Genomic DNA, 124,653 nt, shown 5'->3' with positions numbered 1-124,653 from the left:
CATGAAGGGCCACATCACATCCGCCTCAGGGCAAAAGAAGGAAAATACCGATTTCTCCTGATTCTACCAAGCCTTTAGGATCAGAAGCAGATTAAACATTGGCATAAGATCAAAGGATCTCATTATTCCCCTTTTAAATTGAGCTCAAGGAAAAAGGATCCCTTGTGGGTTAAGAAAACATGAACTCAATTCAATTAATTTAAAGCTTTTCTTTCACCCAAACTCTCCCCTCCCCATTGTGTTAAGAGCACATTACAAACCTGAACAAACGTTTTAAAGCTCCGTTTACTCCATTTTCCCAACTGCACGTGCGGGATGTGGATGCTCAGAGGCTTCGATCTCTTACCGACCAGAGAGATGTGTAATGTATCTTTAAATGTTTTGGCGGGAAAAAAGCACGTTGCTGATTGGTTGAAGCCTCCGGCTAAACTGTATATAAACAGAGGTTTTTTCCAGCCCGAGTTGCTGGGTCATCCTATAGTAAAGAGCTGTTGTCACTACCCTGGTCTCTTGCCTCGTTATTGCCCGAATCTAACACTGGCGACGAGGATGGGATCTCGAGGCTAAGAGCGCCAGGAAAAGAGCTGAACTCACCAGGAAGACGCGAACCCAGCAAAACAAAGGCGGAAAGCAGCGATGTCCGGCTACACACCGCCAGCGCCATTCGACCCAGCTAAGGAGAAATGGGGGTCATACATGGCTCGCTTCGAGTGTTTCCTCGAAGCAAATGAACTTCAAGGAGTTTCCGACAACAGGAAACGAGCCTATTTCCTGAGCCACTGCGGTCCAGAAGTTTTCGACACCGCAGAATCCCTGGCTGAACCAACGCGGTACAGTCGGTACCGTGGCAAACTCTGCAGACTCTGCTGAAAGCACATTTTACACCGATGCCATCCAAGTATGTGCAACGGTTTGAATTCGGGGAGCGCAGACAGCAAGAAGGCGAGTCCATCAGCGCATACATGGCCGCCCTAAGAAAAGCCTCAAAACATTGCGAGTATCGAGACTTGGACGAGGCATTGCTGGAGCAACTCATCCGCGGGGTCAGGGACATCCGTTTGCGGAGGCGGCTACTGTCTAAGAGCAACCTAACGCTAGCAAACGCCTTGGACGAAGCCAGGGCGCACGAGATGTCTACCCAAGCGGCGGAAACCCTACAAAAGCAGGTCACACCAACGACTGGTGCGAAATCAACCCCGGTCCACAATGAAGAGGTCCAGGCCGAATCGGACGGTGAGGAGGAGGAAGGAGTTTTCCACACAGGGAGGCGGAGAAAGGCGACGGGCGACTGCGCGAGTTGCGGAGGGCAACACCAACGACAACAATGCAGATTTAAAGATGCAACTTGTCGGCGATGCGAAGGAAGGGCACCTAGCACAGGTCTGTCGAGCTCCCCAACCTTCCGCCAAAAATTCAAACCGGCCAATCAGGCGCGGGAGCGAGCGGCCCGCGAGTGGTCAGTTTAAAAAAGGCGCGAAATTGAATCAAACTGTCGTGAGAGTGGGTCACGCATCAACACGCCTAGAAAAGAAAATCTTCACAAAAGCAAAGATTGAGGGGGTGCCGTGCCGATTGGAGGTGGACACCGGCTCATCGATCACGATCATGTCCTGGGACAACCTCGTGAGAGCCTTACCCGCCATCGCAAAGCGCAAGCTGCAACCACAAAGACTAAAAGTACAGGACTACCAGGGGAATCGCATCCCCGTCCGAGGGGCAACGTCCGTCCACGTCGAATATGGAAAGTACAAGAAAACTCTGCCCATCACCATCGTCGATGGGACCCTGCCAAGCTTGTTGGGACTCGACTGGTTCCGAGCATTGGGCATGGGAGTGACTGGAATCTTCAGAACCGAGGTCGACCTCAAAGACGAACTCGTGAAAGAATTTGGGGACGTTTTCAGAGACTGCCTGGGCAAGTACACGGGGACCCCTATCTCCTTTAACTTAGACCCCCAAGTTGCCCCTATCCGTCTAAAGGCTAGGAGGGTCCCGTTCGCCCTAAAGCCCAGGATTGACCGGGAACTGGACAAGCTAGTAAACCAGGGAATTCTAGTGCCAGTTGACCATGCTAAGTGGGAGACCCCTATAGTCACCCCAGTCAAACCGGACGGATCGGTCCGTATTTGCGCTGACTACAAGGCAACGCTTAACAAAGCGTTGCAAAAGTCTTACCCGTTCGGTGGTACAGCACTTACTGCACTCAATGGGGCAAGGGCAAGTTTTTGCCAAGCTAGACTTGGCCCAAGCCTACCAACAGCTGCCCGTAGATAGCAGCACAGCCGAAGCGCAGACAATCGTGACTCACAGAGGGGCTTTTAAGTGTACCCGATTACAGTTTGGGGTTAGTGTGGCTCCAGGGTTATTTCAGAACCTGATGGAGCGGCTATTGCATACTACTCCCGAACCATGTCATCAACTGAAAGGAATTATAGCCAGCTTGATAAGGAAGCCTTGGCTATAGTCTCAGGGGTAAAGAAATTCCATGAGTATGTATTTGGTCGTGATTTTGAAATCATCACGGACCATAGACCTTTGCTAGGTCTGCTGGCAGGCGACCGCCCAACGCCTGTGGCACTTTCGCCAAGACTGACCCGATGGACTATCTTCCTGGCATATTCTTACAAATTACTACACCGGCCAGGAAAGGAATTAGGGCATGCAGACGCACTGAGCAGATGCCCGCTACCAGAGACTATTGAAGACCCCACTCCGGGATACCAGTTCTGCTAATTGACTCTTGGACTCTGGCCCAGTCACATCCAAAGAGGTGGCTCGGGCTCAGAAAGGACATTACAATAAGAACTGTAATGGTTGGCAAAGAGGTTGGCCGCTACCGGGCGAGCGCTTAAAGAGTTTGTAAAAACGGGGGAACTCGGCTCAAGGGGTGCCTGCTATGGGGGATCGAGTGGTGATCCCGGAGAAATTGAGGAAAAGGTATTGGATCTCCTTCACGAAGGTCACCCAGGGATCGTGAGGATGAAGGGTCTAGCGAGAAGCTATGTGTGGTGGCCCTTAATGGACTCGGAAATTGCTGAAAGGGTAGGGAAATGCCAGGCCTGCCAGGAGTCAGACCGCTACCCCAACGGCCCCGATTCGGGAATGGGAGAGACCCCAGGGCCCTGGTCTAGGATCCATCATCGATTTTGCCGGCCTTCCACGGCCAAACCTTTCTGGTAGTAGTCGATGCCTACTCCAAATGGCTGGAAATCATTCTCATGAGATCCATGACAGCCGAGGCGTGATCTCAGTCCCTCGGCACCTATTTGTAACCCATGGGTTGCCCGACACGTTAGTCTCCGATAACGGCCCGCAATTCACGGCAACCCAGTTTGAGGGTACTTGGCAGAGGAGGGCATCCGGCATGTCCTCTCGGCGCCTTTCCACCCTCACGAATGGCCTTGCAGAGCGTTCGTTCGGGCGCAAAGAAGCATTGTCCAGAATCAGGCCAGGCGACTGGCAAACAAAATCGATACATTCCTGGCAGTCAACACAGAACCCCTGTGTCACAACTGGCAGAAGCCCAGCAGAGTTATTAATGGGTCGGAGCTCAGGTGCCCACTAGACCGTTTAAACCCAAACTACACACCAGCGGTTACAAAGGGGCACTGTAAAACAAGAGGGATGGCAATAGGCGACCTAGTGTGGGCACACAACTATAGCGAGGCCCGACCTGGTTAGCAGGAAAAATCCTAGAAATAACAGGACCAAATCATACTTAGTGGAGATAGGATGGCCGGGTATGGGCGCCACATAGACCAAATAAGAAAGCATAACCGAACAATGAATTAGGCGAAACAGGCCCTGACTATACAATGTTTGAATCCACAGCTGACTCAAACCGGGGCAAGCAGGACTTATCTGAGTTCCAGGAGGTCCAGCGGCGCCAACAGGTTCCTCCTGAAAACAGCAGGGGCGACTCTGCAAATAATCCAGGGCGGATGGCCTAGAGGAGGAGCTGAGAGGAACAGACAGTCCCTCCGGTCAGCTCGACTCACTCCCAGAGAATGAATTGCGCAGGTCCGAAAGAGTCAGGAGACGCCCAGTCTACTTGCGTGATTACATTGAAAAATAATATGTAAATTTCATGTAAATAGTGGTAAAGTGTTTTCTGGGAGGGAAGGAGTGTAATGTATCTTTAAATGTTTTGGCGGGAAAAAAGCACGTTGCTGATTGGTTGAAGCCTCCGGCTAAACTGTATATAAAGAGAGGTTTTTTCCAGCCCGAGTTGCTGGGTCATCCTATAGTAAAGAGCTGTTGTCACTACCCTGGTCTCTTGCCTCGTTATTGCCCGAATCTAACAAGATCTATTGAAGCAATTTCCCCAAAGCTCCACCCCGGATACACCCGGAGCCCCCCCGGGGAGCTTAGGCCGGGCGAGGGGGCAGATCCGGGGACGGAGCCCCTTTGCCCCCCTGGAGGGGAGAGAGGGATCCGTTCCCTGCAGGCAACGCCAGACTGGATCTCTGCAAGGAAATCCTGCGAGCCGGAAGAGCGGGATCCGCTGCTCCCTTCCTCCTGGTGAGAGAGGATCTCCTGGGAGGAGGCGCGGCTTGGAGGCTGGAGGGAGAACGGCCCCTCCTGCTCCGAGCGGAAGCCAGAAGAGTCTCCCGAGGGATCGCCGGGCGAAGCGGGAACCTCGGATGGAAGCGGAGATCCAGAAAGTGGGAGGGGAAAGGGGCGGGGCCTTCTACTCTCCTCTCAAGCTCCGTCCCCGACTTGAAGCCCCGCCCCCTCTCCTTTCCCCTCCCCCTCCCCTCTATTCTCCCCTCCCAGCCAGGACCACGTGCTCCGAAACCTCCTCCGTTCCTCCGATGGGCGTCGGTGTGGAGGGTTCCTCCGCCCATGGGAAGAGTGTCCCTCTCTGCAGGCTGGAAGCGGGATTTCCTAATCCCCAGAGACGCCAAGACAGGAAGGAGGAATGTTTGGGGGAGGAACCCAGATCTCCTCCTTCTTCCCATGGAGGCAACACAACCCAAGAGCCACTGCGAAATGGAAATGATTTTTTTATTTTTATTTATTGATATCCGCCTTTATTATTTTTACAAATAACATAACACACAGTGAATGTATCCCACACATCTTCCTTTATCTAATTGCCTCACAACAGCCCTGTGAGGTGTTTTAGGCTGAGAAAGTGACTAGCCCAAGGTCACCCAAGCTGGCTTTCACGGCCAAGGCAGGACAGGAACCCATGGCCTCAGGCTTTCTAATGCAGGGCCTCAACCACTAGGCAGAATAGAATAAAATAGAATAGAATAGAATAGAATAGAATAGAATAGAATAGAATAGAATAGAATAGAATAGAATAGAATAGAAATTTTTTATTGGCCAAGTGTGATTTGACACACAAGGAATGTGTCTTGGTGCATACGCCTCAGTGTACATAAAAGAAAAGTTCATCAAGAATTCTATCCAATAAATATTGGATGTCGTGGGTGTTGATGGGGAATGGTCATCTTTTATGATGGGGGGACTTCAGTTCCTAGAATTCAAATCAGAAGCCTCTCTTGAGGGATCCAGCGCAAACCGCCAGGCTGGAAAGGTGGAGATCCAGCCAGTGGGAGGGGAGAGGTGGAGCATCTGGCTTCATCTCAGGCTCCACCTACTTGAATCCCCGCCTTCTCCTTCCCCTCCTGCTTTCAGCTAGGTCTAGGACCTTGTGTTCCGGAAACCCTTTGTGCTTGTGTGATTGTGTGTGTGTCTGTAAGGGCACGCTTGGAAGCTGAAGTGCTGCAGATGCCCTGAAAGCAGGAGTGAAATGCTCAGCACAGCTGTAATCGTTTGAACCTTTTTTGCTTTTTAAAGCATTTTTTTACTATGGTTCGGGAGAATAGGTAGGAAAATGCTTTAAAAAGTAAAAAAAAAAAAAGGCCATGCCCACCCAGTAACATGACCCACCACCAAGCCAAGCTCACAGAACCGGTAGCAAAAAATTTTGCATTTCACCACTGCCTGAAAGAGTTGAGCAAAAAGGCCCCATAAGAGTTGAAGAGTTCTTGGGGCTCCAGAGGTTGGTTGTTGCCCTGATGATGTTACCTAGTTGGGTAATGAGACGTCTCTGGAGAAACACCAAGGACCCCCCCATTTCCACTCTGAGCTCTTCTCCCTGATTGATTCTAAGGCTCCTGGCGTTTCTGGAGCTGGAGAAGAGGGGAGGGGATCCTGACCCAGAGGAAGAGCAGCTCCTAGGGGAACTCAGTTTCCCCTCCAGTTAGGTGCGCCTCTTCCCTGGTGCTACAGTGGGATCCACTTCTGGGCATCCAGGTGTCCTCATCAAGGGGCTCACAAGGGATGGGAAGATGACAGCAGCTGTGGCTTTTCTCGCGGCCAGTGGGCTCGCCACGAGAGGGTCCAGGCAGTCCCCGCGCCGGACGGAGTGAGAACGAAGACACAGAGTCCAATTCTCCTCGGGGTGAGCGAGCCTCGAGCTAGCCCAAGACACTCTTTTATTGAGGTTAGGGGTGGGTTACAGAGATTCAGAAGGCAAGCATGTGATCCTGATTAGCCATACATAAATTGACACATTGGGTTGGAATATACATATATGGCAATTTGTTTGCAAGCACATCTGAGTAAGATGAATATTCTATGTGTGCAAAGCAGTTTTCATATCATGTCCGGTGTTCTGACAAGAATCTACATCTTACAAGTTTTTATTGCTTATCTTAAAGATTATTTGGCTAATGCAAAGCAGAATTACTTGACCATTGCCATAATGATTCCCAACAAGCAGCCCTCCTGAATTAGCCGGCTGATCCCAGCTTCTGAGCACCTCAGGAACGATGTCACAAAGGACATTTCTATGGGATCAAGAGGGAAGAGACCACTTCCCAAGTAAAACAGCTAAGAAAACATTGTGCAGCTTAGGGCTGGGGAGGAGATGCCATTTAAAGGATTAACAGAGTGGGAAGGGACCTTGTAGGTCATCTAGTCCAACCCCCTGCCCAAGCAGGAGACCTTACATCTGCCTCTACCTAGGATCGAACTCACAACCTCCTGATTGTGAGGCAAGAGCTCCATGGAGAGAATTATCCAGGGTTAAAGGCAAGTGATGAGTTAAAGTGGGTCTCATTTAGTGAAGCCAATGAATCCCACAGAAACCTTGCATTAAATTTAAACTCTGAACTGATATCTCTAGGAAAATTCGGTAATTGGTTCCAGATTGACAGAAATAAGTAAGAACATTTAATGTAACATGGTATATGAATACTGATAAAATATCACAGTAAGAGAATAACAAGAATATCCATAAAGGAATTTAAATACATTCTAAATTAACAGGTTAACAGAGTTGGAAGGATCTTATAGGTCATCTAGTCCAACCCCCCCCCCCAAGCAGGAGACGCTACACCATTTATGACAGGTCAAATTAAAAAGATGACAAGCTTTCTTTAATATCAATAGGCCAGGGAGCTTTTTTCTCACTGTACCACAATTATGACCTGCTTTTGTGGTTTTGTTTTAAAAGATTTCAGGATAAAACCTTTTCTATGCCAGAAAGATTTCTAGGGGCCTTCTCTGAGGGGATTCACAAATGCAGGACAACAATTGTCTCATTTCAAGGAACAGATTTTCCACACGCCAAGCGTGGATGTGGTTTCTCACCCAGGAAGAATCTCCAGCCCTCTGAGCACCTGGAGGGTTTCTGGAGGGCATTTTTACCTCCAGAGCCAGGTAGACATTCCAGAAAAATATTCCCAACACACCAAATGCACACTTTATATCTCCACTGAGACCTCCACTGAGGTCTCAGTGAGTCAGTATTTTGCAGAGGATTATGGGTGTAGGAATCCTTATTGTGATCCTCCCCAGATCCCCTCCAAAGGAAGAGGGCTAGAGAAGCATGGATATTACGCTCCTTACAGCCCAGAGAGTTCCTGGGGTCTCTTCCTTTCTCTAGATTTCCTGCTTTGGGGGCAAAGAGAGCCTCACCAGGATCCAATGTTTCCTCCAGAGCTTTAGGGGGACGGATGGACCAGTTGAGTGTCTGCCTGCCTTCTTCCACCCTGGGAAGATGGAGGAGGCCCATCAGGAAGCGCCTCCCCTTCCCCTCATATTCCTCCCCCCTCCCGGCCCCCCACCAAGGGTGAATCCTGCTGGGACTGACAGTTCCCCATCTCTCCTCTAGGGGGCATCTTCCGGTATCCTCTTGCAACAGGTTTCCCGCCCCTCCTCTGAAAACCGTGGCTCCATCCTCTAGCAGCTGCTGGGAACCATGGACCCTGGACTCCCAAACAGCCTTCCTCCTCCTCCTCCTCCCCACAGTCCATCCCCTGACCCGGTGGAGGTCCGAGAGCCACTTCCTCAACCCACTTTGGCTGCACAGATGGCACAATCTGACTGCCATCCAGTGGTGAAATCCAAATTTTTTTATTACCGGTTCTGTGGGCATAGGGTGGGCTTGGTGGGCATGGCTTGTGGGCGTGGCAAGGGAAGGATACTGCAAAATCTCCATTTCCACCTCATTCCTGGGGGAAGGATACTGCAAAATCTCCATTTCCACCTCATTCCTGGGGGAAGGATATTGCAAAATGGACCAGCCAGAGGTGGTATTTGCTGGTTCTCGGAACTGCTCAAAATTTCTGCTACCGGTTCTCCAGAACCTGTCAGAACCTGCTGGATTTCATCCCTACTGCCATCTTGTCTGTACTGAGCCACCCAGTCCATCTCCTGAAAAAGGGCCTCTTGATTATTTTAACAAATACTTTTATCAGCATTATATACACAGAAAGTTAGTAGAAGTATTTGTGTATGAATATATGAAAAAGACAATGAAAAAAATTCTTCCAAAAATATAAAAGGAAAAAGAAACTTTCCCTCTTCATCCTCAGCCAGCAGATTCATAACATAACATAACATAACATAACATAACATAACAACATAACATAACATAACATAACATAACATAACATAACATAACATAACATAACATAACATCAGAGTTGAAGGGACCTTGAGGCCTCTAGTCCAACCCCTGCCTAGGCAGGAACCCTACACCATCTCAGTCAGATGGTTATCCAACATTTTCTTAAAAATTTCCAGTGTTGGAGCATTCACAACTTCTGCAGGCAAGTCGCTCCACTTATTAATTGTTCTAACTGTCAGGAAATTTCTCCTTAGTTCTAAGTTGCTTCTTTCTTTGATCAGTTTCCACCCATTGCTTCTTGTTCTACCCTCAGGTGCTTTGGAGAACAGCCCGACTCCCTCTTCTTTGTGGCAACCCCTGAGATATTGGAACACAGCTATCATGTCTCCCCTAGTTCTTCTTTTTATTAAACTAGACATACCCAGTTCCTGCAATCGTTCTTCATATGTTTTAGCCTTCAGTCCTCTAATCATCTTTGTTGCTCTTCTCTGCACTCTTTCTAGAGTCTCAACATCTTTTTTACATCGTGGAGACCAAAACTGGATGCAATATTCCAAGTGTGGCCTTACCAAGGCATTATAAAGTGGCACTAACACTTCACGTGATCTTGATTTTATCCCTCTGTTTATGCTGCCCAGAACTGTGTTGGCTTTTTTAGCAGCTGCTGCACACTGCTGGCTCAAATCTAAATGGTTATCCACTAGGACTCCAAGATCCCTCTCACAGGTACTACTATTGAGCAAGGTACCACATATACGGTACCGGTGCATTTTGTTCTTTTTGCCTAAATGTAGAATCTTACTTTTTTCACTGTTGAATTTCATTTTGTTAGATAGCGCCCAATGTTCAAGTCTGTCAAGATCCTTCTGTAACTTGAGCCTATCTTCTGGAGTGTTGGTTATTCCTGTCAGCTTGGTGTCATCTGCAAATTTGATGAGTTCCCCATCTATCCCCTCGTCCAAGTCATGGATGAAGATGTTGAAGAGTACTGGGCCTAAAACAGAGCCTTGGGGTACTCCACTGCATACTTCAACAACAAAACTTTATCACTGAATAAACAACCAGATTCATTCCACTCTTCACCCTTTTCTCCTCTTTAAATTTTCACTTCACATTGATCAACAAAGGCTAGTAAAAATTAAGAGAAATACCTGGTTCCTTGACTTATGACTGAAGGGACTTATGACAGGCGGAAATCCATTCCAAGTTGTGGTCATAGGTCAAGGACGTCCTGTAGTCTGCAAAACATTTTATCAACTCCCCACATTCTTATAACTCTTTTGTGTAATCACTCCGGTAAGCTGATAATGCGGCTTTGCGAGTAACATATTCTCACACTCCAAACATTTACGCCCTTTTGCCTCATTGTCTATTCTGTGATGTTATTTATCTCTGCTAAGGACTTTTTGATGCCTTTTTAGTTTTGATTTTCTATGAAAAGGTTTCTCACACTCTGTGCACTTGTGAGGCTACTCTCCTGTGTGACTTCGGGTGTGAACGCGAAGTGTTGAAGGATGGGAAAAACATTTCCCACACTCCAAACATTTATAGGGTTTCTCTCCAGTGTGGATATGCTGATGGTTCACAAGAGAATCTTTCCGAAAAAAACATTTATCGCACTCTGAGCATTTGTGGGGTTTCTCTCCTGTATGGATTCGGCTGTGATTTCTAAGGTTACCTGAATGAGCAAATGTTTTCCCACACTCTAAGCATTTGTAATTTTTTTCCCCTGTGTGACTTTTCACATGAGCTCTAAGGGCTGATGAGGTACTATAAAATCTTCCACATTCGTAGCATTGATGTGGCTTCTCCTGTGTTTCTATAATCTCCAAAGTACTTCCTTATAAGCAAACGATTTCCCACATTCTACGCAGCTGAATGGCTTCTCCCCTGTGTGAGTTTTATGATGTCTCCGAAGTCCTCCACGAGAAGCAAAAGATTTTCCACATTCTAGGCAGCTGAATGGCTTCTCTCCCGTGTGGTGACGCTGATGCCTTTTGAGAGTTGCTTTTCGGGAGAAGCATTTCCCACATTCCCCACATTTGTAGGGTTTCTCCCCTGTGTGGATTCTCTGATGAACCTGAACATGGGATGGTGAAAGAAAACTTTTCCCACACTCCCCACATTTATGGGGTAGATCCCCTTTGTGCCACTTCTGGTGTCTCTGAAGGTCCCCAGAATACATAAATCGGATCTCACATTCTGGGCATTCATAGGGTCTCTCTCCGGTGTGGAGCCTCTGATGTTGCAGCAAGTTTGATTTCAAGGTAAAACATTTCCCACATTCTGGGCACTTTTCGTTTTTCTCCCCTGTGTGTGTTTTCTGATGTTTCCGAAGAGTTGAGCTCTCAGTGAAACATTTTCCACACTCAAAGCATTTGTAAGGTTTGATTCCTGCATGATACTTCTCATGGAGCCCAAGACTTGAGTTCCGAGAAAAGCTCTTCCCACATTCCCAACATTTATACGGTTTCTCCCCTGTGTGAATTCTCTCGTGGTTTATGAGATGGGCTTTTCTACGGAAAAATTTCCCACATTCCAGACATTGATACAGTTTCTCTCCAGTGTGGATTTTCTGATGTGTAAGAAGGTATGACTTTCGACCAAAGCATAAATCACATTCCTCACATTTATAGGTCTTCAGTCTGGAGGAGCTTCTGAGATCTTTGTTTTTCCAGAGGTTTTTCACCCTCCAAACCTTCACTGGATCCACTTCCCACATGGACCTTCCTGTGGGTCAGAATGAGGGACTGGAGAGTAAAGGATTTCCCACACTCTGAGCATTCATGGGGTTTTTGGTCATTTTGTGGAGTGCTGCTTGTGTCTGACGGGGGATCCAAGAGCTTCCCAGGCTCCATGCTTCCTCTTGGCTGCTGCCTTGCTTTGATTTTCTACTATCTGTTGACAGGTTGACTTGCAGGTAAATCTGGTCGTAATCTTTTATCCGCTGTTGGAAGGAAACACAAGCAGAGAAGAGAATTTCCTTTCCAGAAATGTAGAGAGTCACAAAATCTCTAGGAGGAAAACATTTATGTTGTTGTGGTCATTAAGGAATTTTTTGGGGGTCATTAAGTGAATGGAGACCCAGAGAAGAAGTGGAGGGGTGCCTGAAGGGGGTGGGGGATATCCTAGAAGTCCAGCACAGGCCACGCAGTGGGGTACAAAGCTGCAGCCGCCCCAGAAGCCTCAGTCGCCCCATCTGGGCCCTGCAATGGGGCAGAAATGCCATGATGGTGCCTTAAGTGGAGGCCTGGGGCCTTCAGCTATTTCAGCCATCAGCCACTGACCTCAGGCCTGGACTTCAGCCCCTGTCACTGCTTCCACCCAGAAATGTGTCCTTAACCCCCAGGCAGGATTAAGGCCTTTGCAGCCTTGTGCTATTCTCCAAGCCGCGTGTCCCAAAGCTCCTCTAAGCTTCTCCAGGACTCCCTCAAGTCAAATAGGGCTGTGCTGGGACTCCGATGGCCTCCTCTGCCCTCTGCCCCTCCTTCCACGAGACAAAGTCATGCTTCTTTCCTACGACTTCATCCACTCAATGACCAGTGAAATCATTACACTAATTGAGTAAAGACATCATGTGATACCTCACATAATGGCCACTTTGCTAAACAAGTGAGATTCCAATTCCATTTGTAGTCATAAGTCGAAGACTACCTACAGGCAACCCATAAGATTAAGGCACCACAGAAGCCAAAGAGGAGGAAAGAGAGTTGAGGTTAGTGTAAACAACCCGTTTCTTCTCCCCTTTTCTTGCTTTTTCTGATTATTCCACTTATGAGCTCCATCCCATCATGACTGGTTGATCCTGGCTTCCTCATGACACGTTTCCTCTCCCTGCATGGATCCGTTTCACAGCTCAGTCTCTTCCTCTTGGGAAGACCATGCAACTCTCCTTTGTGCTATATATTTATTTGCGGTTTAAATTTATTTGCCACCCATCTCTGCGAGGGGCTCCTCCAGGGGTCTTATGAGAGTAAAAACGGAGAAAGGAATATAAGTGTAAAAACAACAGTACCAAGTAATGAAATGAGAAGCCATGGGACACACAATGAAGGTACAGTAATGTCAAATGAAAATGGAGGGTGAGTGAAGCAGTGAATGCTGGAGGAAATAGGCTTGGCTATCAGTCTAGTAGCCCCCTCCTCTCTACCTGCCCCACAGGGGTCCTTCAGTAGGAAGGGCCACACCTGCCTTGGGCAGGAAGGGAGGGGGACGGAGCAGCTGCTGCCTTCTCCATCAAGGGTTTCCCTCCGGGGCCACATCTGGCTTCTTCCACAAACCACAAATTTAGCATAAGACACAGGACTGGCTGAATTGAGGTCATCCCTCTGCATTTCCTACCCGGATGGGAGAGAGGCCGGCCGATTCCCTGGGCCACCCCAGGCTGCTTGTCTGATGCCCTGAGCACAACCAGGTCCAACCAAAAAGCTTTCTATATTAGAAGGGGAAGTTCAGTCAGGCCACCCTAAAAGAGACTGGATCCTAGAAGATCAGGCAGGAAAAGAGGAGGGGGAATGGCTCTGATTTGGCATTTCTTCCTTCTCCAGGAGAGCCTGCACAGGCATCATTGCTGATCAGAGAAAATAAAGCTACATAGAGCTTCTCAAAATTGAAACAAACGATCCTGTTTGTTATCCCAACTGGCCCCAAAAGCAATAGAAGAAAAAATAGATAAACCAACAATCTGTGACATGGCTTAATCCTGGGATAAACTTGATCCTACATTTTCTGAAAGGGTCGGGTGGGGTGGCTCAGTGAATAGCTTCAGAAGGAAAAGACCCAAATAAAGATCCCCAATAAAAGATCTAGAGAATTTCAATTAAAATTTAAGCTATAGGAGAAGGCCTACTAAACTGTAATCCCCAAGTGCATTGTGGGACAAGGCCTAAACAGGAACAATCTGCGCACATCATAGCTAAAATGGAATCACTGAACCAAGACCCAGTTTGGGCCGAGAGAACATTTCCCCATGAAAGAATAGAATAGAATAGAATAGAATAGAATAGAATAGAATAGAATAGAATAGAATTTTTATTGGCCAAGTGTGATTGGACACAGAAGGAATTTGTCTTGGTGCATATGCTCTCAGCGTACATAAAAGATACATTCATCAAGAATCATAAGGTACAACACTTAATGATAGTCATAGGGTGCAAATAAGCAATCAGGAAACAATCAATATCAATATTAATGGTAAGGATACAAGCAACAAAGTTATAAATGGAAGGAGATGGGTGATGGGAACGATGAGAAGATTAATAGGAGTCCAGATTTAGTAGATAGTTTGACAGTGTTGACAGAACCAGATGAAGGCTGGGCGGGGGTGGGGGGGCGGCAGCCGAACCTCCACTTGAGTCCCCAGGCAGCCTCTTTTGGATTCAGGGCTCCATCCACTCAGCAGATGCGATTCCCCCACTCCTGGCCTTCTGCCCAGGGTCCACCTCCAACTCAACCAAGAGTGGCTTCTTACAACTAATATTGATTAAACAAATTATGCCTTCACTCTGCACCTTGAAAGAAAAACCCAATTTTATCTCATTGCTACTTAAAGATTTTAAAAAGGCTTATTTTCCAAACCAAGTTTCATTGACTCACCTTTATAGTTACAGCTAAGAGGTCTCTGTTAGCTTTCTGAGTCAAGGCCAGGGATGACCCTAACTGCTGACCAGTTTGATTTCTCCTTAATTGATTGGCTCTTTGTGCAGGAAGCTGCTTCTCCAACCAGGCCAAGATTTCCAAATTTTTAAGAATGGATCCTGATCAAAATGTTGTGGCTTCTGATCCAAAAACGCCCCTTTCTCCTCTCTGGAGTTCACGGCCACATCCACTCTGGTCTCCTGCAAAGAGAAATGAAAAATGCTCAGATGCCGACAGCAACGCTGAGCTTAATCTATAAATGACCTGGAAGAAGGAGGAAAAAAGTAGGATTCTTTGTTGAGGACACAAAATAACAAGAGATAGAATCGAGATTCAAGAAGATTCTTTATGGGCCAAAATGGAAGAAACCAGCAGGATGAAGTCCAACAGTTGTGAATAGGAAAACTCAAAGGAAGACAAGGGAGATCAGAAAAGGGCTCATTTTTCCTGTTTTTTTTGGAGGCTGCAGGAGCACCTAGATTCCAGGCTTCCTGAGACCCAAAGCTACTCCGTTTTAAAATCACGCAAGACAACCCTCTGGCCATCAGCTTGTTCTAGGACCTGCTCAGATCATCAGCCTCCAAACTTACGTTTGTGGATTCTAAAACATCCACCATGGAGGCGATGCCACATCCCAGCCTCCCCATTGCAAGGAGGTCAGTCTGTGTTAACTCCACCTTGCATATCTTAAAAAGAAACCTCTTGAAGCTCCGTTTACTCCATTTTTGCAACTGCACTTGAGGGAAACGGATGTTCAGAAGCTTCCTGTTCAAACGGACCACAGAGAGACTTTCTGAAAGTAACCTCCCCAAAGTTCCTGCCCGGATCCACCCGAAATCCCCCGGGGAGCCTTGGCCGGGCGAGGAGGGGGCAGATCCGGGGACGGAGCCCCTTTGCCCCCCTGGAGGGGAGAGAGGGATCCGTTCCCTGCAGGCAACGCCAGACTGGATCTCTGCAAGGAAATCCTGCGAGCCGGAAGAGCGGGATCCGCTGCTCCCTTCCTCCTGGTGAGAGAGGATCTCCTGGGAGGAGGCGCGGCTTGGAGGCTGGAGGGAGAACGGCCCCTCCTGCTCCGAGCGGAAGCCAGAAGAGTCTCCCGAGGGATCGCCGGGCGAAGCGGGAACCTCGGATGGAAGCGGAGATCCAGAAAGTGGAGGAAAGCCTTCTACTCTCCTCTCAAGCTCCGTCCCCGACTTGAAGCCCCGCCTCCCTCTATTCTCCTCCCAGCCAGGACCACGTGAAACCTCCTCCGTTCCTCCGATGGGCGGTTCCTCCGCCCATGGGAAGAGTGTCCCTCTCTGCAGGCTGGAAGCGGGATTTCCTAATCCCCAGCGACGCCAAGACAGGCAGGAGGAATGTTTGGGGGAGGAACCCAGATCTCCTCCTTCTTCCCACGGAGGCAACACAACCCAAGAGCCACTGCGAAATGGAAATGATTTTTTTATTTTTATTTATTGATATCCGCCTTTATTATTTTTACAAATAACATAACACACAGTGAATGTATCCCACACATCTTCCTTTATCTAATTGCCTCACAACAGCCCTGTGAGGTGTTTTAGGCTGAGAAAGTGACTAGCCCAAGGTCACCCAAGCTGGCTTTCACGGCCAAGGCAGGACAGGAACCCATGGCCTCAGGCTTTCTAATGCAGGGCCTCAACCACTAGGCAGAATAGAATAGAATAGAATAGAATAGAATAGAATAGAATAGAATAGAATAGAATAGAATAGAATAGAATAGAATAGAATGGAATTTTTTATTGGCCAAGTGTGATTTGACACACAAGGAATGTGTCTTGGTGCATACGCTCTCAGTGTACATAAAAGAAAAGTTCATCAAGAATTCTATCCAATAAATATTGGATGTCGTGGGTGTTGATGGGGAATGGTCATCTTTTATGATGGGGGGACTTCAGTTCCTAGAATTCAAATCAGAAGCCTCTCTTGAGGGATCCAGCGCAAATCCTCGCCAGGCGAAGGAAAGGTGGAGATCCAGCCAGTGGGAGGGGAGAGGTGGGGCGGAGCATCTGGCTTTATCTCAGGCTCCACCTACTTGAATCCCCGCCCCTTCTCCTTCCCCCTCCTGCTTTCAGCTAGGTCTAGGACCTTGTGTTCCGGAAACCCTTTGTGCGTTTGTGTGATTGTGTGTTTGTGTCTGTGGGCACGCTGGAAGCTGAAGTGCTGCAGATGCCCTGAAAGCAGGAGTGAAATGCTCAGCACAGCTGTAATCGTCTGGAACCTTTTTTTTTTTTTTTGCTTTTTTAAAGCATTTTTTTTACTATGGTTCGGGAGAATAGGTAGGAAAAAATGCTTTAAAAAGTAAAAAAAAAAAAAGGCCATGCCCACCCAGTAACATGACCCACCACCAAGCCAAGCTCACAGAACCGGTAGCAAAAAATTTTGCATTTCACCACTGCCTGAAAGAGTTGAGCAAAAAGGCCCCATAAGAGTTGAAGAGTTCTTGGGGCTCCCAGAGGTTGGTTGTTGCCCTGATGATGTTACCTAGTTGGGTAATGAGACGTCTCCGGAGAAACACCAAGGACCCCCTCCCCCATTTCCACCCTGAGCTCTTCTCCCTGATTGATTCTAAGGCTCCTGGTGTTTCTGGAGCTGGAGAAGAGGGGAGGGGATCCTGACCCAGAGGAAGAGCTGCTCTGAGGGGAACTCAGTTTCCTCTCCAGTTAGGTGCACCTCTTCCCTGGTGCTACAGTGGGATCCACTTCTGGGGATCCAGGTGTCCTCATCAAGGGGCTCACAAGGGGCAGGAAGATGACAGCAGCTGTGGCTTTTCTCGCGGCCAGTGGGCTCGCCACGAGAGGGTCCAGGCAGTCCCCGCGCCGGACGGAGTGAGAACGAAGACACAGAGTCCAATTCTCCTCGGGGTGAGCGAGCCTCGAGCTAGCCCAAGACACTCTTTTATTGAGGTTAGGGGTGGGTTACAGAGATTCAGAAGGCAAGCATGTGATCCTGATTAGCCATACATAAATTGACACATTGGGTTGGAATATACATATATGGCAATTTGTTTGCAAGCACATCTGAGTAAGATGAATATTCTATGTGTGCAAAGCAGTTTTCATATCATGTCCGGTGTTCTGACAAGAATCTACATCTTACAAGTTTTTATTGCTTATCTTAAAGATTATTTGGCTAATGCAAAGCAGAATTACTTGACCATTGCCATAATGATTCCCAACAAGCAGCCCTCCTGAATTAGCCGGCTGATCCCAGCGACATTTCTATGGGATCAAGAGGAAGAGACCACTTCCCAAGTAAAACAGCTAAGAAAACATTGTGCAGCTTAGGCTGGGAGGAGATGCCATTTAAAGGATTAACAGAGGTCATCTAGTCCAACCCCTGCCCAAGCAGGAGACCTTACATCTGCCTCTACCTAGGATCGAACTCACAACCTCCTGATTGTGAGGCAAGAGCTCCATGGAGAGAATTATCCAGGGTTAAAGGCAAGTGATGAGTTAAAGTGGGTCTCATTTAGTGAAGCCAATGAATCCCACAGAAACCTTGCATTAAATTTAAACTCTGAACTGATATCTCTAGGAAAATTCGGTAATTGGTTCCAGATTGACAGAAATAAGTAAGAACATTTAATGTAACATGGTATATGAATACTGATAAAATATCACAGTAAGAGAATAACAAGAATATCCATAAAGGAATTTAAATACATTCTAAATTAACAGGTTAACAGAGTTGGAAGGGATCTTATAGGTCATCTAGTCCAACCCCCCCCGCCCCCCCCCAAGCAGGAGACGCTACACCATTTATGACAGGTCAAATTAAAAAGATGACAAGCTTTCTTTAATATCAATAGGCCAGGGAGCTTTTTTCTCACTGTACCACAATTATGACCTGCTTTTGTGGTTTTGTTTTAAAAGATTTCAGGATAAAACCTTTTCTATGCCAGAAAGATTTCTAGGGGCCTTCTCTGAGGGGATTCACAAATGCAGGACAACAATTGTCTCATTTCAAGGAACAGATTTTCCACACGCCAAGCGTGGATGTGGTTTCTCACCCAGGAAGAATCTCCAGCCCTCTGAGCACCTGGAGGGTTTCTGGAGGGCATTTTTACCTCCAGAGCCAGGTAGACATTCCAGAAAAATATTCCCAACACACCAAATGCACACTTTATATCTCCACTGAGACCTCCACTGAGGTCTCAGTGGAGTCAGTATTTTGCAGAGGATTATGGGTGTAGGAATCCTTATTGTGATCCCCTCCCCAGATCCCCCCTCCAAAGGAAGAGGGCTAGAGAAGCATGGATATTACGTTCCTTACAGCCCAGAGAGTTCCTGGGGGTCTCTTCCTTTCTCTCGTATTTCCTGCCGCTTTGGGGGGCAAAGAGGCCCCACCAGGATCCAATGTTTCCTCCAGAGCTTTAGGGGGACGGATGGACCAGTTGAGTGTCTGCCTGCCTTCTTCCACCCTGGGAAGATGGAGGAGGCCCATCAGGAAGCGCCTCCCCTTCCCCTCATATTCCTCCCCCCTCCAGGCCCCCCACCAAGGGTGAATCCTGCTGGGACTGACAGTTCCCCATCTCTCCTCTAGGGGGCATCTTCCGGTATCCTCTTGCAACAGGTTTCCCGCCCCTCCTCTGAAAACCGTGGCTCCATCCTCTAGCAGCTGCTGGGAACCATGGACCCTGGACTCCCAAACAGCCTTCCTCCTCCTCCTCCTCCCCACAGTCCATCCCCTGACCCGGTGGAGGTCCGAGAGCCACTTCCTCAACCCACTTTGGCTGCACAGATGGCACAATCTGACTGCCATCCAGTGGTGAAATCCAAATTTTTTTATTACCGGTTCTGTGGGCATAGGGTGGGCTTGGTGGGCATGGCTTGTGGGCGTGGCAAGGGAAGGATACTGCAAAATCTCATTTCCACCTCATTCCTGGGGGAAGGATACTGCAAAATCTCCATTTCCACCTCATTCCTGGGGGAAGGATATTGCAAAATGGACCAGCCAGAGGTGGTATTTGCTGGTTCTCGGAACTGCTCAAAATTTCTGCTACCGGTTCTCCAGAACCTGTCAGAACCTGCTGGATTTCATCCCTACTGCCATCTTGTCTGTACTGAGCCACCCAGTCCATCTCCTGAAAAAGGGCCTCTTGATTATTTTAACAAATACTTTTATCAGCATTATATACACAGAAAGTTAGTAGAAGTATTTGTGTATGAATATATGAAAAAGACAATGAAAAAAATTCTTCCAAAAATATAAAAGGAAAAAGAAACTTTCCCTCTTCATCCTCAGCCAGCAGATTCATAACATAACATAACATAACATAACATAACATAACAACATAACATAACATAACATAACATAAGTTGGAAGGGACCTTGGAGGCCTTCTAGTCCAACCCCTGCCTAGGCAGGAACCCTACACCATCTCAGTCAGATGGTTATCCAACATTTTCTTAAAAATTTCCAGTGTTGGAGCATTCACAACTTCTGCAGGCAAGTCGTTCCACTTATTAATTGTTCTAACTGTCAGGAAATTTCTCCTTAGTTCTAAGTTGCTTCTTTCTTTGATCAGTTTCCACCCATTGCTTCTTGTTCTACCCTCAGGTGCTTTGGAGAACAGCCCGACTCCCTCTTCTTTGTGGCAACCCCTGAGATATTGGAACACAGCTATCATGTCTCCCCTAGTCCTTCTTTTCGTTAAACTAGACATACCCAGTTCCTGCAACCGTTCTTCATATGTTTTATCCTCCAGTCCCCTAATCATCTTTGTTGCTCTTCTCTGCACTCTTTCTAGAGTCTCAACATCTTTTTTACATCGTGGCGACCAAAACTGGATGCAATATTCCAAGTGTGGCCTTACCAAGGCATTATAAAGTGGCACTAACACTTCACGTGATCTTGATTCTATCCTCTGTTTATGCAGCCCAGAACTGTGTTGGCTTTTTAACAGCTGCTGCACACTGCTGGCTCATATCTAAATGGTTATCCACTAGGACTCCAAGATCCCTCTCACAGGTACTACTATTGAGCAAGGTACCACATATACGGTACTGGTGCATTTTGTTTTGGCCTAAATGTAGAACCTTACTTTTTCACTGTTGAATTTCATTTTGTTAGATAGCGCCCAATGTTCAAGTCTGTCAAGATCTTTCTGTAACTTGAGCCTATCTTCTGGAGTGTTGGCTATTCCTGCCAGCTTGGTGTCATCTGCAAATTTGATGAGTTCCCCATCTATCCCCTCGTCCAAGTCATTGATGAAGATGTTGAAGAGTACTGGGCCTAAAACAGAGCCTTGGGGTACTCCACTGCATACTTCAACAACAAAACTTTATCACTGAATAAACAACCAGATTCATTCCACTCTTCACCCTTTTCTCCTCTTTAAATTTTCACTTCACATTGATCAACAAAGGCTAGTAAAAATTAAGAGAAATACCTGGTTCCTTGCCAAGTTGTGGTCATAGGTCAAGGACGTCCTGTAGTCTGCAAAACATTTTATCAACTCCCCACATTCTTATAACTCTTTTGTGTAATCACTCCGGTAAGCTGATAATGCGGCTTTGCGAGTAACATATTCTCACACTCCAAACATTTACGCCCTTTTGCCTCATTGTCTATTCTGTGATGTTATTTATCTCTGCTAAGGACTTTTTGATGCCTTTTTAGTTTTGATTTTCTATGAAAAGGTTTCTCACACTCTGTGCACTTGTGAGGCTACTCTCCTGTGTGACTTCGGGTGTGAACGCGAAGTGTTGAAGGATGGGAAAAACATTTCCCACACTCCAAACATTTATAGGGTTTTCTCCAGTGTGGATATGCTGATGTTCACAAGAGATCTTTCCGAAAAACATTTTATCACACTCTGAGCATTTGTAGGGTTCTCTCCTGTATGGATTCGCTGTGATTTCTATAAGGTGAAATGAATGAGCAAATGTTCTCCCACAGTCTAAACATTTGTAGTTTTTTCCTGTGTGAATTTTCACATGAGCTCTAAGGGCTGATGAGGTACTATAAAATCTTCCACATCGTAGCATTGATGTGGCTTCTCTCCTGTGTGGGTTTTATGATGTCTCAAAGGTCTCCCTTTTAGTGAAACATTTTCCACATTCTCATGCAGCTGTATGGCTTCTCTCCTGTGTGGAGCCTCTGATGCCTTCCAAGGTGTTGTTTTGGGAAAAAGCATTTCCACATTCCCACATTTGTAGGGTTTCTCCCTGTGGATTCTCTGATGAATCTGAAGCTTGGCAGTGAAAAAAACTTTTCCACACTCCCACATTATGGGGTTTCCCCTTTGTGCCACTTCTGGTGTCTCTGAAGTTCAGAATACATAAATCGTCTCACATTCTGGGCATTCATAGGGTTTCTCTCCGTGTGAAGCCTCTGATGTTGCACCAGGTTTGATTTCGGTAAAACATTTCCCACATTCTGGGCACTTTTCGCTTTTCTCCCTGTGTGTGTTTTCTGACTCGAAGATTGAACTCTGGTGAAACATTTTCCACACTCAAAGCATTTGTAAGGTTTGATTCCTGCATGATACTTCTCATGGAGCCCAAGACTTGAGTTCCGAGAAAAGCTCTTCCCACATTCCCAACATTTATACGGTTTCTCCCCTGTGTGAATTCTCTCGTGGTTTATGAGATGGGCTTTTCTACGGAAAAATTTCCCACATTCCAGACATTGATACAGTTTCTCTCCAGTGTGGATTTTCTGATGTGTAAGAAGGTATGACTTTCGACCAAAGCATAAATCACATTCCTCACATTTATAGGTCTTCAGTCTGGAGGAGCTTCTGAGATCTTTGGCATCTTTTCCAGAGGATTTCTCGCCCTCCAAACCTTCACTGGATCCACTTCCCACATGGACCTTCCTGTGGGTCAGAAGGAGGGACTGGAGAGTAAAGGATTTCCCACACTCTGAGCATTCATGGGGTTTTTGGTCATTTTGTGGAGTGCTGCTTGTGTCTGACGGGGGATCCAAGAGCTTCCCAGGCTCCATGCTTCCTCTTGGCTGCTGCCTTGCTTTGATTTTCTACTATCTGTTGACAGGTTGACTTGCAGGTAAATCTGGTCGTAATCTTTTATCCGCTGTTGGAAGGAAACACAAGCAGAGAAGAGAATTTCCTTTCCAGAAATTTAGAGTCACAAAATCTCTAGGAGGAAAACATTTATGTTGTTGGGGTCATTAAGGAATTTTTTGGGGGTTATTAAGTGAATGGAGACCCAGAGAAGTGGAGGTGCCTGAAGGGGTGGGGGACACCCTGGAAGTTCAGCACAGGCCACGAGTGGGGTACAAAGCTGCAGCCCCCAGAAGCCTCAGTCGCCCATCTGGGCCCTGCAATGGGGCAGAAATGCCATGATGGTGCCTTAAGTGAGGCCTGGGGCCTTCAGCCATTTCAGCCATCAGCCACTGACCCCAGGCCTGGACTTCAGCCTCTGTCACTGCTGCCACCCAGAAATGTGTCCTTAACCCCTAGGCAGTATTAAGGCCTTTGCAGCCTTCTGCCATTCTCCAAGCCGCGTGTTCCACGTTTCCAAGCAACATGTCCCAAAGCTTCTGAGCTTCTCCAGGACCTCCTCAAGTCAAATAGGGCTGTGCTGGGACTCCAATGGCCTCCCCTGCCCTCTGCCCCCCCTCCCCCCTCCCCCGAAACAAAGCCGTGCTTCTTATCTGAGATTTCATCCACTCAACGACCAGTGAAATCATTACACTAATTGAGTAAAGACATCATGTGATACCTCACATAATGGCCATTTTGCTAAACAAGTGAGATTCCAATTCCATTTGTAGTCATAAGTCAAGGACTACCTAAAGGCAACCCAAAAGATTAAGGCATCACAGAAGCCAAAGAGGAGGAAAGAGAGTTGAGGTTAGTGTAAACAACCCATTTCTTCTCCCCTTTTCTTGCTTTTTCTGATTATTCCACTTATGAGCTCCATCCCATCATGACTAGTTGATCCTGGCTTCCTCATGACACGTTTCCTCTCCCTGCATGGATCCGTTTTACAGCTCAGTCTCTTCCTCTTGGGAAGACCATGCAAGTCTCCTTTGTGCAGTTTATTTATTTGCGGTTTAAATTTATTTGCCACCCATCTCACCGAGGGGCTCCTCCAGGGGTCTTATGAGAGTAAAAAGGGAGAAAGGAATATAAGTGTAAAAACAACAGTACCAAGTAATGAAATGAGAAGCCATGGGACACACAATGAAGGTACAGTAATGTCAAAGGAAAAATGGAGGGTGGGTGAAGCAGTGAGTGCTGGAGAAAATAGGCTTGGCTATTAGTCTAGTAGCCCCCTCCTCTCTACCTGCCCCACAGGGGTCCTTCAGTAGGAAGGGCCACACCTGCCTTGGGCAAGAAGGGAGGGGGACAGAGCAGCTGCTGCCTTCTCCATCAAGAGTTTCCCTCTGGGGCCACATCTGGCTTCTTCCACAAACCACAAATTTAGCATAAGACACAGGACTGGCTGAATTGAGGTCATCCCTCTGCATTTCCTACCCGGATGGGAGAGAGGCCGGCCGATTCCCTGGGCCACCCCAGGCTGCTTGTCTGATGTCCTGAGCACAACCAGGTCCAACCAAAAAGCTTCCTATATTAGAAGGGGAAGTTCAGTCAGGCCACCCTAAAAGAGACTGGATCCCAGAAGATCAGGCAGGAAAAGAGGAGGGGGGAATGGCTTTGATTTGGCGTTTCATCCTTCTCCAGGAGAGCCAGCACAGGATCATTATTAATCAGATAAAATAAAGCTACATAGAGCTTCTCAAAATTGAAATGAATGATCCTGTTTGTTATCCCAACTGGCCCCGAAAGCAATAGAAGAAAAAAATAGATAAACCAACAACCTATGACATGGCTTAATTCTGGGATAAACTTAATCCTACATTTTCTGAAGGGATCGGGTGGGGGGGCTCACTGAACAGCTTCAGAAGGAAAAGACCGAAATAAAGGATCCCCAATAAAAGATCCATAGAATTTCAATTAAAATTTAAACTTTAGGAGAAGGCCTAAGAATCTCCTGCATTGTGGGACAAGGCCTAAACAGGAACAATCTGCACACATCATAGCTAAAATTGAATCACTGAACCAAGACCCAGATTGGGCCCAGAGAACATTTCCCCATGAAAGAATAGAATAGAATAGCACGGAATAGAACAGAATAGAACTTTTGTTGGCCAAGTGTGATTGGACACACAAGGAATTTGGTGCATCCACTCTCAGTGTACATAAAAGAAAAGATACACTCATCAAGAATCATAAGGTACAACACTTGATGATAGTCATAGGGAACAAATAAGCAATCAGGAAACAATCAATAACATTATAAATGGTAAGGATAGAAGCAACAAAGTTTCAGTCATAAGTGGAAGGAGATGGGAACGATGAGAAGATTAATAGGAGTCCAGATTTAGTAGATAGTTTGACAGTGTTGACAGAACCAGATGAAGGCTGGGCGGGGCAGGTCCAACTCCACTTGAGTCCCCAGCCAGACTCTTTTGGCTTCAGGGCTGCATCCACTCAGCAGATGCGACTCTCCCACTCCCTGGCTTTCTGCCCAGGGTCCACCTCCAACTCAACCAAGAGTGGCTTCTACAACTATTATTGATTAAACAAATTATGCCTTAACTCTGCACCTTGAAAGAAAAACCCAATTTTATCGCATTGCCACATAAAGATTTTAAAAAGGCTTATTTTCCAAACCAAGTTTCATTGACTCACCTTTAAAGTTACAGCTAAGAGGTCTCTGTTAGCTTTCTGAGTCAAGGCCAGGGACGACCCTCACTGCTGACCAGTTTGATTTCTCCTTAATCGTCGATTGGCCCTTTGGGCAGGAAGCTGCTTGTCCAAGCGGGCCAAGATTTCCAAATTTTCAAGAATGGATCCTGATCAAAATGTTGTGGCTTCTGATCCAAAAACGCCCCTTTCTCCTCTCTGGAGTTCACGGCCACATCCACTCTGGTCTCCTGCAAAGAGAAATGAAAAAGGCTCAGATGCCGACAGCAACGCTGAGCTTAATCTATAAATGACCTGGAAGAAGGAGGACACAAAATAACAAGAGATAGAATCGAGATTCAAGAAGATTCTTTATGGGCCAAAATGGAAGAAACCAGCAGGATGAAGTCCAACAGCTGTGAATAGGAAAACTCAAAGGAAGACAAGGGAGATCAGAAAAGGGCTCATTTTTCCTGTTTTTTTTGGAGGCTGCAGGAGCACCTAGATTCCAAGCTTCCTGAGACCCAAAGCTACTCCGTTTTAAAATCACGCAAGGCAACCTTCTGGCCATCAGCTTGTTCTAGGACCTGCTCAGGAGATCAGGCTCCAAACTTACGTTTGTGGATTCTAAAACATCCACCACGGAGGCGATGCCACATCCCAGCCTCCCCATTGCAAGGAGGTCAGTCTGTGTTAAATCCACCTTGCATATCTTAAAAAAAAACCTCTTGAAGCTCCGTTTACTCCATTTTTGCAACTGCACTTGAGGGAAACGGATGTTCAGAGGCTTCCTGTTCAAACGGACCACAGAGAGACTTTCTGAAAGTAACCTCCCCAAAGTTCCTGCCCGGATCCACCCGAAATCCCCCGGGGAGCCTTGGCCGGGCGAGGAGGGGGCAGATCCACCCCTCTATTTGCCACACCCCCGCGCCGAAGGGAAAGGAGGGAGTCGCTCCCTGCAGGCAAGGTCAGAGCCGGATCTCCCCGAAGAAACCCCGGCAAGCCGAAGAGCGGGATCCGCAGCTCCCTTCCTCCTGGCGGGGGGAAGATCTCCTGGGAGGAGGGGCGGCCTGGAGGCCGGAGGGAGAGCAGCCCCACCTGATGCGAGAGTAATCCAGAAAACTCTCCCGAGGATCCAGCACCGATTCTCGCCGGGCGAAGCGGGACACGCGGAGGGAAGCGGAGATCCAGGTAATGAGAGCAGAGAGAAGTGGGGGCGGGGCTCCTGCGCTCATCTAGGGCTCCGCCCCCTCGTTGAAGTCCCGCCCCTTAGCAGCCTCTTCTCCTCCCCCTCCCTCCCTCCCTCCCTCCCTTCTCAGTCTCCCCTCCCAGCCAGGAAAGCTGCCCTGTTCCTCCGATGGGCGTCGGTGTCGAGGGTTCCTCTGCCCATGGAAAGAAGGTTCCCTGCACGGTGGAAGCGGGACTGCCCCTCCTGCTCCAGTGTGTTTGTGTGAGCTTGCATGAAGCCCGGCACCGAGAAGCCCCTTTGAGGTTTTTCTCTTGAAGATCTCCGTTCAAAGTGCCAGTAATCTTCAGTTACAATTTTTTTGGTATTTTTTCCTTTTTTGTTGTTCCTTCCTACCTGGATAATAAATACTTATTTTCATTCTCAGGAACTTTTAATTCAGCCGTCTACAGTCAGATCTTACACTGATCTCTAACAGCCATTGGTACAGAGGTTACACGATGACCCTCGATCGTGAGAATGAAAATTGGGTAGGGGTCTCTGAACATGGGTGGGTCTTCTCCCATTCTTTGGTTTCCAAATCCCCAGAGACATCCCCCCCCCCGACAGAGTTTGGGGGAGCAGCCCAGATCTCATGCTTGTTCCCTTAGAGGCAGCACAATACAACAGGGAAACAAGGCTGACAATATTGCCAAGCCATTGCAAAATAGAAATGATTTCCTTTTTCCTTTTTTATTTATATCTGCCTTTTATTATTTTTACAAATAACTGTTTATCAATATCTGGGACAGGGTAAAGCTGGGACTGGAGGACTGGAGTATCTGTGTCTACGAGGGGAGCCTGATCCTTTTGGTTCTCTTGGTTTGGGTTTATGGGTCTGGGTCATAGATCCCATTTGCAGATCTGTCCGTCATAACTGCAAATGGTCTCAGGTTAATAATAATAATAATAATAATAATAATAATAATAATAATAATAATAATAATAATAATAATAATAATAATAATAATGTTTTAATTTGTATACCGCCCTTCTCCCGAAGGACTCAGGGCGGTGAACAGGCAAATAAAATACAAACAGAAACATACACAATATTAAAACAACCCTTAAAAAACTGATTCAATTTGCCAGAAAATTTAAAATAACATTTTACCCCATAAAATTACAGAGGAGGCTCTTGGCAGACGCTGGCTATTCTGCTGCCAGAGCTGATAGTGGCGGCTAATTAAGTCATCGCTCGGACTGAGGCGAGGGGGACAGAACACATCCCTCTCTGCCCAATTTCTCAAAGCAGGACCTCAGCCAGGTCACAGCAGGCTCCCATGCTCAATGGTGAGAGTGGCAGCATCAGGATTTGAACCCAGGACCAGCTGGCTCCCCAAGGGGAGAACCTTCGCCTCCCATTCCTCAACTGCGGTCCCAGGGCTGCTGCACCAGGAAGCCACTTCTGGAGGGAGGGTCTGTCCCACAGAGTCCTTGGTGCTGAAGGAGGGGTGTCTCTCCTGGGGGGGTCTACTGGGGGCTCCTTCGCTCTGGGCTCTTGGGGGGAAGAATGTTTCACCTCTCCAGGAGCTGCTGCTCGGATGGTTTCCAGGGACCCCAGCCCTCCAGGCACTCTCCGTCTCCCCCAACTTGCCTAACTTCTAAAAAAGGCTCCGGACTGGCCACTGCTGGGGGCTTCCTCCCCTGAGCCTGAATCTGAAGGAGCCCCAAAATTCTGGCTTCACTTCACAAAGGTGCTTTTCCCCACAAAAAAAAGGCAAACTGGACTTTCTTGGGTATTCTTTCCCCTTGAAAACATTTCCCTTCTCACCTAAGAAGCTTCTTCAGTTCTGACTGACTGGGAGGGGGAGAAAGGAAGGATTTGTATTGTGTCACAAAGAACAAACCCAGGAGGAGGAGATGCCCATCTGCATCTAAAAAGACATGGGGGGGGGGCTCCTTTGAGGACAGCCACCTCCACCTTCTGGACAGAGAGGAGCCCTGGATGGAAAGAGGGGCCAAATCTTTGCCAAAATGAGCAGCCCTCCCACAACAGAGGGGGGTGGAAAGGACCCCCCCCACCTCCTGTCTACAACAGGGTCCCTTCAGCAGCCCCAGGAAGGCTCCACACCCCTTTGCACCCTGATTCAGCACCAAGTGACTGCAAGGAGTATCAATCCTTCCATCCTCCACCATTCAGTCAGAACGGAAGAAATGTTCCAAGGAAGACCCCCAACAAAATAAAGTTCCAATTCATTAGAGCTGTCACGTTGGCACAGCTGGGAAAACCCAAAACTGAAAAAGCTTCCAGGTTTTCCACACCCAGTTGACAGTTCACAGCCCTGCCCCACACCCACAAGTTCATCACATTTCCTGACAAGAAGCTTCTGAATGAGAAGGAAATATTTTCAAGGGAAAACCAAAAAGTCCAGATCCCTTTTGGAAAAACATCTTAGGACAACCATGACCTGGAGGATGGAGGCTCTTCATAGAGACCCCTGGCTCTACTTTCCCCTTTCTAAACCACAGCAGACTCAGCCTGGACTCAAAAGACCTTGAAGGGGCATGTAGTCCACCCCTCCAGGCACAAAGAGAAAGGGAGATTCCAGTTGAGTGTCTTTGAGGACACAAAATGAAGTTCACACTGCCGTCCGGTCCTGGTATGAAACACCCCAAGCTGCAAGACGCCCCCACAAAAAACCTGAAAATCTTCCCCTTTCACCTTCCAGGGCAGGTGGGGGTCGAAGGGCTGGGAGAACAGAGGATTATGGGTGTAGGAATCCGTATTGTGATCCCCTCCCCAGATTCTCCCCCAAAGGAAGAGGGATAGAGAAGCATGGATATTACGTTCCTTGCAGCCCAGAAAGCTTCTGGGGGTCTCTTCCCATCTCTTGTATTTTGGGGGGCAGAGGCCCCACTGGGATCCATGGTTCCCTCCAGAGCTTTAAGGGGACTGCTGGACCAGTTGAGTGTCTGCCTGCCTTCTTCCACCCTGGGAAGATGGAGGAGGCTCAGGAAGAAGCTCCCCTTCACCTCATTTTCCTCCCCCCTCCAGCCCCCCCCCAAGGGTGGATCCTGCTGGGACCAACAATTTCCCATCTCTCCTCTAGGGGGCATCTTCCGGTAGCCTCTTGCAACAGGTTTCGTGGCTCCAGTGATGAAATGAAAATTTGTTACTACGGTTCTGTGGGTGTGGCTTGGTGGGGGTAATGTGACTTTAACTTTTTTCTTTTAAAAGCATTTTTTCGGCTGAAGAAAAAATGCTTTTTAAAAGAAAAAAAAAACCCTCTAATGATCGTGCAGCTTAGCTGGGCATGGGGGGGGGGGCAGGGATTTTTGCTATTGGTTTTCTGCCATCGCGACCGGGTCGGGCGATCTGGTCTGAAATGGGAGCATTTCACCCCTGCAAGGCTCCCTCCGCTAGTAGCCGCTGGGAACCATGGGCCCTGCACTCTCAAACACCCTTCCATCTCCTCCTCCTCTTCCTCCTCCTCACAGCCCATCTCCTGATCCAGGGGAGGTCCGAGAGCCACTTTCTCAACCCACTTTGGCTGCACCGTATGGCACAATCTGACTGCTATCTTGTCTTTTTTGAGCCACCCAGTCCATCTTCTGAAAAAGGCCCTCTTGGTTATTTTAAAAAATACTTTTATTCAGAATTATATGCACAGAAAGTAAATTAATACCAATATCTCTGTGTGAATATATGAAAAAAACAATGAAAAAAAGGAAAAAAAATCCCTCCAAAGAGGGTAACAGGAAAAAGAAACTTTCCTTCTTCATCCTCAACCAGCAGATTTAACAACAACATTTTATCACTATATAAACCACCAGATTCATTCCACCCTTCACCCTTTTCTTCTCTCTAAATTTTCACTTCTCATTGGTCAAAAAGTCTAGTAAAAATTAAAAGAAATTCCTGGTTCCTTAACTCACGACTGTAGCAACCTATGACCAGAAATCCATTCCACATTGTGGTCGTAAGTCAAGGACCTCCTGTTCTCTGCAAACCATTTTATCTACTCCCACATACTTATAACACTTTTGTGTAATCACTAAGTGACTAATACGGCTTTGTGAGCAAAATATTCTCACATTCCCAACATTTGCACCTTTGCCTCATTGTGTACTCTCTGATGGGATTTGAGGTCCTTCAGAGGAAAAGCTTTTACTTGCACCAAATAATTGTAGGATTTCCATTTTGTCATTGTGTGAAGCTCCTGGTAAAGGTTGTGTTGAAAAAAAGTGCTCCCAAATGTTGTTCACAGCTGAGGAGATTTATCTCTGCTATGGACTTTTTGGTGCCTTTTTAGCTTTGATTTACTAGGAAAAGGTTTTTCGCACTCTGTGCACTTGTAAGGCCACACTCCTGTGTGATTTCGGGTGTGCAGGTGAAGTGCTGAAGATTGGGCAAAACATTTCCCACACTCCACACATTTATAGGGTTTCTCTCCTGTATGGATTCGGCTGTGACTTATAAGGGAACCTGAATGAGCAAATGTTCTCCCACACTCCAAACATTTGTAGTTTTTTTCCCCTGTGTGAATTTTCACATGACTCCTAAGGGCTGATGAGCTACGATAAAATCTTCCACAGTCGTTGCATTGATGGGTTTTATGATGGCTCAAAGGCTCCATGAGAAGCAAAAGATTTTCCACATTCTCGCATCTGAATGGCTTCTCCTGTGTGGAAGATTTGATGGCGTTCAAGGTGTTGTTTTTGGGAAAAGCATTTCCCACACTCCCCACATTTGTAGGGCTTCTCCCCCGTGTGGATTCTCTGATGAATCTGAACTCGGGTTGGTGAAATAAAACTTTTCCCACACTCCCCACATTTATGGGGTAGGTCCCCTTTGTGCCACTTCTGATGTGTTTGAAGTTCATGAGAAAACACAAATCGTCTCTCACATTCTGGGCATTCATAGGGTCTCTCTCCAGTGTGACGTCTCTGATGTTGCAGCAAGTTTGATTTCAAGGTAAAACATTTCCCACATTCAAGGCACTTTACATTTTTCTCCCCTGTGTGTGTTTTCTGATGTTTCCGAAGAGTTGAGCTGTCAGTGAAACATTTTCCACACTCAAAGCATTTGTAAGGTTTGATTCCTGCATGGATCTTCTCATGGAGCCCAAGACCTGACTTCTGAGAAAAGCTCTTCCCACATTCCCAACATTTATACGGTTTCTCCCCTGTGTGAATTATCTCGTGGTTTATAAGATGGGCTTTTCTACGGAAAAATTTCCCACATTCCAGACATTGATACGGTTTCTCTCCTGTGTGGATTTTCTGATGTCTAAGAAGGTGTGACTTTCGACCAAAGCATAAGTCACATTCCTCACATTTATAGGGTTTTGGTATCGTGAGGCTTTTGAGATCTTTGGAGTTTTTCCCAGAGAAAAATTTCTCACACTCCAAACCTTGACTGGATCCCCTTCCCACATGGACCTTCCTGTGGGTCAAAAGGAGGGATCTGTGAGCAAAGGATTTCTCACACTCTGAGCATTCATGGGTTCTTTTGGGCGTTCTTGGAGGGCTGCTTTTGTCTGATGGGAGATCCAAGCGTTTCCCACGCTTCATGCTTTCCTTTGGATACTGCCTTGGGCAGAATTTCTACTATCTCTCGTTAGTTGTCTTGAAAGTAAATCTTTGGTCACAGTTGTTTTCCTGGTGATGGAACAAAAAAGAAGAATGAGAACATTATTTCCTTTCAAGAAACACAGAAAACCACAAAATTGTTGAAGGGAAGATGCTGACATTTGTAAACTGCTCAGAGAGTGCTGTAAACCACTATGTATCTATAATAACAAGCGCAACAGTGAGGGCAGAATTGCAGTTCTTGAGCAAAGCGGTCACATGATCTCTCACATAATGACCGCTTTGCTGAACAAGTGAGATGGGAGTCCAGTTTTAGTCATAAGTCGAGGACTGCCCATAGGAAACACAAATAATGAAGGCAAAAACTTTCACTGCATTGCCGTTTTGACAAATAAAGATAAAAAACAAAGGCGAATATACGTGTCCCAGGATGAAGTTGCAGGATCCAATCTGGGTAGGTCAGCGGGATCAGAGCTTTTGCCTTCTGAGCTTTCGGACTCGTGCTGGAGCCCATCCTCAGAGAACTTCCCACCAGCAGAGTGTGTGCTATTCTGTGTGTGGTCCACAGACACAACCACACCACACAGACAATAGCATACGCTCTGCTGGAGGGAAGTTCCCTGAGGATGGGCTCCAGCACAAGACCTAAAGCTCGGAAGACAAAAATCTCTGATCCTGTTAACCGACCCAAATTGGAACCATAAAAAACAAATGCTTATGTTCTAAACCAAGATTTAATAATAATAATAATAACAACAACAACAACAACAGAGTTGGAAGGGACCTTGGAGGCCTTCTAGTCCAACCCCCTGCCCAGGCAGGAAAGCCTACATCATTTAACAAAGATTTTGATGAACCAAAATGGAAGAAACCAGCAGGATGAAGTCCAAAGGGAGCCAAGGCATAGTTGTGAGTAGGAAAACTCAAAGGAAGGTGAGAGAGATCAGATGGGGAAGAGCATGTGTGAAAAGGGCTGATCTCCTCCCATTCCCCAACCCCACAGCCAAAGAGGTTCAGGCAAGGTGTCCAAGCAGAGTTTGCTAGGAAGTGGGATGCTGGCTGGCCTTGAAGCAGCATCTGGAGGAGACACGGCCCTTCCCTTCCTTCCCCCCCCACCCCAAGCCTTCTGCCTCCCCCTGGTTCTTGGCAGCCCATCAGGGAATAGTAGGGAAGCAGAGGGAAGCGTCAGGTGGCAACCAGCCTCAAAACCTCCTTAAAACCATAAGAGAGGCTTTGTTATTAAACTGGGAAAGGATTAAAAAAAAATCGCTATTTAAAAATTCCAGTCCGGGTACCAACTATTGAGGCATTTTCATATTCAATAATACTTAGGAAAGAACAAATTGTTAGATATAGTGAATTGTTGAATGAAAAGGGTGATCTAAAAACTATGCAAGAACTAGAAACACAAGGTATAAAAATGAATTGGTTTTCTTATTTGCAAATACTCTCCAGATATGATAAAGATTCCAAAACAGAAGGTTTTTATAGTAATTTGATTAATTTAGATAAAATTTTAACAGGTACCGATGACAATTTAATTAGGAAATTATATGGGTATTTATTAGAGTTTAAATTAGAAGACGAACAAGTTAAAGAGATGAAGATTGCTTGGGGGGAAAATTTTGGACACGGGATTGATTTAGAGGTATGGCAAAAATTGTGGACGCAAAATTATAAAATGACGATGTCTACTTCAAATAAAGAGAATTTGTACAGGATGTTTTACAGGTGGCATCTTCCCCCGACAAGAATAGCCAGAATGTTTAAGAACAAATCCGAAAAATGTTGGAAGGTTCACCAGATATTCCCATATGTGGTGGACATGTGCAGAAACTAAAAGATATTGGACTAAAATCCACACATGGTTGGAAAAGATGATAAAGAAACATATACACTTTAAGCCAGAAGTTTTCCTATTGGGAATTATACCCAAAACATATAATAGAGAATTTAGATATTTGATTGTGAATGTTGTAACAGCAGCTAGGATTATGTTTGCTAAGAATTGGAAAAATGAAAAATTACCATTGCAAGACTCAATCATTAGGAAAATAATGGAATGTGCAGAAATGAGTAAATTGACATTTGAAATCAGAGAGCAGGAACACAAACAATATTATAAGATATTGGACCTTTTTATCAATGGCTAGAAGGGAAAATATGTTAAAGAGATTTGAGAAAGGTTTTTATAAGGAAAGATGTTGAGTTATATAATTGATTTAAGAGGATGGAATGGATGATGTATAATATTAATTTAGAAAAACCTATATGAAATGAGAGAATGAAATGTCACAGTTAACTAAAGTATTAACTGATCAAAATGTTTGGATATATATTAGACTGATAAAATATAAGTAGATAAATTAATGATATGTACATGGTGAAATTGCACAAAAGATTTGTAATCAGCCCACCGACACACTGTATTTGGATTGAAGATGGTTTTTTGTTTTGTTTGTTTAAAAAAATAATAAATAAATAAATAAAAAACCTCCTTAAAACCTTTGCTTTGTAAAACATCCACCATAAAGGGCCACATCACAGCCCCTTCAGGGCAAAAGAAGGAAAATACCGATTTCTCCTGATTCTACCAAGCCTTTAGGATCGGAAGCAGATTAAACATTGGCATAAGATCAAAGGATCTCATTGTTCTCCTTTTAAATTGAGCTCAAGGAAAAAGGATCCCTTGTGGGTTAAGAAAACATGAACTCAATTCAATTAATTTAAAGCTTTTCTTTCACCCAAACTCTCCCCTCCCCATTGTGTTAAGAGCACATTACAAACCTGAACAAACGTTTTAAAGCTCCGTTTACTCAATTTTCCCAACTGCACGTGCAGGATGTGGATGCTCAGAGGCTTCGATCTCTTACCGACCAGAGAGATCTTTTGAAGCAATTTCCCCAAAGCTCCACCCCGGATACACCCGGAGCCCCCCCGGGGAGCTTAGGCCGGACGAGGGGGCAGATCCGGGGACGGAGCCCCTTTGCCCCCCTGGAGGGGAGAGAGGGATCCGTTCCCTGCAGGCAACGCCAGACTGGATCTCTGCGAGGAAATCCTGCGAGCCGGAAGAGCGGGATCCGCTGCTCCCTTCCTCCTGGTGAGAGAGGATCTCCTGGGAGGAGGGGCGGCTTAGAGGCTGGAGGGAGAACGGCCCCATCTGCTCCGAGGAGGATCCAGAAGACTCTCCCGAGGGATCGCCGGGCGAAGCAGGAATCTCGGATGGAAGCAGAGATCCGGAAAGTGGGAGGGGAAAGGGGCGGGGCCTCCTACTCTCCTCTCGGGCTCCATCCCCGACTTGAAGCCCCTCCCCCTCTTCTTTGCCCTCCCCCTCCCCTCTATTCTCCCCTCCCAGGCAGGACCACGTGCTCCGAAACCTCCTCCGTTCCTCCGATGGGCGTCGGTGTGGAGGGTTCCTCTGCCCATGGGAAGAGTGTCTCTGTCTGCAGGCTGGAAGCGGGATTTCCTAATCCCCAGAGACGCCAAGACAGGAAAGAGGAAAGTTTGGGGGACGAACCCAGATCTCCCCATTCTTCCTATGGAGGCAACCCAACCCAAGAGGGTAACAAGCCACCCAAGCCACTTTTTTTTTTATTTACATTTATATCCCGCCCTTCTCCGAAGACTCAGGGCGGCTTACAGTGTATAAGGCAATAGTCTCATTCTATTTATATATTTACAAAGTCAACTTATTGCCCCCCAACAATCTGGGTCCTCATTTTACCTCCATTATAAAGGATGGAAGGCTGAGTCAACCTTGGGCCTGGTGGGATTCGAGCCTGCAGTAATTGCAGGCTGCTGTGTTTTAATAACAGGCTATCTTACAGCCTGAGCCACCACGGCCCACTGTGAAATGGAGATGATTTTTTTATTTTTATTTATTGATATCCGCCTTTATTATTTTTACAAATAACACACAGTGAATGTATCCCACACATCTTTCTTTACCTAATTGCCTCACAACAACCCTGTGAGGTGTTTTAGGCTGAGAAAGTGACTAGCCCAAGGTCACCCAAGTTGGCTTTCATGGCCAAGGCAGGACTGGAACCCTTGGCCTCAGGCTTTCTAATGCAGGGCCTCAACCACTAGGCAGAATAGAATAAAATAGAATAGAATAGAATAGAATAGAATAGAATAGAATAGAATAGAAATTTTTTATTGGCCAAGTGTGATTTGACACACAAGGAATGTGTCTTGGTGCATAAGCTCTCAGTGTACATAAAAGTTCATGAAGAATTCTATCCAATAAATATTGGATGTCGTGGGTGTTGATGGGGAATGGTCATCTTTTATGATGGGGGGACTTCAGTTCCTAGAATTCAAATCAGAAGCCTCTCTCAAGGGATCCAGCCCAGATCCTCGCCAGGTGAAGGGAAGGTAGAGATCCAGCCAGAGGGAGATGAGAGGTGGGGCGGAGCATCTGGTTTTATCTCAGGCTCCACCCACTTGAATCCCCGCCCCTTCTTCCCGCTCCTGCTTTCAGCTAGGTCGAGGACCTTGGGTTCTGGAAACCCTTTGTGCGTTTCTGTGATTGTGTGTTTGTGTCTGTGGGCATGCTGGAAGCTGAAGTGCTGCAGATGCCCTGAAAGCAGAGGTGAAATGCTCAGCACAGCTGTAATCGTCGGAACCTTTTTTTTACTTTTTTAAAGCATTTTTTTTACTATGGTTCGGGAGAATAGGTAGGAAAAAATGCTTTAAAAAGTTTAAAAAAAAAAAGGCCACGCCCACCCAGTAACATGACCCACCACCAAGCCAAGCTCACAGAACCGGTAGCAAAAAATTTTGCATTTCACCACTGCCTGAAAGAGTTGAGCAAAAAGGCCCCATAAGAGTTGAAGAGTTCTTGGGGCTCCCAGAGGTTGGTTGTTGCCCTGATGATGTTAACTAGTTGGGTAATGAGACGTCTCCGGAGAAACACCAAGGACCCCCCCATTTCCACCCTGAGCTCTTCTCCCTGATTGATTCTAAGGCTCCTGGTGTTTCTGTAGCTGGAGAAGAGTGGGGGGGATCCTGACAGAGAGAAAGAGCAGCTCTGAGGGGAACTTCCCTGGTGCTACAGTGGGATCCACTTCTGGGGATCCAGATATCCTCATCAAGGGGCTCACAAGGGGCAGGAAGATGACAGTAGCCCTCCTGAAGTAGCCAATAGGAGTCCGGCTGATCTCAGCTTCTGAGCACATCAGCAATGATGTCACAAAGGACATTTCTATGGGATCAAGAGGGAAGAGACCACTTCCCAAGTAAAACAGCTAGGAAAACATTGTGCTGCTTAGAGCTGGGGAGGAGATACTATTTAAAGGATTAACAGAGTGGGAAGGGACCTTGTAGGTCATCTAGTCCAACCCCCTGCCCAAGCAGGAGACCTTACATCTGCCTCTACCTAGGATCGAACTCACAACCTCCTGATTGTGAGGCAAGAGCTCCATGGAGAGAATTAACCACGGTTAAAGGCAAGTGATGAGTTAAGCTGGGTCTCATTTACTGAATCCCACAAAAGCCTTGCATTAAATTTAAACTCTGAACTGATATCTCTAGGAAAATTTGGTAATTGGTTCCAGATTGACAGAAATAAGTAAGAACATTTAATGTAACATGGTATATGAATACTGATGAAATATCACAGTAAGAAAATAACAAGAATATCCATAAAGGAATTTAAATACATTCTAAATTAACAGATTGACAGAGTTGGAAGGGACTTTGTAGGTCATCTAGTCCAACCCCCTCCCCCCCCCCGCCCAAGCAGGAGACGCTACACCATTTCTGACAGGTCAAATTAAAAAGATGACAAGCTTTTTTTTTTAATTGAAAAGGTTTTACAACAACAATTAAATTTTTGCCCTCCCCTCCCCCTCTTCCCTCCCACCCCCGATTTCCCGGAGCAAACACAAGGTATAGTTCAATAAACAAACAGTCATACATTAAATTTTTAAAATCTAATCCTTCTCTCTCACATAACCTGACTTCTTCCATTAAAATCAAAAACAACGTCCTTCATTCAAAGGCAATCTGAAATTTCTTAATCTGATATCTATTTTGAATATAATCAATCCAATTCTTCCAGTCTTTTGATGACAAGCTTTCTTTAATATCAATAGGCCAGGGAGCTTTTTTCTCATTGTACCACAATTATGACCTGCTTTTGTGGGGTTTTTTTGAAAAGATTTCAGGATAAAACCTTTTCTATGCCAGAAAGATTTCTAGGGGCCTTCTCTGAGGGGATTCACAAATGCAGGACAACAATTGTCTCATTTCAAGGAACAGATTTTCCACACGCCAAGCGTGGATGTGGTTTCTCACCCAGGAAGAATCTCCAGCCCTCTGAGCACCTGGAGGGTTTCTGGAGGGCATTTTTACCTCCAGACCCAGGTAGACATTCCAGAAAAATATTCCCAACACACCAAACGCACACTTTATTTTTCTTGTCTGTTGGGGTCTCCAGAGGTCTCAGTGGAGTCAGTATTTTGCAGAGGATTATGGGTGTAGGAATCCTTATTGTGATCCCCTCCCCAGATCCCCCCTCCAAAGGAAGAGGGCTAGAGAAGCATGGATATTACGTTCCTTGCAGCCCAGAGAGTTCCTGGGGGTCTCTTCCTTTCTCTCGTATTTCCTGCCACTTTGGGGGGCAAAGAGGCCCCACCAGGATCCAAGGTACCCTCCAGAGCTTTAGGGGGACGGATGGACCAGTTGAGTGTCTGCCTGCCTTCTTCCACCCTGGGAAGATGGAGGAGGCCCATCAGGAAGAAGCTCCCCTTTGCCTCATTTTCCTCCCCCCTCCAGGCCCCCCACCGAGGGTGAGTCCTGCTGGGACTGACAGTTCCCCATCTCTCCTCTAGGGGGCATCTCCGGTAGCCTCTTGCAACAGGTTTCCCGCCCCTCCTCTGAAAACCGTGGCTCCATCCTCTAGCAGCTGCTGGGAACCATGGATCCTGGACTCCCTGATGGCCTTCCTCCGCCTCTTCCTCCTTCCCGTAGCCCATCCCCTGATCCAGTGGAGGTCCGAGAGCCACTTCCTCAACCCACTTTGGCTGCACAGATGGCAAAATCTGACTGCCATCCAGTGGTGAAATCCAAATTTTTTTACTACCGGTTCTGTGGGCATGGAGTGGCTTGGTGGGCATGGCTTGTGGGCGTGGCACACCTCATTCCTGGGGGAAGGATATTGCAAAATGTGCATTCCCACCCCACTCTGGGACCAGCCAGAGGTGGTATTTGCTGGTTCTCGGAACTGCTCAAAATTTCTGCTACCGGTTCTCCAGAACCTGTCAGAACCTGCTGGATTTCACCCCTACTGCCGTCTTGTCTGTTTTGAGCCACCCAGTCCATCTCCTGAAAAAGGCCCTCTGGATTATTTTAAAAAATACCTTTATTCAGCATTATATACACAGAAAGTTAGTAGAAGTATTTGTGTATGAATATATGAAAAAGACAATGAAAAAAATTTCTTCCAAAAATATAAAAGGAAAAAGAAACTTTCCCTCTTCATCCTCAGCCAGCAGATTCAACAATAAAACTTTATCACTGAATAAACAACCAGATTCATTCCACTCTTCACCCTTTTCTCCTCTTTAAATTTTCACTTCTCATTGATCAACAAAGGCTAGTAAAAATTAAGAGAAATACCTGGTTCCTTGACTTACGACTGAAGGGACTTACGACAGGCGGAAATCCATTCCAAGTTGTGGTCATAGGTCAAGGACGTCCTGTACTCTGCGAAACATTTTATCAACTCCCCACATACTTATAACTCTTTTGTATAATCACTCTGGTAAGTTTATAATGCGGCTTTGCGAGTAACATATTCTCACACTCCCAACATTTACACCCTTTTGCCTCATTGTCTATTCTGTGATGTTTTTTATCTCTGCTAAGGACTTTTTGATGCCTTTTTAGTTTTGATTTTCTATGAAAAGGTTTCTCACACTCTGTGCACTTGTGAGGCTACTTTCCTGTGTGACTTCGGGTGTGAACGCGAAGTGTTGAAGGATTGAAAAAACATTTCCCACACTCCAAACATTTATAGGGTTTCTCTCCAGTGTGGATTCGCTGATGGTTCACAAGAGAATCTTTCCGAAAAAAACATTTATCGCACTCTGAGCATTTGTGGGGTTTCTCTCCTGTATGGATTCGGCTGTGATTTCTAAGGTTACCTGAATGAGCAAATGTTTTCCCACAGTCTAAGCATTTGTAATTTTTTTCCCCTGTGTGAATTTTCACATGAGCTCTAAGGGCTGATGAGGTACCATAAAATCTTCCACATTCGTAGCATTGATGTGGCTTCTCCCCTGTGTGGGTTTTATAATGTGTCCAAAGTACTTCCTTATAAGCAAACGATTTCCCACATTCTACGCAGCTGAATGGCTTCTCTCCTGTGTGAGTTTTATGATGTCTCCGAAGTCCTCCACGAGAAGCAAAAGATTTTCCACATTCTACGCAACTGAATGGCTTTTCTCCCGTGTGGCGACGCTGATGCCTTTTGAGGGTTGCTTTTCGGGAGAAGCAGTTCCCACATTCCCCGCATTTGTAGGGTTTCTCCCCTGTGTGGATTCTCTGATGAATCTGAACATGGGATGGTGAAAGAAAACTTTTCCCACATTCCCCACATTTATGGGGTAGGTCCCCTTTGTGCCACTTCTGGTGTCTCTGAAGGTCCCCAGAATACATAAATCGGATCTCACATTCTGGGCATTCATAGGGTCTCTCTCCGGTGTGGAGCCTCTGATGTTGCAGCAAGTTTGATTTCAAGGTAAAACATTTCCCACATTCTGGGCACTTTTCGTTTTTCTCCCCTGTGTGTGTTTTCTGATGTTTCCGAAGAGTTGAGCTGTCAGTGAAACATTTTCCACACTCAAAGCACTTGTAAGGTTTGATTCCTGCATGGATCTTCTCATGGAGCCCAAGACTTGAGTTCCGAGAAAAGCTCTTCCCACATTCCCAACATTTATACGGTTTCTCCCCTGTGTGAATTCTCTCGTGGTTTATGAGATGGGCTTTTCTACGGAAAAATTTCCCACATTCTACGCAGCTGAATGGCTTCTCTCCTGTGTGAGTTTTATGATGTCTCCGAAGTCCTCCACGAGAAGCAAAAGATTTTCCACATTCTACGCAACTGAATGGCTTTTCTCCCGTGTGGTGACGCTGATGCCTTTTGAGGGTTGCTTTTCGGGAGAAGCAGTTCCCACATTCCCCGCATTTGTAGGGTTTCTCCCCTGTGTGGATTCTCTGATGAACCTGAACATGGGATGGTGAAAGAAAACTTTTCCCACACTCCCCACATTTATGGGGTAGGTCCCCTTTGTGCCACTTCTGGTGTCTCTGAAGGTCCCCAGAATACATAAATCGGATCTCACATTCTGGGCATTCATAGGGTCTCTCTCCGGTGTGGAGCCTCTGATGTTGCAGCAAGTTTGATTTCAAGGTAAAACATTTCCCACATTCTGGGCACTTTTCGTTTTTCTCCCCTGTGTGTGTTTTCTGATGTTTCCGAAGAGTTGAGCTGTCAGTGAAACATTTTCCACACTCAAAGCATTTGTAAGGTTTGATTCCTGCATGGATCTTCTCATGGAGCCCAAGACCTGACTTCTGAGAAAAGCTCTTCCCACATTCCCAACATTTATACGGTTTCTCCCCTGTGTGAATTATCTCGTGGTTTATGAGATGGGCTTTTCTACGGAAAAATTTCCCACATTCCAGACATTGATACAGTTTCTCTCCAGTGTGGATTTTCTGATGTGTAAGAAGGTATGACTTTCGACCAAAGCATAAATCACATTCCTCACATTTATAGGTCTTCAGTCTGGAGGAGCTTCTGAGACCTTTGAAGTCTTTTCCAGAGGATTTCTCGCCCTCCGTACATTCACTGGATCCACTTCCCACATGGACCTTCCTGTGGGTCAAAAGGAGGGACTGGAGAGTAAAGGATTTCCCACACTCTGAGCATTCATGGGGTTTTTGGTCATTTTGTGGAGTGCTGCTTGTGTCTGAAGGGGGATCCAAGAGCTTCCCAGGCTCCATGCTTCCTCTTGGCTGCTGCCTTGCTTTGATTTTCTACTATCTGTTGACAGGTTGACTTGCAGGTCAATCTGGTCGCAATCTTTTATCCGCTGTTGGAAGGAAACACAAGCAGAGAAGAGAATTTCCTTTCCAGAAATTTAGAGTCACAAAATCTCTAGGAGGAAAACATTTATGTTGTTGGGGTCATTAAGGAATTTTTTGGGGGTTATTAAGTGAATGGAGACCCAGAGAAGAAGTGGAGGGGTGCCTGAAGGGGTTGGGGGACACCCTGGAAGTTCAGCACAGGCCACGCAGTGGGGTACAAAGTTGCAGCCGCCCCAGAAGCCTCAGTCGCCCCATCTGGGCCCTGCAATGGGGCAGAAATGCCATGATGGTGCCTTAAGTGGAGGCCTGGGGCCTTCAGCTATTTCAGCCATCAGCCACTGACCTCAGGCCTGGACTTCAGCCCCTGTCACTGCTTCCACCCAGAAATGTGTCCTTAACCCCCAGGCAGGATTAAGGCCTTTGCAGCACTCTGAGCATTCAAGTGATGTGCGAGTGTCCCAAGGCTCCTCTAAGCTTCTCCAGGACCCCCTCAAGTCAAATAGGGCTGTGCTGGGACTCCAATGGCCTCCCCTGCCCTCGGCCCCCCTTCCCTGAGACAAAGACATGCTTCTTATCAGGGATTTCATCCACTCAACGATCAGTGAAATCGTTACACTAATTGAGTAAAGACATCATGTGATACCTCACATAATGGCCACTTTGCTAAACAAGTGAGATTCCAATTCCATTTGTAGTCATAAGTCGAGGACTACCTACAGGCAACCCAAAAGATTAAGGCATCACAGAAGCCAAAGAGGAGGAAAGAGAGTTGAGGTTAGTGTAAACAACCCATTTCTTCTCCCCTTTTCTTGCTTTTTCTGATTATTCCACCTATGAGCTCCATCCCATCATGACTGGTTGATCCTGGCTTCCACCCAGACACGTTTCCTCTCCCTGCATGGATCCGTTTCACAGCTCAGTCTCTTCCTCTTGGGAAGACCATGCAACTCTCCTTTGTGCTATTTATTTATTTGCGGTTTAAATTTATTTGCCACCCATCTCTGCGAGGGGCTCCTCCAGGCGTCTTATGGGAGTAAAAACGGAGAAAGGAATATAAGTGTAAAAACAACAGTATCAAGTAATGAAATGAGAAGCCATGGGACACACAATGAAGGTACAGTAATGTCAAATGAAAAATGGAGGGTGGGTGAAGCAGTGAGTGCTGGAGGAAATAGGCTTGGCTATCAGTCTAGTAGCCCCCTCCTCTCTACCTGCCCCACAGGGGTCCTTCAGTAGGAAGGGCCACACCTGCCTTGGGCAAGAAGGGAGGGGAACAGAGCAGCTGCTGTCTTTTCCATCAAGAGTTTCCCTCTGGGGCCACATCTGGCTTCTTCCACAAACCCCAATTTAGCACAAGACACAGGACTGGCTGGATTGAGGTCCTCCCTCTGCATTTCCTACCCGGATGGGAGAGAGGCCGGCCGATTCCCTGGGCCACCCCAGGCTGCTTGTCTGATGCCCTGAGCACAACCAGGTCCGACCAAAAGGCTGTCTATATTAGAAGGGGAAGTTCAGTCAGGCCATCCTAAAAGAGACTCAACCCCAGAAGATCAGGCAGGAAAAGAGGAGGGGGAAAGGGCTCCGATTTGGCATTTCATCCTTCTCCAGGAGAGCCAGCACAGGCACCCCGAAAAGGATCATTGCTGATCAGAGAAAATAAAGCTACATAGACCTTCTCAAAGTTGAAACAAACGATCCTGTTTGTTATCGCAACTGGCCCGAAAGCAATAGAAGAAAAATAGATAAACCAACAATCTGTGACATGGCTTAATCCTGGGATAAACTTGATCCTACATTTTCTGAAAGGGTCGGGTGGAGGGGCTCACTGAATAGCTTCAGAAGGAAAAGACCCAAATAAAGGATCCCCAATAAAAGATCCAGAGAATTGCAATTAAAATTTAAACTTTAGGAGAAGGCCTAAGAATTTCAGCTTACTAAACTGTAACCCCCAAGTGCATTGTGGGACAAGGCCTAAATAGGAACAATCTCACACATCATAGCTAAAATGGAATCACTGAACCAAGACCCAGTTTGGGCCGAGAGAACATTTCCCCATGAAAGAATAGAATAGAATAGAATAGAATAGAATAGAATAGAATAGAATAGAATAATAGAATAGAATTTTTTATTGGCCAAGTGTGATTGGACACACAAGGAATTTGTCTTGGTGCATTTGCTCTCAGTGTACATAAAAGACCATCAAGAATCATAAGGTACAACATTTGACGAATGTCATAGGGTACAAATAAGCAATCAGGAAACAATCGATATCAATATAAATGGTAAGGATACAAGCAACAAAGTTACAGTCATAAGTGGAAGGAGATGGGTGATGGGAATGATGAAAAGATTAATAGGAGTCCAGATTTAGTAGATAGTTTGACAATGTTGACAGACCAGATGAAGGCTGGGCGGGGCAGCCGCACCTCCACTTGAGTCCCCAGGCAGCCTCTTTCGGCTTCAGGGCTGCATCCACTCAGCAGATGCGGCTCCCCCACTCCCTGGCCTTCTGCCCAGGGTCCACCTCCAACTCAACCAAGAGTGGCTTCTTACAACTAATATTGATTAAACAAATCATGCCTTCACTCTGCACCTTGGCAGAAAAACCCAATTTTATCACATTGCCACATAAAGATTTTAAAAAGGCTTATTTTCCAAACCAAGTTTCATTGACTCACCTTTAAAGTTACAGCTAAGAGGTCTCTGTTAGCTTTCTGAGTCAAGGTCAGGGATGACCCTCACCGCTGACCAGTTTGATTTCTCCTTAATTGATTGGCCCTTTGTGCAGGAAGCTGCTTCTCCAACCAGGCCAAGATTTCCAAATTTTCAAGAATGGATCTTGATCAAAATGTTGTGGCTTCTGATCCAAGAACGCCCCTTTCTCCTTTCTGGAGTTCACTGGTCTCCTGCAGAGAAATGAAAACAGCTCAGATGCCGACAGTAATACTGAGCTTAAGCTATAAATTTTTTGCTGAGGACACAAAATAACAGGAGGTAGAATTGAGATTCAAGAAGATCTTGATGGGCCAAAAAGAAGGAAACCAGCAGGATGAAGTCCAACAGGGACCAATGCATAGTTGTGAATAGGAAAACTCAAAGGAAGACAAGCGAGAACAGAAAAGGGCTGCTCCTTCCTCCTCTTTTTGGAGGCTGCAGGGCCACCAAGATAAGCTACTTTGGACAGGCGTTTTAAAATCATGCAAGACAACCTTCTGGCCATCAGCTTGTTCTGGGAGCTCTTACAAGACCAGCCTCCAAACTTCCTAAGAGTTTGTGGATTGTAAAACACCCACCAAGGAGGGTCTGCCACACTGATAGGAGTAAGTGAAAGGTCTTCAAAAGTTAAAATCATAAGAGGAAGTAGCTGCAAGCGGAAATACCTGGCTTAAAGATAAAACAAAGCGAACTGAAAAACAGGAAAGACAAAACTAAAACGGAAGAAGAGGAAAACCCCTATGGTTTAAAGAAGCGATAAAATAACTAGGAACTCGAAAACAAGCTAAAAGAGTCAAGAGACAACTGAATATTGACCCTCCTTGCATAGATTGTCTACTCATTCAACTTCACATGTCATGTATGATTTAGCATGTTTGGGGAGGGAAGCAGGAAATATGTAGAAGATGATAGGTGAGAATGGAACCCCATGTTATCTCAGCCAATGGGGAACCAGGAGAGATGGGCGGCCATTGTAGGGAATTTATAAAGGGGTTGATTTGAGATGATGAACTTTGGAGAGAATCAACTTTGAAAGATTCTCCCCGTTTATGGCAATAAAAGAAACGGAAGGTCTTCACTGTGTCTTGGCTGCTTATTGGTCAGCCACGTTTGCCACTGGTTGAGATGGAAAGTAGCCAGGAGGACATCACAGACTCAAAGCTACTTTGGACAGGCGTTTGAAAACCACACAAGGCGACCTTCTGGCCATCAGCTCGTTCTAGGAGCTGCTCAGGAGATCAGCCTCCAAACTTCCTTAGAGTTTGTGGATTGTAAAACATCCACCAAGGAGGCGATGCCACATCCCAGCCTTCCCATTGCAAGAAGGTCAGTCTGTGTTAAATCCACTTTGCATATCTCAAAACACCTTTTAAAGCTTTTAAAAGGTTTCCTGCATTTTTGCAACTGCACTTGAGGGAAACGGATGTTCAGAGGTTTCCTGTTCAAACGGACCACACAAAGACCTTCCTCCCTGGATCCACCCGGAGCCCCCCGGGGAGCCTTGGCCGGGCGAGGAAGGGGACGATCCAGCCCGGGGACGGAGCCCCTTTGCCCCGCTGGAGGGAAGGGAGGGATCCGCTCACTGCAGGCAATGCCAGAGCCGGATCTCCCCGAGGAAACCCCGGCAAGCCAGAGAGGGATCCGCAGCTCCCTTTCTCCTGGGGGGGGCGGAGATCTCCTGGGAGGAGGGGCAACCCCACCTGATGCGAGCGTAATCCAGAAAGCTCTCTCGAGGGATCCAGCGCCGATCCTCGCCGGGCGAAGCGGGACACGCGGAGGGAAGCGGAAATCCAGGCAGTGGGAGCAGAGAGAAGTGGGGGCGGGTCTCCTGCGCTAATCTAGGACTCCGCCCCCTCCTTGCAGCCCCGCCCCTCAGCAGCCTCTTCTCCTCCCCCTCCCTCCCTCCCTCCCTCTCAGTCTCCCCTCCCAGCCAGGAAAGCTGCCCTGTTCCTCCGATGGGCGTCGGTGTCGAGGGTTCCTCTGCCCATGGAAAGAAGGTTCCCCTGCACGGTGGAAGCGGGGCTGCCCCTCCTGCTCCAGGGTGTTTGTGTGAGCTTGCACGAAGCCCGGCACAAAGAAGCCCCTTTGAAGTTTTTCCCTTGAGGATCTCTGTTCAAAGTATCAGTAATCTTCAGTTACCTATTTTCTTTTTCTTTTTTGGTGTTCCTTCCTACCTGGATAATAAATATTTATTTTCACTCCCAGGAACTTTGAATTCACCTGTCATCAGATCTTTCACTGATCTCTTAACAGCCATTGGTACAGAGCTTACACAATGACCCTCCATCGTGAGAATGAAAAGGGGGGGGGTCTCTGAGCATGGGTGGGTCTTCTCCCATTCTTTGGGTTCCAAATCCCCAGAGACACACACACACACACACCCGGACAGAGTTTGGGGGAGCAGCCCAGATCTCATGCTTGTTCCCATGGAGGCAGCACAATACAACAGGGAAACAAGGCTGACAATATTGCCAAGCCACTGCAAAATAGAAATGATTTCCTTTTTCCTTTTTTATTTATATCTGCCTTTTATTATTTTTACAAATAACTGTTTATCAATACCTGGGACAGGGCAAAGCTGGGATTGGAGGATTGGAGACTGAGGTTTGTGTGTCTGTGTCTACAAGGGGAGCCTGATCTCTTTGGGTCTCTTGATTTTGGTTTTATGGGTCTGGGTCATAGGTCCCATTTGCAGATCTGTCCGTCATAACTGCAAATGGTCGCAGGTTGATGGCTGCCTGGAGTGAACCTTCATGGCTGCATCTGCTCTCTGCTTGGAAGGGGTGGAGAAATGCCAGAAGCCCCCCTGAAGTAGCCAATAGAAGACTGGCAGATCCCAGCTCAGCCAAGATGTCATAAAGGAGATTTCTATGGGGTCAAGAGGGAAGAGACCACTTCCCAAGGATAACAGCTAGAGTTGTATTTAACCAGGGTTAAAGGCAAAGGAGGAGTTAAGGTAGGTCTCCTTTAGTGGGGTTTATGAATCCCACAAAAAGATCCTATTAAATGTACACTATTTGAAGTGATATTTTGATGAAAAATAGATATATTGGGTTTGGATTTATGGAAATAGGCAAGAAAAAGATTTAATGTACCACAATATATGAATAATAATGTAATATCTCTGTAAAGAGTCAGAATAGACTTAGAGGAATGTAAATTTATGGTTAAATCTACAAGTGTGCACACAGTAGCTTTAACTGCACACACAACAGCCTCACAATAACTGAATTTGGGGTTACATGAAATTCAACTTAGTATCAATTGCTCTCTACATGGGGCTCCCCTTGAGATGCACTCGGAGGCTTCAGTTGGTCCAGAATGCAGCTGCTGGTGATAGAGGGAGTCTCACGAGTTCTATGTGACACCTCTCCGCGCAGACTGCACTGGCTTCCTGTTGCCTTTCGGGTGCATTTCAAGGTTTTGGTTACCACCTTTAAAGCGCTCCATGGCTTGGGACCTGGGTACTTACGGGACCACCTGCTGTTATCTCATGGCTCGCACAGAGGGCCTTCTCGGGGTGCCGTCCGCCAGACAATGTCGGCTGGCGGCCCCCAGGGGAAGATCCTTCTCTGTGGGGGCCCCTACTCTTTGGAACGAACTTCCCCCTGGTTTACATCAAATACCTGACCTTCGGACTTTTCGCCGCGAACTGAAAACATATTTGTTTGTTCGTGCGGGTCTTTCTTAAATTGGTTAGTTTAAAATTTAAAATTTCTTTTTTAACTGGGGTCTTTTAGATTTTTAACTATTTTAATTTCGGCCACACTGTGTAATAAGTTTTTAAATTTATTTTTAACTGTATATTGTCTCTTTTTACCTTGGCTCTACACCGCCCTGAGTCCTTTGGGAGAAGGGCGGTTTATAAATCTAATAAAATAAATAAATAAATAAATAAATAAATAATAAATATGAACACAGTAGCCTTAATTGCACACACAACAGCCTCATAGTAACTGAATTCGGGGTCATATGAAACTCAGCTTGGTATCAATTTAGAATTTACAATAAATTGATGTCATAATTTTGTGATCTACATGTCCTAAATAAGATGCGGTTCATTTAATCACAGGTGTGTCAGACACATATCGGTGGCCACCAATGATCTGCCCTTAAGAACAGGGATCCATCCAAATTCCAACCCAGGACATTTCTCCTAAAGTTCCCCTTTGAATTCCACACAGGAAGTCCAAAGTGTCCAGTGGGGGGAGATGGAGCCCAAAGAATCGGAATGGCAGCTGTTTCTACACAACTGGTGTTCTGTCCGTTTTAAAGGGCATCAAACACAGAGCTAAAAAAAAACAGCAAGATTTTGACTAAACACTGTGGCGCAATTTGACTGCCATCTTGAGGTTTTTGACATACCCTGAAAATAGTCCTCTTGATTATTTTGAATAATAATTTTATTAAGGATTGTATTTACAGATCCAACAAAGAAACAATATAGGTATCTCTGTGTCTGTATGAAAACATGAAAAAGACAATGTGTGAAAAATCACTCCAAAAAAGATAGTAAGATCCTCTTCCTCTTTAGCAACCATATTCAACATCAATATTTTATGACTAAATAAAGCTCCAGATGCATCTTCATTCCACCCTCACCCCATTTTCTCCTCTCTAAATCTTCAGAGTTCTCTTTATTGACCAACAAAAGTCTGGTAAAAATTAACAAAAATACTTAAACTGTAGCATCGTATGACCGGAAATCCATTCCAAGTGATGGTCCTAAGTCGAGGACTTCCTGTTCCCTGCAAAACATTATATCTACTCCACACATAAATTACTAATGTGGCTTTTGTGAGCAAAACTTCCTCACACTCCCAGCACCTGTGCCCTTTTGCCTCATTGTGTGGTCTCCGATGGGATTTAAGGTTGCTTGACTAGGAAAAACATTTTCCCCACATCAAATATTTGTACAATTTCCCTTCTGTCACTGTGTGAAGTTCCTGGTAAAGGTTTCCAACTGAATATTGGTAAAAAAAGGGTTTCCAACGTTGTTCACAGCTGAAGAGATTTATCTCTGCTATGGACTTTTTGGTGCCTTTTTAGCTTTGATTAAATAGGAAAAGGTTTCTCACACTCTGCACACTTGTGAGGCTACTTTCCTGTGTGAATTCGGGTATGCACGTGAAGTGTTGAAGGATGCGCAAAACATTTCCCACACTCCAGACATTTACAGGGTTTCTCTCCAGTGTGGATTCGTTGATGCAACACAAGAGAACCTTTCTGTGAAAAACATTTATCGCACTCTGAGCATTTATAAGGTTTCTCTCCTGTATGGATTCGGCTGTGTTTTCTAAGGGAACATGAATGAGCAAATGTTCTCCCACAGTCTATACATTTGTAGTTTTTTTCCCCTGTGTGAATTTTCACATGACTTCTAAGGTCTGATGAGGTACGATAAAACCTTCCACAGTCGTTGCATTGATGTGGCTTCTCCCCTGTGTGGGTTTTATGATGTGTCGAAAGGTTTTCCTTTTGAGTGAAACATTTCCCACATTCTACGCAGCTGTATGGCTTCTCTCCTGTGTGGAGCCTCTGATGGCTTCCAAGGGTTTGTTTTCGGGAAAAGCATTTCCCACACTCCTCACATTTGTAGGGTTTCTCCCCCGTGTGGATTCTCTGATGAATTTGAAGCTCTCCTGGGAAAATAAAACTTTTCCCACACTCCCCACATCTATAGGGTAATTTTTCTTTGTGCCACTTCTGGTGTCTCTGAAGTTCATAGGAATACATAAATCGCTTCTCACATTCTGGGCATTCATAGAGTTTCTCTCCCGTGTGACCTTTTTGATGTCGCATCAGATGAGATTTCTGGGTAAAACATTTCCCACATTCGAGGCACTTTTCGTTTTTCTCCCCCGTGTGTGTTTTCTGATGTTTCCGAAGAGATGAGCTCTCAGTGAAACATTTTCCACACTCAAAGCACTTGTAAGATTTGATTCCTGCATGAACCTTCTCATGGGCCCAAAGATTTGAGTTCTGAGCAAAGCTCTTCCCACATTCCCAGCACTTGTAAGGTTTCTCCCCTGTGTGGATTCTCTCATGGTTTCTGAGAGTGCCTTTTTCACGGAAAAATTTCCCACATTCCACACATTGATAAGGTTTCTCTCCAGTGTGGATTTTTCGATGTGTACGAAGGTTTGACTTTTTACCAAAGCGTAAGTCACATTCCTCACATTTGTAGTTTTTTAGTGTTGGGGGCTTTCTGAGATCTTTGGTGAGTTTTCCAGAGAAGGATTTGTTCTGCTCTAAACCTTGACTGGATCCTCTTCCCACATGGATCTTCCTATGGGTCAAAAGGAGGGACTGGAGAGTAAAGGATTTCCCACACTCTGAGCATTCATGTGATTTTTGGTCGTTTTGTGGAGTGCTGCTTGTGTCTGACGGGGGATCCAAGAGCTTCCCAGGCTCCATGCTTCCTCTTGGCTGCTGCCTTGCTCTGATTTTCTACTATCTGTTGACAGTTGACTTGCCGGTAAATCTGGTCGCAATCTTTTATCTGCTGTTGGAAGGAAACACAAGCAGAGAATAGAATTTCCTTTCCAGAAATGTAGAGTCACAAAATCTCTAGGAGGAAAACATTTATGTTGTTGTGGTCATTAAGTGATTTTTGGGGGGTCATTAAGTGAAGGGAGACCTAGGGAAGAAGTGGAGGGGTGCCTGAAGGGGTGGGGGATACCCTGGAAGTCCAGCACAGGCCACGCAGGGGGGTGCAAAGCTGCAGCCGCCCCAGAAGCCTCAGTCGCCCCATCTGGGCCTTGCAATGGGGCAGAAATGCCTTGATGGTGCCTTAAGTGGGGGCCTGGGGCCTTCAGCCATCAGCCCCTGACCCCAGGCCTGGGCTTTAGCCCACTGTCACTGCTGCCACCCAGAAATGTGCCCTTAACACGTTTCCTCTCCCTGCAAGGATCCATTTCACAGCTCAGTCTCTTCCTCTTGGGAAGACCATGCAACTCTCCTTTGTGCTATATATTTATTTGTGGTTTAAATTTATTTGCCACCCATCTCACCGAGGGGCTCCTCCAGGGATCTTATGAGAGTAAAAACGGAGAAAGGAATATAAGTGTAAAAACAACAGTACCAGGTAATGAAATGAGAAGCCATGGGACACACAATGAAGGTACAGTAATGTCAAATGAAAAATGGAGGGTGGGTGAAGTAGTGAGTGCTGGAGGAAATAGGCTTGGCTATCAGTCTAATAGCCCCCTCCTCTCTACCTGCCCCACAGGGGTCCTTCAGTAGGAAGGGCCACACCTGCCTTGGGCAAGAAGGGAGGGGGACAGAGCAGCTGCTGTCTTTTCCATCAAGAGTTTCCCTCCGGGGCCACATCTGGCTTCTTCCACAAACCCCAATTTAGCACAAGACACAGGACTGGCTGGATTGAGGTCATCCCTCTGCATTTCCTACCCGGATGGGAGAATCACGATCTCTAGGGCCACCCAGGCTGCTTGTCTGATGCCTTGAGCACAACCAGGTCCAACCAAAAAGTTTTATATATTAGAAGGGGAAGTTCAGTCAGGCCACCCTAAAAGAGATTGGATCCCAGAAGATCAGGCAGGAAAAGAGGAGGGGGAAATGGCTCCGATTTGGCGTTTCATCCTTCTCCAGGAGAGCCAGCACAGGCACCCCGAAAAGGATCATTGCTGATGAGAGAAAATAAAGCTACATAGACCTTCTCAAAGTTGAAATGAATGATCCTGTTTGTTATCCCAACTGGGCCCAAAAGCAATAGAAGAAAAATAGATAAACCAACAATCTGTGACATGGCTTAATCCTGGGATAAACTTGATCCTACATTTTCTGAAGGGGTTGGGTGGGGGGCTCACTGAATAGCTTCAGAAGGAAAAGACCCAAATAAAGGATCCCGAATAAAAGATCCAGAGAATTGCAATTAAAATTTAAAATTTAGGAGAAGGCCTAAGAATTTCAGCTTACTAAACTGTAACCCCAAGTGCATTGTGGGACAAGGCCTAAACAGGAACAATCTGCACACATCATAGCTAAAATGGAATCACTGAACCAAGACCCAGTTTGGGCCGAGAGAACATTTCCCCATGAAAGAGTAGAATAGAATAGAATAGAATAGAATAGAATAGAATAGAATAGAATAGAATAGAATAGAATAGAATAGAATTTTTTACTGGCCAAGTGTGATTGGACACACAAGGAATTTGTCTTGGTGCATCCACTCTCAGTGTATATAAAAGAAAAGACCATCAAGAATCATAAGGTACAACATAAGAGATAGGTTTGAAAGTAAAGAATAGTAGAGGAAGATAGAGTGATCAAACAATTGTATATAATCAATGAATTAAATGATAAAATAAACTATAGAATCATAAGGTACACTTGATAGTCATAGATCAGCAATCAGGAAACAATCAATATCAGTATAAATGATAAGGATACAAGCAACAAAGTTACAGTCATAAGTGGAAGGAGATGGGTGATGGGAACGATGAGAAGATTAATAGGAGTCCAGATTTAGTAGATAGTTTGACAATGTTGACAAAACCAGATGAAGGCTGGGCGGGGCAGCCGCACCTCCACTTGAGTCCCCAGGCAGCCTCTTTCGGCTTCAGGGCTGCATCCACTCAGCAGATGCGATTCCCCCACTCCTGGTCTTCTGCCCAGGGTCCACCTCCAACTCAACCAAGAGTGGCTTCTTACAACTAATATTGATTAAACAAATCATGCCTTCACTCTGCACCTTGGCAGAAAAACCCAATTTTATCGCATTGCCACATAAAGATTTTAAAAAGGCTTATTTTCCAAACCAAGTTTCATTGACTCACCTTTAAAGTTACAGCTAAGAGGTCTCTGTTAGCTTTCTGAGTCAAGGTCAGGGATGACCCTCACTGCTGACCAGTTTGATTTCTCCTTAATTGATTGGCCCTTTGTGCAGGAAGCTGCTTCTCCAACCGGGCCAAGATTTCCAAATTTTCAAGAATGGATCTTGATCAAAATGTTGTGGCTTCTGATCCAAGAATGTCTCTTTCTCCTCTCTGGAGTTCACTGGTCTCCTGCAGAGAAATGAAAACAGCTCAGATGCCGACAGTAATACTGAGCTTAAGCTATAAATTTTTTGCTGAGGACACAAAATAACAGGAGATAGAATCGAGATTCAAGAAGATCTTGATGGGCCAAAAAGAAGGAAACCAGCAGGATGAAGTCCAAAAAAGACCAATGCATAGTTGTGAATAGAAAAACTCAAAGGAAGACAAGCGAGATCAGAAAAGGGTTGCTCCTTCCTCCTCTTTTGGGAGGCTGCAGGGCCACCAAGATCCTGGGGCCCAAAGCTACTTTGGACAGACATTTTAAAATCATGCAAGACAACCTTCTGGCCATCAGCTTGTTCTGGGAGCTGCTCACAAGACCAGCCTCAAAACTTCCTTAGAGTTTGTGGATTGTAAAACACCCACCAAGGAGGGTCTGCCACACTGATAGGAGTAAGAGAAAGGTCTTCAAAAGTTAAAATTGTAAGAGGAAGTAGCTGCAAGCGGAAATACCTGGCTTAAAGATAAAACAAAGCGAACTGAAAAACAGGAAAGACAAAACTAAAACGGAAGAAGAGGAAAACCCCTATGGTTTAAAGAAGCGATAAAATAACTAGGAACTCGACAACAAGCTAAAAGAGTCAAGAGACAACTGAATATTGACCCTCCTTGCATAGATTGTCTGCTCATTCAACTTCACATGTCATGTATGATTTAGCATGTTTGGGGAGGGAAGCAGGAAATATGTAGAAGATGGTAGGCGAGAATTGAACCTCATGGTATCTCAGCCAATGGGGAACGAGGAAAGATGGGCGGCCATTGTAGGGAATTTAGAAAAGGGTTGATTTGAGATGATGAACTTTGGAGAGAATCAACTTTGAAAGCTTCTCCCTGTTTATGGCAATAAAAGAAACGGAAGGTCTTCACTGTGTCTTGGCTGCTTATTGGTCAGCCACGTTTGCCACTGGTTGAGATGGAAAGTAGCCAGGAGGACATCACAGACCCAAAGCTACTTTGGACAGGCGTTTGAAAACCACACAAGGCGACCTTCTGGCCATCAGCTTGTTCTAGGAGCTGCTCACAAGATAGCCTCCAAACTTCCTAAGAGTTTGTGGATTCTCAAACATCCAACAAGGAGGCGATGCCACATCCCAGCCTCCCCATTTCCCTGAGGTCAGTCTGTGTTAAATCCACCTTGCACATTTCAAAACATATTTTAAAGTTACGTTTGCTCCATTATTGCAACTGCACTTGAGGGAAACGGATGTTCGGAGGCTTCCTGTTCAAACGGACCACACAGAGACCTTCTGAAAGTAACTTCCCCAAAAGTTCCTCCCTGGATCCACCCGGAGCCCCCCGGGGAGCCTTGGCCGGGCGAGGAGGGGGCAGATCCAGCCCGGGGATGGAGCCCCTTTGCCCCCCTGGAGGGAAGGGAGGGATCCACTCCCTGCAGGCAACGCCAGAACCGGATCTCCCTGAGGAAACCCCGGCAAGCCGAAGAGCGGGATCCGCAGCTCCCTTCCTACTGGCGGGGGAAGATCTCCCGGAAGGAGGGGCGGCCTGGAGGCCGGAGAGAGAGCAGCCCCACCTGACGCGAGCGTAATGCAGAAAGCTCTCCCGAGGGATCCACCGACGATCCTCCCAGGGCGAAGCGGGACACACGGAGGGAAGCGGAGATCCAGGCAGCGAGAGCAGAGAGAAGTGGGGGCGGGGCTCCTGCGCTCATCTAGGACTCCACCCCCTCCCTGCAGCTCCGCCCCTTAGCAGCCTCTTCTCCTCCCCCTCCCTCCCTCTCAGTCTCCCCTCCCAGCCAGGAAAGCTGCCCTGTTCCTCCGATGAGCATCGGTGTCGAGGGTTCCTCTGCCCATGGAAAGGTTCCCCTGCACGGTGGAAGAGGGGCTGCCCCTCCTGCTCCAGTGTGTTTGTGTGAGGTTGCATGAAGCCCGGCACAGAGAAGCCCCTTTGAGGTTTTTCTCTTGAGGATCTCCGTTCAATGTGCCAGTAATCTTCAGTTACCATTTTTTTGGTATTTTTTCCATTTTTGTTGTTCCTTCCTACCTGGATAATAAATATTTATTTTCACTCCCAGGAACTTTTAATTCAGCTGTCTACAGTCAGATCTTACACTGATCTCTAACAGCCATTGGTACAGAGGTTACATGGGCACCCCCCATCCTGAGAGTTTAAATGGGGGTTTGTGTATCTCTGAGCATGGGTGGGTCTTCTCCCATTCCTTTGCTAATCCCCAGAGACCCCAAGACAGGAAGGAAGAGAGTTTGGGGGGACAGCTCAGATCTTGTGCTTGTTCTTGTAGAGCAGGGGTGTCCAAACTTGGCCCCTTGAAGAGTGGTGGACTTCAACTCCCAGAATCTAAGGGGCGTGCATAAGAGCACCAGCCTGCCTACTGTCCCTGTCCTCATGTTCCCTTTAATTGTATTCATTTTATGTATTTAATTCATCCTTATGCTTATACTAATTCCCCAGCCAGCATGAGCTATTGGAGTTGAGGTTGCTGTGTCTGTTCTAGTTGAAGTCCACCACTCTTGGTTTTCTTGGTTTGGACATCCCGGCCATAGAGGCAGCATCATCTGGCATACAGGAAACAAGCTGAAAATATTGCCTGCCTGGACAGAAAGTTTCATTTTTCCTATTAATATGCCTGATATTTTACAGATAACTTTGGAAATATCTGGGACAGTAAGTGGGATAGCGGATTGGAAACATGGAGGTGTTAAAGATGGTTTAATGGTGGAAGGATCCTTTGGTTCTCTTGGTTTTGGGAAGCTGTCAGTCCCCCCCTTGAGTTGTGTTTCTCTCAAGAGGGTGGGCAGGAAGAGTCAAAGGATGGAGAAATGTGTTCCCAACAAATAAGTCACTCTGTTGGGATTGTAATTTAGGTGTCATGTGAATTTCTGTGCTAGATGGGTCCTATTGTGTTGCAGTTGATGAGTCCATTGACAAAGATGGGGAGAAGTGTCTGGCTCTGACCCATTGACAAAGGATGTAGGCATAAGTTGCAAACAGTCCTTAAAACATGATGACTGCCTGGGAAATATCATGGCTGCCTCTGCCTCCAGGTGATGAGCTAACTTGGCTACAGGGGAAATACCCAAACTCAGCCTCAGCTCCCCTTGAGCTGAGAAGGAAGAGGCAGAGACCCCCAGAGGAGGGGCCACAAATAATGAAACCCTTTGTTGGCAGGAGGAGCTGAATGCTGGAAAGAGGACATGGTGTGTGTGTGAGGTATGCAGCATGAAATGACATGAAATGGCAAATTTTCCTCAGTTGACCTTCCGTGTAACCCACAACTGGACCTTCTTCCCAAAGAGCCTTAAAACCATAAAGAGAAAGAGCCTCCATCAGAATTGAGGGGCATCTGAATACCGGGCGCCTCTGGGGAACCAGGTGTTTCACAGAGGGCCCCGCCCTGTGCTTGAAGGGAATGGAGAAATGCCAGAAGCCCCCCTGAAGTAGCCAATAGGAGACTGGCAGATCCCAGCTCAGCCAGGATGTCATAAAGGAGATTTCTATGGGGTCAAGAGAGAAAAGACCACTTCCCAAGGAAAACAGCTAGAGTTGTCTTTAACCAGGGTTAAAGGCAAAGGAGGAGTTAAGGTAGGTCTCCTTTAGTGAGGTTTATGAATCCCACAAAAAGATCCTATTAAATGTACACTATCTGAAGTGATATTTTTATGAAAAAGAGATAAATTGGGTTTGCATTGATGGAAATAGGCAAGAAAAATATTTAATGTAACACAATATACAAATGATAATACAATATTTTGGTAAAGACTCAGAATAAACTTAAAGGAATGTAAATTCATAGTTAAATCCACAAATATGAACACAGTAGCCTTAATTGCACACACAACAGCCTCACAGTAACTGAATTTGGGATCACATGAAACTTAACTTGGTATCAATTAACAATTTTCAGTAAATTGATGACATAATGGAAAGTCACACTTCTTGTGACCTACGATGTGTGTCCTCAGTAAGATGTGGTTCATTTAATCATGGGTGTGTCAGGCACATGTAGGTGGCCACCAATGATCTGCCCTTAAGAGCAGGGATCCATCCAAATTCCAACCCAGGACATTTCTCCTAAAGTTCCCCTTTGAATTCCACACAGGAAGTCAAAAGTGTCCAGCGGGAGGAGATGGAGCCCAAAGAATCGGAATGGCAGCTGTTTCTACACAACTGGTGTTCTGTCCGTTTTAAAGGGCATCAAACACAGAGCTAAAAAAACCCAGCAAGATTCTGACTAAACACTGTGGCGCAATTTGACTGCCATCTTGAGGTTTTTGACATACCCTGAAAATAGTCCTCTTGATTATTTTGAATAATAATTTTATTAAGGATTGTATTTACAGATCGAACAAAGAAACAATGTAAGCATGTGTGTGTCTGTATAAAAACATGAAAAAGACAAAGTGAAAAAAATCACTCCAAAAAAGATAGTAAGAAAGCAACTATTCAACATCAATATTTTATCACAAAATATTCAACATCAACATTTAATCACTAAATAAAGCAACAGATGCATCTTCATTCCACCCTCACCCCATTTTCTCCTCTCCAAATCTTCAGAGTTCTCTTTATTGACCAACAAAAGTCTGGTAAAAATTAACAAAAATACTTACAACTGTAGCATCGTATGACCAGAAATCCATTTCAAGTGATGGTCCTAAATTGAGGACTTCCTGTTCCCTGCAAAACATTATATTTACTCCACATGTAAGTTACTAATGTGGCTTTTGTGAGCAAAACATCCTCACACTCCCAGCACTTGTGCCCTTTTGCCTCATTGTGTGCTCTCTGATGGGATTTAAGGTCGCTTGACTAGGAAAAACATTTTCCCCACATCAAATATTTGTACAATTTCCCTTCTGTCACTGTGTGAAGTTCCTGGTAAAGGTTTACAACTGAATGTTGAAAAAAAAGGGTTTGTTCACAGCTGAAGAGATTTATCTCTTCTATGGTCTTTGTGGTGCTTTTTTAGCTTTGATTAAATAGGAAAAGGTTTCTCACACACTGCACACTTGTGAGGCTATTCTCCTGCGTGACTTCGAGTGTGCGTGCGAAGTGCTGAAGGTTGGGCAAAACATTTCCCACACTCCAAACATTTATAGGGTTTTTCTCCAGTGTGGATTTGCTGATGCATCACAAGAGAATCTTTCCGTGAAAAACATTTCTCGCACTCTGAGCATTTGTGGGGTTTCTCTCCTGTATGGATTCGGCTGTGACTTCTAAGGGAACATGGATGAGCAAATGTTCTCCCACAGTCTATACATTTGTAGTTTTTTTCCCCTGTGTGAATTTTCACATGACTTCTAAGGGCTGATGAGGTACGATAAAATCTTCCACATTCATAGCATTGATGTGGCTTCTCCCCTGTGTGGGTTTTAAGATGTCTCCAAAGGTCTACCTTTTGAGTGAAACATTTCCCACATTCTACACATCTGAATGGCTTCTCTCCTGTGTGGAGCCTTTGATGCCTTCCAAGGTGTTGTTTTTGGGAAAAGCATTTCCCACACTCCCCACATTTGTAGGGTTTCTCCCCCGTGTGGATTCTCTGATGAATTTGAAGCACTCCTGGCGAAATGAAACCTTTCCCACACTCCCGACATCTATAGGATAATTTTTCTTTGTGCCATTCCTGGTGTCTCTGAAGTTCACAGGAATACATAAATCGCTTCTCACATTCTGGGCATTCATAGGGTCTCTCTCCAGTGTGAAGTTTTTGATGTCGCATCAGATGAGATTTCTGGGTAAAACATTTCCCACATTCGAGGCACTTTTCCTTTTTCTCCCCTTTGTGTGTTTTCTCATGACTACGAAGACTTGAACTCTGGATGAAACATTTTCCACACTCAAAGCATTTGTAAGATTTTATTCCTGCATGAGTCTTCTCATGGATCCAAAGACTTGAGTTCTGAGAAAAGCTCTTTCCACATTCCCAGCACTTGTAAGGTTTCTCCCCTGTGTGGATTCTCTCGTGGTTTCTGAGAGTGGTTTTTTGACGGAAAAAATTCCCACATTCCACACATTGATAAGGTTTCTCTCCAGTGTGGATTTTCTGATGTGTAATAAGGTTTGACTTTTTACCAAAGCGTAAGTCACATTCCTCACATTTGTAGTTTTTTAGTGTTGGGGGCTTTCTGAGATCTTTGGTGAGTTTTCCAGAGAAGCATTTCTTCCCCTCTAAACCTTGACTGGATCCGCTTCCCACATGGATCTTCCTGTGAGTCAAAAGGCGGGAATGGCAATCAAATGATTTCCCACACTCTGAGCATTTGTGGGGTTTCTCTCCTGTGTGATTCTCTCGTGGTTTCTGAGAGTGGTTTTTCACGGAAAAATTTCCCACATTCTGGGCATTCATAGGGTCTCTCCGTGTGAAGCCTCTGATGTACAATTAGGTTGACTTATCAGCAAAACATTTCCCACATTCTGGGCATTTTTTTTATCCGCTGTGTGTCTCATGCCTCTGAAGTGATGAGCTCACAGTAAAACATTTTCCACACTCAAAGCATTTGTAAGGTTTGATTCCTGCATGGATCTTCTCATGGAGCCCAAGACTTGAGTTCCGAGAAAAGCTCTTCCCACATTCCCAACATTTATACGGTTTCTCCCCTGTGTGAATTCTCTCGTGGTTTATGAGATGGGCTTTTCTACGGAAAAATTTCCCACATTCCAGACATTGATAAGGTTTCTCTCCAGTGTGGATTTTCTGATGTGTAAGAAGGTATGACTTTTGACCAAAGCGTAAGTCACATTCCTCACATTTGTAGGTTTTTAGTGTAGGGGGCTTTCTGAGATCTTTGATGTGTTTTCCAGAGAAGGTTTTCTTCCCCTCTAAACCTTGACTGGATCCGCTTCCCACATGGATCTTCCTGTGAGTCAAAAGGCGGGACTGGCAATCAAATATTTTCCCACACTCTACACATTTGTAGGGTTTCTCCCCTGTGTGACTCATCTGGTGTCTCCGAAGTTGAGAAGAACCCACAAATCGTTTCTCACATTCTGGGCATTCATAGGGTCTCTCTCCCGTGTGAAGCCTCTGATGTACAATTAGGGTTGACTTATCAGCAAAACATTTCCCACATTCTGGGCACTTTTCGTTTTTCTCCCCTGTGTGTGTTTTCTCATGTCTCTGAAGTGATGAGCTCACAGTAAAACATTTTCCACACTCAAAGCATTTGTAAGGTTTGATTCCTGCATGGATCTTCTCATGGTGCCTTAGACCTGACTTCTGAGAAAAGCTCTTCCCACATTCCCAACAGTTGTAAGGTTTCTCTCCTGTGTGAATTATCTCGTGGTTTCTGAGAGTGGCTTTTTCACGGAAAAATTTCCCACATTCCAGACATTCATAAGGTTTCTCTCCAGTGTGGATTTTCTGATGTGTACGAAGGTTTGACTTTTTACCAAAGCGTAAGTCACATTCCTCACATTTGTAGTTTTTTAGTGTTGGGGGCTTTCTGAGATCTTTGGTGAGTTTTCCAGAGAAGCATTTCTTCCCCTCTAAACCTTGACTGGATCCGCTTCCCACATGGATCTTCCTGTGAGTCAAAAGGCGGGAATGGCAATCAAATGATTTCCCACACTCCCCACATTTGTAGGGTTTCTCCCCTGTGTGACTCATCTGGTGTCTCCGAAGTTGAGAAGAATCCACAAATCGTTTCTCACATTCTGGGCATTCATAGGGTCTCTCTCCCGTGTGAAGCCTCTGATGTACAATTAGGGTTGACTTATCAGCAAAACATTTCCCACATTCTGGGCATTTTTCGTTTTTCTCCCCTGTGTGTGTTTTCTCATGCCTCTGAAGTGATGAGCTCACAGTAAAACATTTTCCACACTCAAAGCATTTGTAAGGTTTGATTCCTGCATGATACTTCTCATGGCGCCTTAGACTTGACTTCTGAGAAAAGCTCTTCCCACATTCCCAACAGTTGTAAGGTTTCTCCCCTGTGTGAATTATCTCGTGGTTTATGAGAGTGGCTTTTTCACGGAAAAATTTCCCACATTCCAGACATTCATAAGGTTTCTCTCCAGTGTGGATTTTCTGATGTGTACGAAGGTTTGACTTTTACCAAAGCGTAAGTCACATTCCTCACATTTGTAGTTTTTAGTGTTGGGGGCTTTCTGAGATCTTTGGTGAGTTTTCCAGAAAGCATTTCTTCCCTCAAACCTTGACTGGATCCGCTTCCCACATGGATCTTCCTGTGAGTCAAAAGGCGGAATGGCAATCAAATGATTTCCCACACTCCCCACATTTGTAGGGTTTCTCCTGTGTGCCTTTTCGTGTCTTGAGAAGAATCCACAATCGCTCACATTCTGGGCATTCATAGGGTCTCTCCGTGTGAAGCCTCTGATGTACAATTAGGTTGACTCAGCAAAACATTTCCCACATTCTGGGCATTTTTCTTTTCTCCTGTGTGTGTTTTCTCATGTCTGAAGTGATGAGCTCACAGTAAAACATTTTCCACACTCAAAGCATTTGTAAGATTTGATTCCTGCATGATACTTCTCATGGCAAAGACTTGACTTCTGAGAAAAGCTCTTCCCACATTCCCAACAGTTGTAAGGTTTCTCCCCTGTGTGAATTATCTCGTGGTTTATGAGAGTGGCTTTTTCACGGAAAAATTTCCCACATTCCAGACATTCATAAGGTTTCTCTCCAGTGTGGATTTTCTGATGTGTACGAAGGTTTGACTTTAGCCCAAAGCATAAGTCACATTCCTCACATTTATAGGTTTTTAGTGTGGAGGAGCTTCTGAGATCTTTGGCGTCTTTTCCAGAGTTGGAATTCTCGCCCTCCAAACCTTGACTGGATCCGCTTCCCACATGGACCTTCCTGTGGGTCAAAAGGAGGGACTGGAGAGTAAAGAATTTCCCACACTCTGAGCATTCATGGGGTTTTTGGTCATTTTGTGGAGTGCTGCTTGTATCTGACGGGGGATCCAAGAGCTTCCCAGGCTCCATGCTTCCTCTTGGCTGCTGCCTTGCTTTGATTTTCTACTATCTGTTGACAGTTGACTTGCAGGTAAATCTGGTCGCAATCTTTTATCTGCTGTTGGAAACAAACACAAGCAGAAAAGAGAATTTCCTTTCCAGAAATGTAGAGAGTCACAAAATCTCTAGGAGGAAAACATTTATGTTGTTGTGGTCATAAAGGGATTTTTTGGGGGTCATTAAGTGAAGGGAGACCCAGGGAAGAAGTGGAGGGGTACCTGAAGGGGGTGGGGGACACCCTGGAAGTCCAGCACAGGCCACGCAGTGGGGTGCAAAGCTGCAGCCGCCCCAGAAGCCTCAGTCGCCCCATCTGAACCTTGCAATGGGGCAGAAATGCCTTGATGGTGCCTTAAGTGGAGGCCTGGGGCCTTCAGCCATTTCAGCCATCAGCCACTGACCCCAGGCCTGGACTTCAGCCTCTGTCACTGCTGCCACCCAGAAATGTGTCCTTAACACGTTTCCTCTCCCTGCATGGATCCATTTCACAGCTCAGTCTCTTCCTCTTGGGAAGACCATGCAACTCTCCTTTGTGCTATATATTTATTTGCGGTTTAAATTTATTTGCCACCCATCTCACCGAGGGGCTCCTCCAGGGGTCTTTTGAGAGTAAAAACGGAGAAAGGAATATAAGTGTAAAAACAATGGTATCAAGTAATGAAATGAGAAGCCATGGGACACACAATGAAGGTACAATAATGTCAAATGAAAAGTGGAGGGTGGGTGAAGTAATGAGTGCTGGAGGAAATAGGCTTGGCTATCAGTCTAGTAGCCCCCTCCTCTCTACCTGCCCCACAGGGGTCCTTCAGTAGGAAGGGCCAAACCTGCCTTGGGCAAGAAGGAACAGGAACAGAGCAGCTGCTGCCTTCTCCATCAAGGGTTTCCCTCCGGGGCCACATCTGGCTTCTTCTACAAACCACAGTTTAGCATAAGACACAGGACTGGCTGAATTGAGGTCATCCCTCTGCATTTCCTACCTGGATGGGAGAGAGGCCTGCCGATTCCCTGGGCCACCCCAGGTTGCTTTTCTGATGCCCTGAGCACAACCAGGTTGTTGTGCCTCGTCCTCCCTCCTCTCCTCAGCCGGGTACCTCCCGTCTCTATCTGGGCCTGTTATCAGACTCCGAGTCTGATAATACAAGATGAACGGCCTGTCATGCCTCCAGCCCACGGCCCTGGCCCCATGCCTGGAGAGTATGTCAGGAGTGAACAGACAAGCCCGATAAACTTCACTCCTACAGCGTGTGAGCAGGAAGCCAGCCACGTGCTGGAATTACTGACAGCAGATCCAGCTGAAGAGAATTCAAAGTGGAAGGATCCTCACTTCCGGAGATCTGAGAGGCGACGCCAGCAGAAGGAAGGGAGGGGCAGGCCTGGATAAATGCTGAGTCATGGAGCCACACCCCACAGCCTATATAAAGGACCTGCTTTTGGCATTCCAACCTTGAGTCAAGCAAAGTCTCATCTAGTTTGCTGACATCAGACTCTATCGCTGAAATCACAACTTGGACTCCTGCCTGCCCTGATAAACCTCGAAGGAATTTGGCAAGCTGCAGAGGCTTTGTTGCCACATTTGATACAGAGTTCCTTGACCCGTTCGTTGGAGGGGGCGTGGGACACAACCAGGTCCAACCAAAAAGCTGTCTATATTAGAAGGGGAAGTTCAGTCAGGCCACCCTAAAAGAGACTGGATCCCAGAAGATCAGGCAGGAAAAGAGGAGAGGGAAATGGTTCCGCTTTGGCGTTTCATCCTTCTCCAGGAGAGCCAGCACAGGATCATAGTTAATCAGATAAAATAAAGCTACATAGAGCTTCTCAAAATTGAAATGAATGATCCTTTTTGTTATCTCAACTGGCCCCGAAAGCAACAGAAGAAAAAAATAGATAAACCAACAATCTATGACATGGCTAAATTCTGGGATAAACTTAATCCTACATTTTCTGAAGGGATCGGGTGGGGGGGCTCACTGAATAGCTTCAGAAGGAAAAGACCCAAATAAAGGATCCCCAATAAAGGATCCAGAGAATTTCAATTAAAATTTAAGCTTTAGGAGAAGGCCTACGAATTTCAGCTTACTAAACTGTAACCCCCAAGTGCATTGTGGGACAAGACCTAAACAGGAACAATCTGCACACATCATAGCTAAAATAAAATCACTGAACTAAGACCCAGTTTGGGCCGAGAGAACATTTCTCCATGAAAGAATAGAATAGAATAGAATAGAATAGAATAGAATAGAATAGAATAGAATAGAATAGAATAGAATAGAATAGAATAGAATAGAATAGAATAGAATTTTTTATTGGCCAAGTGTGATTGGACACAGAAGGAATTTCTCTTGGTGCATATGCTCTCAGTGTACATAAAAGAAAAGATACGTTCATCAAGAATCATAAGGTACAACACTTAATGATACTCATAGGGAACAAATAAGTAATCAGGAAATAATCAATATCAATATAAATGGTAAGGATACAAGCAACAAAGTTACAGTCATAAGTAGAAGGAGATGGGTGATGGGAACGATGAGAAGATTAATAGGAGTCCAGATTTAGTAGACAGTTTGTCAGTATTGACAGAACCAGATGAAGGCTGGGCGGGGCAGCCCCACCTCCACTTGAGTCCCCAGGCAGCCTCTTTTGGCTTCAGGGCTGCATCCACTCAGCAGATGCGGCTCCCCCACTCCCTGGCCTTCTGCCCAGGGTCCACCTCCAACACAACCAAGAATGGCTTCTTACAACTAATATTGATTAAACAAATTATGCCTTCACTCTGCACCTTGGCAGAAAAACCCAATTTTATAACTTTGCCACATAAAGATTTTAAAAAGGCTTATTTTCCAAACCAAGTTTCATTGACTCACCTTTAAAGTTACGGCTAAGAGGTCTCTGTTAGCTTTCTGAGTGAAGGCCAGGGATGACCCTCACTGCTGACCAGTTTGATTTCTCCTTTATCGATTGGCCCTTTGTGCAGGAAGCTGCTTCTCCAACTGGGCCAAGATTTCCAAATTTTCAAGAATGGATCCTGATCAAAATGTTGTGGCTTCTGATCCAAGAACGCCTCTTTCTCCTCTCTGGACTTCACAGCCACATCCTCCTGGTCTCCTGCAAAGAGAAATGAAAACGGCTCACAAGAGGAGCCTCAAAACTTCCTAAGAGTTTGTGGATTGTAAAACACCCACCAAGGAGGGTCTGTCACACTGATAGGAGTAAGAGAAAGGTCTTCAAAAGTTAAAATCGTAAGAGGAAGTAGCTGCAAGAGGAAATAGCTGGCTTAAAGGTAAAACAAAGCCAACTGAAAAACAGGAAAGACAAAACTAAAACGGAAGAAGAGAAAAACCCCTATCGTTTAAAGAAGCGATAAAATAACTAGGAACTCGACAAGAAGCTAAAAGAGTCAAGAGACAACTGAATATTGACCTTCCTTGCATAGATTGTCTGCTCATTCAACTTCACATGTCATGTATGATTTAGCATGTTTGGGGAGGGAAGCAGGAATTATGTAGAAGATGGTAGGCGAGAATGGAGCCAATGGGGAACCAGGAGAGATGGGCGGCCATTGTAGGGAATTTATAAAGGGGTTGATTTGAGATGATGAACTTTGGAGAGAATCAACTTTGAAAGCTTTTTATGGCAATAAAAGAAACGGAAGGTCTTCACTGTCTTGGCTGCTTATTGATCAGCCACGTTTGCCACTGGTTGAGATGGAAAGTAGCCAGGAGGACATCACAGACTCAAAGCTACTTTGGACAGGCGTTTGAAAATCACGCAAGGCAACCTTCTGGCCATCAGCTTGTTCTAGGAGCTGCTCAGGAGATCAGCCCCCAAACTTCCTTAAGAGTTTGTGGATTCTAAAACATCCACCTAGGAGGCGATGCCACATCCCAACCTCCCCATTGCCCTGAGGTCAGTCTGTGTTAAATCCACCTGGCATATCTCAAAACACCTTTTAAAGCTCCGTTTGCTCCGTTTTTGCAACTGCACTTGAGGGAAACAGATGTTTTTTTTTTATTTCATTTTGTCACAACAGTATACACAAAAATTGTCATAAGTAAAAAAAACATATCATGAGGAAAATACATATATATAAAGTAAAGAATATGCATCAGCTATATTAATTTGATATAATAAAGGGAACAATAGGACAGGAAGGGTAGACACTTTTGTGCTCTTATGCACGCCCCTTAATGTTTAGAGGCTTCCTGTTCAAACGGACCACAGAGAGACCTTCTGAAAGTAACCTCCTCAAAAGTTCCTTCCTGGATCCACCCAGAGTCCCACCGGGGAGCCTTGGCCGGGCAAGGAGGGGGCAGATCCACCCTTCTATTTCCCCCCCCCCCCCGAGGGAAGAGAGGGATCCACTCCCTGCAGGCAACGCCAGAGCCGGATCTCCCCGAGGAAACCCCGGCAAGCCGAAGAGCGGGATCCGCAGCTCCCTTCCTCCTGACGGGGGAAGATCTCCTGGGAGGAACGGCGGCTTGGAAGCCGGAGGGAGAGCAGCCCCACCTGACGCCAGCGTAATCCAGAAAGCTCTCCCGAGGGATCCACCGACGATCCTCCCAGGGCGAAGCGGGACACGCGGAGGGAAGCGGAGATCCAGGCAGTGAGAGCAGAGAGAAGTGGGCACGGGTCTCCTGCGCTCATCTGGGGCTCCGCTCCCTCCCTGCAGCCCCGCCCCTTAGCAGCCTCTTCTCCCCGCCCTCCCTCCCTCTCAGTTCCCCCCCCCCCACCGGCCAGGAAAGCTGCCCTGTTCCTCCGATGAGCATCGGTGTCGAGGGTTCCTCTGCCCATGGAAAGAAAGTTCCCCTGCACGGTGGAAGCGGGGCTGCCCCTCCTGCTCCAGTGTGTCTGTGTGAGCTTGCATGAAGCCCGGCACAGAGAAGCCCCTTTGAGGTTTTTCTCTTGAGGATCTCCGTTCAAAGTGCCAGTAATCTTCAGTTACCGGGGTTTTTTTTGTATTTTTTCCTTTTTTTGGTGTTCCTTCCTACCTGGTTAATAAATGGTTAATATTTATTTATTTATTTATTATCCAGGTAGGATAATATTTATTTTCACTCCCAGGAACTTTTAGTTCAGCTGTCATCAAATCTTACACTGATCTCTAACAGCCATTGGTACAGAGGTTACACGATGACCCTCCATCGTGAGAATGAAAATTGGGTGGGGGTCTCTGAGCCTGGGTGGGTCTTCTCCCATTCTTTGGGTTCCAAATCCCCAGAGACACACACACACACCCCGACAGAGTTTGGGGGAGCAGCCCAGATCTCATGCTTGTTCCCATAGAGGCAGCACAATACAACAGGGAAACAAGGCTGAAAGTAGAAATAGTAGAAACTGCAAAATAGAAATGATTTTTCTATTTTTACGCTCCATCTTTCAGCTCCTCCTTCTCCCTGCAGCTCCCCTCCCAGCCAAGACCACGTGCTCCAAAACCTTATCTGTTCCTCCCTGGGCATCCGTGTAGAGGGTTCCTCTGCCCATGGAAAGAGGGTTCCCTGCATGGTGGAAGCTGCTGCTCCAGTGTGTTCGTGTGAGCTTGCATGAAGCCCAGCACAGAGAAGCCCCTTTGAGGTTTTTCTCTTGAGGAATTCTGTACAATGCAACAGGGGAAATAAGGCTGAAAATATTGCCAAGCCACTGCATAAGAGAAACGATTTCATTTTTTGTTTTTACTTATATCCGCCTTTATTATTTTTACAAATAAGTCGAGGCAGGGAACATATCCCACACATCTTCCTTCACCTATTTTCCTCACAACAACCCTGTGAAGCGGGCTGGGCTGAGAGAGTGACTGGCCCAAGGTCGCCCAGCTGGCTTTGAAGGCCAAGGCGGGATTGGAACCCATGGCCTCAGGCTTTCTAAGGAAGGGCCTTTAACCACTAGGCCATACTGGATGTCCTGGGTGTTGATTGGGAATGGTCATCTTTTAAGATGGGGGGACTTCAGCTCCCAGAATTCATGCTCAGCTTAAAGTTGTCAAGGTTGAGAATATAGACGTACAGAGACATAGACCAGTGTCCATACAGCCACACATGCATGTCTGAGGACTGTTCATTTTTATAAAAATCATTCCCTCTTCAAGAAGGAGAAATGTAAGGATCCAAATCCACGTTAAAGTCCAGAACTTGTTCCAGGTCAGTGTGGCTGGCAGGACCCTTGTTCACTTTTCCACCCCAGACCACCCCAACAAAGCGGTCGAAGTGCTGTCCCGATGTCTGGAAGCCGTACAGGTCTGGATGGGGAGAAACAGGCTCAAGCTCAATCCCCACAAGACGGAGTGGCTGTGGATGCCGGCGTCCCGGTTCAGTCAGTTGCAGCTACGGCTGACTGTTCGGGGTGAGTCATTGGCCCCGATGGAAAGGGTGCGCAACTTGGGCGTGCTCCTGGATGGGCGGTTGTCGTTTGAAGATCACTTGACGACCGTCTCCAGGAGAGCTTTTTATCAGGTCCGCCTGATTCGCCAGTTGCGCCCCTTCCTTGACCGGGATGCCCTATGCACGGTCACTCATGCTCTGGTTACCTCTCGCTTGGATTACTGCAATGCTCTCTACATGGGGCTCCCCTTGAAGAGCACCCAGAGGCTCCACTTAGTTCAGAATGCAGCTGCGCGGGTGATAGAGGGAGCCGGTCGTGGTTCCCATGTAACACCACTCCTGCGCAGACTGCACTGGCTACCTGTGGTCTTTCGGGTGCACTTCAAGGTTTTGGTTACTACCTTCAAAGCGCTCCATGGCTTAGGACCGGGTTACTTACGGGACCGCCTACTGTTACTGATTGCCTCCCACCGACCCGTGCGCTCTCACAGAGAGGGACTCCTTAGGGTGCCGTCCGCCAAACAATGTCAGCTGGCGGCCCCCAGGGGAAGGGCCTTCTCTGTGGGGGCTCCCACCCTCTGGAATGAACTTCCCCCAGGACTCCGTCAACTTCCTGACCTTCGGACCTTTCGCCACGAGTTGAAGACTTACCTATTTATTCGTGCAGGACTGGCATAGAAATTTTTAGCAGTTTTTAATATTTTGTTGTAAATTATTTGGGGTTTTATGGTTTTAAATAGTTTTAATTTGGCCTGATATGTAATAAGATATTTAATAATTGTTTTTATTATGTATATTATTATTGTTTTTATTTTGGCTGTGAACCGCCCTGAGTCCTTCGGGAGAAGGGCGGTATAAAAATCTAAATAAGCTAAACTAAACTAAACTTGAAGAAGGAGCTGAAGAACAGGAAACAACAAACCATGATAAAACAGATAATTAACCCAGATCCTGACTGTTACAATTTGCCGTCTAGCGAGACCCAGGCTGTGTGACTTTTCTGTAGAAGTCCCTGCCCTGGGGAAGACCCTTTCCTGGGGGGATCCTGCAGGCCCCCCACACCTTCCAGCCTTCTGGACACCTGTAGAGAGCTGTTTTCCCCCAGTTTCTGGGACAGGGTCAGGCTGAGATGGGAGAATGAGAGTTTGGGTCCGTTTGTGGGTGTGTCTCAGGTGCCTGATTGTTTTGGTTTTCTTGATTTTGGCTTTAGGGTTGGGAGCCCCTTTTCAGAGTTGTGTTTTACAAGAGGGGTGGACAGAGTCACATTTATTGTCTTTATACAATGACTCCCTTTTGCAAATCCTCCAAGATTTATAAAGGTTTCATAACATTACATTACATTAATTTGCAACCAGTTCCATGATCACAATTTGCAACCAGTTCCATGATCACAGTTTGCAACTCCTTTGCCATTCTTTTGCAGAAAACACAAATTTGGAAGAATAGCTTTTTACTTAGGACTGCTTATTGACCACAAAAAATGTCATCAAATCAGATCCTATCATTGGTGGGTTGCTCCCGGTTTGGTCCGGTTCTTGTGAACCAGTAGTAAAAGCGGCGGGAGGCTCCAATCACCCGCCCAGATGTAATTATGGGCGATCTACACATGTGCAGAAGTGCGTGGTCGCGTGCTCCCATTTCGAACCGGTAGTAAAAGTAAGTAGAACCCATCCCTGGATCCTGTCATATGTGTACTACAACGGAGGATCATATAAACCTATGACCAGGAATCTGTTCCCAATTACAATCGTAGGTTGAGGACTAGCTGTGCTCTGCAAAACATAATCTGCACTCCCCAACACTTGTAACTCTTCTCTCTTGTGTAACGTCTCTGTAAGTTACTAGTGCTGCTGCTTTGTGAGCCAAACCTTCTAACACTCCCAAGATTTGTGCACTTTTGTTTATGTACTCCCTGATTAAATGTAAACTTATGTGACTAGAAAAAATATTTTTCCCAAACCAACAATTGTAGGATTTCTCTTCTGTCACGGTGTGAAGTTCCGGTGTGACTTTTGAAAAACAATCAGGATGGCTTGGGACCTGGTACTTACGGGACCGCCTGCTGTTACCTCATGCCTCCCACCGACCCGTACGCTCGCACAGAGAGGGTCTTCTCAGGGTGCCGTCCGCCAGACAAGGTCGGCTGGCGGCCCCCAGGGGAAGATCCTTCTCTGTGGGGGCCCCTACTCTTTGGAATGAACTTCCCCCTGGTTTACGTCAAATACCTGACCTTCGGACTTTTCGCCGCGAACTGAAAACATATCTGTTTGTTCGTGCGGGGCTTTCTTAAATTGTCTAGTTTTAAATTTTAAATTTCTTTTAGTTTTAATTTGGGGTCTTTTAGATTTTTAACTATTTTAATTTCGGCCACACTGTATAATAAGTTTTTTAATTTACTTTTAACTGTACATTGTTTCTTTTTTACTTTGGCTGTACACCGCCCTGAGTCCTTCGGGAGAAGGGCGGTTTATAAATCTAATAAAATAAATAAATCTCTCATTTTTCACGACAGAAGGGGTTTATCTCTGCCATGGAGTTTCCGATGCATTATTAGCTGTGATTCACAAAGTGTGAAACGTTTTCTCACCCTTTGCACACTTCTGAGACCACTCTCCAGTGTGATTTCTGATACGCCTGTGAAGTGCTGAGGGTTGGGCAAAACACTCCATACATTTATGTGGTGTTCTTTCCCAGTGTGGTTTCTCTGATGCCTCAAAAGACGATCTTTCTGGGAAAAACATTTCTCGCATTCCGAGCATTTATGGGGTTTCTCTCCTGTATGGATTCAGCTGTGACTTCTAAGAGAAGAAGAATGAGCAAATGTTCTCCCACAGTCTAAACATTTCTAGATTTTCCCCCGTGTGAATTTGCACATGACTTCTAAGGGCTGATGTGGTACGATGAGATAAGGGTTTGAAGATGTCTCCAAAGTCCGTCCTTATAAGCAAAAGATTTTCCACATTCTACGCATCTGTATCAGCTGGGTTCTAATTTTTTTTACTACCAGTTCTATGGGTGTGGCTAGGTGGGGGGGAGATGATTGAGTGGGCGTGGCCAACTTGACATCAATCACGCACTCAGTCACATGACCTCCCCACCCAGCCACGCCTTCCAAAACGGTGGTGAACATTTGGGATTTTTTGACACTTTTTTTTGACAGTCTGGCCCCATATCCAGGGCGGGACGCAGTGGGGTGGTAGTGGTTGGCTTGACTTTCCCTCTATTGTCCTTCCTAGCTGAAAAGCGCCCCTTCTCGCCTCTGACAGTCCTTCCCCGTGGTTGCAGCCGGACCGGGCAAGCCAGGGCCGATGGGAACGGCAGAGTCTAGCACTCGGAGAGGGCAAGGTTAGCACGCTCCCAGCCCCACCATGCGCAGCCTCTGCCGTTCCAAAAAAAGATAATAGGATAATAGGACTATCTTTACTCTGCAAAACATTATATATACTCCCTAAACACTCGTAAGTCTTTTGGGTAAGTTACTCATGCAATTTTGTGAACAAAACCCTCACGCTCCCAACATCAAGCAATTGTAGGATTTCCCTTCTGTCACTGTGTGAAATTGCTGATGAATGGTTTAAACATTTAAAAAAATGTTTCCAACATTGTTCACAACTGAAGAGATTTATCTCTGTTATGGACTTTCTGGTACATTTTTAGCTTTGATTAAATAGGAAAAGGTTTCTCACACACTGCACACTTGTGAGGCTACTCTCCTGCGTGACTTCGAGTGTGCACACGAAGTGCTGAAGGCTGGGCAAAACATTTCCCACACTCCAAACATTTATAGGGTTTTTCTCCAGTATGGATTCGCTGATGCATCACAAGAGTATCTTTCCGTGAAAAACATTTCTCGCACTCTGAGCATTTGTGGGGTTTCTCTCCTGTATGGATTCGGCTGTGACTTCTAAGGGACCATGAATGGGAAAATGTTCTCCCGCAGTCTAAACATTTGTAGTTTTTTTCCCCTGTGTGAATTTTCACATGAGCTCTAAGGGCTGATGAGGTACGATAAAATCTTCCACAGTCATTGCATTGATGTGGCTTTTCCCCTGTGTGGGTTTTATGATGTCTCCAAAGGTCTCCCTTTTGAGTGAAACGTTTCCCACATTCTACGCAGCTGTATGGCTTCTCTCCTGTGTGGAGCCTCTGATGGCTTCCAAGGTGTTGTTTTTGGGAAAAGCATTTCCCACACGCCTCACATTTGTATGGTTTTTCCCCAGTGTGGATTCTCTGATGAATTTGAAGCTCTCCTGGGAAAATAAAACTTTTCCCACACTCCCCACATTTATACGGTTTCTCCTCTTTGTGCCTTTTCTGGTGTGTCTTGAGTTCACAAGAATCCACAAAGCGTTTCTCACATTCTGGGCATTCATAGGGTTTCTCTCCGGTGTGAAGTTTTTGATGTCGCTCCAGGTTTGATTTCGAGGTAAAAAATTTCCCACATTCGAGGCACTTTTCCTTTTTCTCCCCTTTGTGTGTTTTCTCATGACTACGAAGACTTGAACTCTGTGTGAAACATTTTCCACACTCCAAGCATTTGTAAGATTTGATTCCTGCATGAACCTTCGCATGGATCCAAAGACTTGAGTTCTGAGCAAAGCTCTTCCCACATTCCCAGCATTTGTAAGGTTTCTCCCCTGTGTGGATTCTCTCATGGTTTCTGAGAGTGATTTTTTCACGGAAAAATGTCCCACATTCCAGACATTCATAAGGCTTCTCTCCAGTGTGGATTTTCTGATGTGTACGAAGGCTTGACTTTAGCCCAAAGTGTAAGTCACATTCCTCACATTTGTAGGTTTTTAGTGTTGGGGGCTTTCTGAGATCTTTGGTTAGTTTTCCAGAGAAGGATTTCTTCCCCTCTAAACCTTGACTGGATCCGCTTCCCACATGGACCTTCCTGTGGGTCAAAAGGCGGGACTGGCGATCAAATGATTTCCCACACTCTCCACATTTGTAGGGTTTCTCCCCTGTGTGACTCATCTGGTGTCTCCGAAGTTGAGAAGAACCTACATATCGTTTCTCACATTCTGTGCATTCATAGGGTCTCTCTCCCGTGTGAAGCCTCTGATGTACAATTAGGGTTGACTTATCAGCAAAACATTTCCCACATACTGGGCACTTTTCGTTTTTCTCCCCTGTGTGTGTTTTCTGATGTTTCCGAAGAGTTGAGCTGTCAGTGAAACATTTTCCACACTCAAAGCATTTGTAAGGTTTGATTCCTGCATGATACTTCTCATGGCGCCTTAGACTTGACTTCTGAGAAAAGCTCTTCTCACATTCCCAACAGTTGTAAGGTTTCTCCCCTGTGTGAATTATCTCGTGGTCTCTGAGAGTGGCTTTTTCACGGAAAAAATTCCCACATTCCAGACATTGATAAGGTTTCTCTCCAGTGTGGATTTTCTGATGTGTACGAAGGCTTGACTTTAGCCCAAAGCGTAAGTCACATTTCTCACATTTATAGGTCTTTAGTCTGGAGGAGCTTCTGAGATCTTTGGCGTCTTTTCCAGAGTTGGAATTCTCGCCCTCCAAACCTTGACTGGATCCGCTTCCCTCATGGATCTTCCTGTGGGTCAAAAGGAGGGACTGGAGAGTAAAGGATTTCCCACACTCTGAGCATTCATTGGATTTTTTTTTGTTTTGTGGAGTGCTGCTTGTGTCTGACGGGGGATCCAAGAGCTTCCCAGGCTCCATGCTTCCTCTTGGCTGCTGCCTTGCTTTGATTTTCTACTATCTGTTGACAGTTGACTTGCAGGTAAATCTGGTCGCAATCTTTTATCCGCTGTTGGAAACAAACACAAGCAGAGAAGAGAATTTCCTTTCCAGAAATGTAAAGCGTCACAAAATCTCTAGGAAGAAAACATTTATGTTGTTGTGGTCATTAAGTGGTTTTTTGGGGGTCGTTACATAAAGAGAGACCCAGGGAAAAAGTGGAGTGGTGCCTGAACCCTGGAACACCCTGGAAGTCCAGCCCAGGCCACGCAGTGGGGTGCAAAGCTGCAGCCGCCCCAAGGAGTCTCAGTCGCCCCATCTGGGCCCTGCAATGGGGCAGAAATGCCATGATGGTGCCTTAAGTGGAGGCTTGGGGCCTTCAGCTATTTCAGCCATCAGCCACTGACCCCAGGCCTGGACTTCAGCCTCTGTCACTGCTGCCACCCAGAAATGTGTCCTTAACCCCCAGGCAGAATTAAGGCCTTTGCAGCCTTGTGCCAATCTCCAAGCCGCGTGTCCCAAAGCTCCTCTAAGCTTCTCCAGGACTCCCTCAAGTCAAATAGGGCTGTGCTGGGACTCCGATGGCCTCCTCTGCCCTCGGCCCCCCCCACCCCCTCCCCCGAGAGAAAGCCATGCTTCTTATCTGGGATTTCATCCACTCAACGACCAGTGAAATTGTTACACTAATTGAGTAAAGACATCATGTGATAGAAAAGGAAGTTCAGTTAGGCCACCTTATGAAAGAATAGAATAGAAGAATAGAATAGAATAGAATAGAATAGAATAGAATAGAATAGAATAGAATAGAATAGAATAGAATAGAATAGAATAGAATTTTTTATTGGCCAAGTGTGATTGGACACAGAAGGAATCTGTCTTGGTGCATACGCTCTCAGTGTACATAAAAGAAAAGATACGTTCATCAAGAATGATAAGGTACAACACTTAATGATACTCATAGGGTACATTGTAAGCCGCCCTGAGTCTTCGGAGAAGGGCGGGGTATAAATGTAAACAACAACCAAAAAAAAGGGTACAAATAAGCAATCAGGAAACGATCAATATCAATATAAGTGGTAGGGATATAAGCAACAAAGTTACAGTCATAAGTGGAAGGAGATGGGTGATGGGAACGATGAGAAGATTAATAGGAGTCCAGATTTAGTAGATAGTTTGACAGTGTTGACAGAAGCAGATGTAGGCTGGACAGGGCAGCCCCACCTCCACTTGAGTCCCCAGCCAGCCTCTTTTGGATTCAGGGCTGCATCCGCTCAGCAGATACAACTCCCCCACTCCCTGGCCTTCTGCCCAGGGTCCACCTCCAACTCAACCAAGAGTGGCTTCTTACAACTATTATTGATTGAACAAATTATGCCTTCACTCTGCACCTTGGCAGAAAAACCCAATTTTATCGCATTGCCACATAAAGATTTTAAAAAGGCTTATTTTCCAAACCAAGTTTCACTGACTCACCTTTAAAGTTACAGCTAAGAGGTCTCTGTTAGCTTTCTGAGTCAAGGCCAGGGATGACCCTCACCGCTGACCAGTTTGATTTCTCCTTTATCAATTGGCCCTTTGTGCAGGAAGCTGCTTCTCCAACCGGGCCAAGATTTCCAAATTTTCAAGAATGGATCGTGGTCAAAATGTTGTGGCTTCTGATCCAAGAACGCCTCTTTCTCCTCTCTCGAGTTTACTGGTCTCCTGCAAAGAGAAATGAAAAAGGCTCAGATGCCGACAGTAATGTAGCAGCAAATCCTGTAACCTATTCAGGACACAAGACCACGAAGGGACAGAGAAACAGGTTTATTTGCGCAAAGGTTCAGAGCATTAACATGCCAAATTCTGAACCCCCCAGCTACGCCAAAGGTGCAACATTTATACTTTTTGCAATCCCAGCCTGGCCTGAGGTGTTACTCTTATCTAGCTATACCAAAGCAAACCATATGTAAAAAGAAGAAGTTGTAATAATTGGTTATCTTACTATATTTCCATATAAGAGTATTATCTTACACCATCTTTTACTTTCGGTAGTCATATCTTGCAATATGTTCTTTTACAGGAATTATCTAGTACATAGGTCATTATGCTCATGTTTACATTTAGCAATGTATACTAAATTTAGTAATGTATACTCTATACTAAATGTAAACATGAAAGTACTCTATACTTTCCTACCCTTGCACCATATAGAAAGTACTCTATACTTTCCTACCCTTGCACCATATAAGCAAGATAACTTGGTTAATTCTGTTAATATTTTTATGGTATTGTCCATACTGCCTCAGTAAGGCTGAGCTTAATCTATAAATGACCTGGAAGGAGGAGGAAAAAAATAGGAATTTTTGTTGGGGACACAAATAACAGGAGATAGACTTGAGTTTTAAGAAGATCTTGATGGGCCAAAAAGGAAGAAACCAGCAGGATGAAGTCCAACAGGGACCAATGCATAGTTGTGAATAGGAAAACTCAAAGGAAGACAAGTGAGATCAGAAAAGGGCTCATCTTTCCTGCTCTTTTTGGAGGCTGCAGGAGCACCTAGATTCCAGGCTTCCTGGGACCCAAAGCTACTTTGGACAGGCGTTTTAAAATCACGCAAGGCAACCTTCTGGCCATCAGTTTGTTCTAGGAGCTGCTCACAAGAGCAGCCTCCAAACTTTCTTATGTAGTAGCACAGTCCAGTTGTCCAGTTACTGCCACACTTTGCCAAGAGAAAGACTCGAGACCAGGAAGGTGAGAGAAACAGACTTTATTGATGCATCAGAGCCCAGTGTGTTCAAACACCAAAGTCTGGACTGCCCGGGATACGCCCGGGCAGGTGGTTTTAAAGACCTTAATTCAAAAAGCAGAAGTAACTATGGAAAATTACAGAAAGTACCGTTTCATGTCTTAACAAAACATTTCATATAGCAAAAAGCACCTAATATCCAAATATGGTAACGGTTGAGCAAATATCATACACCACCCATATGGCTTCCTGTTATGTTCTGTCTCTTGTAAGTTTCAGCAATGTTCCTGTACAGCTGGCACTTTTAGTTCCTCATTTATATTGAGGTTACAAAGCAGGCAATCATAAGATATAAAATATAAGGTAGTTGAATACAGGGAGATATGTTAAGAGTACAGGTATCATATTAAGAGGGAAAAATTATGGATTTATGGATTATTCCAATGCTCCCGCCTCACTTAGAGTTTGTGGATTCTAAAACACCCACCAAGGAGGCGATGCCACATCCCAGCCTCCCCATTGCAAGGAGGTCAGTCTGTGTTAAATCCACCTGGCATATCTCAAAACACCTTTTAAAGCTCCCTTTGCTCCATTTTTGGAACTGCACTTGAGGGAACCGGCTGTTCAGAGGCTTCCTGTTCAAACGGACCACAGAGAGACCTTCTAAAAGTAACTTCCCCAAAAGTTTTTCCCCGGATCCACCCGGAGCCCCCCCCCCGGAGACCCTTGGCCAGGTAAGGAGGGGGCAGATCCACCCCCCTATTTGCCCCCCTGGAGGGAAGGGAGGGAGACGCTCCCTGCAGGCAACACCAGAGCCGGATCTCCCCGAGGAAACTCCGGCAAGCCGAAGAGCGGGATCCGCAGCTCCCTTCCTCCTGGCGGGGGGAAGATCTCCTGGGAGGAGGGGCGGTCCGGAGGCCGGAGGGAGAGCAGCCCCACCTGACGCGAGCGTAATCCAGAAAGCTCTCCAGAGGATCCAGCACCGATTCTCGCCGGGCAAAGCGGCACACGCGGAGAGAAGCGGAGATCGAGGGAGCGGGTCTCCTGCGCTCATCTAGGACTCCGCCCCCTCCTTGCAGCCCCGCCCCTTAGCAGCCTCTTCTCCTCCCCCTCCCTCCCTCCCTCCCTGTCTCCCCTCCCAGCCAGGAAACCTGCCCTGTTCCTCCGATGGGCGTAGGTGTAAAGGGTTCCTCTGCCCATGGAAAGACGGTTCCCCTGCACGGTGGAAGCGGGGCTGCCCCTCCTGCTCCAGTGTGTTCTTGTGAGCTTGTACGAAGCCCGGCACAGAGAAGCCCCTTTGAGGTTTTTCTCTTGAGGAATTCTGTACAATGCAACAGGGGAAACAAGGCTGAAAATATTGCCAAGCCACTGCATAAGAGAAACGATTTCATTTTTTGTTTTTACTTATATCCGCCTTTATTATTTTTACAAATAAGTCGAGGCAAGGAACATATCCCACACATCTTCCTTCACCTATTTTCCTCACAACAACCCTGTGAAGCGGGCTGGGCTGAGAGTGTGACTGGCCCAAGGTTGCCCAGCTGGGCCAGGCGGAATTGGAACCCATGGCCTCAGGCTTTCTAAGGAAGGGCCTTTAACCACTAGGCCATACTGGATGTCCTGGGTGTTGATTGGGAATGGTCATCTTTTAAGATGGGGGGACTTCAGCTCCCAGAATTCATGCTCAGCTTAAAGTTGTCAAGGTTGAGAATATAGACGTACACAGACATAGACCAGTGTCCATACAGCCACACATGCATGTCTGAGGACTGTTCATCTTTATAAAATTCATTCCCTCTTCAAGGAGAAGGAGAAATGTAAGGATCCAAATCCACGTTAAAGTCCGGAACTTGTTCCAGGTCAGTGTGGCTGGTAGGGCCCTTGCTCACTTGAAGGAGGAGCTGAAGAACAGGAAACAACAAACCATGATAAAACGGATAATTAACCCAGATCCTGACTGCTACAATTTGCCGTCTGGCGAGACCCAGGCTGTGTGACTTTTCTGTAGCAGTCCCTGCCCTGGGGAAGACCCTTTCCTGGGGGGATCCTGCAGGCCCCCCACACCTTCCAGCCTTCTGGACACCTGTAGAGGGCTGTTTTCCCCCAGTTTCTGGGACAGGGTCAGGCTGAGATGGGAGGATGAGAGTTTGGGTCTGTTTGTGGGTGTGTCTCAGGTGCCTGATTGTTTTGGTTTTCTTGATTTTGGCTTTAGGGTTGGGAGCCCCTTTTCAGAGTTGTGTTTTACAAGAGGGGTGGACAGAGTCACATTTATTGTCTTTATACAATGACTCCCTTTTGCAAATCTTCCAAGGTTTATCAAGGTTTCATTACATTACATTACATTAATTTGCAACCAGTTCCATGATCACAATTTGCAACCAGTTCCATGATCACAATTTGCAACTCCTTTGCCATTCTTTTGCAGAAAACACAAATTTGGAAGAATAGCTTTTTACTTAGGACTGCTTATTGACCACAAAAAATGTCATCAAATCAGATCCTGTCAGTGGTGGGTTGCACACACACCCTCCCCGCTGTTTTCGGGCGCCCAGCTTACTGGGCTGCCCCCGTCCCTCTCATGGCTCCAACGGCGGTGGCTTCAGGAGACGCTGGCAGCACAGAGGCACGGGCGGCAGCTGGGAGGGGGGTGCAACACACGGGAGGCTCCCCGCAGTTCCTCGACTCATCTGGGCTGCAGCTGAGTCCATTGCCCTGAGCCGGTGGATGGAGGCAGCCCTCCCCAGCCAGATCTTTCCAGATTTGGAAATTAGAGGATAATTAGAACTGCAGAAAAAATCATTGCTACCAACCTGCCTTCCATTGAGGACCTGTATACTGCACGAATCAAGAAGAGGGCCGTGAAAATATTTACAGACCCCTCGCATCCTGGACATAAACTGTTTCAACTCCTACCCTCAAAACGACGCTATAGAGCACTGCACACCAGAACAACTAGACACAAGAACAGTTTTTTCCCGAAGGCCATCACTCTGCTAAACAAATAATTCCCTCAACACTGTCAGACTATTTATTGAATCTGCACTACTATTAATCTTCTCATCGTTCCCATCACCAATCTCTTTCCACTTATGACTGTATGACTATAACTTGTTGCTGGCAATCCTTACGATTTATATTGATATATTGACCATCAATTGTGTTGTAAATGTTGTACCTTGATGAACGTATCTTTTCTTTTATGTATACTGAGAGCATATGTACCAAGACAAATTCCTTGTGTGTCCAATCACACTTGGCCAATAAAAAATAAAAAAATTCTATTCTATTTGACTTGGAGGAAAGCGCAGCTCATGGCTGCTCCAGTTCGCTGGGCTGCACCAGCAAAGATAAAGAGATAGCTAGTGGAGACCGCAGAGCTGCTCCACACGTGTTCTCCAGGTCAGCGGCCTTTTCTTTCCATTTATGGGAAAGCGTTTGGCGCAGCACAGCAAAATTTAACAGCCATGAGCCGTGCTTTCCTCTAACCCTTATGGGCAGCAGAGGGAAACCGGAGGTTTTCTCTGCACAGAGCTTTTTGGATGACCTCGTCTGGGCAGCTATGCCGACTTTCTCCTTAAAGGTTGCTCCATGCCTTTTGATCTTTCTCGGGTGCGGAGAAAAGCGACCCTGTGAAGGGACCAAGCCTGCTGCTTAACTTGGAAGCTGAGAGGCTTCTTTTCCACCCAGCCGCTGACGCAGGGTGCCGAAAAGACCGCCGGTCGCTGCTGCCATCTTTGCGCATTTCTTCTCACCGGCTGAAGGGCTTTTCAATGCCCTGTGGCCAGGCGGTTGTGTTGTGACCCAGACCCAAGTAGGTAGTAATAAACTTAGTCCGTGGAGAAACAAACTTTATTTGAACAGCTGGGAATTACTTCATTCCCAGCATCGTTCAACTCAAAGTAAAACAAATGCCTCCCAATACAAATTTCTCAGTTATCTCACAAACCTTAAATCCAATTAGGCAAACTGCCAAAGGCCCTTCCTGGCAAACATCCAGAAGCCACAAAAACAAAGACGTACCCGAAGCAGAAGACGCAGCAGAAGACGCAGCTACACCGTTGTTTTCCAGAAAAGCTGAAACACCAGTGTTGGTCTGTTTTAAGCCTTATGGGAGGGGCCAATCATCTCTTGGCCCTACTCCCGCGTTGTCCTCTCTGCTTGAGCTGCTTTTGCCTTCTGGCAGCTCTTCTCATGCGTGCATTAGGAACAGGCTCCTCCTGTTCCTCTGCCTCACTACTATCAGTCTCTGGAAGCTCTGGAATCCGCACCTTACTTCCCGATGGCCCTGGCCCCACCTCAGCCTCATCGCTGTCCGACTCCGTTGCCAGCTCCGTAGGCTGCTGACGGACCAGAACAGGCTGAGAGGCTTCTTTGCCAGCCAGCCGCTTCCCAGCTCTGGTCAGTTTACCATCCAACGGATGCGTCAGGTGGGTGAGCAAGCAGCAACTGGGGAACCGGTTCGGTAGTGTGGCCAGGCTGCCCTTACTACTGGTTCGGAGATGTAGTCCCTAACTTACTACCTATTCCGTAGAACCAGGCAGAACCAGTAGGAACCCACTTCTGGTTCTGTGTGTGTGTTTGTGTGAAAGCTTAAGCTCTGCAGAAGGCCCTGAAACAGTCGCACAAAGGCATCACAAGAGTTTGGGGGTCCTTGATGGTCTAGCAGGTTGGTGGGTTTCCGGCGCTGGAGAGGAGGGGAGGAGGCGCATCTCGAGGCCCGATCTTGACCCGGAGGAAGAGCTACTGGGAGGGAAGAGTCCGCCTCACTTTGGTTTAAGGGCACTTCTTGCCTTCTAGGTTGTGCCAAGATGGGAAATGGGGGGTGGAAACCCCAAGTAGGCAAGCCCCATTACCCGAGTGGATCGGGGCTTGTTTGGGATGGTGATTCACCAGGGTTAGGAACTGGGTCATAGTTTCCAGCTATTTTCCTCATTTTACGGACCTTGGAAGGATGGGTCAGCCTTTGTTCTGTTTCCCTCCCCCAATACTCCCAACAAAGAGCCAGTCAAAGGCCTTCTTTTCTAGTTTATTTACATAAATAAATGTCCTGGCCACGTCTACCCACACGCCGGCAAAGTCTCTGGAGATAACTAGGAAATTATAGATAAGGCCAGAGGTACTTACGAATATATTCTTCCCTCCATCGAAACAATTTGCCCGTGCAAATTCACTGCTTTATTCCAAGACAAAAAGCCAGGAAGTTCCGCCTCCTGCTTTATAGCCCCTGTGGATGTCACTGCGTGACTCATCATTCTTTGACTTTGTCCCAACGCCTCCTCTGCTGCACGCGCCAGTCACATCTGCGCAGTCTTGCATCCAGCCAAGATTGTTCTTGGGGCGTTGCCAAATCAGAAGGCGGCCCGGGGGAATCAGGCCTTGCCAGCCCTTCCTCCTCCTGGGTGGGTGCCAGGGAGGGAGAGGGCCCAGGGGAAGCAGGCCTTGCCAGTTCCTCTTCCTCACTTTCTGAATCATCCTCCAGGATTCCGAGTCCGGGAACCTGGGTCACGACAGCCTTGAGCCTGGTTGGATTTGAACTGCCAAATTGCAGGGAGCCGGCAGGCAGCAGAAGTAGCCTTACTGCATTCTAAGGACTGCGCCACTTAACTATTCACACCAAACTGATTACATAATTCAAAGCCTCACTTCCTGTGACCAGAAGTTCTACGTAAGATGTGGTCCAAAATAACCACGAGTGTGTCGGGCACATGTAGGTAGCCACCAATGATCTGCCTTTAGGAGCAGAAGTCAAATCTCAAGGATATTTTTCGTAAAATTCATCCAAAATCTTTTAATTCCACCCTGGAAGTCACAAGTGTCCAGCTAGAGAAGATGGAGTCAAAAAAATCAATAAGGGCAACACATATAAAGCTAAAAAGCAGCAGGATTTTAACTGCAGAGCATGGCACAATCTGACGGCCATCTTGGCATTTTTGAACTCCCAGCCATGTCCTGAAAACAGTTCACTAGATTATTTTGAACAATAATTTTATTCAGGATTGTATACAAAGATCAAACAAAGAAACAATACAAATATGTGTGCGTGAATATATGAAAAAGACAATGTGAAAAAAAAGAAAAATAAACCCTTCCAAAAAAAGATAATAGGAAAAATAAAGTTTCCCCTTTCATCCTCAGCAGCAGATTCAACATCAACACTACAAAAACAACTTCTATAATTTATTTATTTCTAAATACACAACCAGAGACATCTTCATTCAAGTCTCACCCCATTTTTCTCCTCTCTGAATCTCCGGTTCTCCCTATGGATCAACAAAGCTCTAGTAAGAATTAACAAAAACACCTGCATGCCTTGATTTATGACTGGAAACCCATTCCCAGTTATGGACATAACTCAAGGACTATCTGTACTCTGCAAAATATTATATATACTCCCCAAACACTAGTAAGTCTTTTGGGTAATCATGCTGGTAAGTTACTCATGCAGCTTTGTGAGCAAAACATCTTCATGCTCCCAACACCAAACAATTGTAGGATTTCCCTTCTCTCACTGTGTGAAATTGCTGATGAATGGTAAGGTTTTAAAAAAATGTTTCTCATATTGTTCACAACAGAAGAGATTTATCTCTGCTATGAACTTTCTGGTGCATTTTTAGTTCTGATTTACAGTGAAAAGGTTTCCCACACTCTGCACACTTGTGATGCCAGACTCCTGTGTGATTTCTGGCGTGCCTGCAAAGTGCTGAAGGTTGGGAAAAACATCTGTGTGCAGTGTGCAGCAGCTGGTAAAAAAGCCAACACAGTTCTGGGCTGCATAAACAGAGGGATAGAATCAAGATCACGTGAAGTGTTAGTGCCACTTTATAATGCTTTGGTAAGGCCACACTTGGAATATTGCATCCAGTTTTGGTCGCCATGATGTAAAAAAGATGTTGAGACTCTAGAAAGAGTGCAGAGAAGAGCAACAAAGATGATTAGGGGACTGGAGGCTAAAACATATGAAGAACGGTTGCAGGAACTCGGTATGCCTAGTTTAATGAAAAGAAGGACTAGGGGAGACATGATAGCAGTGTTCCAATATCTCAGGGGTTGCCACAAAGAAGAGGGAGTCGGGCTGTTCTCCAAAGCACCTGAGGGTAGAACAAGAAGCAATGGGTGGAAACTGATCAAGGAAAGAAGCAACTTAGAACTAAGGAGAAATTTCCTGACAGTTAGAACAATTAATAAGTGGAACAACTTGCCTGCAGAAGTTGTGAATGCTCCAACACTGGAAATTTTTAAGAAAATGTTGGATAACCATCTGACTGAGATGGTGTAGGGTTTCCTGCCTGGGCAGGGGGTTGGACTAGAAGGCCTCCAAGGTCCCTTCCAACTCTGTTGTTATATTATATATTCTTCCACATTCCAGACATTTCCCCCCCCAATGTGGATTCGTTGATGCATCACAAGAGAATCTTTCCGTGAAAAACATTTATCGCACTCTGGGCATTTGTGGGGTTTCTCTCCTGTATGGATTCGGCTGTGAACTCTAAGGGAAGATGAATGAGCAAATGCTCTCCCACAATCTAAACATTTGTAATTTTTTTCCTCTGTGTGAATTTTCACATGTCTTCTAAGGGTTGATGAGGTACGATAATATCTTCCACATTCATTGCATTGATGTGGCTTCTCCCCTGTGTGGGTTATATGATGCCTCGAAAGGGTTTCTCTATGAGCAAAAGATTTTCCACATTCTACGCAGCTGTATGGCTTCTCTCCCGTGTGGACCTTCTGATGCCTTCTAAGGTGTTGTTTTCGGGAAAAGCATTTCTCACACTCCCCACATTTGTAGGGTTTCTCCCCTGTGTGGATTCTCTGATGATCCTGGCTCTCTCCTTGTGTAAGAAAACTTTTCCCACACTCCCCACATTGATAGGGTAGGTCCCCTTTGTGCATCTTCTGGTGTCTCTGAAGTTCAGAATAATACCTAAAACAGATCTCACATTCTGGGCATTCATGGGGTTTATCTCCAGTGTGAATTCTCTGATGTTGCACCAGGTTTGACTTCCAGGTAAAACATTTCCCACATTCAAGGCACTTTTCGTTTTTCTCCCCTGTGTGTGTTTTGTCATGTTTCTGAAGTGATGAGCTCTCAGTGAAACATTTTCCACACTCAAAGCATTTGTAAGGTTTGATTCCTGCATGATACTTCTCATGGCGCCCAAGACCTGACTTCTGAGAAAAGCTCTTCCCACATTCCCAACACTTGTAAGGTTTCTCCCCAGTGTGAATTCTCTCGTGGTTTCTAAGATGGGCTTTTTCACGGAAAAAATTCCCGCATTCCAGACATTGATAAGGTTTCTCTCCAGTGTGGATTTTCTGATGTGTAAGAAGGTGTGACTTTTGACCAAAGCGTAAGTCACATTTCTCACATTTATAGGGTTTCAGTCTGGAGAAGCTTCTGAGACCTTTGAAGTCTTTTCCAGAGTATTTCTCATCCTCCGAACCTTGACTGGATCCACTTCCCACATGGACCTTCCTGTGGGTCAAAAGGAGGGATCTGCGAGTAAAGGATTTCCCACACTCATTCATGGGGTCTTCCATACTTTTTCGGAGTGCTGCTTGTTTCTGTCGGGAGATTCAAGAGTTTCCTGCAGCTGCTGGTTGTGCCGAATTTCCACTATCTACTGATAGTGGACTTGTGGGTAAATCTTCAGTCACAGTTGTTTCCCTGCTAGAAAAAATAATACAGAAATCATATTTTCTTCTGAGAAACACAAAGAATCACAAAATCTTAGATTTTGTTGTCGTCCACTGGCAGCCTGTGGAGCTGGCAGCAGAGTCAGACAGTGAGGAGGCTGGGGAGGAACATGGGCCAGTCCTGGAGTCTGGGGAAGGCTCAGACGAGGGCTCTGCATCGGAGGCAGAGATGGGGCCAGGGCCATCTGGGAGTTCTGTACTGACTTCAGAGCCTCCAGAGTCTGACGTCAGCGAGGCAGAGGAACGGGGGGAGCCTGTTCCCAGTGCGCGCATATGCAGAACTGCCAGAAGGCAAGAACAGTTAAGACAAAAGGGGCAACTCGGGAGTAAGGCTTTGAGAAGATTGGCCCCTCCCATAAGACATAAAGGAGGAGCAAAGGCACATGAGCCTTTGAAGGAAGCAACTTTGTTCATGGTGATCAGTTTAAATCCTGAAGCTCCATTTTGACTCTGTGTTCCGTATGGCCTTGCAAAGCTAAATGCCAATTACCGTATATACTCGAGTATAAGCCGAGTTTTTCAGCACGCTTTTTGTGCTGAAAAACGTCCCCTCGGCTTATACTCGGGTCTATACGGCTTATACTCGAGTTTTGTTTTTTTTTAAGCCCCTCGGCTTATACTCGAGTATATACGGCTTATACTCGAGTTTTTTTCTTTTTCACATTTTACCGGACGGCGGGAAGCCCTGCCGGTGCAGTGAGAGGCGGGCGGGGAGCCGCCAGCCTTCTCAGCTGAGGGAGGGAGGGTTTCCCCAACCGGTAGGTGCCTCATTTCCCACCCTCGGCTTATACTCGAGTCCCCAGTTTACCCCAGTTTTTGGGGTAAAATTGGGGACCTCGGCTTATACTCGGATCGGCTTATATTCGAGTATATACGGTAAGTCTTTGGCAACGTGTCAAACTCTTCTGCTGTTCATTGGCTCTTATCTTTTCCTCCTTCGTTCTTGTCCTATTACAAAATGAAAAGGAAGCTCTGAATGTAGAGGTAGTCCCCAACTTATGACTACAATTGAGACTGGAATCTCGGTCATTCAGTGAAGCAGTGGGTAGATGAGGGATCAGGTCTCGACAAGCATAATCCCAAACTCCTGTTTACGGATATTAAGTGAACTGATAGATTCTTAAGTGGAGGAAGCCCCAGCCAAGGGATGTTGGGGTGTCACTGGGTGGGGGAGCTCCTGGAGCAATGGGATAGGCTTCCCCCATGAGTTGGGGGAGCTGAAATAGGATGCAAAGCTGCAGCCACTCCTGGAAGCCTGAGTCACCCCAGTCCAGTCATGCAAAGAGCCCTCACTGATAGCAATGCTGGGGCTGGGCCAAAAGTGGAGGCCCTCATCACTTTCAACCAGCTGCCACTGACCCCAGGACTTGACTTCAGCCCAGTGTCACCACAACTACTGAGAAATGAGGTCTCAAACCTCAGGCCGCCAGTTTTTCTAGCATTGCGCCATTCTCCAAACTGTGCATGTTCCAGACTGTTTCCAAGCAAGGTGTCCCAAAGCATCTCTAACCTTCTTTCAGGACCCCCTCAATAGGCCCATGACCTGTGCCACGACTCCCATGGCCTCTCCTCCCACATAAGGCAACCCCAGATTGCTTACCTGGGACTTTGTCTGCTTGATGACTGGTGAAATTGCTTAACAGCCCTGACATCAACACCTGGGAAGATCCTGGAAAAGATAATCAAGCTAGGGGTCTGGGAAAGACTAGAAACAAGCAAAGCTATTACTAGAAGCCAACACGGGATGGTCAAAAACAGACCATGGCAGACAAATCTTATTGCATTTTTTGAGCAAGTGACTGAATTAATGGAATAGGGACATTCAGTGGACACAATATATTTGGATTTCGGGAAGGCATGTGACAAAATAGACCCCAGCCTACTTCTTTGCAAGATGGAAAAATGAGGGATAGACAGCATCACCACCAGATGGATTCACACCTGGCTGTCCAACCTCACTCAATGTGTAGACCTCCATGGAACTATATTTTAACCGGCACCTTTGCAGCAAAAGCCAATTTTTCTACATTGCTCATTTGTCCACTAAAGATAAAAAATGCTTATTTTCCAAATCAAGATTTGTTTACTCACTTTTAATTTTGCAGTTATGAGGTCTCAGGGTCACTTGTTTCCCTTCTGAGCCAAGGCCAGGGATGACCGTCACCGCTGACCGGTTTGATTTCTCCTTAATCGATTGGCCCTTTGTGCAGGAAGCTGCTTCTCCAACTGAGCCAAGATTTCCAAATTCTCTAGAATGGAGTCCCGGCCAAATGTCGGTAGATCCCGATCCAACAACGCCCCTTTCTCCTCTCTGGAGTTCACAGCCACAGCCTCACTGGTCTCCTGCAAAGAGAAATTAAAAAGGCTCAGATACCGACAGTAATCTTGAACATAGTCTCTAAATGACCTGGAAGAGGGAGGAGAAAATGGAATTAACTGTTTATGATACAAATAATGGAGATAGAATCAAAACTTCAAGAAGGTCTTGATAAGCCAAAATGGAAGAAACAAGCAAGATGGAAGCCCAAGAGGGACCAATGCATAGCTTTGAGTGGAGAAACTCAAAGAAAGAGGAGAGAGATCAGATGGGGAAGAGCATGAGTGAAAAGGGCTGCTCTTTCCTGCTATTTTTGAAGGCTGCAAGGCCACAAAGATTCCAGGCTTCCTGGGACCTAGAGCTACCTTGGATAGGCATTTTTGGGAAATATTTACAATTATGAAAGGCAACCTTCTGGCCATCAGCTTGTTTTGTTAGCTGCTTTAAAGATCAGCCTCAAAACATCCTTAGAATTTGTGCTAAGTAAAAGGTCCAACAAGAAGCAGCTGCCACTTCATAGCCCCTTCAGGGGAAAAATGAGGAAAATACTGATTTTTTACTGATTCTCCCCGGCTTTTAAAATCAGAAGCAAAGGAATCTTCAGCAGAAAAGCAAAGCATTTCATTGGTCACCTTTTATATTAAGAAGAAAGAAAGAGGAATTCTGGCACCTAAAGACAAAATGAGTGCAATTTAATTCGAACTTCTTTTTTTCCCCTTCCAAACCCTCCCCTTCCCATTGCAATGAGGTTAGTCTCAACAAATGTTTTAAAGCTCCATTTTCCCATCTGCACTTGCTGGATAGGAATGTTCAGAGACCTCGTGCTCTGACGGACCACAGAGAGACCTTCTGAAAGCGACTTCCCCAAAGCTCCTTCCCGGATCCACCCGGGGAGCCTTGGCCGGGAGAGGAGGGGGCAGATCCAGCCCGGGGAAGAAGCCCCCTTTGCCCCCCTGGAGGGAAGGGAGGGATCCGCTCTCTGCAGGCAACGCCAGAGCCGGATCTCCCCGAGGAAAACCCTGCGAGCCGAAGAGCGGGATCCGCAGCTCCGTTCCTCCTGGCGGGGAGAAGATCGGAGGGAGAGCAGCCCTACCTGCCGTAAGCGGGATTCAGGAGCCTCTCCCGAGGGATCCAGCGCTGGTCGTCGCCGAGCCAAGCGAGACACGAAGAGGGAAGCGGAGATCCAGCCAGTGGGAAGGAAGGGGAGGGGCTGGTGTTTCGTCTGTCCTCTCGGATCCGCCCCCACCTCGAAGCCCCGCCCCTTAGGCTCCTCCTCTCCTCTCCCTTCCACTCCTCCCCTCCAATATTGCCTCCCTGTTAGGACCACGTGCTCCGAAACCTCCTCGGATCCTCCGATTGGTGTCCGTGGGGTCGAGGGTTCCTCTGACCATGGGAAGAGTGTCCTTCTCTGACCGTTGGAAGCGGGGCTGCCCCTCCTGCTCCAGTGTGCTTGTGTATCACACTTGGCCAATAAAAAAAAAATCTATTCTATTCTGTTCTGTTCTGTTCTGTTCTAGGAGCTGCCTTGTTTTATTTATTTTTATTATTTATTTATTATTCAAATTTGTATACCGCCCTATCTCCCGAAGGACTCAGGGCGGTTCACAGGCACATAAAAACATTTATATACAAATTAAGATAATCATTAAAAAACTTATTCTAATGCCCAATTATTAAAAAATCTAAATATGAATATTAAAAAACCAATTTAAAAACCCCTATAAATTTAAAATCTAAGCCAGTCCTGCACAGATGAATAAATGTGTCTTGAGCTCGCGACGGAAGGTTCAGAGGTCCGGAAGTTGATGGAGAACGGGGGGTAGTTCGTTCCAGAGGGTGGGAGCCCCCACAGAGAAGGCCCTTCCCCTGGGCGTCACCAGACGACACTACCTAGCTGACGGCACCCTGAGGAGTCCCTCTCTGTGAGAGCGCACGGGTCGGTGAGAGGTATTCGGTAGCAGTAGGCGGTCCCGTAAATAACCCGGCCCTATGCCATGGAGCGCTTTGAAGGTGGTTACCAAAACCTTGAAGCGCACCCGGAAGGCCACAGGTAGCCAGTGCAGTCTGCGCAGGATTGGTGTCATACGGGAGCCACGAGGGGCTCCCTCTATAACCCGCGCAGCCGCATTCTGAACTAACTGCAGCCTCCGGATGCCCTTCAAGGGGAGCCCCATGTAGAGCGCATTGCAGTAATCCAGGCGAGACGTCACGAGGGCGTGAGTGACCGTGCATAGGGCATCCCGGTCTAGAAAGGGGCGCAACTGGCGCACCAGGCGAACCTGGTAGAAAGCTCTCCTGGAGACGGCCGTCAAATGTCCTGTGTTTCTGCTGAGGAAGTCCCTTCAAAGTGCCAGTAATTCACCAATCTCTTTCCACTTATGACTGTATGGCTGTGACTTTGTTGCTGGCAATCCTTGTGATTTATATTGATATATTGACCATCAATTGTGTTGTAGATGTACCTTGATGAACGTATCTTTTCTTTTATGTACACTGAGAGCATATGCACCAAGACAAATTCCTTGTGTGTCCAATCACACTTGGCCAATAAAAAATTCTATTCTATTCTATTCTATTCTATTCTATTCTATTCTATTCTATTCTATTCTATTCTATTCTATTCTATTCTATTCTAATTCGCAGCAAGATACAGTTAACTTTTGTTATACCTGCTAAAATACTTTATTAATGTTTCTTCCTAACTGGATAACGAGTTATTTTCCTCCCAGAGGCTTTTAATTCAAATAGCTTCATGTCTTCCAGTGATCTGCAATGGCCAATGGTGCAGAGGTTACATGATGCCCTCCCCCAACATGGGAATTTAAATTGGGTGGGAGGTCTCTGAAGACCAGGAGCCTTGGTGGGTTTTCTGCAGAGTCTCAGACTCTTTGGGTGGGTCATTTCAATTCAATTCAAATCAAATCTGTATTGTCAGTGCACAACGTAAGTACAATGAGATTGGTGGAGCTCTTACGATTGCTTGTATCCTTACGATTTATACTGATATTGTTTCCTGATCGCTTATTTGTACCTTATGACTATCATTAAGTGTTGTACTTTATGATTCTTTTCTTTTATGTGCACTGAGAGTGTATGCATCAAGACAAATTCCTTGTGTGTCCAATCACACTTGGCCAATAAATTATTTATTTATTTATTTATTTATTTATTTATTTTGTCACAACAGTATATACAATCATCAACATAAACAATAATTCATCATGAGAGAAAAAGTATATATAAGTAAAAGTATAAGTAAAAGTATACATATACTCCGCCGCGAGCTTAAAACATACCTATTTAACTGCGCAGGACTGAGTTAGATTTTAGTTTGTGGGTTTTAACTTGGGTTTTAATTTTTTATATTTTTAATTATTAGGCTTTTGAATAAGTTTTTTAATTGTTTTTAGAATTGTATTTATTGCTTTTAAATGCCTGTAAACCGCCCTGAGTCCTTTGGGAGATAGGGCGGTATATAAATATAAACAATAAATAAATAAATAAATAAATAAATATAATACTATAATGAAGAGAACAATAGGACAGGAACGGTAGGCACTTTTGTGCTCTCATGCACCCCCCTTATAGTCCTTTTAGGAATGGGGTGAGGTCAACAGTAGACAGTTTTTGGTTGAAGATTTTGGGGTTTTGAGTAGAGACTATAGAGTCAGGTAGTGAGTTCCAAGCGTTAACAACTCTGTTACAAAAGTCATATTTACTGCAATCAAGTTTGAAACGGTTGACATTAAGTTTAAATCTATTGTTTGCTCTTGTATTGTTGCGATTGAAGCTGAAGAAGTCTTTTACAGGAAGGATATTACAATAGATGATTCTGTGTGTTAAACACAGATCATGTCGGAGTCTGCGGAGATTATCCACTGCAGCCCCACTCCATGTTGGATCGGTGGGGACGGCAAAAAGACGTCCACACTCTTCTCTGGGTCTGCCATGAACGCCACCTTGAGCTGCGCCCCCCCGAAACACTTAAAGGATCCCCTTCCCGCTTTGTCCGCTTCTCTCTGTGCGCCGAACTCTCTCCTCCAGCGGGTGAAGACAAGGGAGGTTCTGCCCGGACACCGGTGACGCTGTGGAAGGGAGACTTCTCATTGGTTCTTCCGCTTTCCTGGATACTTCCAATACCCAAATTCGAGGAGAACGCTCCCTGCCCCAATCCAGACCCACCGATGCCGCTTCTAGGGCTGGGAGCATCTGTATCTTTCTCCTCTCTTTTTGGGGGCGCTTGTGGAGCAGCATTCATGGGCTCTGCTGGGATTCCCCCGACGCTGCTGGTGGGGGTGCTGACCAGGATCCCTGGAAGCGAAGGGGGGGAAGGAGACGCGCGGTAAGGAGGGGGCTGGTCTGGAGGAGGAGCGGGGCTGAGGGCCGCCCTCAATACTTCTGGGGGAAGGAGGGGGAAGAAAGGGGCTGCTGAGGATCCCCAGACTCCCCCACCCACGAAATCAAGCCCTTTCCCCAGAACATCTGAACTGGCTCTGCAGGATCCTTGCCCAAAGTAGGTCCTCAGCCAGGCCACCCACAAAAGGCTTCCATGCTCAAAGGTGAGAGTGGCAGCATCAGGATTTGAACCCAGGAGCAGCTGGGAGAATCTTCGCCTCCCATTCCTCAACTGCGGTCCCAGGGCTGCTGCACCAAGAAGCCACTTCTGGAGGGAGGGTCTGCCCACAGGCCTAGCACAGGGTCCTTGGTGCTGAAGTGGGGGGGTCTCTCCTGTGTGGGGTGGGGGTGGGGCGTCTCCTAGGGGCTCCTTCGCTCTGGGCTCTTGGAGGGGGAAGAACGTTTCATCTCTCCAGGAGCTGCTGCTCGGACGGGAACTTATGAATTTAACCAGGGCAGTAAATGGAGGCAAAAATGGGGCTGCAGGGAGGGGTTTCTGGGGACCCCAGCCCTCCAGGCATTCTCCGCCTGCCCCCCCCCACTTGCCTAACTTCTAAAAAAGGCTCTGGACCAGCCATTGCTGGGGGCTTCCTCCCCCCATTCTGAGTCGGAAGGAGCCCCAAAACTCTGGCTTCAATTCCCAAAGGTGCATTTTTTCCCCCAAAAAGAAAAAAAATCCATGAAAACATTTCACTTTTCATCTAAGAAGCTTCTTCAGTTCTGACTGACTGGGAGGGGGAGAAAGGAAGGATTTGTATTGTGTCACAGAGGACAAACCCAGGAGGAGGAGATGCCCATCTAAAAAGACACGGGGGGGGGGGGGTGGCTCTTTCAAGGACAGCCACCTCCACCTTCTGGACAGAGAGGAGCCTGGATGGAAAGAGGGGCCAAAGCGGCCATCTTTGCCAAAATGAGCAGCCCTCCCACAACAGAGGGGGGTGGAAAGGACCCTCCCACCTCCTGTCTACAACAGGGTCCTTTCAGCAGCCCCAGGAAGGCTCCACATCCCTTTGCACCCTGATTCAGCACCAAGTGAATGCAAGGAATATCAATCTTTCCATCCTCCACCACTCAAGTCAGAACTGGAGAAGCTTCTGGGGTGAGAAGGGAAATGTTTTCAAGGGAAAAAACCAAGAAAGTTCAGATCCCTTTTGGAAAAGCATCTTGTGGACGATAGTGACCTGGAAGATGGAGGCTTTTCATAAGAGACCCCTGGCTCCACTTTCCCATTTCGAAATCTTGGCAGACCCAGCCTGGACTCTTGGGAGCCTTAAAAGTCCTTAAGGGGGCATCTAGTCCACCCCTCCAGAGAACGATTCCAGTTGAGAGTCATGAGGACACAAAATGAAGTCCACACTGCCCTCCAGTCCTGGCATGAAGACCCCCTTGAAACTGCAACCACCCCCCTAGACTGAAGATCTTCCCCTCACTCACCACCTCTGCTTCTATTGGTGCGTGTGTGTGTGAATTGTTCCTCCAGACTTATTCTTTTAGCGAAGGGTGCTGGGGCCCCTCTCTTTGAGATGAACTTGTGGGGGCTACAAGGGGGTCTATTTGGGGGGGGACAGGAAAGAGGCCTTGAAATCAGGCGGGACTAGCCTGATTTTTAAATTTTAAATTTTTCAATTGTAATTTTATGGGGTATTTTATATGGTCAAATGGACGGTTTTAATTTCGGCCTTTTATTGAATAAGTTTTTTAATTGTTATTTTAGTGTGTATATAAATTGTTTTAATGTAGGCTGTACACCGCCCTGAGTCCTTCAGGAGAAGGGCGGTATAAAAGTTTAATTAAATAAATAAATAAATAATTATTCAAAGAAAGCTAGTGGGACTGAAGATTGGTGGGGAGAAGTTTGGGGTATCCAGGATAGGTGGGGTTGAAAGGCTGGGAGAGCCCAGGAGTATGGTTGTAGGTATCCTTATTGTGACACCCTCCCGAGATCCCCCCCAAAGGCCCCACCGGGATCCAAGTTTCCCTCCAGAGTTAGGCGGGCTGTTGGACCAGTTGAGTGTCTGCCTGCCTTTTTCCAGCCTGGGAAGATGGAGGAGGCCCATCAGGAAGCGTGTCCCCTTCCCCTCATTTTCTTCCCCCCCGTCCAGACCACCCACCAAGGGTGGATCCTGCTGGGACCAACAATTTTCTTTTATGTACACTGAGAGCATCTGAACCAAGACAAATTCCTTGTGTGTCCAATCACACTTGGCCAATAAAAATTATTCTATTCTATTTCCCATCTCTCCTCTAGGGGGCGGCATTTGGTAGCCTTTTGCCTCTTGTTTCCCACCCCTCCTCTGATAAGTGTGGCTCTCTCCTCTAAGAAGCCACTGGGAACTATGGGCCCTGGACTCCCTGATGGGTTCCTCTTCCTCCTCTCCACAGCCTATTTCTTGATCCAGGGGAGGTCCAAGAGCCACTTCCTCAGCCCACTTTGACTGCACCGTTTGGCACAATCTGACTGCCATCTTCTCTGTGATGACTCCACCCAGTCCCTCTCCTGAAAAAGGCCCTCTTGGTTATTTTGAACAATATACTTTTATTCAGGATTATATGCATAGAAAAAAACTTAATACAAATATCTGTGTGTGAATATATGAAAAAGACAAGGAAAAAAAGGGGGAAAATCTTTCCAAAAAAGATAATAGGAAAAAGAAACTTTCCTGCTTCATCCTCAACAAGCACATTCAACACCAACACTTTATTACGAAATAAACAGCCAGCTGCATCTTCCTTCAACCCATTTTTTCCTCTCTAAATCTTCAGTTCTCCTTATTGATCATCAAAGGGCCAGTACAAAATATAACAAAAATATCTGGGTGCCTTGTCTTACAACTGAAGAACTTACAATTGGAATAGGGCCTCTGGTGGCGCAACAGGCTAATGCAGCCTATTATTAACAGCAACTGCTTGCAATATTGCAGGTTCAAGTCCCACCAGGCCCAAGGTTGACTCAGCCTTCCATCCTTTATAAGGTAGGTAAAATGAGGACCCAGATTGTTGGGGGGCAATAAGTTGACTTTGTATATAGTATACAAATGGATGAAGACTATTGCTTGACATAGTGTAAGCCGCCCTGAGTCTTCGGAGAAGGGCGGGATATAAATGCCAAAAAAAACAACAACAAACAAAACAAATTGCATTTCCACTTGTGGTCATAAGTCAGACTTCCTGTACTCTACAAAACATTATATATACTCCCCACACACATATAACTTTTGTACAATCACTCTGGGAAGGTCCTAATGCTGCTTTGTGACCAAAACAAATTCACACTCCCAACATTTACACCCTTTTGCCTCATTGTGTACTCTGATGATATTTTGAGGTTGCTTCGGCAGGAAAAACGTGTTCCCGCTGAAAATATTTGTAGCATTTCCATCCTGTCACTGTTAAGTTTCTGGTGAACTGGAAGGTATGACTCTTGAAAAAAAATGTTTCCCACATTCTTCACAATTGAAGAGATTTATCTCTGCTATGGACTTTCCGATGCATTTTTAGCTGGGATTTTCAATGAGATGTTTTCTCACTCTCCACACACTTGTCCTGTGTGATTTTAGCTGTGCATGCGAAGTGCTGAAGGCTGGGCAAAACATTTCACACACTCGACATTTGTGTGATTATCCTCTGATGTGGATTCGCTGATGCTTTAAAAGAGTACCTTTCTGAGAAAAACATTGATTACACTCTAAGCATTTATAGGGCTTCTCTCCTGTATGGATTCGGCTATGACGTATAAGGGAAAACGACTGAATAAATGCTTTGCCACATTCTAAACATTTGAAGTTTTTTTCTCCTGTGTGAATTTTCACATGGGTTCCAAGGGCTGATGTGGTACTATAAAATCTTCCACATTCGTTGCATTGATGTGGCTTCTCCCCTGCGTGGGTTTTATGATGTATCGAAAGGCTTCCCCTGTGTCTAAAATATTTTCCACATTCTTCGCATCTGAATGGCTTCTCTCCTGTGTGGAGCCTCTGATGGTTTCCAAGGTGGTGTTTTAGGGAAAAACATTTCCCACACTCCCCACATTTGAATGGCTTCTCCCCTGTGTGGATTTTCTCATGGTTCTTAATCTCTCCTCGTGTAACAAAACTTTTCTCACATACCCCACATTCGTAGGGTTTTTCTCCTTTGTGCCTATTCTGGTGTCTCCGAAGCTCAGAAAAATCCATAAATCGTTTCTCACATTCTGGGCATTCATAGGGTTTCTCTCCCGTGTGAATTCTCTGATGTTGCACCAGGCTTGACTTCCAGGTAAAACATTTCCCACATTCGAGGCACTTTTCATTTTTCTCCCCTCGGTGTGTTTTCAAATGATTCTGAAGAGATACATTCAGGGTGAAACACTTTCCACAATCAAAACATTTGTAAGATTTTCTTCCCGCATGAATCTTCTCATGGACCCAAAGATTTGAGTTCTGAGAAAAACTCTTCCCACATTCCCAACACTTGTAAGGTTTCTCCCCTGTGTGAATTCTCTCGTGGTTTCTGAGAGTGGTTTTTTCACGGAAAAATTTCCCACATTCCAGACATTCATAAGGCTTCTCTCCAGAGTGGATTTTTTGATGTGTAAGAAGATGTGACATTCGACCAAAGGGTAAGTCACATTCCTCACATTTATAAGGTTTTGGTCCTGGGGGGCTTCCGAGACCTCTGATTTCTTTCCCAGAGAAGGATTTCACACTCTCCAAACTTTGACTGGATCCGCTTCCCACATGGACCTTCTGGGGGATCAAAACCAGGCACCAGAGAGGAAAGGATTTCCCGCATTCTGAGTATTCAGGGGTTCTTTGACTGTTTTGTGAAGGGCTGTTTGTGTCTGACGGGGGATCCAGGAGTTTCCCACACTCCATCCTTTTTGGCAATTGCTGCCTCACTCTGATTTTCCACCATCTGTGGATAGGTGACTTGCAGGTAAATCTTTGGTCACAACCTTTTATCTGCTGTTAGAAAGAAAAAGAAACAGAGAATATTTCCTTTTGAGAAATCACATCTTGCCCTTAGAGACCATGAAAGTCTTCCAATCCCACCCTCTGCCCAGAGTCATCAATAATACAGCTTTTGACCAACATGGGTTGGTCAAAAACAGATCATGGCACTTATTGCATTCTTTGACCAAACAACAGAATTGATGGAGCAACAAAACTTCATGGACACAATATACTTGGACTTCAATAAGGCATGTGACAAAGTAGACCACAGCCTACTTCTTGGCGAGATAGAAAAATGTGGGAGAGACAGCATCGCCACCAGATGGATTCATAACTGGCTGACCAACCACATTATTCTACGCTTATTCTCCAAACCAAGTTTTAACCAAGATTTGCTTACTCACCTATAAAGTTTCACTTAAAATTTCTCTGCGGCACTTGTTACCCCTCTGAATCTAGGCCAGGGATGATCCTCACTCCTGACTGGTTTGATCTAGCCTGACAAATTGGCCTTTTATGCAGGAAGCTGCTTCTCTATCCAGGCCACAATTTCCAAATTCTCTAGAACGACGTCCCGGCCAAGAACACCCCTTCTCCTCTCTGGACTTCAGGGTCCCTCCTCACTCACTGGTCTCCTGCAAAGAGAAATGAAAAGGGCTCTGCTGATGATTGTAATGATTGTAATTGTAACATAATCCATAACAGGAAGGAGAAAATAGGACTATTTTGTGAGTATACAAAATAACAGAGATAGAGTCGCAACTTTAAGAAGATCTTGATAAGCCAAAATGGAAGAAACCGGCAAGATGGAAGTCCATCCGGGACTGATGCATAGTTGTGAGTAGGAAAACTCAAATGTCAGATGGAGCAAAGCATGTGTGAAAAGGGCTGTTTTCTGCTCTCTTTGGAGGCTACAAAGCACAAAAATTCTGCTTCTGACGCTGCCTCAAATAGGCATTTTGAACAATATTTAAAATTATGTTTAAATTAATATTAAATTAATATTAAATTTAATATTAAATTAATATTAAATTTAATAATAAACATAATAATTAGTTTAATATTTAAAATTATTGAACATGTCCAGAAATATTTTACAAGGAGAGTTCTCCACTCCTCTGAATACAACAAAATACCTTATGCCACCAGACTTGAAATCCTGGGTTTAGAAAACTTAGAACTCCACCGCCTCCCGACATGACCTGAGTTTAACTCATAGAATCATCTATTGCAATGTCCTTCCTGTTGAGGATTACTTCAGCTTCAATCACAACAATACAAGAGCAAACAATAGATTTAAACTTAATGTTAACCACTCCAATCTTGATTGCAGAAAATATGACTTCAGTAACAGTTAATGCTTGGAACTCATTACCTTACTCTGCGGTCTCTTCTCAAAGTCCCCAAAGCTTCAACCAAAAACTGTCTACTATTGACCTCACCCCTTTCCTAAGAGGGCTATAAGAGGTCTATGAGGGGCGTGCATAAGAGCACAAACGGGCCTACCGCCTCCCGTTCCTGGCCTACCGCCTCCCGTTCCTGGCCTACTGTTGCTTCATGCTTATGCTTATGTATGTTATGACAAATAAATAAATAAAATAAAATATGTCAGGCAGCCTTATAGCCATCAGCTTGTTCAATTACCTGCTTTACAAGATTAGCTCAAAACTTCCTTAGAACTTGTGCTTTGTAAAACATTCACCAAAAATATCCAAAATAAAAGGAAAAGATTGCTTTTGAGACAAGACAAAGCTTCTGAGGCGAAGGCAACCTGAGCTCAATTCAGTCAATTTAAATCTGTTTCTTTCCCCAAAACTCTCCACCCCACCCCACCCCCGTTGCAACGAGGTCAGCGCGTTTTAATACCACACTAGAAATCTCAACAAATGTATTAAAGCTCCGCTTACTCCATTTCTCCAACTGCCCTTCCGAGATATGCATGCTCAGAGACCTCGTGCTCCGACGGATTACAGAGAGACCTTCTGAAAGCAACTTCCCCAAAGTTCCTTCCCTGATCCACCCGGTATCCACCGGGGAGGCTTGGCCGGGCGAGGAGGGGGCAGATCCAGTCCGGGGACGGAGCCCCCTTTGCCCGCCCCCCCCGGAGGGAAGGGAGGGATCTGCTCCCTGCAGGCAACACCAGAGCCGGATCTCCCCGTGGAAAACCCTGCCAGCCGAAGAGCGGGATCCGCAGCTCCCTTCCTCCTGGCGGGGGGAAGATCTGCTGGCTTGAGGGGCGGCCTGGAGGCCGGAGGGAGAGCAGCCCCACCTGACCTGCCCTGAGCAGGACCCAGAAGCCACTCCCGAGGGATCCAGCGGCGATCATCCAAGGAAGAAGCAAAACACGAGGCGAGAACCAGAGAGCCAGACAGGAGTGGGGAGGCGGCGGGGGGGGGGAGGTCTTATATACTCCTTTCTAGCTCCGCCCCTTGCCGTGCAGTCCCGCCTCTTAGGCTCCTCCTCTCCTCTCCTCCCCTCTAATCTCCCTTTCCAGCCAGAACCACGTGCTCCGAAACCTCTCTTCCTCCGATGGGCGTCGGTGTCGAGGGTTCCTCTGCCCATGGGAAGAGTGTCCCTCTCTGCCCGCTGGAAACGGGGCTGCCCTTCCTGCTCCAGTGTGCTTGTGTTAAGCTCTGCGGATGGGCCTGAAAGAGTTGCGCAAAGGCATCGCAAGAGTTGTGTGTGTCTAGGGCGGGGGGTGTGTGGTCCTGGATGGTCTCGGAGGTCGGTCGGTGGGTGTGCAGGGGATGGGGGAGGGGCGGAGGCGCACCTCGAGGCCCGATCTTGACCCGGAGGAAGAGCAGCTCCGCCTCCCTTTGATTTACGGGCTCCTCTTTCCTTCTATGTTGTGCCAAGGTGGGAAATCGGAGGTGGAAACCCCGAGTAGAAGGAGCCCGTTACACCAGTGGATCAGGGCTTGTTTCAGATGGTAATTCGCCGGTGTTGGAACCTGGGTTATCGTTTCCAGTTATTGTGCCCCTCGGAGTGGCAGGAAACGAACTTCTGTAAACTTTTGCTTTAATCGGGACTGGACTGTGGCTGTTGGTCAAAGAAGAGATCTCCAGGAGCATTAATCTTGGCCTTCTGCAGCGTTCATCCACTACCTTCGTATCTAAACCCTCAGGGAGGAGACTGGGAAAGGGCTTTGACTGTCTCTTAATAAAGGCAGCTTCTATGATGGACATCCTGTCTGTGTTTCATTTCTTACACGATTGGAACCAACCACTAAAGTGCATTTCAGTGCTGGTGAGTCCCATCAATCTACAACTGGCTTTTTTGGTACCTGTTAGAAGGCTTTGTTGGTATTCCCTCTTAACTGGATGGTAAACATTTTATTTTAACCTGTGGGAGTTTTTAATTCAGGTATCTTCAGGTCTTAGACTGGTCCACAATAGCCACTGGCATAGTGCTTGTGTGACCCTCCATTATGAGCACTTTAAACTAGCACACACTTGCCTCACATCAACTGAATTTTGGGTTGCCTGAAATGCAACCTGTTATCAATTAACTATTTACACCAAACTGATTACATAATTCAAAATCGCCTTTCCTGTGGCCTATATGTTCCAAGTAACCAAGTGGTCCAAGATAACCAGGAGTGTGTCAGGCACATGTAGGTAGCCTCCAATGATCTGCCTTTTAGGAGCAGGAGTCCATCCAAATCTCCTGGACATTTTTCCTAAAGTTCATCCAAAATCTTTTAATTCCACCCTGGAAGTCAGAAGTGTCCAGGTAGAGAAGAATGGAGTCAAAAGAATCAAGATGGCGGCTGTTTTAAAGGGCAACACATATAAAGTGAAAAAGCAGCAGGATTTTAACTGCAGAGCATGGCACAATCGGACAACCATCTTGGCATTTTTGAGCTCCCAGCCATGTCCTGAAAACACTTCACTTGATTATATTGAACAATAATTTTATTAAGGATTGTATATAACAATCAAAGAAACTTGATACAAATATGTGTGCGTGAATATATGAAAAAGACAAGTTGGGGAAAAAAAGAAAAATCCCTCCAAAAAAGATAATGGGAAAAATAGTTTCCTCTTCATCCTCAGCAGCAGATTCAACATCAACACTAAAAAAACAACCTCTACAATTTATTTGTCTCTAAATAAACAACCAGAGGCATCTTCATCCAAGTCTCACCCCATTTTTCTCCTCCCTGAATCTCCGGTTCTCCCTATGGATCAACAAAGCTCTAGTAGGAATTAACTAAAACACCTGCGTGCCTCGATTTATGACTGGAAATCCATTCCCAGTTATGGACATAACTCGAGGACTCTCTGTACTCTGCAAAACATTATATATACTCCCCAAACACTAGTAAGTCTTTTGGGTAATCATGCTGGTAAGTTACTCATACAGCTTTGTGAGCAAAACATCCTCACGCTCCCAACACCAAGCAATTGTAGGATTTCCCTTCTGTCACTGTGTGAAATTGCTGATGAATGGTAAGGTGTGACTTTTAAAAAAATGTTTCTCGTATTATTCACAACAGAAGAGATTTATCTCTGCTATGAACTTTCTGGTACATTTTTAGTTCTGATTTACAGTGAAAAGGTTTCCCGCACTCTGCACATTTGTGATGCTAGACTCCTGTGTGATTTCTGGTATGCCTGCAAAGTACTGAAGGTTGGGAAAAACAATTTCCACAGTCCAGACATTTCCCGCAACCCCAATGTGGATTCGTTGATGCATCACAAGAGAACCTTTCTGTGAAAAACATTTATCACAATCTGGGCATTTGTGGGGTTTCTTTCCTGTATGGATTCGGCTGTGAACTCTGAGGGAAGATGAATGAGCAAATGCTCTCCCACAGTCTAAACATTTGTGATTTTTTTCCCCTATGTGAATTTTCACATGACTTCTAAGGGCTGATATGGAAATATAAAAGCTTCCACATTCATTGCATTGATGTGGCTTCTCCCCTGTGTGGGTTTTATGATGTGTCGAAAGGGATTCCTTATGAGCAAAAGTTTTTCCACATTCTACGCAGCTGTATGGCTTCTCTCCCCTGTGAACCCTCCGATGCCTTCCAAGGTGATGTTTTTGGGAAAAGCGTTTCCCACATTCCCCACACTGGAATGGCTTCTCCCCTGTGTGGATTCTCTGATGATCCCCTCTCTCTCTCTTCGTGCAACAAACCTTTTCCCACACACCCCACATTGATAGGGTTTCTCCCCTTTGTGCCTCATCTGGTGTCTCTGAAGTTCAGAATAATACCTAAAACAGATCTCACATTCTGGGCATTCATGGGGTTTATCTCCAGTGTGTAGTTTCTGATGTCGCACCAGGGATGATTTCTGGGAAAAACATCTCCCACATTCGAGGCACTTTTCGTTTTTCTCCCCTGTGTGTGTTTTCCAATGATTCTGAAGAGATGAACTCCGGGTGAAAGAATATCCACACTCAAAGCATTTGTAAGACCTTATTCCTGCATGAATCTTCTCATGGATCCAAAGACCTGATTTCTGCGAAAAGCTCTTCCCACATTCCCAGCACTTGTAAGGTTTCTCCCCTGTGTGAATCATCTCGTGCTTTTGGAGAGTGACTTTTTTATGGAAAAAATTCCCACATTCCAGACACTGATAAAGTTTCTGTCTAGTGTGGATTTTCTGATGTTTAAGAAGGTGTGACTTTTGAGCAAAGCATAAGTCACATTCATCACATTTATAGGGTTTTAGTCTGGGGGGGCTTCTGAGACCTTTAGTGTCTTTTTCAGAGAAGAACCTTTCACTCTTCAAACCTTGACTGGATCCACTTCCCATATGGACCTTCCTGTGGGTCAAAAGGAGGGACTGGAGAGCAAAGGGTTTCCCACACTCTGAGCATTCATGGGGACTGCCATGCTTTTTTGGAGTGCTGCTTGTTTCTGACAGGGGATCCAAGAGTTTCCCAGGCTCCATCCTTTTTGGTAACTGCTACCTTCTACTGATTTTCTAATATCTGTTGATATTTGACTTGCAGGTAAATCTTTGGTCACAATCTCTTACCCACTGTTAGAAGGAAAAAGAAGCAGAGGAGAGTATTTCATTTTCATAAATCTCTAGTAGGCAAACTCTTCTGTTGTTGTAGTTAAACAAATTATGCCATCACTCAGAATCTTGACCGGTTTGATTTCTCCTTAACCGATTGGTCCTTTGTGGAGAAAGCTGCTTCTCCAATTCGGTCACGATTTCCAAATTCTCTAGGATGGAGTCCCGGTCAAAGGTTGGTGGGTTCTGATCCAAGAACGCCCCTTTCTCCTCTCTGGAGTTCATGGCCACATCTTCACTGGTCTCCTGCAAAGAGAAATGAAAAAGGCTCAGATGCCAACAGTAATGCTGTACATAGTCTACAAATGACCTGGAAGAGGGAGGAGAAAATGGAATTATTTGTTAATGGTACAAACAATGAGGTAGAATCATGATTGAAGATCTGATGTGCCAAAATGGAGAGACCTCTGGTGGCCTCTGGTGGCTCAACAGACTAAGACAGTCTGTTATTAACACAGCTGCTTGCAATTACTGCAAGTTCAAGTCCCACCAGGCCCAAGGTTGACTCAGCCTTCCATCCTTTATAAGGTAGATAAAATGAGGACCCAGATTGTTGGGAGCAATAAGTTGACTTTGTATATAATATACAAATGGATGAAGACTATTGCTTAACATAGTGTAAGCCGCCCTGAGTCTTCGGAGAAGGGCGGGATATAAATGCAAAAAAAAGAGAAACCAGCAAGATGGGGTCCAACCGGGACCATTGCATAGTTGTGAGTAGGAAGACTCAATGTAAAACAAGAGAGATCAGATGGGGAAGAGCATGAGTGAAAAGGGCTGCTCTTTCCTGCTCTTTTTGGAGGCTGCAAGACCACCAGGATTCCAGGATTCCTGGGACCCAAAGCTACTTTGGACAGGCGTTTTAAAATCACACAAGGCAACCTTCTGGCCATCAGCTTGTTCTAGGAGCTGCTCACAAGACCAGCCTCCAAACTTCCTTAGAGTTTGTGGTTTCTCAAACATCCACCAAGAAGCGGCTGCCACATCACAGCCTCTTCTGGGCAAAACAAGGAAAAAGAAAGTTCAGAAATTCTACCCAGCCTTTTAAAGAAGAAGTAAAGTAAACATTACCATACAAAGTATCTTATTTTTAGTCTTTTTCATCGAGCTCAAACAAAGAGGAACTCTTAGGATTATGAAAACATGAACTCAATTCAGTTAATTTAAACCTTTTCTTTTCCGCCAAACCCTCCCCTCCCTATTGCAAAGAGGTCAATCTGTGTTAAAAACCACATTACAAATACACCTTTTAAAGCTCCTTAAAGGAAATAAATAAAGGTTATTCTTTTATAAATTGTAACAAATGTAATACCAAAGTGTGAGACTATCTGTTTGCTGTTTTCTGACTATGCAAAGTGACTACAATTGGTAATGTAATCAATTGTGGAGACAATGTATTATGGCTTGATAAGAGCTCCCCAGGAGACAGAAACTTACGCCTGAGCTAAAAATCCTATCAGGACACAGGAACATCGGCCCAAGGTGAAAATTACAAGTAAATAAGAAAAGATATCAGAGGATGGACGGAAATTGCCAAAATGACCCTTAAAGGTGTAAAACAACTAAAAGGACAAAGGGGGTAAGGGGGGGATTTCTTAGGCGTGGCGTGCATTGTGTAAGAGTATAAAATGTGTAGCTTGAAAACTGCTTCTTGCGCTCTTTGAACTCAATCCAATTGGGAAGAGTCTAAGGGGCCGCGCTTGCAACCGCTTTTTTTTATTATTTTCATATTTTTTTACAATAAATCTTTGATTTTGTTAATCAGACTTGTCTTGGAGTTGTATCAAATTTGGGTTTTAAATCTCACATCTTTTTACTCCATTTTTTTCATCTGCCCTTGCTCAGAGAACTCTTGGTCTGACGGACCTCAGAGAGACCTTCTGAAAACAAACTCCTCTTGCGCGGTAGATCTCTCTTGGCAGGAACAGCGGCCTGGATGCGGGAGGGAGAGCAGTCCTACCTGCCCCGACCGGGATCCAGGAGCCTCTCCCGAGGGATCCAACGCCGATCCTCGCCGCGAGAAACGGGACACGCGGAGGGAAGTGGCGATCCAGCCAGTGGGAGGGGAGAGGCGGGGGCGGGGCTTCTGCTCTACTCTCGGGCTCCGCCCTCGATTTATAGTCACGCCCCTTAGCAGCCCCCTCTCCCTTCTGTCTTTCCAGATGGAACCACGTGCTCTGAAACCTCCGCTTTTCCTCCGCGGGACATCGGCGTCCGTAGTGCCTCTGCCCATACGGAGAGCGCCCTGCTGTGCCCGGGCGGGGCTTCCTTCCGCTCCAGCACCCCGGAGGGGAACTGAAGCTCCGCGATGACCACCCAAGAGTCGCGGATCGCGGCGTCTGCCGAGGCTGGAGAAGAGGGCCGGGAGGGGATGCGGAGGAGCCCGAGGAAGAGCCGCTCCCGGAGGGAAAGGCAGGCGCCACCCCGGACGCTCCGGGATCCCCTCCGCGGCTGAGACGGGACGGGGAAAGAGAAGCAGGCATGAGCCCTCCGTGCAGCCGCTGTTGGGAGAAGCCCCGAGCGGATCCCTTCTGCTGGACCCAAAGATCCCGGAAGAGCAGCTTGGCAGGTTTTCCCTAGGGAACAGTCTTTGGAGGGAATCCCTGGATGGAGAAAGTTGGAAGGAGTCAGGGGCGACGGAAACACCCGATGACTTCCCCTCCCCTGTCCTGTTGGAGGAGGACTCTTTATGGAGCCTGGCTGAAGATGGAAGATGGAACTGGCCAAGGGTGTCTTCCCGGTGGGCCTTCCTGGATAAGGGGTGTGTTTGTGTAAAGACAATCCGAGTCTGTCAGGAGCCCCACAACTCTTTTACCCCGCTCCCCTCCAGCCCTCTTTGCATTCCTAGTCTATGGATCCATCCATGGAGATCCCTCAACGAATAGTCCTTAATGGTACTACTCCAAATGGTGAGAAGTAAACTACCACAAGGCGTCTTATTGGACCTAGAACTCTTCAATGTCTTCATGAATGACTTACATGAGGGGATAGAAGGGGAACTCATCAAATTTGCAGATGACACTAAGCTGGGAGGAATAGCTAACAGAAGGCAAGCTCAAGATTTAAAAAAAGCTTGACAAACTTGGAACAATGGGCCCTATCCAAAAAAATAAACTTTGATGTGGAGAAAAGCAAAGTTTTACATTTAGGCAGGAAAAAAATCAACGGTATAAGTACAGATTAGGTGAGACCTGGCTCAAAAAACAGAAACTGTGAGAGGGACCTTGGAGTCCCAGTGGATGATCACTTGAATATGAGCCAGCAATTTTTTTATTTTTTTTTACATTTATATCCCGCCCTTCTCCGAAGACTCAGGGCGGCTTACAGTGTGTAAGGCAATAGTCTCATTCTATTTGTATATTTACAAAGTCAACTTATTGCCCCCCCCAACAATCTGGGTCCTCATTTTACCTACCTTATAAAGGATGGAAGGCTGAGTCAACCTTGGGCCTGGTGGGGCTTGAACCTGCAGTAATTGCAGGCTGCTGTGTTTTAATAACAGGCTTCTTACAGCCTGAGCCACCATGGCTCAAATGTGCAGCCGCCGCCAAAAAAGCTAATGCAATCCTGGGTTGTATAAACCCAGAATTAAGATCACATGAAGTATTAGTACCACTTTATAAAAACCTAGTAAGACCACACCTGGAATACTCCATACCCACAAAGAAGATGTTGAGACTTTGGAAAAAGTTCAGAGAAGAGCAACTAAGATGATCAAAGGCCTGGAGATTAAAATAGACAAGAACGGCTGAAGAGTTTGGGTTTGCTTATTCTAAATATTCTTATTCGTTCCCATCACCCATCTCTTTCCACTTATGACTGTAACTTTGTTGCTTGTATACTTCCGATTTATACTGATATTGTTTCCTGATTGTTTATTTGTACCCTATGCCTATCATTAAGTGTTGTACCTTAGAATTCTTGATGAAGGTATCTTTTCTTTTATGTACACTGAGAGCATATCCACCAAGACAAATTCCTTGTGTGTCCAATCACACTTGGCCAATAAAAAATTCTATTCTATTCTATTCTAAAGAAAAAAGGATTAGGGGTGACATAATAGCAGTATTCCAGTATTTGAGAGTCTGCCGCAAAGCAGAGCGGGTCAAATTATTCTCCAAAGCAGAACAAGAAACAATGGATGGAAACTAATCAAAGAAAGAAGCAACCAGGAATTAAGGAGAAACTTCCTAACAGTGAAGACGATTAACAAGTGGAATAGCTTGCTCTTAGAAGTTGTGGGTGCTTCATCACTGGAGGTTTTTAAGAGGAGACAGTCACTTATCTAAAATAGTACAGGTTCTCCTGCTTGAGCAGGGACTGGACTAGAAGATCTCCAAGGTCCCTTCCAGCTATTCATGTGTTGGGGGCGTGTCTCCTCCCCAAACCCCTAGAGAGCAGTGTCACATTGAAGCAAACATAATTTCCAAGTTTCTCCTCTTTGGTCAACATGTCTTTCCTCTCTTCTCCTCCTAACTCAGCCAGAATTTCACCTTCCTTCTGCAATTCCTTCTTGTTCCTTTCTCAGAAAAAGCCTCTGGGCAAAGCATGTCATCCCATTTCACATACAAAGCAAGTACAACTGCACAATATTTCAGTTTCAACTTCCCTGGGCATTTTGTCAAGGTTTACTTTACTTATTTGCTTATAGGCCATATCAAAGTGCAGAGTTCCAAACATAAATTATTATTAAAATCCGATAAAAATAATGTAAAATGAGATTGGAATAGAATACAATTTAAAATGAGATGAGAATAAAATAAAATAATTTAACAGATCAGTAAATAAAAATAATATTTCGGTAACTTCCTGCCCCCAATCACATTTTGTCAAGATATTTAAATTTATAACTGAAATATGTGTGTGTGTAAACAGTCAGAACAGTTACAGCTGATTGATTGAAGAGGGCTGGCCCTGCATGAGGCATTCTAAGCTGTGATTGGTTGGGTTGAGTGAAAAGGGGGAGGTTCCTTGTTTCCCGCCTTTTTGTCCTGTGGTGCTCGCTGTGATTTACCTCATGATGTTCCTGCTCTGCTGATTCACCTGATATGATCCTGTTTGCTTCTCATTTACTGTAAATATATTTATTTTTTTTAAAAAAAACACACACGCACAAGTTCCTGTCAGCGTCTCCAATTCCATTTGTGCAATTCCCTGACAAAAAGGTGCTTTTTTCAAAGAGTCAACTGGACTTTGTGATTTTTCTTTGAAGATGTTTCGCTTCTCATCTGAGAAGCTTCTGGATTGGAAACGTTTTCTAAGAAAAACCACAAAAGTCCAGTTGCCTCTTGAAAAAAGCACCTTTGGAATAACCATGACCGAGAATCTCCGTAGACAAATTCCCTGACACACTTCATCCCATTTAGCTTACGAAGCAAGTACAGGGAGTCCTTGTCTTAGGACCACAATGAAGCCCAAAATTTCTGTCAGATAGTGAATTTAAACTATGATTATCTTCCAGCCTAGGAAGTGAGCCAAGCCTTCATTTAGTATTATTCACCACTGGGGTGAACAATGTAAGAAAAATGCACTCTAGAGAAATTAAAATATGGTAGGATAGTGTAAATTCTTTTATTAAGGCTGAACGATAGACAAACATTTTTTCCAAAAAAACCAAAAAAAAAGCAACCCCTAGGCCAGAAGATTATGGACTTTCATACAGTTCCCATGGAAACAAAACTTCAATGAAACCTTAAAAGTTTTATTTGACAACCCTAAACAGGATTTCCTACCTCAGTTCAGAGCTGGGGACCCAGGTCCCTTCTGTCACTGTGTGAAGTGCCTGGTAAGGTGTGGCCTCTGAAAAAAAAAAGGTGTCCCTGCATTAAAAAAGGTGTCCCTGCATTAACGGGCCTCTGTGGCTCAGACTGGTAAGACAGTCTGTTATTAACAGCAGCTGCTTGCAATTACTGCAGGTTCAAGCCCCACCAGGCCCAAGGTTGACTCAGCCTTCCATCCTTTATAAGGTAGGTAAAATGAGGACCCAGATTGTTGGGGGCAATAAATTGACTTTGTATATAATATACAAATGGATGAAGACTATTGCTTAACATAGTGTAAGCCGCCCTGAGTCTTCGGAGAAGGGCGGGATATAAATGCAAATAATTTTTTTTTAAAAATTAAAAATTGTTCCCAACTGAAGAGGTTTATCTCTGCTATGGATTATCTGATGCATTTTTAGCTGTGATTTGCAATGAAAAGTCTTCTCACACCCCGCCCACTTGTGAGGCTACTCTCCAGTGTAATATTAGTTGTGCGCCCAAAGGGTTGAAGGTTGGGCAAAACATTATCCACAATCTGAACATTTATATGATTTTTTCTCCAGTGTGCATTCGCTGATGCTTCGAAAGAGTATCTTTCCGAGAAAAACACTGACCGCACTCCGAGCATTTAAAGGGCTTCTCTTCTGAATGTATTCGGCTGTGACTTGTAAGGTGAGATGACCGAGCAAATGCTTTCCCACACTCTAAACATTTATAACTTTTTTCCCCTGTGTGAGTTTTTATATGATTTCTAAGGTTTGATGTGGTACGATAAAATTGTCCACACTCGACGCATTGATACGGCTTCTCCCCAGTGTGAATTTGCTGATGTCTCCAAAGTACTTCCTTATAAGCAAAAGATTTCCCACATTCTATGTATTTGTATGGCTTCATGCTTGTATGGACCCTCTCATGCATTCCAAGGATGTGTTTTCGGGAAAAGCATTTCCCACACGCCAAACATTTGTACGGCTTCTCTCCTGTGTGGATTCACCAGGGTTGATTTACCGGAAGATTATTTCCCACATTCAAGGCACTTTACATTTTTCTCCCCTCCATGTGTTTTCCAATAACTCTGAAGATCTGAACTCTGGGTGAAACAATTTCCACACACATGGCATTTATAAGGTTTTTTCTTTTTCTCTCCTCTGTGTGTTTTCTCATGTTTCTGAAGAGTTGAACTCTGGGTGAAACATTTCCCACACTCAAAGCACTTGTAAGATTTTATTCCTGAATGAATCTTCTCATGGAGTGAAAGGGTTGAACTATGAGAAAAACTCTTCCCACATTCCCAACACTTGAAAGGTTTCTCTGCTGTGTGAGTCCTCTCATGCTTTCTGAGAGTGTCTTTTCTACGGAAAAATTTCCCACATTCCAGACATTGATAAGGTTTATCTCCAGTATGGATTTTTTGATGTTTAAGAAGTTCTAACTTTCGTTCAAAGCATAAGTCACATTCCTCACATTTATAGGGTTTTAGTATACCCTCCAAACCTTGACTGGATCCTCTTTGAAAATGGATATTCCTATGGGTCAAAAGGAGGGACCAGCAAGCAAAGGTTTTCCCACACTCTGAGCATATATGGGATGTTTGATGGTTTTCTGGAGTGCTGCTTGTGTCTGACGGGAGATCCAATGGTTTCTCACGCTCCATACTTGTTGGCGGCGGCTGCCTTGCGCTGATTTTCTACTGTTTGTCGTAGTCGACTTGCAGATAAAAGTTGGATCACAATATTTTATTTCTGTTAGGGGAAAAAAAGAAATGGAGAATATTATTTCCTTTTGAGAAAGGTAGGGAATCACAAAATCTTAGACTTGGAAGGGAGCATGAAGGTCTTCCAGTCCAACCCTCTGTCCAGGACCTCAGAACACCTGGACAAAATCTCCAGTGATGGAGCACTTACATCTCTTGGAGGCAAAATCTCCGGGGGCCTTCAGCCATTTCAGCCATCTGCCAGTGACCCCAGGCCTCGACTTCAGCCCGGTGTCACCGGTGCCACTGGGAAATGTGGCCTTAATCCCCAGATGGGTGGCCTTTGCAGCCTTGTGCCATTCTCCAAGCCACATGTTCCACACTGTTTCTAAGCAACATGGACCAAAGCATCTCTAAGCTTCTGCAGGATCCCCTGAAGTCAAATGCGGACTCTGCTGGGACTCCAATGGTCTCCCCTGCCCCCCGCAAGGCAAACCTGTGCTTCTTACCTGGGACTTCATCCACTTAATGACCAGTGAAATCATTACACTAACTGAGTAAAGACATCATGTGATATCTCACATAATGACCACTTTGCTAAAGAAGCGAGATTCCAATCCCAATTGTAGTCATAAGTCGAGGACAACCCAAAAGATTAAGGCATCACAGAAGCCAAACAGTCACTCACGCCCTCGTCACTTCCCGCCTGGACTATTGCAATGCTCTCTACATGGGGCTCCCCTTGAAGAGCACCCGGAGGCTCCAGTTAGTCCAGAATGCGGCCGCGCGGGTGATAGAGGGAGCACCGCGTTGCTCCCATATAACACCTATCCTGCGCGGCCTGCACTGGCTACCGGTAGTCTTTCGGGTGCAATTCAAGGTTTTGGTGACCACCTTTAAAGCGCTCCATGGCTTAGGACCGGGATACCTTCGAGACTGCCTTCTGCCGCCGATTGCCTCCCAACGACCTGTGCGCTCCCACAGAGTGGGCCTCCTCAGGGTGCCGTCGACCAAACAATGTAGGTTGGCCGCCCCCAGGGGGAGGGCCTTCTCTGTGGCGGCACCAGCCCTGTGGAACGAGCTCCCTCCAGGATTACGACAACTATCCGACCTCCGGACCTTCAGACGGGAACTGAAGACTCTATTGTTTCAGCGTGCAGGACTAGCCTAAGATAAAAGGTTTTAGCATATTTTAATGGGGTTTTTATAGGTTTTTATTTTTTAGTGACCAGGCCATGATATTATCTAGTTTTAATTGAGTTTTTAATGTTTATTTATTGTACTGTTTTAATATGCCTGTGAACCGCCCTGAGTCCTACGGGAGATGGTGCGGTATATAAGTTCGATTAATAAATAAATAAATAAATAATAAAGAGAAGGAAAGAGAGTTGAGGTTAGTGTAAGCAACCCATTTCTTCTCCCCTTTTCTTGCTTTTTCTGATTATTCCACTTATGAGCTCCATCTCCATCCATGACTAGTTGATCCTGGCTTCCTCATGACACGTTTCCTCTCCCTGCATGGATCCATTTTACAGCTCAGTCTCTTCCTCTTGAGAAGACCATGCAACTCTCCTTTGTGTTGTTATTTACTTGTTGTTTAAATTTATTTGCCACCTATCTCGCTGAGGGGCTAATTTGAGGCACTATGACAGTAAAAATGTTAAAAGGAATATGTGTAAATATAACAGTATCAAAGTAATGAAATGGTGAACAATGGGATAAACAATGAAGGTACAGTAATGTCAAATTAAAAGTGGACAGGGGTGGGGGGGCGAAGAGTGTAGGGAGCAGGTGGGCTTAGCTATTAGTCTAATAGCCACCTCCAGTGTAATACTCTGTCATTTGTTTTGGGATTAAGACAACACCATCTATGCCAGCCCTCTCTTCTCTCCAACTGCCCCACAGGGGTCCTTCAGTAGGAAGTGCCACACCTGCCTTGGGCAAGAAGGAACAGGAACAGAGCAGCTGCTGCCTTCTCCATCAAGAGTTTCCCTCCGGGGCCACATCTGGCTTCTTCTACAAACCATAGTTTAGCACAAGACACAGGACTGGCTGAATTGAGGTTATCCCTCTGCATTTCCTACCTGGATGGGAGAGAGGCTGGCCGATTTTCTGGGCCACCCCAGGCTACTTGTCTGATGCCCTGAGAACAACCAGGTCCAACCAAAAGGCTGTCTATATTAGAAGGGGAAGTTCAGTCAGGCCACCCTAAAAGAGACTCAAGATCAGAAGATCAGACAGAAATGGAGGAGGGGAAAATGGCTCCGATTTAGCATTTCATCCCAACAGCCAAGTTTTCATAAATGGGTCATGGCTGATCAAGGCAAATAAAGCTATAGAACAGGGGTGTCCAAACTACGGCCCGCGGGCCAACTGCGGCCCGCGGGTCAGTTTTTATTGGCCCGCAGCAAATTCTCGATGGACAGTGGGGTGCGGCCCCCGTCCTGGCCTCCAAGGAAGCCGCTGCTCGCCCGGTTGCAGATGCGGAGTGGCTCCGCTGAGGCGATCCCCGCCCACCCGGGGCTGCAGGCCGGCCATTCCGCCACTGTGCTGTAGGGGGCGCCCAGGACGCCCATGGCTCCAGCCCGGCCCACCAGACAGAGGAAGAGGCGGGCGGGCGGCGACGCCCATCGTCCCCACGCGGGGCTGCAGCCCCGGGAGCCAGGCGGGCGCTCTGCTTCCCAGCCCAGCGGGATCCTCTCTGGGCGCGGCGCTCTGCACGCGCTCAGGGGGCGCTTACTTGTCGCGGATGATGGTCTGCAGCTCCCGGATCTGGTCGTTCATGGGCAGGAGTTTGAGCTGGGCCGCCGCCGATCCCGGCCAGTCGTGACGCATCGCCATCGCGGCCGTGGCCCCCCCGGCGCCCCCGCCGCCCGCACAGCAGCCGTCCCCGCCAGCGCAGCAGCATCGGCTGCTGTCGGCGCTGCTGCTGCTGCTGTCCGGGCTCAGGCTGTCACCGCTGCCCGGGCCGGGGTCGGCGAAGCGCAGCTGCCGAGCCCGCCCTCGCCGCTCGCCGGCATCCGGCCTCTGCCCCGCCGGGCCCACCACGCGCCCGGTCGCGACAAGGCATCGCCTCCATGCGCTGCGAAGCAGCGCCGCAGCGCCCGCCACGCTCCGCTTTACCTCAGCCGCGGGCCCGTGTGCGGCCCGTGGCGGCGAGCTCGCCCGCTCCCATTGGCCGCCGCGCCTGCCGCTCCGCGCGCGCCGCCACTCGGCGTTCAGAGGAGGGCGGTGCCCGCCCACTCGCCCCTAGTTAGCCCGTCCCTTTCTGGCCTGGGTGGGAGCCGCGTGGCACACCTGAGTGGCTGCGAGGCGGTGCGGGCCTCGCCTGGGCCTCCCGGAGTCCCTCCATTGGCTGCTGTGTCTCCCTCAGTGGGAAGAGAGTTCATGACGGACGGAAAATCCCAGTAAATACATGCTGGTTGCCAAAAGCTTGACTTTTGATGTAACTGGGGATGCTGAAGGTCATAAATGCAAAGACTGGTGGTAAGTCACTTTTTTCAGTGCTGTTGTATTGGTCGCTAAATGAGTGGTTGCAAGCCGAGGATTACTGGTAGCCGCTGTCAGTATTTAGGTCTCTATGTATTTAGGTTTCTATGCCCATAGCCACATCCACTCAGTCACATGAGGAGTTAGCCACGCCCACCAGTCACATGACCACCAAGCCACACCCCAAAATAAGCCACGCCCACAGAACTGGTACAAACCCCCCCCCCCCGGTGGCCCGGGCCTTTGCTTATTTTTCTGTATTTGGCCCTCACTCAAAAAACTTTGGACACCCCTGCTATAGAGTGTTTCTCCAAAGTGAAATGAAAGACCTTATTTGACATCCTAAGCAGCCCCTCCACCCCACCCCCCGAAAAAAAAAAGCTGAATTGTGACATGGTTTAATGCTGGGGTATTAAACCAAACCCCAAATCCCCAATAAAGGATCCAAAGAATTTCAATTAAAGTTTAAGCTTTAGAACAGTTAAGTGCTAAGTGCTTCAGTTTACTAAACTGTAATTGCAACTGCATTACAAAGAAGGCATAAACAAGAAAAATTTGCACATATTATAATTTAAAATGTATCATGTGAAACAAGACCCAAGTTGGGCTGACACAACAGTTCCCCATGACTGGACAGCCCCATCATGAGCTGAGTCCCCAGGCAGCCCCTTCCGGCTTCAGGGGTGCAGCCACCCAGCTCTGTGGCCTCCAACTCGGCCAAGAGTAGCTTCTTCAACAAATATTGATTACAGGAATTACACCTTCACCCAGCGCCTTGGCAACATTGCTGTTTTGACCAAGAAAGATTAAAAAAGCTTATTCCCCAAACCAAGATTTATTTACTCACCTTTCAATTTATAGTTAAGAGGTCTCTGGGTTACTTGTTCCCGCTCTGAGTCAAGGCCAGGGATGACCTTCACCACTGACCAGTTAAATATTGCCTGACTGAATGGCCCTTTGTGCATGAAGCTGCTTCTCCAACCAGGCCAAAATTTCCAAATTCTCTAGATAGAACATGGTCCCAACCAAAGGCTGGTGGCTCCCGATCCAAAAACAACCCTTGTCCTTTGTCTCCTGCAAAGACAAATGCAAAAGGTTCAGATGCCGACAATAATCTATAAATGACCTGGAAGAGATGGGAGAAGATACAATACATATAACGGAGATAGACTCTTGATAAGCCAAAATGGAAGAATCTGGCAGGATGGTGTCCAACTGGGACGAAAGCATAGTGCTGAGTAGGAAAACTCAAAGGAAGATGAGAGATATTAGAGGGGGCAGAGCATGAATAGAATAGAATTTTTTTTATTGGCCAAGTATGATTGGACACACAAGGAATTTGTCTTGGTGCGTATGCTCTCAGGGTACATAAAAGAAAAGATACCTTCATCAAGGTACAACACTTACAACGCTTAGTGATGGTCATAGGGTACAAATTTAACACTTAATGATACAACACTTAATGATAATCATAGGGTACAAATAAGCGAATAATGAATGAAAAGGGCTGCTCTTTCCGGCTCTTTTTGGAGGCTACAAGGCCACCAAGATTCCAGGCTTCCTGGGACCCAATGCTACTTTGGACAGGCATTTTGGAAAATATTCACAATTATGTAAGGCAACCTTCTGGCCATCAGCTCGTTCTACTAGCTGCTCACAAGACCAGCCTCAAATTTTCCTTAGAATGTGTGGTTTCTAAAACATCCACCCAGAAGGCGCTAGCACATGACAGCCTCTACTGGGCAAAACAAGCAAAATATAAAGTTTAGAAATTATAGAGGCTCTCTCCTCTTCTTCCTCCTTTCCCTGGATTCTTCCTGGACCTGATGACACTGTCTCAGGGCTGGTCATTTTGCTTTGACTGTGCGATTGGACATGTACTTAGTCATGAAGGTCTCCTTTCTTCCCCCTAGACTTTGGAGTTTGAATGGGGAGAATGGGGAGTTTAGACTCTGGAGCTTAGTCTCCCCCCCCCCGACTCCCCCCCCCCAGATCCCCCCCCTGGACTCTGGAGCGTGGATGGGGGTAGCTGGGGCTACCTATCAGGATCGCCATACGATCACGCGTGGGCTTGGGTCAGCGTTTAAATGCTGCCCGGGATTAGCCTTATTTAGGCTAACCAGGTTAAGAGCAGCCCTATCCTGGATCCCTCCTACCCCCCCCATCCCACATACCCTTTTTGGGGTGTGAGGTGTTTAAAGGGGGAGGATGCTGGCAGCGGCTACTTTTTAACATCTTTAAAATCTTTTAATATTTTTACCATCTTGAAAGGGGACTGCATGCGAGAACGTCCATCGTCTTTTACCATCTGTGGGACCTATGTCATCGGCTCCAAATATGACTGCTTTATCATCATCTGCGGTTAGGGATAAACTCATTTTTGCGCCAATTATGCCCGACACGAGATATGATTTATTCTTCGTCAGAACTCCATCGTCTGCGAGGGTCCTCCGCCTCACAAAAATGGCCCTCTACGTTATCGGGGGCCTATCTCAATGACGGGTTTTGGGACCCAGAGAGATGGCATGCGTCAAGAAAGAACCTTTGGGGTTTTTTAGATAAACAATTTTTAAGGGGAGGGAGGGTAAAGATGGGTATCGGGGGAAACCCGTCGGGGAGGGAGCCAGTCCTTGCGATTGCTCGCGGCGATACTTCATCAGGTTCGGAGGTGAAGGGGAAGCCTCATTCTCCAATTCCAGAGGGTCGTTCCATCAGCACGGTAAGTGGGAGGGGCAGATATGGCGGAAGTGGGGGGCCATATCATGTTCAGGGGGTGCGCACTCGCTGTTTAAGAGCGATTGCGCGCTCCGGCCCCTCAGACTTTTCCCGTTTCCCGAGTGGTCAGTATCCCCAGGGCTTGGACCTTCGGCTGATGTTATGCAATGCTAGGTCCGTAGTGAACAAAGCCCCCCTGTATGATCTTATACAGGGGGGGGGCCTGCGGACCTTATGGGCATTTCAGAGACTTGGTTGGGCACTGAAGGGGGGGTTCCCCTGGTAGAGATGTGCCCACCGGGTTTCTAGGCATTTCATCAGCCGAGGGCCCAAGGTAGGGGTGGACGGGTGGCGGTTGTTATTAAAGAGAGTCTAGAGCCGAGGGAGGCCACTGTACCTCAGATAGCTGGTTGTGAATCCCTTTACGTGAAGTGGGGGCGTAGGATGCAGGTGGGCTTGTTGATCACGTACCTGGCTCCTTGCTGCGTGACAACAGCCCTGCCCGAGTTGCTTGAGGTGATAGCCGGGATGGCAGTTGATACCCCTAGGCTTATGGTCATGGGGTATTTCAACTTGCCATCGGCCGGTGTGTCGTCAACGGCAGCTCGGGAGTTCATGACCTCCATGACGGCCATGGACCTGACCCAACTAGTTGACAGCCCCACCCACGTTGGGGGAAGCACACTGGATCTGATTTTTGTCTCTGGATAGTGGTTGAATAATCTGGAAGTAGGAGAACTAGCCATTCAACCTTTGTCATGGTCAGATCATTCTCTCCTTCGTTTGGACTTTCGGACCACCGCTCAACACCGCAGGGAGACGGGGCCAATGCGTTGGTTCTGTCCCAGGCGACTGATGGACCCGGAGAGGTTCCTGACGGACCTTGGGCCATTCCCTGGTGATCTGGCCCACGGCTCGGCCGAGGAGCTTGTCGCAATCTGGGAACAGGCCGTGGCGGGTGCTTTGGACCGTGTCGTGCCTTTGCGACCTCTGACCCGGCGTAGGTCTCACCCGGCTCCCTGGTTTTCCGAGGAGCTGAGGGAGATGAAACGCCGGAAAAGACACCTAGAGAGTGCTTGGAGGTCCAGCCGTTCTGAAGCTGACCGAACACTAGTTAGGTCTTATATTCAGACCTACCTAGTGGCATTGAGGGAGGCCAAGCGGGCCTATGTTTCTACCCTCATTGCATCGGCAGATAACCGCCCGGCCTCCCTGTTTAGGGTGACTCGCTCTCTCCTTCACCAGGAGGGGCGCGATGATCCCTTACAGGGTTGTGCTGATGATTTTAGCAGGTATCTGTACGATAAAATCGCTCAGCTCCGGGACGGTTTGAACCAAAATTGGGTAGTTTCAGGCGAGGTGACGGAGGCTAGTCTTGTTGAGACCATCTGGAAGGAGTTTGATCCTGTGGCTCCTGAGGACATGGACAGGTTGCTGGGGCGGCTGAATGCCACCACATGTTTATTGGACCCGTGTCCCTCCTGGTTGGTGCTGGCCACCCGGGAGATTACACGAGGCTGGCTCCAGGGAATTGTCAACGCTTCCTTGGGGGAGGATGTTGTTCCCACCGCCTTGAAAGAGGCAGTAGTGAGGCCCCTCTTCAAGAAGCCCTCCCTGGACCCAGCTGTTTTGGGAAATTACCGTCCAGTCTCCAACCTTCGCTTTGTGGCGAAGGTTGTTGAGAGTGTGGTGGCACATCAGTTACCCCAGTACCTGGATGAATCTGTCTATCTAGACCCATTCCAGTTCGGTTTCCGACCCGGGTACAGCATGGAGACAGTTTTCGTTGCGTTGGTGGATGACCTCTGGAGGGCTCGGGACAGGGGTTATTCCTCTGCCCTGGTCCTCCTAGATCTCTCAGCGGCTTTCGATACCATCGACCATGGCATCCTGCTGCGGCGGTTGGGGGGTTTAGGAGTGGGAGGCACCGTTTTTCGGTGGTTCTCGTCCTATCTCTCCGATCGATCGCAGACGGTGTTGGCAGGGGGGCAGAGATCGACCGCAAGGCGCCTCCTGTGTGGGTGCCACAGGGGTCGGTTCTCTCGCCTCTCCTGTTCAACATCTACATGAAGGTGAGGTCATCAGTAGTTTTGGGGTGAGTTACCAACTGTATGCGGATGACACCTAGCTGTACATTTCCACCCATGACCATCCCAATGAAGCTGTCGAAGTGTTGTCTCGGTGTTTGGAGGCCGTGCGGGTCTGGATGGGGAGAAACAGGCTCAAGCTCAACCCCTCCAAGACGGAGTGGCTGTGGATGCCGGCATCCCGGTACAGTCAGCTGCAACCACTGCTGACTGTTGGGGGTGAATCATTGACCCCAATGGAGAGGGTGCGCAATCTGGGCGTTCTCCTGGATGGACGGTTGTCTTTTGAAGATCATTTGGCGACTGTCTCCAGGAGAGCTTTTTACCAGGTACGCCTGGTTCGCCAGTTGCACCCCTTTCTAGACCGGGATTCCCTATGCACGGTCACTTATGCCCTCGTCACTTCTCGCCTGGACCACTGCAATGCTCTCTACATGGGGCTCCCCTTGAGGAGCACGCGGAGGCTCCAGTTGGTCCAGAATGCAGCTGTGCGGGTGATAGAGGGAGCCACTCGTGGTCCTCATATAACACCTATCCTGTGCAGGCTGCACTGGCTGCCTGTGGTCTTCCAGGTGCAAGGTGCTGGTTACCACCTTTAAAGCGTTCCATGGCTTAGGACCAGGATATCTTCAGGACCACCTTTTGTTACCACATGCCTCCCACCAACCGGTGCGCTCCCATAGAGAGGGTCTCCTCAGGGTGCCGTCGGCCAAACAGTGGGGAGAGCATTCTCTGTGGGGGCACCTACCCTCTGGAACGAGCTTCCCCCAGGACTTCGACAACTTCCTGACCTCCGGACCTTTCGCCGAGAGCTGAAGACGTATTTATTCTTCCGAGCAGGACTGGCTTAACATGGGTTTTTAATTGGATTTTAAATGGGGTTTTTTATATTATATCATGTATTTTTATAATTTAATTTATAGGCCATATTGAATAAGTTTTTTAAATAGTGATTTTATTGTATTGTATTGTACTGTTTTTTAGTTGGCTGTTCACCGCCCTGAGTCCTTCGGGAGAAGGGCAGTATAAAAATTAAATAATAATAATTATTATTATTATTATTATTATTATTATTATTATTATTATTATTATTATTATTATTATTATTATTATTATTATTATTATACCCAGCTTTTTAAAGCTGAAGCAAAGTAAACCGTAGCATAAAACAAACTATTCCATTTTTTAGCCTTTTTCCTTTGAGCTCAAAGAAAGAGGATCCATGGACAGGATACTGAGGAGGTTGAGAGGTTTACTGGACCTGTGTCCCTCCTGGTTGGTACTGGCCACACAGGAGGTTACACGAGGCTGGCTTCAGAGAATTATTAACGCTTCTTTGAGAGAGGGTGTCTTTCCGGCTGCCTTGAAAGAGGCGCTGGTGAGACCCCTCCTCACGAAACCTTCCCTGGACCCGGCTGTTTTAGCGAACTAGCGTCCGGCCTCCAACCTTCGCTTTGTGGCGAAGGTTGTTGAGAGTGTGGTTGCATACCAGCTCTGTACCTGGATGAAACTGTCTATCTGGACCCGTTCCAGTCCGGTTTCCGACCTGGGTACAGCACAGAGACGGCTTTGGTCGCGTTGATGGATGATCTCTGGAGGGCCCGGGACAGGATTTGTTCCTCTGCCCTGGTCCTATTAGAACTCTTGGTGGCTTTTGATACCATCGACCATGGTATCTTGCTGCAGCGGCTTGAGGGGTTGGGGGTGGGAGGCACCATTTTTCAGTGGTTCTCCTCCTTCCTCTCGGGCCGATCGCAGAGAGTGTTGGCGGGGGGGCAGAGGTCAACCGCGAGGCACCTCCTATGTGGGGTGCCACAGGGGTCGATTCTCTCACCCCTCTTGTTCAACATATATATGAAGCCATTGGGCGAGATCATCCATGGTTTTGGGGTGCAGTGTCATCTGTACGCTGATGATACGCAGCTGTACATTTCCACCCCAAACCACTCCAACGAAGCCGTCGAAGTGATGTCCCAGTGTCTGGAGGCCGTGCGGGTCTGGATGGGGAGAAACAGGCTCCGGCTCAACCCTTCCAAGACTCAGTGGCTGTGGATGCTGGCATCCTGGTTTAATCAGCTGATTCCATCGCTGACTGTGGGAGGCGAGTCATTGGCCCCATGGTGAAGGTCCGCAATTTGGGCGTTCTTCTGGATGCTCGGCTGTCATTGGAAGATCAAACGACGGCCGTCGCCAGAGGAGCTTTTATCAGGTCCGCCTGATTCGCCAGTTGCGTCCCTTCTTAGACCGGGATGCCGTATGCACGGTCACCCATGCCCTTGTTACCTCCCGTCTGGACTACTGTAACGCTCTCTACATGGGGCTCCCCTTGAAGAGCACCCGGAGGCTTCAGCTGGTCCAGAATGCAGCCGCACGGGTGATAGAGGGAGCAAATCGAGGCTCCCATATAACACCACTCCTGCATAGGCTGCACTGGCTTCTGGTGATCTTCCGGGTGCAATTCAAGGTACTGGTTACCATCTTTATTAAAGTGCTTCATGGCATGGGACCTGGCTATTTACGGGACCGCTACTGCGACCGACGGCCTCCCAGCGACCAGTGCGCTCCCACAGAGTGGGCCTCTTCGGGATGCCGTCGGCTAGACAATGTCGGCTGGCGACCCCCAGGGAAAGGGCCTTCTCTGTGGGGGCCCCAACCCTCTGGAACGAATTACCACCTGGTATTCGCCAACTCCCTGATCTCCGGACTTTCCGACATGAGCTGAAAACATGGCTGTTTCATCGTGCAGGACTGGCCTGATAGTTTTAATTGGGAATTTTAAATGGGTTTTAAGGAATCAGCCTAAACTTAAATATTTCATTTTAATTCATTTTAGTGTTTGTAAAATTGTTTTAATATGGCTGTAAACCGCCCTGAGTCCTTCGGGAGAAGGGCGGTATAGAAATATAAACAAACAAATAAATAAATAAGTAGATAAAAACAAGAGGTTTCAACTCAACTAATTTAAACCTTTTCTTCCCCCAAACCCTCCCCTCCCCATTGCAATGAGGTGAGTCTGTGTGAAGACCACATTACAAAAATCAATAAATGGTTTAAATAAATGGTTTACCGCTCACTGCGGTAGAAGAGTGAGGAAAATTTTCATGGACGACTCTCACCTTGGTTATTACTTCTTTACCCTCCTACCATTGGGAAGGAGATATAGAAGCATAGCCAGCTGCACAAACAGGCTGAATAACAGTTGTTATCAGTCGGCTGTCAGACTCCTGAATGATAAATAACATCATAACTACCTAGTATGATGGACTGCAGGGCCAGGGCAATGTGTAACATGTTCACACTGGTGCAATAGGGCTGGGTATTTTGTTAATATGATTTATTGGGTTAGGGATTTTTTATCTTTACTGTGAGTTGTATTGTGTTGGGGCGGGTGCACTGAGGGAGCTCAACCAATCTCACTTTACATATGTTGTGCACTGACAATCAAGATTTGAAATGAGTTTGAACTGAATAGTTTATTCCATTTTTTAAACTGCACTTGCGGGATATACATGCTCAGAGACCTCTTGCTCTGACGGACCAGAGAAACCTGAAATCAGCCTCCTCAAAGCTCCTTCCCGAATCCACCCGGAGCCCCCCCCCCCCCGGGAGCCTTGGTCGGGCGAGGAGGGGGCAGATCCAGCCCGGGGACAGAACCCCCTTTGCCCTCCTGGAGGGAAGGGAGGGAGCCGCTCACTACAGGCAACGCCAGAACTGGATCTCCCCGAGGAAAACCCCGGCAAGCCGAAGAGCGGGATAAGCAGCTCCCTTCCTCCTGGCGGGAAAAAGATCTCCTGGGAGATCCTGGAGGCCGGAGATAGCCCTACCTGAACCGAACGGGACTGAAGTCTCTCCCGAGAGATCCAGCGCCGATCCTCGCCGGGCGAAGCGGGACTCGAAGACATCAAGCCAGTGGGAGGGGAGAGGTAGGGATTCTACCCTGACTCTGATTCCGCTTCCGCCTTTTTAGCCACGCCCCTTATTGCCGCTTCAGCCCCCAATCCCCCCTCCCCGCCAGGACCACGTGCAACGAAACCGCCTCTGTTTCTCCAATGAGCGTCGGTGTCCAGGGTTCCTCTGCCCATGCGAAGAGTGTCCCTCGCTGCACGGTGGAAGCGCGCGCTTGTATGTGTCCGTGGAGAAGCCCTATTTAGGTTTTTTTGTTTCGGAACTTCGTTCAAAGTGCCAGTAACGAGAAGCAATCTACAATCTATCTTTTCTGGTAGTTTTACTTTTTTGGTTTTCTTTCCTGACTGGATAATAAATGTTTAATTTTCCTCCCGGGATCTTTTAATGCATCTGTCATCACGTCTTACACTAATCTGTAATAGCCACTAGTGCACTAGTGTTACATGTTACAACACTAGCCACTAGTGTTACATGTTGATGACCCTCCATTGTGAGAGTTTAAATTGGGTGGGGGTCTCTGAGCATGGATGAGTTTTCTCCCATTCTTTGCTTTCCTAATCACCAGAGACTCCAAGAAAGAAGACAGTTTGGGGGAGCAGCCCAGATCTCACACATTCCCAGAGGCAACACAATACAATAGGGCCTGAAAACATTGTCTGTGTGTACAATGGGGAGCCTGGCTCTTTTCATTTTCATTCATTGGTTGTGGCTTTATTTTTGTTGTGAGCCCCCCTCCCAAGTATTTTACAAGCGGGCTGGACACAGTCAAATTGATAAATATTTTTCCAGTAAGGCAAATCAGTCATTCTCCAGTTAGATGGATAGTTGATAATAAATAAATAGAAATAAATACATTCAGCCGGTTCTTGATTAATGATTTCAGTGGAGTCTGCTCATTACAGAATCAGGTCATAAGTACTTTTTTTTTTTTTTGCAAGGCTTACCTGTCATAACTTCAAATGCGTCGCAGGTTGATGACTATCAATACTGAACATCCATTGGTCTGTCTGCCCCCAGTTGTGCCTGAGTTCTTGGCTGAAAGGGGGGACTGACCCAAACTTAGCCTCTCTCACCTGATGTGAGAAGGGACCAGGGCAGAGACCCTCACTGG

The 124,653-nt window shown here is 46.4% G+C and overlaps 9 protein-coding genes and 1 long non-coding RNA gene across 21 annotated transcripts; 1 reads left to right on the top strand and 9 right to left on the bottom strand.

The window, feature by feature from the left end:
- Nucleotides 1-8,099: 8,099 nt before the first annotated feature.
- Nucleotides 8,100-46,660, bottom strand: LOC131192719 (zinc finger protein 260-like). Of its 11 annotated transcripts, none has more exons than XR_009153782.1 (6): nucleotides 46,460-46,660; nucleotides 44,723-44,950; nucleotides 39,570-42,049; nucleotides 25,193-25,437; nucleotides 14,465-14,706; nucleotides 11,577-11,816 (listed from the first exon to the last, which is right to left on the bottom strand). XR_009153782.1 is itself a non-coding variant. In XM_058172146.1 (3 exons), the coding sequence occupies exon 3, from the start codon at nucleotides 41,958-41,960 to the stop codon at nucleotides 39,888-39,890; it is 2,073 nt and encodes a 690-aa protein (XP_058028129.1). In that variant the 5' UTR covers nucleotides 41,961-42,049; nucleotides 44,723-44,950; nucleotides 46,460-46,660; the 3' UTR covers nucleotides 37,828-39,887. The 11 variants fall into 11 exon arrangements, 1 of the variants encoding a protein (XP_058028129.1); XR_009153783.1 differs by lacking the exon at nucleotides 11,577-11,816 and adding an exon at nucleotides 13,875-14,373; XR_009153786.1 differs by lacking the exon at nucleotides 11,577-11,816 and adding an exon at nucleotides 13,875-14,341.
- Nucleotides 25,808-27,481, top strand: LOC131192824 (EMI domain-containing protein 1-like). The gene is made up of 2 exons (XM_058172374.1): nucleotides 25,808-26,377; nucleotides 26,506-27,481. Exons 1-2 carry the CDS (start codon nucleotides 25,963-25,965, stop codon nucleotides 26,688-26,690), a joined length of 600 nt encoding a protein of 199 aa, XP_058028357.1. The 5' UTR covers nucleotides 25,808-25,962; the 3' UTR covers nucleotides 26,691-27,481.
- LOC131189509 (zinc finger protein 239-like) lies at nucleotides 30,969-37,646 on the bottom strand. Its single transcript, XM_058165614.1, has 2 exons — nucleotides 34,734-37,646; nucleotides 30,969-32,015 (listed from the first exon to the last, which is right to left on the bottom strand). The coding sequence occupies exon 2, from the start codon at nucleotides 31,926-31,928 to the stop codon at nucleotides 30,969-30,971; it is 960 nt and encodes a 319-aa protein (XP_058021597.1). The 5' UTR covers nucleotides 31,929-32,015; nucleotides 34,734-37,646.
- A 2,498-nt stretch (nucleotides 46,661-49,158) lies between the features above and the next one.
- On the bottom strand, nucleotides 49,159-55,482 carry LOC131192772 (zinc finger protein OZF-like). Of its 2 annotated transcripts, none has more exons than XM_058172274.1 (3): nucleotides 55,347-55,482; nucleotides 53,558-53,785; nucleotides 49,159-51,264 (listed from the first exon to the last, which is right to left on the bottom strand). In XM_058172274.1, exon 3 carries the CDS (start codon nucleotides 51,174-51,176, stop codon nucleotides 49,857-49,859), a length of 1,320 nt encoding a protein of 439 aa, XP_058028257.1. In that variant the 5' UTR covers nucleotides 51,177-51,264; nucleotides 53,558-53,785; nucleotides 55,347-55,482; the 3' UTR covers nucleotides 49,159-49,856. The 2 variants fall into 2 exon arrangements, with proteins under 2 accessions (XP_058028257.1, XP_058028258.1); XM_058172275.1 differs by having other exon boundaries at nucleotides 49,159-51,261.
- A 2,782-nt stretch (nucleotides 55,483-58,264) lies between these two features.
- Nucleotides 58,265-60,140, bottom strand: LOC131189508 (zinc finger protein 501-like). The gene has a single exon (XM_058165613.1). It carries the CDS (start codon nucleotides 60,138-60,140, stop codon nucleotides 58,809-58,811), a length of 1,332 nt encoding a protein of 443 aa, XP_058021596.1. The 3' UTR covers nucleotides 58,265-58,808.
- An 81-nt stretch (nucleotides 60,141-60,221) lies between these two features.
- LOC131189507 (zinc finger protein 665-like) lies at nucleotides 60,222-62,104 on the bottom strand. Its single transcript, XM_058165612.1, has 2 exons — nucleotides 62,090-62,104; nucleotides 60,222-61,841 (listed from the first exon to the last, which is right to left on the bottom strand). The coding sequence occupies exons 1-2, from the start codon at nucleotides 62,102-62,104 to the stop codon at nucleotides 60,222-60,224; spliced, it is 1,635 nt and encodes a 544-aa protein (XP_058021595.1).
- Nucleotides 62,105-62,300: 196 nt separating this feature from the next.
- LOC131192854 (uncharacterized) lies at nucleotides 62,301-67,409 on the bottom strand. The gene is made up of 3 exons (XR_009153796.1): nucleotides 67,274-67,409; nucleotides 65,632-65,872; nucleotides 62,301-62,828 (listed from the first exon to the last, which is right to left on the bottom strand). It is a non-coding gene; the product is annotated as an uncharacterized LOC131192854 (long non-coding RNA).
- Nucleotides 67,410-70,152: 2,743 nt separating this feature from the next.
- Nucleotides 70,153-89,712, bottom strand: LOC131189506 (zinc finger protein 420-like). Its single transcript, XM_058165611.1, has 7 exons — nucleotides 89,623-89,712; nucleotides 88,304-88,555; nucleotides 87,813-87,881; nucleotides 84,875-86,186; nucleotides 78,667-78,836; nucleotides 78,326-78,503; nucleotides 70,153-74,805 (listed from the first exon to the last, which is right to left on the bottom strand). The coding sequence occupies exons 4-7, from the start codon at nucleotides 86,054-86,056 to the stop codon at nucleotides 72,787-72,789; spliced, it is 3,549 nt and encodes a 1,182-aa protein (XP_058021594.1). The 5' UTR covers nucleotides 86,057-86,186; nucleotides 87,813-87,881; nucleotides 88,304-88,555; nucleotides 89,623-89,712; the 3' UTR covers nucleotides 70,153-72,786.
- A 5,761-nt stretch (nucleotides 89,713-95,473) lies between these two features.
- On the bottom strand, nucleotides 95,474-100,209 carry LOC131192780 (zinc finger protein OZF-like). The gene is made up of 3 exons (XM_058172290.1): nucleotides 99,763-100,209; nucleotides 98,260-98,490; nucleotides 95,474-97,867 (listed from the first exon to the last, which is right to left on the bottom strand). The coding sequence occupies exon 3, from the start codon at nucleotides 97,775-97,777 to the stop codon at nucleotides 96,542-96,544; it is 1,236 nt and encodes a 411-aa protein (XP_058028273.1). The 5' UTR covers nucleotides 97,778-97,867; nucleotides 98,260-98,490; nucleotides 99,763-100,209; the 3' UTR covers nucleotides 95,474-96,541.
- A 1,642-nt stretch (nucleotides 100,210-101,851) lies between these two features.
- On the bottom strand, nucleotides 101,852-103,998 carry LOC131192798 (gastrula zinc finger protein XlCGF7.1-like). Its single transcript, XM_058172326.1, has one exon. The coding sequence runs from the start codon at nucleotides 103,759-103,761 to the stop codon at nucleotides 102,844-102,846; it is 918 nt and encodes a 305-aa protein (XP_058028309.1). The 5' UTR covers nucleotides 103,762-103,998; the 3' UTR covers nucleotides 101,852-102,843.
- Nucleotides 103,999-124,653: the final 20,655 nt, after the last annotated feature.

Source organism: Ahaetulla prasina, chromosome 2 (genome assembly GCF_028640845.1).
Source record: "Ahaetulla prasina isolate Xishuangbanna chromosome 2, ASM2864084v1, whole genome shotgun sequence".
Taxonomy (NCBI): domain Eukaryota; kingdom Metazoa; phylum Chordata; class Lepidosauria; order Squamata; family Colubridae; genus Ahaetulla; species Ahaetulla prasina.
This window is presented reverse-complemented; position numbering and strand designations above follow the sequence as displayed.

Coding starts and splice junctions, on each gene's coding strand:
- LOC131189509 (XM_058165614.1), bottom strand. CDS start 31,928: ATGAAGCGTGGGAAACGCTTGGATCTCCCATCAGACAAAAGCAGCCCT.
- LOC131192772 (XM_058172274.1), bottom strand. CDS start 51,176: ATGGAGCCTGGGAAGCTCTTGGATCCCCCGTCAGACACAAGCAGCACT.
- LOC131189506 (XM_058165611.1), bottom strand. CDS start 86,056: ATGGAAGACCCCATGAATGAGTGTGGGAAATCCTTTACTCGCAGATCC. Junction 78,837..84,874: donor GGGGGGGAAATGTCTGGAAT/GTGGAAGAATAT, acceptor TGCATTGTACAG/AATTCCTCAAGAGAAAAACC. Junction 74,806..78,325: donor CTCGGGGAGATCCGGCTCTG/GTGTTGCCTGCA, acceptor AACAGATAGTAG/AAAATCAAAGCAAGGCAGCA.
- LOC131192798 (XM_058172326.1), bottom strand. CDS start 103,761: ATGGAGCCTGGGAAACTCTTGGATCCCCTGTCAGAAACAAGCAGCACT.
- LOC131192719 (XM_058172146.1), bottom strand. CDS start 41,960: ATGGAGCCTGGGAAGCTCTTGGATCCCCCTTCAGACACAAGCAGCACT.
- LOC131192824 (XM_058172374.1), top strand. CDS start 25,963: ATGTTCAGAGGCTTCCTGTTCAAACGGACCACAGAGAGACTTTCTGAA. Junction 26,378..26,505: donor GGAGGGAAGCGGAGATCCAG/GTAATGAGAGCA, acceptor CTCCCTTCTCAG/TCTCCCCTCCCAGCCAGGAA.
- LOC131192780 (XM_058172290.1), bottom strand. CDS start 97,777: ATGGAGTGTGGGAAACTCCTGGATCCCCCGTCAGACACAAACAGCCCT.
- LOC131189508 (XM_058165613.1), bottom strand. CDS start 60,140: ATGAATGCCCAGAATGTGGGAAATTTTTCCGTGAAAAACCACTCTCAG.